General features: G+C 37.2%; 2 long non-coding RNA genes across 2 annotated transcripts; both read right to left on the bottom strand.

The window, feature by feature from the left end:
* Window positions 1-57,568: 57,568 nt before the first annotated feature.
* On the bottom strand, window positions 57,569-59,876 carry LOC138917563 (uncharacterized). The gene is made up of 2 exons (XR_011425746.1): window positions 59,774-59,876; window positions 57,569-58,504 (listed from the first exon to the last, which is right to left on the bottom strand). It is a non-coding gene; the product is annotated as an uncharacterized lncRNA (long non-coding RNA).
* Window positions 59,877-70,456: 10,580 nt separating this feature from the next.
* Window positions 70,457-119,644, bottom strand: LOC138917298 (uncharacterized). Its single transcript, XR_011425085.1, has 3 exons — window positions 119,555-119,644; window positions 78,037-78,829; window positions 70,457-73,728 (listed from the first exon to the last, which is right to left on the bottom strand). It is a non-coding gene; the product is annotated as an uncharacterized lncRNA (long non-coding RNA).
* Between the last annotated feature and the right edge of the window lie 24,535 nt (window positions 119,645-144,179).

Raw genomic sequence — 144,179 nt, 5'->3', positions numbered from 1 at the left:
GTAACACACCAAGGCACTGATGTGTGCTAACATACTACTGAAGATTAACTGATTGTATCAATAAGTGTCATCTAGGATAATGAGGGGTTCTGGAGGAAATGGAACCCAAGATGAAAGGACAAAGAGAAGAACAGGTCCAGTTTGTAGTTCACTGTCTGAGGTTACATCCAAGCTGAGCCTCACAGTGAGGAACTTAAAGAGGGGAAATTAGTGAAAGAGAAGCCATCAAGAATGCTGAAAATAAATCTCACCTACTACACTGTTTTGCTTGAACTCAGTTCTGCTTCCCAGGCCTCTCTAATTTGTTCTTCAGCTTTTCTGGTGAAATGAATCATTATTCCACCGGTGATGATAACTGTTCCAAAGAGTAAACTTTCAGACACCACCCATCCAACCATCTAGTTCTCAAATATGCCAGAATATTCTTGGCCTGGGCTAGGATGAATAAATGGATGAGGAGAATTAAGTGCTGCTGACTGGAAAATGATTTCTTAAATGCAGCCAAGGAGGCATCAATTTTTTTTTCTCAGGAGGTCATTCAAAGAAGACAGAAAGACAAGCAGATTGTCTTTCTCTGAAAGGAACTATAGCAGGGGCGTTCCATAGAGTCCACTAAAGCTATCTGATCTATAATGTCCTTATATGTCAAAAATATTAGAAATATACAATTGAAATATTTTCTTTCATAGTTTAAAGTTTTTCTCGATTACAGTTTAAAACATTATGTTCCTTTGGGACATTTAAAGAATTTTTGGTGAAACGTATTAAATTAATCACTTTGAATATTTCCTCTAAATTGGATTTGGTTATTTCATTTCCAAATTGTAAATTAAGAAGAATGTTTTCAGAGCTCTAATTTATGTAATTCTAGCTTGGTTTTCCTTGAGAGAAACCTCCATGAAGTATATTATCCAGATTTTTAATTGTTATTCTGTTATTTTCATATCACATTTGGGTTTCATAGTCTTCTAGACTCTAAAATAAACATGGATTGTGTTTCTGTAATCTCTATCTTTGTGTAATAAAAACCTCATTATTTGTCCTTAGTTTTAAAAAATCAAACAAGTCAATCAACCAACTGCGTTTCTTCAAGTGAAAATCAGTAATAACAATAAAATTTGCTTTAAAAGTCACCATGACTCAGGGCTTGTCTCCCTAAAAGGTCAAATTTGCTAAGCAGTTCTTTTCATTCCTATAGAAGTAATATCTACATTCTATAACTACAAGCGTAATACCAGGGAAGGTGAGTTTCAGTGCACATTATAGCAATGAAATAGCTTGTTCATTGGCAGCAATAATTCAGAATACATTATAGTACATTACAGGAAAAATTCAGCTTCATTCTTTGTGTTAAAGAGGGCAATAAAATTTGGAAGGGTGAAAATCTTCCTCTTACCTCCTCATGCTTGCTTCTAAATATCATTCTAGGACACAGGATAAGTTCATCATTGTGTGTTAGAAGCATATGCAGTAAAGGACTTCTGTGGAAAAGGCTGCTTATGTGTTCATTCAAACTTGCTTCTTCATCTAGGCCACACAACTAGACTACATATCTCAGTGTTCTTTGCAATTTGATGTCACCAGGCAACCAAATTCTGTCTAATGCAACATGGATAGAATTGATGTATGCCTCTTTCATGTCTGGTCCATTAAAACTCTTGCACCATTTCCCATGCTTATTCTCTAGATCAAGTTTCTGGGTTTATGCAGAAAATCCAGCAGAGGATTCCCAGGCCTTAAGGAATGACTGAGCCACATGATGGGAGAAGCCTTGGTTCCTGAATGACGCTGACCAGGAACTCAGAATTAGACATTTTATGAGTGAGAGATGAACTTGTATTGTGTACATCACTGAGATTTAAGGATTTGTTACAAGTTAATTTACTTATCCTAGCTAATGTATCTGAGAAACAAGGTTAGAATCTCTGATATGAAGTTCTGAAGTCTTGAATTTTATTTTCTTAGTAAAACATCAAAGTTAAAGAAACCGGGTTTCTGCAAAACTTTGAACAATTCAGCCTTCTATTTACAAAGGAGATTGTGAAAGCTGGTAAACTTAAGACAGGTAAAAAAAATTCTCTTAACAAACAGTGAAAATTTAAAAACATAGAAAACATATACTAGATCTAAATCAAGAATTATTTAAGAAAAGGAGAAACTCAGCAAAATAAGTTAAATGGTCTTATTTTATAGTAAGTTGTGTGCAGAGCAATAGTAGTCTGAATCCACCCTCTGCTTTTGGTTCCCAGGACATGAAACAGCACTTGAGTAGAACGTCATTTAATTCTCAGAGGCAGCCAGGGCAAAGCAAGAAAGGTGAAGGTTGTCTTGGTGTTCCTGAAAGATATCAGGACGTTTTACCCCCTAGAATGTAAGTTCCAGGTTTGATTTCTTTAAAGAGAGGCAAGAACTTCAAGACAGTTGTGAAAGAATCTGAATGCAGAATCTTTTTGCATTTTTGTTCCAGCCTTGTACAATTTTATCACGTACACTTAAATTGACAGTATCTTTTTATAGTGACTTGTCTTTATTGAAAAGTTACTTAACTATTTTCAGAGAAACAATGATTTTTCCCATTCATTTTTCATTCTTTACATAATGTTTAAGAAAAATTCATTTTCACAGTCATAGATATAATGGGTTTTCTAGCAGAATGATGGATTCTTGATAACCACCCATGTGGTAGTAACCAAATTGTGTGGCCTTGGCAGAGACTGGCTTCACAGCAGTGGTGTTCAGCATGCCATGGGCATCATTCACATTGTTTTACAGAAGAAATACTGGACGTTAGTGAATCCAGAGAGTGGGCTAAGAGGAGCTGGGTTACGAGAATGCAGACTCACGTTTTGATGGTGTTCACTCCACCTGCAGGGGCTCAGCTCCCTGAACTAGTCCCTCTGATGCTCAGAGCAGGCTTGGGAAGTTGTTACATCTGCTCTCCTGGGATGACCACATGCATCTCCTGTTTGATTCACCTTTTCCTCACCATTTCTACCTGTTTCTGCCAAGCCAGACACCATTAAGTCAGTGGGCACTGACATGGCTTCTTGTCAAGTTCTGCCTCTCCTCACTGTATCACCGGTCCTCCTGAAGATGGTTGTTACCTGTTGGGTTCTATTCCTCTGATGTGCTGAGGCTTTCAGAGTACCAAAGCTGTGCTCTGTAGTGAAGCAGACACATGAGATGCTTGCATTCTATATTTTACAGAAATTTAGCTGAAATAACTCCTTCAGGCTTTGATTGTACGGTACTCTTCCTTCCCGCAACTCACTCCCAGCCCATGGCAAACCCATCTCTGTAAAAAGGATTAAGGCACTAATTAAGATGAGGCTGGAGAAGTTCATGCATAAAAAGACTAAAGTGGGTCAGGATTATCTGCAAGACTCTAGTTTCCCTTTAGGATTATTTATCTTCCAGGAGTCTCCTCAGTTTTTCATGCAAAGGTACTTCGACAGATTCAAGTTTGCCTACTCTCAGAAAGGAGCAAATCTTAAGCTCCTGATGAGGCTTGATAACCTAAAAATAAGCTTAATTACAACGTGACTATCTCCTTAGTAAAGTCTAGCTTAATTAAAGACAGTGCTCAGTTATCTCTTCCTGCATAAAGAGCTACTCCAAACTGTAGTGGCTTAAAACAACAACCTTTTTATTGTATTATGATTTTGTGTGTCAGAAATTCAGGCAGGGCTCAGCTGGGCAATTCTTTGGCTCTACACAGTGTTGACTGGGTTTACTTGGTGGTATTCAGCTCATGACCAGGTTGGACTGGAGGATCCAAATTGCCTTCACTCACATGCCTTGGGCCTTGGTAGGGGAACTCTCAGCTGTTCCCTAACCACTCCATGTAGTCTCAGGGCTGCTGTATTTGTTCTCTGCAGCAAGTAGTTGGACTTTTTACCTGGAAGAAGCCTATCTTCATGTGAGGATTAATTTCATGGGTCAAGTTGGCTAGATTATGGTGCCCAGATGTTTGGTCAAATACTGGTTTAGATGTTGCTGTGAAGGTATTTTTTAGATGTGTTTAACATTTAAATCAATAGATTTTGAGTAAAGCAGATTATCCTCCATAATGTGGGTGGGATTCATCCAATCAGTTGAAGCCCTTAAGAGAAAAAGGCTGAGGTCCCCCAAGGAAGAAGTAATCCTGCCTCCAGATTGCCTTTGGACTTGAGACTGCAGCATCAACTCTTCCTTGCATCTCGAACCTGCCAGCCTGCCCTGATGGTTTTGGACTTGCCAGACCCCACAATCGCATGAGCCCAATTCCTTAAAATAAATCTCTCTCTCTCTCTCCTATTGTTTCTAGTTCCCTGGAGAACCCTGGCACACTCCAAAAAGAGCATTCCAAGAGACAGGAAGTGGAAGCTATCACTTTCTTAAAGGCCTAGCCCTGGGAAATGGAATATCATCCCTGTCATCAGGTTCTATTGGACAAGTCGTCACAGTGTGCATGCAGATTCTAGGGGAGGGGTACAGATCTCACCTTTCAATACAAGGAATCTGTGGCCATCTTTACCACAAACAATTGTGACATTTGTAAAATGTGCTGTCCCATTCTATTCTTATCCTAGGAAATGTGTATTATTATCCCTGTTTTACAGATGAGAAAACTGATGGTCAGAGAGATTAAATGGGAAAGATAGTACTTGAAGTGAAATAGTATGACACCAGGATCCTTGCTCTTAGTCACCTGATATGCTGCCTCTAGTGGTGTGGTGCTGAACTGGCTCTCCAAAAGAAAAGAGATGCTAATTTACAGTGTTTGCTAAATTATCTTGTGTAAATTATCCCTTTATGGCCAATTTCAAGTTACTAACGTATTGTTACTGAACTCAGAGTTGAGATGGGATGTGCACAAGTAACTCTAGTGAGCCAGTATGAGCTACCTTCAGAATGCCACTGACTGGTTCCCCAAAATAGAGAAATATAGTTACTGGTCTTAATGCAGTGAGAGAGAAGTGGAGCTGAAGGTGGGGGGTAGGGGAGGGAGGAAGAAAGGAAAGGAAGAAGGGAGGAAAGGAGAGAGGGAAAGGAACGGAAGAAAGGAAGAAAAGCAAGAAAGCGAAGGGCAAAAAAAGAAAGGAAAGAAAAGAAAAAGGCCTTTCTAATGGAAATCCTGACTATGCTCTATGTGCGAAAGGGGAGGAGAATAACTGTATAGGGGAAAAATGCTAATTCATTTTAAGAATCAAAATTTCACAATAAAATTTTCACAATCAAAATTCACTTTTTTTGTGTGAAAAGTTCACAATCAAATTGTGAAAAGTCAAATGTTCACAATTGCATTTCTGTTATTTCAGGATTGCTCATCTACTTGGTCCAGGCTGACTTCTAGCTTGGTAGCCAGGGGGCCATTTGCTTCTCTGAGCCTTCATTTGTTATGTACTTAGGAAAGACACATTTTATTATTATCCCAAAGGAAATGCAAATGAAGTCAGTAAAATTGATCATCCCCTTCTCTTATCAGTTGGGCAGTTCCAAAGGTACAGAAAGCATTTTCAGCAAACTTGAATCTCTTCGGAATCTGAATTTTGTTCACCTCCTCAATTAAACACATGCCTTATACACAATTATTTGCCTTTTTAAAGCAGTTACTTCAGTGTTACATTAAATTATCACTTAGCATGGCATAATTAATCAAGCGATGACAAAGAGACCTACTTGATAGAAAATATTGTTGCTTACCTGCTCCAGAGCTTTGTTGATAAAAACCTAATTTGACTCTGGGCTAAACCTTGACTGGTTCTAGCCAGTTGTGGAAACCCTATTGTTCTTGACAGTGACTTCTTTGGAAAAGGGTATATAGGGGCCGACCCTGTGGTGTAGTGGTTAAGATAGGCATGCTCTGCTTCAGTGACCTGGATTCACAGGTTCAGATCCCAGGCACGGACCTGCACCACTTGTTAGCCATGCTGTGGTGGTGACCCACAGAGAACATAGAGGAAGACTGGCACAGATGTTAGCTCAGGGTAAATCATCTTCAGAAGAAAAAAATATGTCTCCTAATTGTTTAGGATAAATGATTCAGGGTTTTCTGGTCATTGCAGGCCAAAGCAAAGACCTCTTCACTGAAGAATGAGAAAATTGGGGCCCACAGATATTGCCTTTTTGACCATTGCACATAGCCAGTGGCAGAGTTAGAGCTAGGAGCTTCATGGCCCACAAAAGAAAGAAATCCCTTCTTCCCTACTCCTCTTCACCTGAAAAATGTGGAGAAGTCATTTTCAAGAGTTGGAGACTTACTCAGCAGGTCTGGGCAAAGACTTACGCCTGGGCCTGACGCTTAAACTTATCCCCCTCTGTTACTTAATAGAAGTGTGTACACAATATCAGGTTTCAGTATATATAAATGTATATTTCAGAGATAATTACCTTAGAATTATGACTTAAATATTTTCACCATTACAGATATTTTTTGAAATCTCATTCTATAATTGTAGCAAGATATTTCAAAGCATGTGGTGAAGAATATTAAATACTTGTCAGTGTGTAAAATGTATATTCATATGTATATACCATATTGTGTACATATATGATATATATCTCAGGTGTGCAGTGTTTAGTTGCAAGAAATTTTCATGCAATTCTTGCAATCAATAAAAATCTCTAGTGTCCATTAAACATATTGATTGATGACTTAGAGCTGCTACATGAAGGAGGTCATTTAATCCTCATAAGAGCCCTATGAGGTAAGTATTATTATTGTTCTAATTTTAGAGATGAGGAAACTGAAGCCTGAAGGCTAAAGTGACCTGCCTAAGGTCACACAGAGAGTGTGGGTGACAGCAAGTATTGTCCATGATTAGTCCTGTGCCCCACCTTTGGAGTATCTTGCTTGGCAGAGCCTGGAGTGAATCAGGTGGGGACGGAGGGTGATGGCTGATGGGGTCTCTTTCCAGTGGGGCTGGAGTCAACCCTTTTAAGGGGCCTAGGGGCCAGGCCAGCAGTCAGCAGGGACTCACATCTTGGTGAGAGCCAGCGAAAGCCTCACTCCACCCCCTCACCCAGTCACAACGAGCTTTAGGCATTTCCAGCCAGAGGATAGAGCTTCTTTCAGGTCTAAAAGGAGATATGTACAAAGGTAAATATATGGCCAACATCTGAAGGAGCTAGCTCTTCAACATGACCATTTGAGAGAGACTGATGGTCTGGACATACTACCTTCAGCACACTGTCCAGACTCTTCACACTGGCTGTACCAGACATGTGAACTAACATAAATGTCATAGTGGCTTGCACCACCAAAAGGCCTGAAACACTAATAAGCCTGACAGTCTTGCTAATTTGTACTGTAATCCCAGACCACCATGGGCAGATTGATTACCTGAACACACTGGTCGTTTTGGACTTAAATGCTAGGAATTCCTGCTGACTTAATTCAGGCCACATGCAAGGGCCAATGGGGCCCAGATGGAAATTGTTCAAAGGGTCATCTTGTTTCTTCTACTTGGAAGTATTTATTAAAGACTTGAGTGTGTTTTTGCAGTTCTACTAGACCTGGTTTTGACACCAGAAGATGCAAAATATCCAGTAGCCACATGAAAGTCAGGCCTTTTAATTTATAAACATTTAATGACACAGGTGACAGCTAAGTCAATTTTTTAGAATTGTATACACTTCTTGAACTATTTACACCATCATTACTTGGCGTTTTACTATTTAATCTTGGTGTGTGGAATTATTGGGAGTTGATACTGCCAACAAAACAGTTGGTAACTGAAACTGTTAATATGGCATGCCAAAGTGAAGTGCCAGTACAAATGTAAATACTTAAAGGAGAAAGCAGAAAATCAGATACAGTGCTCTTAGACCTTTCATCCACATCTATAAAATAAAAGGGTCAGTATGCTAAGGGTTCAGAGATGATCTGGGGAGAATTTCTTTAGAGGGATCTGTTGGAGAGAGGGTGCTACTTCTTAAAATGAAGCTAGGGAAAAGGGTCTTTAAGGAGAAAACACAAGGAGAATGTCTTAGGAGAGAACTGGGTGCTGTGAATAACCATGTCTCCTCTCAAAGGTGTAGGGATGAGGCTGCATTACCGCTGAGTCTCACAGGTAGAGAAGAGTTTTATTGATTGATTGATTTTTTTTTTTTTTGAGGAAGATTGGCCCTGAGCTAACTACTGCCAATCCTCCTCCTTTTGCTGAGGAAGACTGGCCCTGAGCTAACATCCGCGCCCATCTTCCTCTGAGAAGAGGTTTTAATGAGACCACTCCAAGAGTGAGGTCTTACTCTCACCTGTGAAATCTCCAGAGTGAGTGATGTCAGGCAACACGCTAATAATTAGCAAAGGAGGGTAGCCTCATTTGGGGTCTGCACTCTCAGATTTTATTGGGTCTAGGGAATGTAGACATGTTACCCATGAATCAGATATGGAGAAGAAAGTCAACATGGGGACGTTCCTGTCTAAGAAGGCAGCCTAAACTGAGGGATCAATAGACATTAGCAGAGGGAAGCTGACAACTTTGTCGTATTTCTACAAGATGAGAAAGGACAACAGGAGGGGTAGGAGATGCCTTATTTTTAAAATAAAGTCAGAATTTTAACTATTTCATGGTTCTGGATATTTTAATGTCTGTATTGAGACCGTTACTTCCAAAGATAGGAAAAATCTAGTTCTACCAAATAAAATTAAGAGACAGTGGAAGACGAAATAATGTTTTAATATTACATCCTGAGAATGAGTTGTGTTTGTCCATACAACTCTATACAGTGGAGCATTAAATGCTGGTTTTCAGTAATCAAATACATTAAACTCTTTAGGAGGGTGATATATGCTTTGAAGTCTATCACAGGCACAGACTTATAGTATGTATTTATATTTTCAAAATTTAATTGTCATTTTAGTTTCTCAAAAGTTCAAATATTGAACTCATTAAATATTATATAAAGAAAAGAATCTTCTAAATGACTAGTTGAAATAAACTAAATAAATAAAATAAAATAAAACTAAATTAAATATGTCAACCACTAATATCTAAGATAACTGGTTTATTTTCCATTTCTAATCCAACTTTCTTTTATATCTTCATAAAACCTACCCTCTTCACCTCTAGTAGCATCATACTTTTTCTTATGTTTGTGTCTCATTTTTAGTATGATTATATCTGCTGAGCATATATCATGTCTGATATTTCAATTAGACATTAAGACAGAACCTAGCTATTATAAATATCTCAAAACGATAACCTCTTTTCCATTAGTGTCACAGACTAATCTGTCATTATGTAGACATTATATTTAAGTACAGTCATAGCAACATCAAAACAATGTTTTATTTCTATGGAACATCTGCATCTCCTCATTCACAGTTACTTGCTGGCTCCTTATTTATTTATTATTTTTTCATTTCCCAGAGGATATCCGTGGCAGTTGCCTCTATATTTTTCTAGTAATAAATCCAAATACTTCAACAACCTCGTATTTGAGCACTTTAATTGCATCTTTGTTAATAGATTTCTTATCACAATATCTTTCTGATGTTTGTTCAGATGATATTTTCCTTAATTCAGGAAGTCAGAAAATAAATGGCTGCTGCTCTTCTTGCTGATATAATTTGCTATTATTTTAAACTGACTTGGAAGTAACATTTTCTTTTTTATTACTAGGGGAAGAAACTAATGCGCACTGTTTTCTCTAAGTAGATTAGAATCTCAGGATTTGCACAGAGAAAGTGAAGTATGTAAGTCTAGAAAAGAAAGGTAACATAAAAGGTGGGTGTTGAAGTGACCATGAGAGTATAAGTCTTCATGAACTTAAAGGAGAGTCCGTTAGGGAAGGAAGGGACCCAAAAGCACAGGGAAAGCACAGAAAGGAAGCCAGGGCTCATCCAAGGGAAGGGAAGGTTTACGGCTTTTAAGAAAAGGACATGACAAAAAAAGAGGGATGAGGAAATCTTTAATGATTCAGAAATACAGATTATATGTCACAAAATTTAAGGAAAACTTGTGAAAATATTCTATGAATAATCACGATTCTGGGATTGTGTTCACCATCATCAATTTTCTTGTTATAAGTAGATTTATCATTTTGAAAGGAAAAAAAAGCTTTTACAGAGCAGAAGAGGAGACTGTAGGTGAGCTGTAGTTAGCCAGGCAGGAGAGGCAAGCAGAATTTGCAACTGGACAGACGCTAGTGACAGTTAATTTCAAGGGCACAATGGTATAGTGGAAAGGGTTTGGAGCAAGGTCCTTGGGGCTGCTGTACTGCAAACGATCCAAAACATGAACTGGGCCTTTACCTTTCTGGGCCTCAGTTACCTCAAGTGGAAAATGAGAGATTTTTGTCGAAAAAACTTTTAAGCTAAAAAACTTTTAAGGTCCTTTTTCGCATTTTCAATTCAAGAAAAATGATTCTCGAAGTCTTATAAGATTTCAGATCTCTGTCAAAGATTGTGTCATGCATTTACAAGATGTTGTCTTAGAACCCTAAAAATGTAAGGAGCTTATTTAAAGAACGTGTGCACGATGGTACTGCAATGTAAATTGATTCAGACTGTGTAAATTATTTGTGTCTTACTGCTTATATCAGATAGGAGTGTTAGTCAAACTTGCAACTCTGACATAATTTATCACTCGTACTCAAGAAAATGGACTATCTTGCAGTGATCCCATCTTGTGCACTGTGATGGGATTCAAGCTTAGCTCAAATTCCTCTATGGAAAAGTCCTTGTTGAGTCCAAAAGTTGATGGCTTAATTATTCATTCTTGACTTTGAATTCTTTATTATGTGTGTGTGTATGTGTTTACCAAGGATACAAAAGTAGTTTCTATTACACAGCTGTTAGAATGACTAAAATAGAAAACATTAAAAGCATTAAATGCTGATGAGAATATAGCACAATAGGAACTCTCTTTAATTGCTGGTGGGAATGCAAAATGGTATACAACTGCTTTGGAAGACAGTTGGGCAATTTCCTACAAAATGAAAGATACTCTTACCATATGATCCTGCAGTCACACTCTTTGGTATTACCCAAACGAGTTGAAAACTATGTCTATACAAATACTTGCTTGTGGATATTTATAGCAACTTCATTCATAATTGCCAAAAATTAGAAGGAACCAAGATATCCTTCAATAGGTGATTTGATATATAAACTGGTGTATATCCACACAACAAAATATTATTCAGTGCTGAAAAAAAAGAGCTATCAAGCCAAGAGGACATGGGGGAAGCTTAAATACATATTACTAAGTAAAAGATGCCACTCGGAAAATCAGTACACTGTGGACTCCAAATATGTGACATTCTGGAAAAGGCAAATCATGGAGACAGTAAAAAGTTCAGTAGTTGCCATGAATTAGGGGTGTGGGATGGATAACTAGGTAGAACACAAAGGATTTGGGGGCAGTGAAACTATTCTGTGTGATTGTATAATAGTGGATACATATCACGATATATTTGTCAAAACCCATGGATCTACAACACCACGAGTGAATCCTAATTTAAATTATGGACTTTGATTGATAATGGTATTAATGTTGGTTTATTGATTGTAATGAATGTACCACTCAGGGGAGGAGATGTTAATGGTGGGGGAGGCCATGCGTGTGTATGGGAAGCGAGCATATGAGAACTCTGTACTTTCCTCTGAACTTTGCTGTGAACCTAAAATGCTCTAAAAAATGACATCTATTACAAAAAGTAATTTCTCCATTTTAGTAAATAGTATTTCTGTCTTCATTCTTGTTAAAACAAAATAAAAACAAAAATGAACAAACAAAAAAACCCAACTCCAAAGTCATCCTTTACTTGTCTGTTCTGTTCATACGCTAGATCCCATCCATCAGCAAATCTCATTTGCTCTATATGTAAAATTTACTCAAAATCCACCTACTTCTCACCACCTCCACCACTACTCCCATAGTCCAACCCACCATAATCTATTGCATAGATTATTAAAATCACTGCCTAAAAGGTCTTCTCGTTCTACTTTTGGGCCTTCTTTTCTAAAAGGCATTAAAGTGTTCTTTTTAAAATAGGTTACACTGAACAAAAAATTCTATAGATGCAGAGAAAACATTTGATAAAAGCCAACCATCATTCATGATAAAAACTCAAGAATAAGGAATAGAAGAGGACTTCCTTAACCTGATAAAAGACATTTATAAAAAGCCTTACAGCTAATATCATGCTTAATGTTAAAAGACTAAATTCTTTCCCTCTAAGACTGAGAACAGATGAGGATGTCCACTCTTGCCACTTCTTTTCGGCATTATATTGGAGATTCTACCTAGTGCAATTAGGAAAGAAAAATAACTTAATTCATTCAGATTGAAAAGAAAGAAACAAAACTCCATTTATTCTCAAATGATATGATCCTATACGTAGAAAATCCTAAGGAATTCACTAAAAAACTACTAGAACTAATAAATGGATTCAGTAAATTTGCAGGATACAAGATCAATACATAAAAATCAACCGTACTTCTATATACTGGCAAAGAACAACCCTAAAATCAAATTAAGAAAACAATTCCATTCACAGTAAGATCAAAACCAATCACATCATATTTCAGTTGAGAAACTTCCAATGGTTTCCCTTTGTACTTTGAGTAGAATTCCAATGTGTTCATCATGCCTTCTAAAGCTCAGCAGTGGTCTTACTCCCAGCTACCTCTCGGACCTTTTCTCTTTCCATGTCCCTCTCACTCACTCTGCTTCAGAGTACCTGGTCTGCTTCTTCACTTCACTTCACTTCGTTCTGCTGCTACCTCTTTGCTCAAATGTCAACATATTAGAGAGGGTCTCTCTCTTCACCAACGTAAAACAATACTGCCACCTCCACCCTCATTGGTCTTTATCCCTGTACATTGCTATACATACATGCATATATATACACACACACACACACATACAACACAAGCACACATCCTGTTTGTTTATTATCCTGCAACATTTCACTTTGAAAATTTTCAAGCTTATAGAAAAGCTCCAAGAACAGTCAACACCTTATACTGTATACACCTGGTTTTACCTACTTCAGTGTGTATTTCCCAAGAACAAGATCATTCTTTTAAAATAATCATAATAAGGGCTAGCCCAGTGGCATAGTGGTTAAGTTTGTGTGCTCCACTTCAGTGGCCCAGTTTTGGATCCCAGGAAACGGACCTACACACTATTTATCAAGCCATGCTGTGGCAGGTGCCCCACATATAAAATAGAGGAAGATGGGCACAGATGTTAGCTCAGGGCTAATATTCCTCTAAAATAGTAGATAAATAAATAAATAAATAAATAAAATTGTTGCAATAAAATTATTTCATGCAAGAGAAATTGTATTGATCCAATTCTACTATCTAATCTTCAGTCCATATTTAAATTTCTCAATTGTTCTAATAATATTGTTTATGGCTGTTTTTTTTTTTTTCATTCCAGGATCCTGGCAAGAATCACTTGCAAAGATTCTAGCAAAATCATTACATTTTCTTACGTCTCTGTAGTCGTCTTTAACCTAGAACAGTTCCACAGTTTCTTTTTGTCTTTCATGTTTTTAACAATTTGAAGAACATCTTTTAATTTCAATGTGTTTAATCATTTCCTCATGATTAGAGTCTAGTTCAGCACTTTTAGAGGGAATATCACAGTTAATGCCTCTGTCTCATGTCAGGAGGATGTAATGCTGCCTGGCTTTCCATGTCCCTCATTTTCTTGCTTATCTTGTTTCTCCCCATTAGAATAGAAGCTCTATGAAAGCTGGAACCGTGTCTCTTTTTTTCACTCTTTCATCCCTAGATCTCATAGTTTTGTTGGTAAATATTTGTTGAATGGGTGAATGAGTCCACAGGCACCAGATTTGTCTCCAACAGTTTAGAACAGCTGACTACCACACCTTGCCATCAGGCAGTGCCAGGCAGCAGGCCCACTGACCCTATACCCCACATTCTGAGATGATTGAGAGACCCCAGAATGGGCCACTGCCCTAGAATTTTGGATATCCATTTAGACAAACATTATTGATCATGTTTCCTAACATATGTATATCTATTTATTTATGCATTACACCCATATGCGGCTGATCTAATCTATTAGGTGCATTCTAAATGTACACACAGAAGTTGTTATTTTTTAAATGAGTTAAAAAGTAAGTATAGATAGAAGTTGTATTGTTTTCTTTCCAGACCACAATGGCTTATTTTCCCCATTCCCGGTGGGTGCATGAACTTTTGTTTTGGAGATCACTGTTTTTACCAATCCTTGAACAGAAATATTTTGGTGTGTTGAGTGTTCATTGAAGTCTCTTCACTGAATGGAGTTTTCGGCAGGGTCCCAGAATTCTTAGCAGGCTTCTGGACAGACAATCATATGTTGCCTTGTCCTGTCAAATCCAAACCTTATCTTTCGAGGCCTTTTTAAGAGCCTCCTAAAAGTTGCTCAAAGTTGATAATATTTAAGATAAAGATGCTCTAAATCCCAATTTTTGACTTCTAGATGTTAGGAAATTGCTTTAGTTCTTGGAAAATGGTAAATTCTCAGAGGATAGCCCTTCCAGACCAAGCTTTAAATGATGCAGCTCAGAATGTTACTAGGAATCTGAATCATCTAGCATGCCTTTGAAAATCAGTCCCATAATTATCTGAAGGGCTCCTGTAATTAAATCCATGTTTCAGGATGCTTAATCCAAACTGAAACATTCCAGAAGTGTACTTACCGAAAATAATACATTGTGACCGTTTAAATTCCTGGTGCTTTAAATCAGCTACACTACAGTGGGTCCTCCAGCATCTGGGTCTTTGTTCCCAATTCAAAGTCTCATTTAAGAAGGATAGCTTCCCCAAGTGTGATATCAATTCATGTCGCTGTTTCTTTACAAAAAATGTTTGCATGGCGTGTTCATATGCATCCTCCTTTTCTTCTGAAATTGCATGAAATATGTGTGTCTTCAAGGCTTCAGTAATTTACATTTTTAATATGTTTTAAAGTTATTCTTCACCACAGTTGTGTGATTCAGGGCACCATGGCTTAAGGAATAACTGAATCACCTTTGAAGGTACAAAGACCAAGACTTCCAGAGGGGTTAAATCTATTTCCTTGTCAAACAGATTTCGGGGAAAGGATTTTGCTTCGTCTCCTGAATCACGTGTCTGTCAGCATTCTCAATGTTATTTATGGTGGTTGGGTGTTCAGTGAATGCATCATGACATTTGTTTAAATTCAGGAGATAGTTTCTTAATGTTTTTCTACATAATATTTTTAGAATTTAAAAAAGGCAGTTTAACATTTTGAGATTTCAGAAGGCACTGATGATATACTATTTACTTCAAATGAGTGTACAACCCCTAAGGGGAAGGAAGGTTCAGTCCGTGTTATAAATTATGTTTGGCAAATGTTATTGGAGAACATTTAAGATATTTTAGCAATAATTCCTGCTTAATCTTTTTTTGGGGACACGTTGTCATTTTCCCTGTGAGTCTGTGAGTGATTAAAAGTCTTTTGGCCCATCTCATTAAACGGAAATTGTTGACCCTATAAACAAGACATTTTAAAAGACAGATGTCCAGAGATTCATAAAGAAAAAGTAAAAAAGAAGCCACGAATTTAAAAGCATACACACACACATTTTTCATGTATAACCAGCAGCTGTAGTTGTTGGCATCTGCTCTGGGTGTACAGCATTAAACTTTACAGTTTTCTAAGCATCTCCGGTACCATTTTATACCATTTAGTTGTATCCAGCTCTCCATTATTGTTGGCAGGACATCCTTTGGAATGTCTGCTCCACTCAGGGGATGATCTGGTGCCAGCCTCTCATGGAGAAAAAGACAAAAAAGAATCTGTAATTTAAATAAAAAATAATGGTATAATAAAATTGGCAAGGAGGCAAATGTCCTTAAAATCTTCATATCCTGAACAAAACGCAATTTCAGAAGGGTAGAGCTTTCCCAAAACATTTAAAAGCTCGTGCTCTATGATAAAGGTTCTCAGAGAAAGATACCTTCCCCTAGCCTCAGTCAGAAGTTACTTGGGTTACTAAGTAAGTAAAACATATCAGAGACATCTAAGCATGTACTTTTTAAATTAAAAACTGGCTTTGATCAAAATAAACTAAAACAGAAATGGTCTTGGATATATTTTCCATAGAAGCACCTGCTTTGGGTGCAACCACACACAGAAGGATTTGGGCACAATAAATTGCCTAACCTATTCAAGAGATGATATTTTGGATACTGTTCATGGCAACTTTTAAAGGCAATTTTTAGTGTTCTGTCTAGACTTATGTTCCGAGGTCAGCACACAGCCTTAGGATACTTTTCGTTGGTTGAAATCAGAGAAGAGACGAGGAAATTCAAACAAAAGCCCCACCCTCTTTAGTGAGGCTCTACCTCAGACTACAGGGCTTTTGGAAGAGCACCATTGAAAGAGGCCAAATATGTCAATATGAGCCAAAACAAATTGCCTTTGCAGCCAGGATTACCCTTGTAGTCTTATAATACATTTTAAAATCTAGGGAAAAACTATATTATGTTCTAAGAACATTACCTTTGTTATTTGAAACATAGGAGGGTCACTCAGGTCATTTGACAAAAATTATATCACAATTATCCTATCTTGTTTGTGAAATGTATATGTACATATATTTTTTTCTGGCAATGTTAAATATCTTTTTAGTCTAGCTACCTTTTGATTCACCAATATTAGGAACAACTTTGTGATACCCATGCCACTTTATGGGATACTTGAAATACTAACAATAATTAATTGTCCACCCTGACACATAGTATCCTGTCACTTGGTGACCTTGAGTGACCCCTAGAAGGTTCTCCCCCCCCCCACCTAGAGCTGGGCTCTACCTGAGCAATGTGTGTTCAACACAGTGATATTTCTTCTACTCAGCTCTGCAATTATAAAGTTGGAGCTTGAGACAAACTCCCTTTGATATTCTTAATCCAAATCTAACAGATTTGAACATGAAAGGCAAAATCTAAATGAAAGATTTTCATGCCTTAAAGAACCATTCCACTGAAGTTGTTCCCTGATATTTAAAACAAACATTGACTATTTATATTATATGTACTGGTCATATACTTTACTTTTTATCTGATTTAATCCTGCTCCAACTCCATTTTACATATGAGTATACTTAAGTTGTGAGTTGTTAAGTAACTTGGCCAAGAGGATCCAGCTACGAAGTGCTTGGTCAATACTTGAATCCAAATCTAACAGACTCTAAAACTCATTCTTTTGAATCATGGTGCTATGCTGTCTATGCTATGCTTTTAATTTTTCCTTTGACCCTACCATCAGTGTCCAAAAAGTTTATATTCCTTTAAATCAGGTGCTTTTTTAGGCCAAATTTTACGCAAAATTATATGTGCATTTAGGTATATGCATTTCTTCTAGGACCATGAAGCATAATTTCCATCAGTCCTCAAGCTTATCTGTGACTTAAACACGGTTAAGAACCCTGTTAAAGCAGCATTTTAGTAACTAGCAAAGAGTGCCTCCACCACTCTAAAGAATCAGATACATCACTAAAGACTTTTTAAGAATATGTAATATTTATGCAAATATACACATTGACATGTGTATAAGAAAAATGCATGGTTTCTTAGTACTTCTATTTCTACCAATAACATTTTATAAGTTGTTGCAGTTATGGTGTTCTTCAAATTTTAGATTTAGGTTATCTCGTGTTAGAAACCAGAAAGAAACTGTTGTGTTCCAAATTAGAAGTGATGGGAAATATGTAATTTATGTGCAGAATGTTACTCGGAAAACATTTTCTCCATGTTGTATATATTAGCATAAGGAGAAAACATGACATTCTTGGGCAGAGAGGCATAGCAATGCACAAAGAAGAAATTGATGAAACCAAAGGAAAATAATTGGTGACTCATGAGTGCTTCTGTGATAAGCCAGATGTGTCAAAAGTAGTTAGTATTTCTTCTACAAAGAAAATTAGGGGGAAAATAAAGTTAAATGATGCCTTAAGATATGTAGAAATGATCCTAACTGAAGTTTATTAAGAGTAATAAAATGCTGTTTTTATGAATTATGTCCATTAATACTGGCATTATATTACATTTCTTGTTCCAATCAACTTGTAGCTACAAGACATATTCCCTTCTCCCTGAGATCATGTCCCCCTCGCTCTTCTGTACCTTCAAATTCTCCTTTTGTCTCAGCACATAAACATGGTCTAGTCTTTCCCATCATATAACCCTCCCTTTAATAAGTCTTCAAGATATTACCTCTCTTTCTTTCATTTCATACCCATTATGAGTCTAGCTCATTACAATGCTCTTGCTCGGGTTATCGATAACCTCCTCAATGCTACCTTCTATGGCCAATTTTCAATGCTTGTCCTCTCCCACCTTCACATATCATTCCAAACCTTGGTTTCAACTGCCACCTAAACCATGAAAACTTTTTTTTATAAACAGGATCATTTCTTAGCAATAAAGTAGGAAACTCATCAAGAGGACATGAAAATCCCAAATATTTATGAAACTGATAAGTGAGTTTCAATATATGGAAGGCAAAAAGTGATAGAATTGTAAACAGAAATAGATAAATGCACAATTTTAGTTGGATATTTTAACACTTCTTTCTCAGTAATTAACAGAAGAAGTAGACAGAAAATTAGTAAGTATGTACAAGACTTCAACCAACTTGACCTTCACACTGACATTTATAGAACAGCAGCAGAGTAACAGCAGAACACACATTCTTGTCAGGCACACACTGAACATTTACTGAGATGGTCAATGCGCTACATTGTAAAAAAAAATCCCAATAAATTTAGAAAGATTGAAATCATACAGAGAATGTTCTCTGACCCAAACAGAATTCAATTAGACATTAATAACAAAAAAATTTGAAAAATCCTCAAATATTTGGAAAAAAACAATGCACTTTTAAATAAGCCATTTAGCAAAGAAGAAATCACAAGGGAAACTAAAAATATTTTGAACTGCATGAAAATAAAAATGCAACATATCAAAATTTATGGATTGCAGTTAAAGGAGTAGTTAGAGAAGATATAGCTTTAAATGCTTGTCTTAGCAAAGAAGAAAATATATAAAATCAGTGATCTAAACTCCTACCTTAAAAAGCACAAAAAGAGGAGAAAATTACAACCAAAATGAATAAAAGGAAAGAAATGAGAAAATCAATGAAGTAGAAATAAAGAAAAATAGAGAAAACAAATGAAATCCAAAGCTGGTTCTTGGATAAAATCAATAAAATTGATAAGCTATTAGCTAAACTGAATAAGAAAGAGAGAGAAGACACCAATTACTAATATCAGACATGAAACAGGAGACATCAGTATGTATCTTACAGTAATAAAAATAACAATACAACAATGTCATAAGCAACTTTATACAATAAATTTGGCAACTTCAATGAAATGGGAAAAGTTCTTAAAAGATGCCAATTACAAAAACTAATACAAGAAGAAATAGGAAATCTAAACATCTCAATACTTATCCAAAAATTTGAATTTATAACTCCAAACTTTCCAACACACACACACAAAAACTCTAGGCAAGGTGGCTTCATTGGTCAATTCAACCAAATATTTAGAAAGAAATTTTACCAATCCTAGTAACACTGTTTGAGGAAATAGAGGAGTTGGAGACACTTTATGACTCATTTTATGAGTTCATCTTTACTCTGTGTCAAAAACCAGATATTAAAAGAACAGAAAACTTTAGACAAATATCTCTCCTGAACTTATATATATATACATTCTCAATAAAAGCAAAGTATTCTTGGTAACATATAAAAAGGAAAATACATCATGGTCATGTAGACTGTTTTCCAGAAATCTAACGTTTGTTTAGCTTTTGAAAAAGTCAGCATAATTCATCCTATTAAGAGCATTAAGGAGAAAGTCATATGACCATATTGATAAATGCTACTTGGAAACATATTTGCCAGAATTCAATGTCCATTTATGTTAAAAACTCTCTGCAAACTGAGAATAGAAAGGAACTTTCTCTAAGTATGTGAGATGATATGTTAATTAGCTTGACTGTAGTAATCATTTTACTGTGTACATATATACATCAAATCATATGTTGTACACTTTAAATATGTATGATTTTTCTTAAAAAAATATAAACCTTTAAATCTATACCAAGCTAATAGGTAGAAAATGTATCTCATTTTAATTTTTAAAATCTGTGATGGTGAATACAGTTTTCTTATATTTATTGGCCAGTTGCATTTCTTTTTGTGAAATGCCTCCTTGTATACTTTGTCTTGTTTCTATTGAGTTATTCACCTTTATCTTCCTGATTTATGAAAGCTCTTTATATATTAGAAACCTTAGACCATTTTCTGTCAAAAAAAAAAAAAAACACCTGAAAAAAAGGCATCTAAGAATAACTTAAAGCTAACATCATACTTACTAGAAGAAGACAACATTTTCCCATAAGATCAGGAAATGGCAAGTAGATTTGTTCTCCAGACTTCTTTTTTGGGGTGGTTGGGGGGTGAGGAAGATTGGCCCTGAGCTAACATCTATTTCCAATCTTCCTCTTCTGCTTGAGGAAGATTGCCCTTGAGCTAACATCTGTGCCAATCTTCCTCTATTTTGTATGTGGGATGCTACCACAGCATGGCTTGAAGACTGGTGTGTAGGTCAGCTCCCAGGATCCAAACCCGCAAACCCTGGGCTGCTGAAGCAGAGCGCATGACTTAACCACTATGCAATCGAGCCAGCCCCTGTTCTCAAGATTTCTACTCAACATTGTACTGTAGATTCTAGCCAATGTAATGAAGCAAGACAAAAAGTAAAAAGCATTCATATGGGAAAGGAAGATTATATAGATAACTCAAAGGAATCTACTGAAAAAGCTGCTGCAACTATTCAGTGCATTTAGTAGAGTTGCAGAATACAAATTGCAAAACGTCAAACATATTCCTATACTAGCAATGAACTAATGGAAAATTAAATTTTAAAAATCTCACTTAAAAAGCATTTAAAATATAGCATATTTAGGGAAAGATAAGACAGCATATGTGCAACCATGTACATTGGAAAATATACCAAAAAATACCCTTGGAGAAATTAAAGAATGCCTAAATAAATGTAGCAATATACTATGTCCATGAATTGGAAAGTTCAATATTGTTAAAATGCCAGTTATCTTTAAATTGATCTCCATTTAATGCAGATCTGATAAAAATCCCAGTAGGAATTTTTTTGGTAGAAATTGAGAATTTGATTCTAACATTTATGTGGAAAGGTGAAAGAAGTAGAATAGCCAAAACAATTTTGAAAATGAAGGACAAAGTTGGAGGACTTAGACAAACTAATTTCAAGACTTATTATAAAACTGCAGTTATCAAGAAAGAGTGGTATTGGTCTTAGGATAGTCATATAGATCAATAGAACAGAAGAGTAATTCCAGAAAGAGATCTGCCCGTATATGGTTATTTGATTTTTGTAAAAGATTCCAATGTAATTCAAAGAGGTGAAACAATATCCTTTCAACTAACAGTGCTGGAACTGAATATCTGTTTTGAAAAAATAATTAACCGTAAGCTTTCTTCACACCACACTCAAAAATAACTCAAAATGGATATATAACTAAAAGTGTACAGCGGTCTTAAATGTCTGCAAATGTAACCTCCCTTTAAAATGCTGAGTCCTTTTGAGTATAGACCAGCTTTGAATATGACCAGCCTTAGCAACTCTCTCCAAGAGAATATAGGTGACTGTGTGACTTCCGAGCCTGGGTCAAAAGATGTGTGACGTCTTCGTTCTGGCTCTTCCACTCAAGATGTTGTTTGAACCCAGCCACCATATTGTAAAAAAGCCCAGACCACATGTAGGTGTTCTGGCCAATAACCTCAGCTATGATCCCACATGAGAGACAATATCAACCACCAGATATGTGAGTGAATGAACCTTCAGATCATTTCAGCCCTAGCCTTCCAGCTGCCCCAGCTGACATTGAATGGAGCGGACATGAGCCATCCTTAACAGGCTTAGCTCAAATTGCAGATTCATGAGCCAAATGAATGTTGTTGTTGTTTCAAGCCACTAAATTGTGGTATGTTTTGTTATGCAGCAATAGACAACTAGAACTATGTAAAAGCTAAACTATAAAACTTTGCAAAAGAAAACAGGAAAAATATTCATGGCTAGGGTATGGCAAAGATTTCTTAAAGGGACACCAAAACATAAGCCATAAAAGAGGGCCGTACGTAGAGGACCTTCCACAAAACTTCAATTTATATCACATATACAATTTCACATATAGTAAGGATCTTCCTGGATATATGTAATAAAAATTTTTCCAGAATATAATATAGAAAAATGTACCAATAGAATCAACTTTTTTAAACTCAGCTTTCTCAAATATAGATAAGGCATTCTCTTTTTTATCTACAGGGAATTGTTAAGCATGAGCAAAAAAAGTATCTTGTTTTCTCCAGAGAACATCTTAATAAATTAATATTAATAAAAAAATGTATATGCTTTTTCAATAAATAGCCTGGATAGGATTTCTATCCCTGATGACAGCCGAGTATCTGGGGTGTACCCCTCTACTGTCAACCTCACTTAAAGGACGAATTTGCATAGTTTGTGGACCGGTATTTCTTATAGAGAATTGTGAGAACCCCTTATAAAAGCTGGGCAAAAATTTCAAATCAATTCCAAATGTTTTGTGCTTAACTTAGTGTTTATCTTGAATTTTTTATTCATTACTAAGAAGAATGGGCTGTGTATACATAAAGAGTAATATCTTAAGTGTCTAAATTTTAAAATATATGTGCACTGTGACTGCTGACAGGCTAGTCTAATGACATTTTGAATTATGTTTTTATTATGTACTATTATTAAGAACTGCTTAAGTTTACTTTTCATTATTATGGAGTTAGGCATTTCATGTTGTCCATTGTTAATATAGGTAACAGTGTGGACTTTTCTAGGAATGGAGATGAATCTTTTCTATCAAGATGAAAACTACAAATGACTATTTACACGAAAGCAGAAATAAATGGAAAGTTGAAAATTTTACTTGCTTCTAGAAATTTTTGAGAAAAGCAGCAGCTACGTTCAGTTAAGAAGGCTTTTAAGTGGAATAATTTGTTGGATGAATCCCTACAAAACCAGAAGCTTCAAAAAGAGAGACCAGATTAGAGAAAAAGATGCATACTGTTTCTAGGTTGATGGCACACAAAAACTTCACATTCCATGCATCTGAAATGTCTTTTTCTAAATCAGTTCTTGTTTGGTATTGTAGACCCACAATATACACTGGGACATATGACACAAATCTAGAAGTTATAATCTTTCCTTTCAGTCACCTGCCGAATTTATTTGCTTACCTTCTTGTTAATTTTACCTCTGAAATCATTCTTGAATCCATCTCTTCTTCATCAAGCTCTCCCTTTTTCTTCTTAATTATAATAAAACTTTTCTGTATAGGTTCCCTAAGCTTAAATCTACAAGGCCAGGCTGCTAACATAAATAACAAGTAAAGTGAAGGCTGGGGCAAACAAGAGAGTTTAAGCCCTATCTAAACATAGCAGCTGCTACTCAACCTCATTGCTACTGTGAAGGACTATGGGCCCAATTTTGCAAATTTGCTATTTTTCCAAGAAACTCTTCGGCATACACACACACACACACACACACACACACACACTGTAAGAAAACTCATGAATTCTAACTTGGCAGTTGTGCTCCTCCAGGAGCACTGTTCATCCTCTATCATGTCCTGTGCCTCAAAATGTTGAACATTATATTCTATATCCATGTGATCCCTTGGTTTGGCTAATGGGATGTACAAACAGACAATTAGAGTGAGGGGAAGAAAGTGAGGTCAAAGCATTTGTTCCCTTGGAACCTCCCTACATATACTGGCTGTGTCCCTATACTCAAACGTACAACTCCTGTCAGGTATCTCTCACCATACGTTTCTCTAGGCTCCAGTGACAACTTCCTCTGGCTGTTCTGAAGGCCTTCGCCAGTCTTGGTAGCTGACAGTCAGGTCAGAGTGTGTGGCCTATACCATCAAGCTCAAAAGGGCCTTATACTTGGAGTTTAATGCTCTCTAAGTGCCCTCTTGAAATTCTTAATAATTTTATCTTTGAATTTGTGGTTTATAAGTGAAGTTTGATGAGACAATGGAACAAGTGGTGGGGGCTGAGAGTCTCAACTCAAGCATGTGCTTCCTACCACCTGCCTGAGTACCCTGGACAGGTTCTCAGCTGCCCAGTCCCCCGCCTCACCCCAGGACCTTGACTTGGCATCCCCCTCCCTACCCTCACTCAGACTGCTGCTGCAACCCACTGCAAGGCCCTCTGGGCCCCACAAAGCCTCCCTTCCCCATCTACTTCAGCAACCACTGCTGCTCTTTGCCCACGATGGGGGCCTAGGTGTGGACGTGAGAGAGGGCTGGGGCTTGGGGGGATATGGTGGAGGCTGTCCCACACCCTGGACTGGCAGCACCACAGGCGGTTTGGTGGGGTGACTCAGCAGGAGTGAACCACTTACCCATCCTTGATCTAGGTACTGAGTGTGTCCCAGCACAGAAATTGTCTTCCCTTGGGTGTTGCTTACCTATTATGGGTTGGAGAAGTGGAAACATGGGAAAGGGAATTGACCTTTCCAACCCTGGCGGGACATGGCACATTGGTCTCATGGCTGGCAGAAGGGGAAACAGCAGCAGGTGGGCTGCATGTGCTAAACTGTGGGGCAGGCTCTTGGATGACTGTGAGGGTCTGCACTCGCCCAGTGAGTAGTCCCCTGCCTGAAGGAGTATGATAGTAAATAGCAAATAAAACGCACAATGAAAGGACAAGAGAGAGATTATGGAAGAAAGGAAAAAGTTTGATGTTTTAATAACTTTGGCAGTACTTTTTCCCTGTTGTTTGAAGAAGGGGTCCCATACTTTCATTTTGCTACAGGCACTACAAATGAGGATCCTGTTGAGAATCCAAGGTTCTATTAGTCACTTGGGGCACCAGAGATATGGTCTCGAGACAAGAAAATTGGGAAGTTTGAATTGATACTCTTGTGCAAGTCAGGACCATTAGAAGGCCACAGTCTGTGAAAAAGAAGACTAGGGGAAAAAATCTATTGCAGAAAGGGAGACAATGTGGGAAATCTTTCATCTCAGCCTGGGCTTTGGGTAGAAAACAATAAATTTTCCTTGACATATTTTTAAAAGATAGACATACTCTCATGCAGTCTTTGGGTTTGAAATAATTTCACTTTGTAGTTAAGGGAAACCTCCAATCAAGAAATTTACTCAAGGATCCCAGAGTGGTAGGGCAGTGCCTAGGGTCACCTGACAGAAGCAAACAAAAATTCTTACCTCAGACCTAGCAGGATTTCCATAGTGAAAACCCAGACATTCAAACATAAGTTCACAATCCAAAATTATAAAACACAATGGAGAGGAGTAAGTAAAAATAGAACAGAATAAAACTAAACAAAACAACAGTAAATAGGAGAATTAGTTCCATAAGAGCTTCAAACATTGAAATTATCTCATATACAGTGTAAAATAGTTGTATGCAAATTGTTTAAATATATGAAAAATACATAAAAATCTGAGCAAGGATAATATATTACAAAAGATAAACAGATACATATTTGCAAAATAACTAAATGGAGCTTCCACAAAAAAAAATACCATAAAATTGAAAAATAAAAATGTAACTCTTGGAGAGATAAAATAGCAGAGTAGACACAGCTGGAGAAAGAAGTGTTAAACTAGAATACAGAACTTAAGATATTAACTAGAAAGCTACACTGAAGGGGAAAAGATGGGAAATATGAGAATGTAATTAAGCAATATTCCAAAGAGAATGAGAAGTTTTAATATTTGTTTACTTGGAGTTCCAGAAAACAGAATAGCAAGAATACAGGGAGAGTCAATTTCAAAGAGATAAGAGTTGAGAGTTTTCCAGAACTGGTGAAATAAAGTAGCACAAGAATCACAATGAATCCCAGTAAAATGTAAAAAGGAATATATATCAAGATATAACGTATTAAAACTGAAGTAAAATAGGGAAAAATAAAAGATCTTAAAAGCACTTAAAGAGAAAAACAGATTATCTGCAAATAATCTGTTTAAAGTGATGTCAGAATTATCAACAGAAAATAGAAAACAACTGTCAAGCTAGGACATCATATTATTTTACATTTTCATTAAAGAAGAGTGTTGAAGCAAAGCCATTATCAGACAAACAAAAGAAATGACTTATTACTTACAGAAACTTACTAAAGGAACTCCTAAAGGATATATTTAGAAGAAAGGACAATAATCCCAGAATGAATGTCCTAAATCCAAAAATTTAGTGAACATAAAAATTAAAAATATGTGGATAAAATCTTAGAAAAAATGACTCTATACAAGAACAATGATAATATCTATTTGAAAAATAAGATAATGGGCAAAAATAACATGCAAGGTAGGAGTGAGATGTTTGGGACTTAAGTGTTTTAAAATCCTAATATTGTATTGATTACTTTTAGATTTTATTAAGTGTATATTATTAGAAATAAAAATGTTCACTTCACACTTAAAAAATTAAATTCATAGGAAAAGCTATGAATTCTAAAAAAGTCACTCAATAGCATAGTGTGGGGGTTAATTTTACGTATCAACATCTCTAGGTTATGATGTCCAGACCTTTGGTCAAATACCAGTCCAGATGCTGCTGTGAAGGTATTATTTTATATGTGATTAATATTTAAATCGGTAGACTTTAAGTAAAGTAGATTACCCTCCATAATGTGGGTGCGCCTCTTCTAATCAGTTGAAGGCCTTAAGAGCAAAGACGGAAGACAAAGAAGTTCTCAAGACTGCAATGTCAAAAACCTGCCTGAGTTTCCAGCCTGCTTCCCTGTAAAATTTGGACTCAAGACTATGACTTCAACTCTTACTTAAATTTCCACCCTGCTGTTCTGCCCTACAGATTTCAAACGTACAGCCTCCACAATCACATGAGTCAGTTCATTAAAATAAACCTCTCAATCTCTCTCTCTCTTTCTCATCAGAATGGGACATTTTAATACACTCATCTCTCAGTATTTCAAGTATCAAGCAGACCAAAATTAGTATGGGTATAGACAATTTGAGTAACATAATTAACAATAGGACCCTGCACCTAACAATTAGGATATTTACTTTCTACTTAAGTACACATGAAATAGTTACAAAAATTGACTGTATGTTAAGTTCTTAAGGCAGATCTTACGATGTTAAGGAATTGGTATCATAAAGGCCACTTTTTGACCACAGAACAATTTTAGAAATCTATAAAAATACCTAAAATTTATTTAATTAACTCAAGACATAGTTTTAAAAACTCATGAGTTATTAGGAATCAAAAATAGAAAATCCTTGGAACTAAGTGATAATGAAAATACTATTTATCAAAATTAGTGGGATATTGCCAAGGTACTTGTAATTTATAAAATTTATGTATATAATAGAAAAAGAAGAGCTGAAAAAATAATGCACTATGTGTTTAAACTTAAAAAGTTAGAAGTACAACAGAATAAATGAAAAGAATATGGAAAAAAATAATGAAGAAAGCAGGAAATGATATAGAAAATAAAAATTGCTTTAGATTTGTTTGGAATTAACATATTTGTAGGTCAAAAATAGTTGAATATTAGCAATTATGGTTTAACTTAAATATAGTGAGACAATTATCAAAACCTAAAGTTGAACCTTTGGAAATATGCATGAAATGGAAAGAGAACGGCCATTGGTGGGAATGAAGCAAGGCTGGAAAAATCTCTTCTTGTCATTTGCTATTTGTATGACATTGAACAACTTAAGTTTTCTGACCCCCAATTTTCTTAATAGACAAGTGTGAACAATAATAATTGTCTTCCAAATATTATGTAAGAATTTAATGGGACGTAAAATGCTTATAATATATGACATAATTTGCTACGTATATTTAGTTCTCTTTATCTTAAATTACAAGATAATATTCATTCATCCATCTATTCTTTCAAAAAGCAGAAACATCTGCTAGATTTTACTTCTAGTATTAATTTAAAAAACAATGTCTTTAAACCCATTTTCTATAGAGGAACCTCAAAGAAAATAAAATGTGAATACAGATGATTTGTCCAATGCAGATCGCATTATAATTAATGTCATTATGTTCAACCAAATTATGTTGCTAAGAAGCTGTAGTTCCCAACCTGGTAATGAGACACCCGCCTTGTAGCATTTTAATATGGATTAAGAAGAAAGAAAGGGGAGAACACATAACAGAGAAAAAGACCCTCAAATACAGCCTTAAATCGGGAGTTAGATTCTAATTCTGTGCCAATTGGATAGGCCTCCTTCTGTCTTCACTGCGCAGCTCTCCATATGGCTCCAATTTTAAACAAAGCCACTCCCAACAGGAGCTCTACCTCAAAGAAGCCTGAGAAATGGCTGAGTGTCAGAGTCTTCAGGGTACTGAAAATACATTTGCTCTGACAGGATCTCAAACACCTGCAGTTATTTCAAAGGAATTTTGATCCAACAATAATTCACATAATTTATCATCTGGAGATGCCAAAAATTCTTTGAAAAACTGTGTAGTTAGCAAAAGGAAAAAAAAAAAGAAAGAAGTGATGATGGGTGGTAGTATTTTCACATAGGATGTTTTTACAGGAATCATTAAATTCCTACGCTTTTTCTTTCTAGTCATTGCTTCCTCATAGTCGAAACAGTGACTTGATTTATTTTTGCAATTTTATTGTGTGTTTACGGTTAACACATACAAAGGACTATTCTTTTATTTCAAGGGACTTGGATTTTCAGTTTTGTTTTTATCTCAAGAGAGAGAATATCTGGGAGTCTCACCTTAAAAACATTGATAATTTTTAGAAATTCTGTGATTTTCCTTCTAACAAAATCACACTGAGATTTGAAAATATTTCGTGAATAAGTGCAGAAACATGTTTAATCAGAAAGAATAAGGATTTGGATTCTGTATAATCACAGTCATAAAATAAACTCCTTTCATCCAAAGTGAGGGCACTGGGCAAGCTGGAGCAGAAAGGATGCTGTGTTGCGATTCCCTTTGTGAAAACAATCAGAAGTGCTCAGGAAAACAAAACTATGTGGAGAGAGGGGCAGTTTGGACATTGTGGATTATAGAGAAGAATGCTGATTGAGACAAATTAGGGAACTATTAGGTCCATTCAGCATTCAGGATGAGCAAGAGAATTAATGCTTTCAAAAGCAGAGGAATGCAAAGTGGAGTTGATTGGAACAAATTTATAAAAAGCCTCTGGGTCATCATTATGGAAAAGTTAATTAGAAAATTTGCTTATAAAAGTTATTTTCTTCTAAAGTTATTTAATGAGTAACTTTGTACTAAATAGAAATACTAATATTAAATAGAATGAAGGCAGACGGTGCTATGTCTAAATAAACACATTTTAAAAACAAAAAAGTATTGATTCTGTTGAGAGGTGTTTACTTGCTCCTCTTTTGGCAGCTGATGACTGAGATAAGTCTAATTTCTCTGTTGGGCTGGTCCCCAGTGGAAACCACTGGGCACACTGTTGTAGCCTTCAGGGTGAAGGCTAAGTTTCTTGGAGAAATAGGAAAATCTCTACATTTTCCTGTTCTCAGATTCTTCCTGCTTGATAGAAATGATACTACATAAGAGCAGAATTACCAAAAATCAGTGTTGTTTCATTCAGGTTAAACACCTGAGTAGAATTTTCAGTTCTTCATCCTGAGAAACCTGACTTTTCATTGATTTTGGGAGAATCAGGATTCAGAAAGGGTGGTTAAAGGATGTAGCGTATGCAAAAATAAAGTGCCCATTTTCGGATTGGATCCACTTGCTATAGAAATTATTGCCAACATCTTTTTCATTTGGCTCTTCCAAACCTCAAGATTTGGCTTTCCTACTTGGAAAAAAATATAATTGCATGACCATGAGCTTGGGAGACTTTGTTCTGCACCTCAGAAAACCAAGATACACCCGCAGATATGAATGAAAGAGCACGCATGGCCTAAATGGATCTCTCTTCCAAACAGGTAAAGGGAATTAGACAGTAGAACATTGAAGCAACATATTTAAACAAGTGTTTCTTCTTCATTCTTTTTGTTTTTAAGTCCAGATTGACCTACCAGAGAGCAGAACTGAAGAATGTTGTGGTTTTACTTGGGAGGTGGCTTCAAAAGCCTTTTGCTGCTAAATAGTTTGAATAATTTTTATTTTATTTTATGATGGAAAAATAGACTTATCGTGAGTAACCCTTTAGCAAAAACCCAGTCCAGTGTTTCAAATGGATATTATAGAATCAAGTGCTCTAAGTTAATCTTCAGCTTTCTGGCTTCAGGGAAAAAAAAATGCCATGTCCATTCTGAAATGGAACCAAGTTTAAACACAGCTTTCTCTGCTGCTCCTGGGTGGTTTGACAGAATTCTAAACTAAAGACTTGTGCACTCACAGCATGACCAAGATTGCCTCCCCCCCTCCTGCTGTTTCTTTATGGTGGCCCTTGATTGCAAACCTGCTATTACAGCCTTCTGGAATCCTTAACCCTTTCAAAGTAGTTTTTCTTCTCTGTCTTAGTTTGCTCCATATTTCAGTATGGGTCTCAGAACTTGTGATTTTTGTAGACCTGTCATATAACCATAATGTTCATAAGCTTCCATGGTGCAACAGTGGAGTTTACTAAATTTTAATTGTTAGATTGTATTCTTATTGTTATTAGGGCCTGCCTTAGAGTTTATGAACAAGAGTATTGGTTCACAGAAAGGGTTTGGGGACCAGATAACGTTATTTGGGTGTAAATCTCAGCATCTCTTGCTAGCTCCATGACTTTTGGAATGTTTGACCTCTCTGATTAGTTTCCTCATCTGAAAGAGTTGAGAATGAAAGCTACCTCAGAGAGCTGTGAAGATTAAATGAATCAATGTATAAAAACACTTAGAACTGTGCTTATCACATATGAGCTCAGCAAATGTTAACTCCTAATGACTAAAGGTAGAACGTGACTCTTAAGATGTGGGAAAGAGTAAACTTTTCAAAATTTAAATGACTCTCAAAATCCTGTAAATGATTGAAACTATCTAGCCACATTGGTATATCATATTTAAAGACTAAGATACGAGGTATTCATTTCCTTATACGTATGGTAAGAATAGAAAAATTTTAACTTTATATAGAGCTAAGAAGTAGGTGGAATTAACCTATCATAGAAGAATTGGCCACATGAAAGTGTTTTTTAAGAATTATATATAGATATTGAATGAGAGTGTTCAGTCCTAGGAATGTGAAATCCAATCATACTCTGAAATAGGCAGGGAACTAGCTTCCTGCTGCCCCATAGTGGCAGTTGATGTCAGTGCAGTCTCCTTCCTGCAGGTGGCCAGTGGGACTCCATGAGAATTCACTAAGAGACTGCTAGAGAGGTAAACGTAAAACCTACTGTAGGGTTATTGGTAAAGACCATTGGGGAAAACAGATGATAGGAAAAGAAGCAGAAGTGTCAGAAAGAGCTGTCCTGGGAAGTGTGTTGCCTGGGAAGATGCCATTAACCCAAGTGGCATGAACAGAATAACCCTAAATTGCTTGAGAGTCGACATACATGGCTGTGCAAATTGGCCCTGGCAAATCTGCTCCTTTGTTCTATCTATCTATCTAGTTTATTTTTCAAATAGTACTACTCCTGTGCTTGGAGCCAATGTAAGTGAACTTGGAAAGCTGGTAATTTGGTGACACAAAGCCATTATATTGAAAAGAAATTATCTTTTATTTAGAAGAGAGGTTGAGTTATAGGGCAAATTCATGGCACTGAAAGCTGCAGCTGTCTTAATCTCTTCTCTGCCTTCCTGAGCAATTCAGCTCTGCCTCCAAACTTGCATTTCCTACTCAGCAAGCAAAAATTATATGATTAACTAGACTACCCATTCTTAGAAAGCAATTTGTGATCAACTGTTGTTGCTAGGGAACGCCCTTTTTCCATGCCAGGCAGCTTATATAAGTATTCACTCCATACATGCAGGTCCTGGTAGGTAGATTCTTCTTCATCTCATTGTAATTTCAATCAGGTATTTGGGAACTGTTTGACATTGGTGCCTCAGATATTGCCTGGCTCTGCTCTTTCCAGGCTTTTAAACGTGAATTTCATCATCTCAATCATTCTCACATCCAAAATGTTGTCAGATTTGGTCCATTTTGACCCTGCGGGTATCACTCCTTCCCCCTATGCTTTTCTCTCTGTTCTCCTGATGCTGCCAAGCGCAAGCCCCTATTACACCTAAATTTTGCCATGGCCTTAAAACTCACTTTCTTCTCAATCTCATCAAGAAACAGTGTGGTAGAGTAGAGATAGTAAGTGCTTTCAAGTCAGAAAACCCTCGGTTTGAATTCCAACTTCACTGCTTACTTTGCTGTGTAATCTTTGGCAACTGATCCTAATATTCTTCATCTTAAAATGACAAAATAATAATCTCTTCAAAGAGTTATTCTTACATAAGAATCGATCACAGTGTTGATACTTACCAAAATGCCAGTTTCCATTTTCCTTTCTCCTCTCTGTAGAGAATTTAAGAGCAGAGCAGAGCAGTGGAAACTGTTGCCTTGGATACAGGTAATAAAGGACTGCATTTTAAATTGCAGGGAATTTAAAGCAACAATATAAACGACTAAAAGATCGTTTGCTTGTTATTACATCAGGCACGTATAACTAAACAATGTCAGTGATAAAATGTTTCTCCTCTAAAAAATCCTTTGTTGGTATAGGTTCTACAGAATTGCTGCCGTTGCTATTGAATTTCAACAGCAACTTCAGATTACAGTAACTTCAAATTAGCACATTTGTATTACTTATCTTTTAATAAACATTGTATTGTACATAGACATTAATCCAGAGAACTTTCCATTATGCAGTCCGCCCCTGACACATGCAGACTAAGCTATGTGCCTTTGTTCCTTGAGTGCTCTCATAACAGGTTGGCAGTGTTCAAGCATGCTTCAGGAACAGTTTGGATCTTCCAGCCCTGTGGCATTACATATTCTTACATTTAAACAGTAGAGCTGAAATAAACAATGATAGCCCAGGGTCTGTAAAGATAAAAAAGCAGACTCTGAGTTAGTTTCATTCTGTCAGTCTATTGGGAACATTTGGAATTTTTATTTGTGTTTAAATTTTCTAAAATTATTGTGAAATAAGATTTTTATGAATCTCTGCAAAACTTACCCTTACGTTTAAGGCTATGAGTGTCTATAAAATCTTGGTTGCTTCATGTGAAAGAAAAATTTCAATCTTAAAATTAATAAAATATATTCTTCAATCAACTCTGAATGAAGAGAGATCGACAAATCTGGCTATATTCGCTATTGACCAGGGATATGCAGAAAGCTCAATTTTGATAAAGTTGCAAAAATTAGGGCTCTTAATAGAAACTTTAATGTTAATACTCATTACTGTGGCAGACCAATATGTATACATAAGATTTTTCCCTTTTTCCAAAAATACATTTAAAGACATTAAAACGTTTATATATGTACGTATGTATATCTATTTTCTCAGTAATATTGATTTCACTTTTAATTTTTTTAGTGGTATAATTATATCACAAAGCTGTAGAAAAATTCTTAATTGCTGTTCTTCTTTCCCATCCATTATCATTATTGCATCTCATGGCTGTTACTGAAGATAATTTTGTCATAAAGAGGAGGTGATATTTAAAAGTGTCCACTTTGCATGTCAAATGTGGCAGTGACCCATCTTACCTCTAGGCCTTCTCTCTTCGTTCTTTTTATACAGTGATACAGTTATATTTCCTGAAGCACAGATCTGATCACGCCATTTACTTGTCAATTATTTTCTGGGGTTTATTCTTTCATGTAGAATAAAATCACATGAAACTCCATTAGAGTCTGGCATCATGCCTTGCCACCTCTTTGAGAACATTCTCTCCTCATCTTCTTTTCCTGTGTCCCCTGCTCTAGCTACTTACAAGTCTTCCTCTCAGGTCCTGCCTCACCCCCCTGTGCTTATTGTCACCTCAAGCCGGTACGCCTCAGACCCTCCTCTCGCTACATTTCTAATCTAGAATCAGATCTATGCTATCCTTTCATGAAGCCTTTCCTGATGCCCTCAGGAAAAAAAAAAAATCCTGCCCTTTCACTCTGAATCCTCTTAGCTCTTTGGGCTGTGAGGATTTCCCTATGCTGAATTCTTGTGTCTCTCGTGGTCTTTGTACACTTCTATTTTTGTCATAATTTGTTTATATTTCTTTTTTCTCTTTCTTGGAGTAAAAGCGTCCAGAAGGCTCCCATCGTCTCTTACTGATCTAATTCAGAGAACCATCACGCCTCCCCGGGTGGAGCATGCTGCCTCTTCTACATCTAGTTGCCCTTGCTGTGCACACTGAGATACTTGAATTTGGGCTCTTGCCTTAGCCTGGGATCTGGCAGAGCTCTGAAGGTGAACATACGATTGTGTGTTTACATGTGTAACTGTTAGATTAAATGAGCTGAACTCAAAGGGATTTAATGAGCCACTGTCTTTTCAAGCATGTCTAGTGGGCTAGTTTTTCTTGTTCTTGGATAAAATTTTAGCAACTTTCATAGATTTTCTGGTCCTTTCCAATCGTAGCTACAATCCTATTGCAGAAATTGAAAAGTCTTGACAATGCTAAATTTTGTCTGAGCCATTTGCTACTGGAAAACAGTGATGGTTAAGAAATCTGCCTCACCCCTTTTTGTGTTCTGGGAAAGCACTTCTTGCAAATTACCACCCTTCCCCATATGACTTAGATAAGACAAATGGATGCCCCCTTATTTACCTATGACAAAGCCAGGTGCAGACCTGCAAATTCTCATTCTTTGCCTCACAAATGATTAGCTGATCTGCTTGTCCCCACTGATCAATAGGAACAAAATTCTTTGTTCATCAAACTTTGGTTAAGTTTCTCTCCTTCCTCCAGGCCCCCGAATTTCAACCCATCCTCAACCTGAGCCACATGCAGCGTCTCCTGAGAGTAGACTGGCTTCCAAGTAAAACATTCTCTGCTCTGCTCTCCAGCCACACCACCCCTTCATCCTGCTTCCTAGCACCTGGTTCTCTCCAGCCTTGTTTACTCCTCCCTATAACAGAAAAATTCTTTGCCTAAACTTTGGGATGCTTGCAGATCTCATGGCCGGAGTGTTGTCCCTACTGCAGTAGTTCCCCTGCCTCTGTTGCAATAGTCCTTTCTTCACCCTGCAATAACCCTTTCAAATAAAGTCTTTCCTTATAAAATCCAGATTTGTTTTTTATTTGACATTCCAGTTCATTGTAACAACCCAAACTGCAAACTCTTCTCTAATTTACAACTTCCTTCTGCCCCAGCTTGGTGTTGCTTTAGATCTGGAAGGCCTGTGGCTTCTTTCCCCCTTACTTTCTCAGCTCTTCACCACTTACTAGCTAAGGTTCTGGCCCCTTCCCAGCTGGTGGGGGGAACTCCAGATTTGTGGAAAGAACTTCAGCCAATATTGTTGAGATTTGGTATTGATCATCTCTGGGCTTTTTCTTCTTAGTACATTTTTGTAGATTTCTTGGAAAGTTCTACCGTTGCGTATATCCAATGCCATCCTCTCCCTCCAGTAGGTCATCTCAGCCTCCAGGCCACTGAAGGCCACCTTTCTGCTGGGTCATTTGCTTACCTACTTCCTTCCCTCCAGATAGTACTTTTGGGTGGAGTCTCTTTCAAAAGGACCCCAAACCAGTTTCCTCCTGTGGTGCCATTTCTTTAGAGAAACACCTCTCACTCCCAGTGCACCCCAGTCTATCTTTCTCTGCCTCAGTCACTTAGTGTCTTTGTATTTCTCAGTCATGAGATAGAGCCTAGCTTGCTGTGCCTGCCAAGTACTCTGAGTGGATCCCTTATAGCTCTCTCACTTGGCTCTACCCCTCCCTCTGCTCTTCTCTTCCCCACATGAAACAATGAGGGAAATACCTCTGCCCCACACAATTCTCCTACCTTGTGATAACATCCTTCTCCTCCTTCAAACCTCTTATATGCCACACGATGAGCAAAGAAATTCAAAGCCAGTTTCTGCAAATCCTGCACAGGAGGTATAAGACCTTCATTTGGGTCTTGATACCTACCTTTGGGCCTTTGCCAAAACTATACAGAAAAACATCCTCTTACATATATCGAAGGATATTTTCTTTCTGGAGCAATTTGGTCAAAGTGGTCACCAAATTCTCAAAATGGTCTCCAACCCGGGGCTGGTCCTGTGGCGCAGCAGTTAAGTTCGCACGTTCTGCTTCAGTGGCCTGGGTTGCCGGTTCGGATCCCAGGTGCAGACATGGTACCGCTTGGCAAGCCATGCTGTGGGTAGGCGTCCCACATATGAAGTAGAGGAAGATGAGCATGGATGTTAGCTCAGGGCCAGTCTTCCTCAGCAAAAAGAGGAGGATTGGCAGCTGATGTTAGCTCAGGGCTAATCTTCCTTAAAAAGTAAAAAAATATAAAAAAAACCAAAAGTCTCCAACCCAAAGAATGGTAAGATTGATTGGTCGTACCAGATGGCCTGTCACACCCTGTCACATCTCACATGTTGTTCACTCAGTCTTGACAGCTTTTATTCCTTTCTCAATTTAATACCTTTCTATTCACCATTCCATTGAGTAATGATGCTTTCTCTTTTCTGAAGCCATTCCTTCCCCTGCGCCCTCCTGCGGAACAAATTCTTGCCTTCCGTGTGCTTTACCATCCGCTTTACCCAGACCTCTGTAGAGCACATCATTTTTAGTTAATCTTTTAATTCAACAAATACTGAGTGCCCTAGGTGTGCCAGGACCTGTCTCCAGCTGTGAGGACACAACAAGGAGCAAGGTAGACATGGTCTCTGGCCTCATGAAGTGTCGTTTCTCCTGCTACATCAGGAGCTCAGAGAGGGAGGGGTTTCCATTCATTAATCTTTTATGCTCAACAAGTACCTTATAGGAAGTGCTCAATATACCTGTTAATGAATAAATTAATGAATAGACACACAAACCCTTAACGTGTTGGCTTTTTGGACCCTGAATATGACAAGTTTGTTAAAACTGCTCAGGTGAAAACATAACTGTCTCAGAAAAAAGAGAATAGGCTCATGAGGCCTGAAAGAAGCTGGTGAAACCAACTTTACATTGAAGACTCAGAATCTGCTGGCCTAGTAGCTTGTGTGGTCTTGGTGTGGCTGCTAGCCTCTGGGGCTGTTCCAGAGAGACAGAGAGGAGTAAGGTCTGCTCATTTATTTTTGTCCCATTCTTTTGCATTTACAACTGTAGAGCACTGTTGATAAATTGTTGTAATACTGGATTTACTCGACAAATACTTGGTGAGTATCTACAACACGGGGAAATGCACACTTAGCGATGGGGATGATCAAAGAATAATAAACCAAATTCTTTACCCTAGAGTAGTTTACAACTTGATCAGAAAAAGAGAGGCAAAACACTAACTGTAGGAGATAAAGCAAAATATGTGTCATAAAGAAAGTGTAAATGTAAATGTAAGTGTAACCATAAATGTGTAAAGGATGGAGGCTCCAGAGGTGGGAAATAATGACTTGGATGACGGTTCTGAAGAAAAGAAAATATTCACAGAGATGATGCCTTTAGAGCTGAAACTTGAAAACCGTACGAATTGTGAAAAGCAGAGCTCTTCAGGTAGAAAAGAGCAGGAAAAAAGCAGGAAGATGGGAAAGCACAGCTTATATTAATCGATCTGTGAATATTCACGTGTGTACATTTCTCAGCACTAAGTATTTTCCACGTACAGTTTGTCATTGGTTCTTAAGCACTTACTTTAGTCCCTAAAGAACAAAGTGATGTCTTTAGAGCCTATGATGCCCCTGAAGACCCTATAGAGTGGTCAATCTGGGATGTGTGTAAAGGGTCTGGGAGCCCAGGGGCTCGTCTCTTTTTTTGATGTCTGCTTTTAGTGGGAAGCATAGCATGTAGACAAATTTCTTATTTAAAACCAACAAACTATTTGCAACAGTTTTCCTATTATAGCTAAAGTCTTATCATGTTTTAAAATTGCCATTGACTTTACATATAGATGCACTGAAACCAGAATCTAGGTCAGTATGTTCTTGGGATCATATTTAAAGCCAGTGACCACCGTCTGCCCTGCCTGAGAAGGGTCACAGCTTTATCACTCACATACTTGACTCAGAATCAAAATAGTTTTCCTCTTAGCTTAGCCTTGTTCTCCCACATTTATCTGCATTCTCCTGTGTTGATTTCTTCATGTTTTTGTCAACCACCTCTCCCTAGATTTTTTCTTTTTGGCATACTTCCACTTTGTAGGCTATCTGCATAAAGCCGGGAAAATGGCTACTTGCCTGGTTTATTTCTCTCAGTCTTTAAATCTGCATGGATTGCTGTTCAACAGATAAGGCTAATTCATATTACTTATTACCCCTACTGTGGTGTGGCAGTCATTGGGCTAATTGACTTACATTGTGTAATCTTCATCATAATCCTTAAAACAGACAATACTAGCCCACGGATGAGGAAACTGAGGCTCAAAGAGATTAAGTAAATCCCTTAGCAATGGTCAGGGCAGGACATTCAGACACACTCTGCCTGCCTTTGAAGACTGTTCTTTCATTGCACAGTCCTTGAGCTTTGAGATGTATGGTTAAAGTTGGGTGTAGTAAAACAAATGGCCATAAGTTTAAAAAACTGGTAAATGCTTATGAAGAATATTAACTCAAATAACTATTTATATTCAATAAATAGTCATTTTGTTTAGGCTACCACTATAAACTTTAATATTATAGATCATCTCCCCTTTTTACACATTTCATGTCACTAAGCTCAAATAACAGAACTAGTTATTTCTGTTACATACATGGTTAGTTCTGTAAACACAGCTCAGAAGTTACTTAGACTCCTAGGCTAAGCTTGGAGACTGTCTCAGTCTCACTGCCTCCTCTGCAGATCAGGAAACTGAGGACGGGGAAGGCTGAGTTGTTGCCTGAAGATGAGTTCCTGACCTCTACTACAGGACTTTTTGTTACTAAAGCATATAGAAATTCTTATTTTAACAATGTTGAGTCTTCCAATCCATGAACACAGCATGTCTTTCCATTTATTTGTGGGTTCTTTTATTTCCTTCGCCCATGTATTGTAGCTTTAAGTGAACAGGTCTTTTACCTCCTTGGTTAAGTTTATTCACAAGTATTTCATTCTTTTTGGTGCTTTTGTAAAGGAGATTGTTTTCTTAATTTCCTCTTTGGATAGTGCATTGTTAGCGTATAGCAATGCAACTGATTTTTCTATGCTGATTTTGTATCCTACAATTTTACTGAATTCATTTATTAGTTCTAACAGGTTTTATTATTTTTTTTGGAGAGTCTTTAGTTTGCTATATATAAGATCATGTCATCTGAAAACAGACAATTTTACTTCTTCTTTTCTGATTTGGATGTATTTTATTCCTTTTTCTTGCCTAATTGCTCTGTCTAGGACTTCCAGCACTATGCTAAATAGAAGTGGCAAGAGTGAGCATCCTTATCTCATTCCTGATCTTAGAGGGAAAATTTTCAACCTTTCACTGTAGAGTATGATGTTAGCTGTGGGCTTGTAATATAGACCTTTATTATGCTGAGGTACATTCCTTATATACCTAGTTTGTTGAGTGTCTTTACATGAGAGGATATTAAATTTTCTCAAATGCTGTTTCTGTACCTATTGAGATGATCGTGTCATTTTAGTCTTTCATTTTGTTAATGTGGTATACTATATTTATCGATTTGTGTATATTGAACCATTCTTGCATATCAGGGATAAATCCCACTTGACCATTGTACATGATCCTTTTGATGTGCTGTTGATTCTATTAGATAGCATTTTGTTGAGGATATTTGTATCTATGTTCATCATGGGCACTGGTCTGTAGTTTTCTTATATTGTCTTTGACTGGCTTAGGTACCAGGGTAATGCTGGTCTCATAAAATGGATTTGGAAGTATGCACTCTGTTGGTAGAAATGCAAAATAGTGCACCCACTATGGAAAACAGTAAGGAGGTACTGCTAAAAAAAATAACTACTGTATGATCGAGAAATCTCATTCTTGTATGTATATCCAAAATAATTTAAATCAAGACACATGGATGGACCTGGAAGATATTATGCTAAGTGATAAGTAAGTTGCGGAAGGATGAGTTCTGCATGATTCCACTTACATGAGGCATTTAAAATGGTCAAACTTACAGAAGCGGAAAATAGAATGGTGATTGCCAGGAGATGGAGGAGGAAGAAATGGGGAGCTGTTGTTCAATGGGAATACAGTTACAGTTATACAAGATGAATAAGTCCTAGAGATCTGCTGTACTACATAGTCGATAGTTAGCAATATGATGTTGTGCACTTAAAATTTTAAGATGGTAGATCTCATATTTTAAAAACAGAAATAATTATTTAGAGAAAACTCCATTCAATTCAGTGGTGAATTATTCTATAATCAGCTATAAAATACATATAAACATAAAGTACATGATTTTCTCCTCCATTTATCTTATTTACGTGTTGTATCTCCTCTTCTTGGTCTGTCTAGACCATTTCTTTCATTTGTTCCTATGTATGGAATTCTTATTCTATTCTCACATTTTCTCCTTGGCATCCATAACTGTTCAATTGTTTCTTTAAATACCAATCTCAGTATATTTCTAATTTATTTATTTTTGCAACTTTCATAAATTATATTTAAGTTGTTCTCTATTCATTTTTTGGTGTGGTTTACCTTTGTGATATCATATCACTATTAGTGATCCTTTTGGGATTATCCCTAACATTTTGATATTTTTTATCTATTCTTTTGAGTCTTTCTATGTTACCTTCTATGTATTTAACACTAGCTGTCACTTTGCCATTGTTACATGACCTATAAACATTCAGCTTTCATTTCCATAAAGTAAGCATTGCTGCTGTATTTCATCTTTCCTAAATATTAGCAGCATAGGTGCTGTGCCTAAAAAGTGAGCTGTGGGTTCAACATCTGCCTCCATAAGTAATTAGCCGGGTAATTGTGGGCAAGTTACTTAATCTCTCTCTTCTTTATTTTCCTCAGCTGTTAAATATGGATAATAATGATCCCACTTTGTATATTTGTGAAGATTTAATAAGATAACACATTTAAAACCATCATTACAAAATGCATTCCCAACTTAAAAATCTATCCAAAAACATTCACTTTAACCATATTCAGGGAGCAAGAAACAGGGCTTCTCCCCTGCCTCTCTATATAATTTCACAAAAATCTGTGGAACAGTGATAAGAATTATATTTAGAATCCTTCATAATCCTACCACCACTTTATCAAATAAATCTTTTTTTTAGTTTTACATAATAGTAATCACAGGATGGCTACAATTTGGAATTCTTACACGTGGACCGATTATCATAAACATTTCCCACGGTGTTAAATTTCATGAGCATAATTTTGGTGCTATATAATGCTCCCAGCAGTTGGTAATTTGTCATTTATCTTAATTTTCCCCCTTGTTGTCGGACGTCTACGTCGGGCAGCAGAAAGTGCATGGATTTTGAAATTAACATAATTGATTTGAATACTGCTTGAGCAATATTGGGCAGGCTGTTTAACATCTCTGTGCCTTAATTTTCGTATCTATAAAATGAGAATAATTATTCTTATCTCTCAGGATTATTTTATTTAAAAAAATATACAGGCAAGGCCATGATGTAAAGTAGTTACCAAAATGCGTATCTTTTTTCTCACCCCAAAATAATTTCCATCCATGTCACTCCAACTTTTGCTCAAATATTATTCTTAAAGATATGTCTGATAGTATGTTAAGAGAATAATTGGACTGGATATGTTATATTTTACTAAGAAACCATTGCGAAGCCTAAACTAAGCTCAGTTAGAAAATTTTTCTTTTAAATCTTTTTTATGTATTCAAAATTGACATTTTTGACTTAATCCATAGTATTGGATTGCTGTCACAGCAAAAACGAACAAGCAAAAACTGATTTCTTATTCATATTATGTTACATATCTATTTGATATAACAATTATCTATTTCATTATTTTGTCTTCAAACATAAAGGATAGTGGCAGATTTAGAAGTTTGTGACTTTGCCTATATATTTTTTACTATATGTTCCAATAGATTAAGGCAACTTTCCAACTGATTAAATCAACTTGATCATCCTTTTTTTAACCTAGAAGAAATTGCATCAGAATTTTTACAATAAATTCACAATTGGGGTAGGTGATAATTATTCAAATCTGCTTCCTTACTTGCCAAAGGTATATTGAGATATCATTAATTTTCTATGTCATTTCTCAGAGGATTTTCCAATTTCAAAAATATCTGTTGATAAAAGGGAAAAAATATTTACAATAAACTAAATTCCTGGAATTGCAAATGAGATCACCAGAATATGAGAAGTGAGTTTTGGATCCATGCCGAATGCTACTCAACCCTATCTAATTTTTTGTTTCTTCATGATTCTCTCTCAGAATATCATTGCTTAGGGCATTGAGTAATTCTCCTGGGTAGGGTTTTTTTTTTTCTTATCAATATCTGACCTATAATACAAACGGCATTGAACTAGCAGTTAATAAAATATATCACATCGTACATTTTATCGCTGAGAAGACATTAGCATGAAATGTTTTCATCTAAAAGTATGTGTAAGGATTGACTTAGAAAAGTTATTGCAGACTATTAAACACACAAAAGTTCTAGGAGGTGTAACACGCGCACAGTTATTTGAAAGACTAAAAGTCCATTTTAATTGAGAATATGATGATTGTATTTATTATTAGATATGAAGTATGTTAAAATTGTTCCTGAAAGTGTTTGTTAAGCTTCCAAATTGGCAGGGTTCAGAGTAACCATTGCGAGGAGGAGACGGTGCAGGGACTGCAGCCCAGCCTCTGAAATGCTCTGGGAGCTGAACTTGCGGTGACTTTCAGCTTTCCTCTCCAGGAGCTGCCTTGCAACCTTTCAGCACTGACTGCTGAATTATTGACAGAAATTGAAGATTCATGTTTCTGAAGATAAACACAGGCTTATATATTCAAAGTCATATTTCAGATACAAAAAGGTCAAAACTCAGTTGATGCTTCAGGCAGATCTACGATCTTTCTTGAATTGTTGGCATTTTTTTTTTTTTTTTTTTTTGCCCAGGTGGTTTTCAGTTACAAATCCAAGGAAGAGGCAGCGTTCAAACGGTGTGATCTCAGGGGTAACTAGGAGCCCTTCTCCCCGTCCCAGCTTGCCCGAATTTCCCCCATCTGCTCTCTGGTACTTGAAATTCCCTTAATAAAGAACCTAGATTTAAATTCCACACTTGGAGATAAGCGAAGTGGGGATTAAAACACAAATACTCCCTTTGAAAGAGAACACACTGACTTAAAGTCACACTAACATATCTGGTTCTGTCAGATCCTTGACTCAAAGCAGGTTTTGTTGTCCACGTAAGAGGAGAAGAAACAAACTTTACAGAAGGAAATACGTGTTAGCAGAGTTTTATAGTGAAAAATGTCCACTTTTTAACCTTCCTTAAGCAAATTCATTTTAGCTACACTCAAGTGTAGGTGCCTTTCTTTCGTTTGGTAAAAACAGTACTTTTCGTTTTTATTCACAACGGTTTGCTCTGAAATATTGGATGCTCTAAGTGCATCTCATTGGAAAAACTTACTGAATAAAGCACTGAGAATGTGTTTTTGGTGTTATTAAGCTTCTGCTTGACAATCTAGAAAGTGTTATAAAGAAACATAGATATCTGAAGATGAGATCTTTTTGAAATGAACAAGAAAGTAAATTATGCAAACTTCTTACTGGTCTTGAGAAAGATTCCAGAACAGATTATTAGAACATTGGCTGTATGAGCTCAAAAAATAAGTGATAATCACTGGGTTTATGAAAAGAACCATGACCAGTTTTGGATTCATTCCCTTTTTGGCCTGTGGGTCAGGGCATGGTATGGCCATAGTGCTCCCTAATTTCAGTAAAGCATTTGATAGACTCTCAAGGTGCTAGATGGAGAAATTTGAGCTGGAAAATTGTACATTTATGTGGATTTGTAACTTCTTGGAGAACCATGTGTGAAGATCACTGATTAAAATTAACTTATGTTATCCTTGGCCCTTTTCTGTTCAATATTTTCAGTTATGACTCTGATAAAGTTGTAAATGATGTGAAACAGCAGGGTGATGTAATGTATCAGACAATGAAATCAATGTTCAAAATTGATTGGCTGGCATTCTATACTGTCAAGCTTACAGTTAATAGGAGTAATTTAGGACCCCAAGCTCATTTCATAAATTTAAGATGAATTACATATGGCTTAAGAGCAACATGTGTGAGAAAGATTTATGGGTAGAAGTTCCACTTGCACAGCAAGCATGATGATAGCCTTGTTCTACTCTGCGCTGGTCAAACCATACAATATGGTGTGTTCAATATATGATGTCACATTTTCATTGGAACACAGATAGACTATAACGTGTCCAAGAAAAGAGACTGAAGTAGTGAAGAAACATTGTTGTTTATATTATGAAGTTTTCCTGTATATACAGTTTTGATATTGCTGTCTTAATTCTCTGTTATGTAGGAGTTGTTGTTGAAGAGCCAGGGGAGTTTTCTAGAATTTTAGTCAATGCTAAGGACAGTGATCATTTCTAGTAAAACAGTATCATTCTCTCTCTTCCTCATGGACTATGGGAAGTCAGGGAATATACCTCTGATGAATTAGAGAAAACATTCTTTGCTTTCCCAAAAATAAGGACAGAAGAAATGAGAGAGAATGCACAGATCCATTGTACATCAAAAAAGCAGTGCAGAAATCCAAATTTTGTTTCATGTCAAATTGCTAAGAACTAATGAAAGTTCTTAACTTTTAAGAATCACAGGAGTCAGTGAATTCTGCCTTTCTTTTCCCCTACAGTAATGGTAGTTTCCAGGTTATCTTTTTTTTTCTGTATTATTCCATCATTAATCTGAAGACTATCTGCGTATACTCAGTATATGTTAATGAAATTGTTAATTGACTTCTTTTAAATGTATACCAAGTAATAATGACCTAAATATTTTTCAAAGGACAAAAGGATTTATTTTTCATACAAAGACTGTAGAATAGAAAACCTGGAAAGTTTGAAGTGACCCATTTCTGAAACAACAAGACCAAATCCTGTTTAAAAAACCAAAGTCCAAAATATTTTGGTCTGGGTGTTTCTTTAACCTCTGTCAACTTAAAGAAACTTCATTTAAAAATATAATTTGGAAGCACATACTAGCCACTTCATAGCACAAAAAGGAACGGAATGGTGAAAAATAGCAGCAATTATAGAACTGTCATTTCACAGTCTACAAAGTAAAGTATTAGCAACCAGGAAGGATAAAGTTACATGTCCTTTTGTTGCTGGCACCACAAAGAGAAGGAAAAAAAACTGGGAAAATAAAAGAATAAGGTCTTTGCAATTTTGTGGCTTGGGTTACTAAGCGCTTACAATAAATAAAGCTTCAAACACAAGCACATCATCTAAGACAGCTGTGTATTAAAACCCAAAAAGAACCTTAAGGACTAAATCACTTTTTTTCCAGAGACTGAACTAAATTTTTCTGTAGGAACAAAGTAGTCTGAATGATTTGATCATTCAGATCATTCAAAACAGTCATATTTGTTTTAGCCGAAACTCTTAAAGTACTCAATTGGATGATTGATAAGATAAAACCACAGATTGAGTGGGAGCCACTTTAAAGTGGACAAATGACATTTATGTTTTCTTTAATATTTAAGTGGCTAGTCAGGGTCAAAAATTAAATGCTTGATCTAGATATTAACTTCTTCTGATAGCTACTAAATCTCCCCAGAAGAAAATGTTTTGCAATTCATCAGTAGGTAATTAATCTATGATTATAATATAAATAAAAGACAATTCTCCAACTGGGAGAAAATATTTGCAAATCATATATCCAACAAGGGGCTAGTTTCCAAAATATATAAAGAACTCATTCAACTCAACAACAAAAAAGACAAACAACCCAATTAAAAAATGGGCAGAGGATATGAACAGACGTTTTTCCAAAGAAGATATACACAGATGATCAACAGGCATGTGAAAAGATGTTCGACATCTCTACTTATTAAGGAAATGCAAATCAAAACTACAATAAGATATCATCTTACACCTGTGCGAATGGCTCTAATTATCAAGACAAAAAAATAACAAATGTTGGAGAGTTTGTGGAGAAAAGAGAACCCTGATACACTGCTAGTGGGAATGCAAACTGGTGCAGCCACTATGGAAAACAGTATGGAGATTCTTCAAAAAATTAAAAATAGAAATGCCATACGATCCAGCTGTCCCACTACTGGGTATTTGTCCAAAGAACTTGAAATCAACAACTCAGAGAGACTTATGCACCCCTATCTATGTTCATGGCAGCATTATTCACAATAACCAAGGCATGGAAGTGACCCAAGTGCCCACTGACTGATGATTGGATAAAGAAGATATGGTATATAGATATAATGGAATACTACTCAGTGATAAAAAAGACAAAATCGTCCCATTTGCAACAACATGAATGGACCTTGAGAGTATTATGTTAAGTGAAGTAAACCAGGCAAACACTGCATGATTTCACTCATATGTGGAAGATAAACAAACACATGGATAAAAAAACCAAATTAGTGGTTACCAGAGGGGAAGGAGGTGGGCGAAAGGGGTAAAGGGGCACATATGCATGGTGATAGATAAAAATTAGACTATTGGCAGTGAGCATGATGCAGTCTATACAGAAATTGCAATAATGTACACCTGAAATTACACTGTTATAAAACAATATGACCTTAATAAAATAATTTTAAAAAATTAATAAAAAAACGATTTTCTCTGAATCTGCATGTCTGCAGTTAGAAACTTACAAATTATTAAGATGTTTTGCATTTAGAATCCCAGAAATTGTCCATTGGACTTAGCCTGTGTGTGGATGTGGTACTATAGTAATTTTGAAAAGATCTAGATTATCAGTATTATAGCATTATTTAAAACTCTTACTTGCTATGTAAAATAATAATAATAATAATATAGAGAAATTACTAAACCTTCAGTGTGATAAAAATTGATATGAAAGTTCTTGCTTCAAGAGAAATTCTAGTTGTTTTTACTCCTTAGCTAGGTAGGATCCTCAAAGCAAATGGAAATAAGTCACCAGAGCTTGCAACTTTATTTTTATGAACTTGAGTACTTTGGCTATTGACAGTTGCAAGGTTTGGTCAATCAGAGAAAGAAGAATTAGTGGGAAACACCAGTAAAAACCTGTCAGTGTGAGACAGTGCAAAGGTAAGAGCATTCTAGAAACCAGTGAAGATAATATTGTCAAATAAGGGCCAGCTTCTAACTGTTGTCATCATTAGGAGGTGTTGGAAATAACACATGGAGATCAGCTGTGGTGACTACTTATCTCAAGAAACTTCATTCTTACCAAGTGCAAATATTGTAGGGGATAGATTTAAAAAATTCCCTAAAGAAAAACTACTAGACTTGTTCTTGGATTGTCAAGAAAGAAAGGATTACAGACAACACTCTGAACAAGATGAAAACATTACTATGAATTAAAACAATTTTATTTTCTAGGTGCTTCAGGGAATTCTAATTTCTTAGAAACTATGATAAGTTTAGTAAAGGACCTATAGAAGTAATTAAATGTAGTAGAAGACAGAGGAGAAATTTACTTCACATTAAAAATTACTTGGTAAGGAGAAAACTCGTATGATAATTCTCAAATATACAACATTGCAAAGATAAGTATGCAGTAGAATTATTAATCAACAGGAATCTTGGATCTTGAGAAAAAATTATATTGTGAACATGCAGATCATTTTCAATAAATCTCCATTTTTAACATTTAAAAATGTCATGAGCATTTAGGAAAATATAGAAAATATAGATGTATAACAAAGCAAATATTTATGAAGTCAGCTTCTATAAAATTCCTCCCAGGTCATGAAATAGAACATGATTAGTACCCAAGAAGTCCCCTGTGTGCTCCACCTGATCACAACGTCTTTTCAACTTTTGTTATAAATATTGTTTTATTTTCCTTTGTAGATGTACTCTCTCTGTTTGCATTTCTAAACAATATAATTTAGTTTCGTCTCTTCTTGTTATTTATGTAAATGGAATCATAATGCATACATTCTTTGTTGCTTGCTTCACTTGCTGAATCTTATTTTTTTTTTTGAAATTTACCTGTTTTGGGGAATACGTGCAGTAGGAATTATCATTTCTGGATAGTATTCCACCTTACGAATATGCCACAATGTATTTTTTTCCATTCGACTATTATTGGGCAGTTTGTTTTATAACTTTTTGGCTATTATGATCAATTCCTTTATGAATGCTCTGTATGTATATCTGTATATCTTTGATCATGTTCGTAAGTTACTCTAGAGAATACACCTAGAGTGAAATTTCTGAGTAACAGGATATGCATACTTTCAACTCTATTAGATGACTCCAAATTTTATCCAAAATGGTTAAAGCAATGGACATACATCATAGCATTGTATGAGAGTTTCCATTGCACTATTGATTTTGCCAGACCTTTTAACATTTGCCTATTGAGGAAATAATGGTATCTCATTGTCATCTTAATTTGTATTTCCCTACAAATAAGTTTGGATGCTTTTCATGTATTTATTGGCGATTTGAATTTCCTCTTTTAGATGTATTTGTTCAAATGTTTCAACTATTTGGAGAGGCATTTCTTTTCTTTCCATTTTAATTTCTGGAGTTCTTTATATATTTGTGATACTAGTCCTTTTGTCAGTTTTAAGTACTGCAGATCAAACAGAATAAAAAACAATCAGTAGCTTGTATTGTTTTCTGTCTCTTTATGGTGTCCATTGATGAGCAAAATTCGTAATTTTAACATGGTCATATTTGTCAATTTTTTCTTGTAAAATAACGCTTTTTTTCTTACTTGAGATGCTTTCCCTACTTCATAATCGTTAATACGTTGTCCTATGTTATCTTCTTAAAGCTGCCTATTTTCCTAGTCTCTGAAAAATTTTGTGTAAGAATTGAATTTGTTACTTAGGTTGTTGGTAAAATTTCCTGAGAAAGCCATTTGAGCTTGAAGTCATCTTTGTGGGAAAATTGTAAACTACTGACTCACTGTTTTATGATTATAAGACTGTTTGGGCTTTCTACTTCTCCTTGAATTCATTTTTTCAAGTTATATTTTTCTAGGAATTTTCCCATTTCATCTACACTTTCAAATTTATTGCTAAGGTTCACAGCATTCTTTATTATCTTTTCATGTCTGCTGCACTTACCATAAGGTATATTTTAAAACTCTTGTTACTGAATATTTCTTTATTCTCTTTTTCATTGGCTACTATATTCTCACAGTACTTTGTCAATTGTTCTTTTCAAGAAACAAAATTTTGGCTTTATTTTTCTCTATATGTTTGTGTTTCATTTCATTAATTTTGGGCTTCTCTTTATTATTTCCTTTCTTTTACTTTATATTATCGATATTTTTCATATATGAGCTATATGCTTAGCTTTATGCTTAGCTCATTAATTTCAATTACTCTTAATTTTTTATATTAACATCTTAGGCCACATATTACTTCTTAATAACAGCCTTAGATACATCACAAAAGCTTTGATTTATTGTATTTCATTATTATTTGATTAAAACGTTTATAATTCATTTCGCAATTTTTTTCCATAATCTATGTGTTTTTGAGATGTTTCTTATTTTCAAGCATTATTATATTTTTTCAAACACTATATCCCAATATTCTGCTTGACAATACACATTTTGGTTTTGTAAATTCATAGATAAATAATCACTTTGACACAAGATTATTGAATTGGAGAAAAATTAAGACAGCAAATTAGAGAAATTAACTTACTGTACTTTGGCTTCTCATATAAGTTACAACCGTCAAAAGAGCAAACATGTGAATCCCAGGATTGCACATCCCGGATCACACCTCCACTGGCTCCATGCATCTGCTTTTTTGACTTTATTTCCCATCCATCTCTAATCCTTAAAATCTGTCATCTGAGCACCCTGAATATCAAGGTGAATCAGGAATGATATTTTTTACATGTTTAAAACTTTTTGATGAAAATTCCCTTTACCTTCATGTTATTGCTGAGACCTGGCTCAACCTCAGTGGAGACTTTTCTCTCTTCCACACTCCTTTACATCTGGGCCTGAAAGCGGTGTAAGTGCCTCTTTGCATCCTCATTGATGTTTCATGATCATTTGTCTCATCCTGCTTTTTAAAATCACTTTGATTCTCATGTCATTAAACTATATCAGACATTTTCCCTCTGTTGTTTTCATCTACAGTTCCATTGGTCACTCTTCCATAGTTTTCAAAAATTTTTAGTTCTTGACTCACTGCCACGTTCTCCAACACCACTCATCATATTTTTTGGTGAATTAAATACCGTTATAGAGGATCTTTCCAAAATTCTGCACTATAGGTTTCATCTCTCTCCTCCGTTGATCTTGTTATCTACGTGCCTTGGCTTTTAGTGTCATGGTTAGACCCTTGATCTTGTTATTAGTAGTAACCCCCTTCTGTAATATCATTTTAAAGCATCTCATTCACCCATAACTGCCTCCTCTTTTCTCATTTATTTCCTCCAGTATCCTGAAGCAAAATTGTGTTGTATCTATATTCCTTTGGCTCAACTTTGTTCACCTGAGGTCATGATTCCCATTATGCTGACAGCATCCTATCTCAATCACTTGTGGCTTTATTCTTCTTTCTGTCTCCTTTTCTGAGGGCTTTCTCAGAGAAAAAGAACTTGTGTCATGGAAACTTCCTCCGTTATATGTAGGCACACCCCAGAAGTTTAGGGGGACAGCACATAACATCCCCATGGGCAACCCTCAGGCAATGGGGATAGAGAGTCAGTGAGTAATGTCTGGTCTCCCTGTCTCTGGTAGGACAATTCTGAGGCACATCCTACATGGTTTTCAGATTGTACCTTATGAGACTGAACTCTGATAGCCCAGCTTTACTGGATTTACTCGCTTGTTGTCTTATTTGCCCCCCTTCATTTCCTCACTTGTTCTTCCTGGGATTGTCCCCCAAGTACACTGCCTACACTTGAAGTCCTTGTCTCAAGGTCTCTTTTGGGGAGAACCCCATCTAGGATATATAACAACGTCAACAATTCTTCAGCCTCGTCTGGGACCTACATCGCACTGATCCTGCTGTCTCTCCTCTCTCTTCCTGCATCCTCTCATGTTCTGATGTCTCTTCCTACTCACTTTAGAGTCCATGGTACGTGGTTATATCCACTCTCTTGCACATGCCTTCAATTCCCTTGTCCTTCCCAGTCTTCATCTTATTGGCCTGACCAACCTTGACTTTTGTTAAATCTAACTCAGCTTAGTGTGTATCTCTTTTTCAGATTTATTATAACAAACCTGGAAGAATATATAATCTACTTATTTATCTGTCTGTTGCTGCCTATTAGAATCTAAACACCAAGAAATCAGAAATTTTTGCCTTTTTTCTTAATTTCTTTGTCCACAGTGCCTAGAAAGGTGGCGGGTACATAGTAGGGGCTCCATAAATATATGTTGAATAGTTGAATTAGGCTAGGCTCACCCTCATAATACTCTTACAGGAAGTGCAGGGCTCAGAGTTTCCTCAGGTTGTTCCAGAGGAGGACGTCATCTTTCCATATTTTTCCTTTTCTCCACTCTAACCTTTTTCAGCTCACATCTTTTCATCACAGGTGATATCATGACTGAAAAATCTCTGTATAAGAAGGATTTTTTTGTGCAAAATCTGGTATTTTGGGAATTATTTTCAAATCTTTAGCATCTGCCAAAGTGATTTTTTCCCCTTTAGAGTGGATCAAAGCATACAACCAGTTTAGAATAGTTCAGAAAATCTTTTCCAGTTGCATAAACAAGGAATAGCACTGACTTGTAATGTTGTTTTCATACAAAATAGTAAAAATAATTTATTGACCACTTACTATGTAACAGGCACTACCATAAATGCTTTATGTACGTTGCTTCATTTAATATATAAGCACAGTCCTATGAGAAAGACATTATTTCCATTTTTATATGAGAAGGAAGATTTGCAGAGAGATTGAATAGCTTTCTCCAAGTCTCATAACTAGTGAGTAAGGGAGGTGGTATTCTGTATGCCAAACATCAAAACCAGGTTTTTCTGATTTCAGCTCTAGCCTCTTAATTATGGCTCTGTATTACTATTCTCTTTTACTTCACATAAAAAATAAAATAAGACAGACAATATGTTAGTGGGCATTTACAATGTGCCAGGCATTATTTTACACATTAGATGAGAAAGCGCCTGAACATCAATATGTCGTTATAAGAACGTTGGATTGCGGGCTGAGACCAGAACTGTCTCTGTCACCCCTAGCACCACAGACAAAGCATTTCAGTTCTCTGGTCTGAATTATTTTCATCCATCCATCCATCTGTTAGACACCTCTGAAATGCTTGGAATGGTGACCGATCTTAGGAAAATGATAGTGAAGGAGAAAGTTTTCAACCTATTGAGGTGATTATAGTCCAGTGGGAGAGACAGTTGTAAGTGGCCAATTACTACCTAGTGTAAAAGGTGCTGTGACAGGGGAAGCATGGGATACTTTGGAAACACAAGGAGGGACATGAATTGGGGAGGATGTCTCCTCTGTAAAATGGAGTCTTTGTACTAAGTAAACTCAGAGGCCCCTCCCAGTAACCCAGGATACTCTGTATAATTAAGGGAGGAGTCTCAGGAAGGGTAGTCACACCCCTTTGCCTCTAGTTAGTATTTGCAGAAATTTGGGGACTCTTTCTGACATTATCACTGTATACTTTTAGCATCTTCTTTTTAACCAAGGATGGATATTTTATTCACCCTGTCTTTAGGCAATCTTTCCACATGAAGAGCCCCTGCATCATTATCACTTTGTGTTCCAGTAAAAAATGCCAGGGGCTAGCCCTGTGGCTGAGTGATTAAGTTTGTGCGCTCTGCTTTGGTGGCCCAGGGTTTCCCGGGTTCGGATCCTGGGCGTGGACATGGCACCGCTCATCAAGCCATGCTGAGGCAGCGCCCCACATAGCACAACCAGAAGGACCTACAACTGGAATATACAACTATGTACTGGGGAGCTTTGGGGAGAGGAAGAAGAAAAAAAGAAAAGAAAGAAGATTGGCAACAGATGTTAGCTCAGGTGCCAATCTTTAAAAATGAAAAAAAGATTGATCTAGCTCAGTTTGGAGAACAGATAGATTCTATTTAAAAAAAAAAAAAAAAAGCCAAGGTCTGGGTTCCTCCCCAGACCTACTGATTCTGACTCTCAGGTGTTGCAGCCTCCAACTATGACTCTTTAACTAGGTTCCTAGGGTATATCCCAGAACTTACACTGTGCTGAGAAACTACCTCATAGTAGGAACTCATAAAATAAAGCCCTTTGGATGGTCAGAAATTCAACCTTACCAGCTTCAAGAGTGGTGGTGTATAGTATGCCATTATTTTCATTTAAGAATGAGTATCTTTGTTGTTAAAGTGGTTCCATTTTAAACTAGCTTCTCTGTCAAAAGGAGAACTAGTAGGGGCCAACCTATGGCTAAATGGTTAAAGTCCTGTGTGCTCCACTCCGTTGGCCCAGGTGTGGACCTACTCCACTCATCAGCCATGCTGTGGAGGCATCCCACATACAAAGCAAAGGAAGATTGGCACAGATGTTAGCTCAAGGTTAATCTTCCTCAAGCAAAAAAAGGGGAGGATTGGCAATGGATGTTAGCTCAGGGCAAATCTTCCTCACCGAAAAAAAAGAGAGAGAGCTACTAATTGATTTAATACTTCCACTGACAAAAGTTCTTGTTGACCTGAAGCTTAGACCTAGGTTTTTCAACATTAATCTCAAAAAGTCTTGTCCATATGGAGAGATATATTAGGCTTCTCTTGAGAAAAGCTGGAATGTTGTTACTTTACATCATGTAACTTTTCCATTTTGGAAGGCAATTTTAGAGAGGCAAAGGTCATGTATGCAGCTTTTATCAGCAGACTCAAGAGGCTCTCCTTAAGTATTTGCAAAACATTAGAAGATCTGGAACTCTTGATGACAGCCCTTCAGTTACCCCAGGATTCAAATTCAGGAAACGGGTACTTTGCAAGATTAAGCCATCAGGATTCGTTATGGTCCCAATGACACCAGCAAATAATGATTACTCTTTGCTTAATGTGAGTTAATTATGGTCAATGCCTTTTCTATACATGGTCATATGATCCTTATAAGAATACTGAAAAATAAATATATTAAACTTATTTGAGAAATGAGGGAAAGGCACAGAAAAGTTAAATGATTTGCTTAAAGCAACACAGCTCTTAACAGAGCCAAAAATATCACTTCAGTCCCTTGGTATCGGTTCCATCCCATGTGACTTGCTCTTTGAATAAGTCACACAACCTTGAGAATAACTTCTTGCACAATGAAGGTTTGTCACATGGTTAAAAGGAATGAGGCGTTAAAAGTTTATCTTGGTGTGGCATATTAAAGATGGCCACCAATTCTTTGCTATTCCTCCCATGAGGAGGTACAGTGTATTCTTTCACTACGTTTGATTCTGGTCTGGCCTTTGTGGCTTTCTTAACCAACAGATGAAGTAGAATCCCCATTCCAAGGCAAGGTTGTGGCTTCCACCTGACCTGTGGAACATGCGCTCTCAGAGCCTTGAGCCACCATATAAGAAGTCAGACTACTCTGAAGAGACCATGTGGAGATATCCTGAGACTGATTATAGAGGGAGAAATGCTCAGCTGAGCCCAGCCATCCCCACCAAAGTGGCATCTTACATTCTCCAGATCTACCCTGCTATTAGTAGATGCCAAATGGAGCAAAAGAGTCAATGGTCAGGTCCTGCTTGGATTGCTATCCCACAAAGTCACAAAACATAATAAAATGGTTGTTTTTATAGCCACTAAGTTTTGGGGTCGTTTGTTAAATGGTAATAGATAACCAGAACACTATTGAAAACACTAAAAGAAACACTAAAGGAAGTGCTATTGAACTAAGTATTAAACACTCGGTAAAATCTCCAGCTGCAGTGTTCATCTAAATAGCCATTGTTTCTATCCCCAAATGACCTCTGCTCTTTAGGCTTAAGAGTCTCAGTGAACTCTAGGCTCTTTTGAACTGGTAGTCAGTTAACTATAGGTGTTTGGGGAGAAGAGTAAACTGTGTATCCCTTGATGCTCTCTACCACTGGTTGGTCATCATTCCACGGCTGTCCTTCAGACCTCGTACTGTCTGCATCATGTTCTCCTCTTAGTCTTTGACGGTCTTCCCGGAAACTCTCCCCACTTTCTCAGTGACTTCAAAATCTGCTTCTAAATTTTCCTTTCTATTCCTTCCATTGTTGTTATCATCAATGACTTCAATACCCAGATTCTTGACCCTTCTGACACCTGCTCTTATGGTTATCTAACCTCCTTAATTCTACTTAATTTATCCCCACTTGTCGTTACCCCTTCACTGGTATGTTTGTCTTTGACCTAGTCATTCTTGGGAAGTATTCAATCTCATCTCCAATTTCACTCTCTGATCACAATTTCCTTTCTCACACTGCTAAAATATAGGAATTCTCCAAAGTTTGCCCTTAGGTTTTCTCTTCTCTTTACATTATTTCTAATCTAATTTATTCCTGATTGCCTTGATGTTGATGACCCAGGTCAAGAAATCTCATATCATGTTAAAAATTACATGTACCTGTAGTGAAACCCTTTATATTCAACATAACATGAATTTTACTTTTCTTTCTTTTTCCTAACATCCCTGTTTCTGTAAATTTCACAGCCAGTTTTCTAAAGATTGGACTCTAATCCTCGGGCCATCTAAACTCTTTCCTTCCTGGATCTGAGCTCTTCGGCCTCATCTGATTTCCTTTTCCGTATTCTTTTCACCCCTCCAGTCATACTGTACTTCCCTCAGTTTCTTGAATAGATCTCAGTCTTTCCCAACTCTGGTCCCTCTCGCATGCAACTCCTTTTCTTTCCTAGACTATTCTTCTCTCTGTCTTTGCCTAGCTTCCTCCCGTTCACCTTCTGTATCTGTGGCTGTCATTGTCACTTATCTCCCTCACAGCCCTTTTGCTCTTCCTTTTTGCTAACAGAACCCTCCCTCCAATTTTATTCAGATACTGGTCACAGGTGGACTTCATGAGCTCTTCTCCATGTGCAAAGCTGAATGTTTATTAATAACAAGTCCATAGTAGTAATTTCATTTTTCTCACCAGTGGTTGGTTTGGATATCAGCACATGAATGATGTATATCAATCAGGGTATATTCAGGAGACAAAACCCATATAAGTTATTTTAACCGAAAGATCTAATATACTGATTACTAGATATTGGAGAACTGGAAAGGCTAAAATGTAATATTCAGGGGTCATTTAGAAAATAACTGCAGGAGGAAGCAAAGAGAAAGAGTTGCAACTATTAGAAGTACAGAGATGGGGCTCCATGGAGCTGGGCCCCAGACATCTGCAAAGTAGACTCTGGCCAGCTGGCAGTAGTGTCTCTGAAAGAGTGTAAGGAGGTTCGTTCTGGTAATGTAGCAAATCAACAAACTGAAATTATTTTGCTGGCCCTCCAGGAACAAACAATAAAGAAACATTGTTGGGCTTACCCTGACAAGAACGGAAAGCAAAGAGGAAGGCAAAAACTCCTTCTCTCTCCTCCAGCCTCACAGTCTCGTTCTAGCACCCTCCACTGGCAGAGCATAACAGGTAGGAGAACTTGTTTCCAAGCATGTCCAACGCATATGCATTTTCCTGTTATGCATTTTTTTATGCCATTCCTTTGGATTGCCCCATACACAGACTCCTCTCATAACTTCATAATCCTCTCCATTCTACGTAGTCCAGCTCATGACCTACTATGTCTATTATACTTTCCAATTTAATGTGACTTTTTCCTTCTCTGATTTGCATGCCTCTCTTGAGATGTTTATTTTCTGCCTCCTGTTATAGAGAGTTATGTCCATGCCTTGACTCAGACATTAAAAGCATGGATTTGGAATCAGACAGAACAGGGTTTAAATCCTAGGTCCATTACTTGTAGTGCCTCTGTGTCCTTGGATAAGTTATTCAAACTCTCTTAAGTCTCAGATTCCACATATATTAATTTAGAAGCACGAGGTTCTTGCACAATCTCTGCTCAATAAAACTCCTTTACTGAATAAGGTTAAAAAAGATCTCTGCGTATTTTAGTGGTGTCTCAGTACTACAACATATCTAAATGTTAATTGTTTTGCATAATATCGTTATCTGTTAGTAATCAAAGTATAGGCATGTCACTGGAAAGACTGCTCTGCAAATTTGGTGAATTAATATGGAAATAGAGTATATTCTCTTCTTACTTGAAGAGTTAATACTACTAGATTCCTCTTGATTCTTTTGCAGAATGACAGACTGAAACAAATGGCTCATTTCAAGGATGATAGACTATTGAGGTTCTAGCCATTGAGAGTTTCTCTACAAAATTTGGGATACATTTTCACCAGTAGAAGTCAAAACCCTATCATCTATAGCTTTAGAAATTATAAATAACTCATAAAAAGGTTTAACATAAGTTACAAGAGAACATAATTTATTGCTGCGTTTTGTTTATAACACATACACCTAGAAGACTATTAGGAGAAAATACAGAATTCTGATAATGTTGAATTTGGGGGATCCAAAGAAATCCCATGGATTTGTTGGCTAATCTTTTGTCCTTTCAGAAATTTGCTATTAATCATGAGAAATAGAATTTTCCTAACGTTTCTGCAGCTGTTTCAGATTGGAATTGGTGCTGTCCTGCCAAAGTCTGGCTCTGTAAGAGCCTACTGCATTTAACAACAATGAAAAGGAGAGGAGGAAAATATCACCAACCTGGACGTGGGCCAGACTGAACAGGAATTAAATTCCTGCTGTTTTATTCTTGTTATGGACAGAAAATGGTCTAGGTAAAATAATGAAAGTTTTGCATAGTCTAAAGGGAATTTAATTTGCCTAAAAGCCTAAGCTGTTTCTAAAGTATGGTGAGGTGGGGTGAGGGGTTAAGGTAAAGGAGCGTTTCTGGGATAGATTGGAAAGAGAAGGATGTCAAATATTGAAACCTAAATTTTATATGCATAGTTTAATGGGTCTTTGAAAGCAAAGCTTAAGTTTCCCTGCTATGCTTTAGAGTTTTTCAAGAGTGAATTGCATCTTTCCTAAAAGCAGGTTTAACCTCTAGTAATAAGGATATAATCTAATCTCCTGCAAGGACTATATTAGGAAAATAAAGGTCGTATTATTCCACATGGTTTGAAAGTGAATGGAAATTCTACCCCCAGCTTCATCAAGATTGGCTTAACCACCAATGTAAATTACTCTTATTTGGTTATTGATGTCATATGCTAATGCTTTTTGAAGCAAGAACAGACAACCAGTTCAACATTTGTGTGAAGCAGACATGGGCCTCAGCGCTGTTACAAGCTTGGTGATCTTGGCATATTTCCTTCATTCCTCAACCTCGATGTCCTCTGTAAAGAGACAAAAATGCATAGATTGTAGAGTTGTGAGAGCCCTGTAAAGTGCCTAATACAATTCCTATAGCACAGAGGACACACTCAGTAAGTGATAACTAGTACTGTTGTTATATTTGTCTAGTGTTCAGGTCTGAATTATAGATCCTAAAGAGACTTTGATTAAAATGTAATAACATATTTCTACTATATCTAAAATGGCAGAAGCTTACAGCATACTTCTCATTGGAAGAGTTAAACTATAAAAGATTTTCACCTGCTTCCAGTCTGCATTCACCCATAATTCTGAGTTGCCATCACTGAAGTTGTTTCTATTGTCCCTGTCAAGTCAGCACAGGGACAGCAAGGTGGACTCCTCCTTAGGCCTCACATACTCTTAATATTGTTATGGAGGAAACAACGAAAAATGACCAGGACCAGCTTGGTATTCTTAGGAGGAGGCAAAACTATTAGACAAAAAAGGTTTTCTGAATGTGATCTTTATTTTGAAACTGCGCTGGAAATTACAGAGCTTGCCTCTTCTATTCCGTGAGCCCCCTGAAGTTAATTGAAGCTAAATTACATAGTGCAAACTTAGACCAGGAGACTCCTGGGAAATGTTCCCCTCTGTCTGTAATGTATTATTCTACATGCCAACTATGAGACTTGCAGAAGTGAATAATTAAAGTTCAGCTGGGTCGTAAGTAAGGGAACATGATATAATTAATTCTCTACAATTTAAAACAAGTCATCTTTCCTTTGCCTTCTTTTTTCAGGTCCGATGAGGAATAGTTAGGAACAAACGGGGTGGGAGGGCAGTGTGGGGAATCCCAATTCTTTGTAAATACAATGATTCTTGTTTTCTATTCTGATTCATGTATGCACCCAAAGAAATAAAGGCCAAGAGGCAATTTCATTTTATGATTGAAGAACTAAAGATTGTTAACGGTCTTTCCACAGTATTCTAATATTGCTTCCTTGTACACTTCTTTTTACTTGATCATAATTATTCATTCTTACCAGAAAGAACTTTTAATCAAATCAGAGTAATTTTTCTCACCCTTTTTTCACCTCCCTCTCTCTAATCTCATGGTTCACCGAAAAAATGGATAAATAAGTTCCTAAGAGCCCACACCCAGGGCCTTTTGATGATACAGAGGGAATCCAGATGTTTACCCTGCCCCCTACCTCCTATAAAAGATTTCATGGAATTTGTTGCTGGTCATAATATAACCACTAAAAGAAAGGAAACATACATTTACAGACTATATTAAATTAATTTTCTACCTTTTGTTTTGAATAGCAGATGAAACACATATCTTTCAGTGAAGGCTTGTTACCTCTCCTGACTAGATTCTTTATGTTCTCATAGGTGCACTATCTCAATTATGATGTCATTTACGAATGACTTATATTTGAGACCATTTCTTTCCAAGTCTATAGTTTCGTGCCTCTAACTAGTCATATGGACACGTTGCTGTGTTCTGCTGCCCTTTTAGAGGAAGGTAGATGCTGGGATGGTCACCAGCATAAGAGCATAGATGGTAGGATGCAGCATCGTTTGATGTGACTTAATTTAACTCTGTGGAAATTATTTTTTTCTTGACTAATTTCAGACAATTATGTCTCAGAGTTGCAACAAGCTACCTATCCTAGCATTTTTCTAACTTTAAAACATGTATTTTTAAAATTCACTTATGACATATGCTTGTGGTAATGAATAAGAGCACTAATAAAACATTCAATTATTCTCCAGCACCGTGAACTGTTTCCTCATCTGACCCTACCCTCACTGGAATGTAACTGAATGAACAAGTGGATCTTACCTTATATTTGTAAAGTTAAACAACAATAGGAAGTTTTAAAGATGAAATTCTTATTACTATCTCCATGGTAAAGCACCCAGACTCCAACCCGTAGAAATTCAAGCCCAATAAAAAAAAAAAAAAAAGAATGAGTAAGCTCTAAAGAGTCCCAGAAAATAAAGAGGATGGGATAGAGAGACAACCCCCAAAGCAGGACACTCCTACATTGGCAGAGGAATTTGAACAAGAAAGTCAATAAAGTATATTAGTTCAGTAACTGATTTCGGGAGACAAGTCACTCAGAACCTCTGTTTTATGGGTGAATGAAATTCTGAAATTCGAGATAGGTCTTCACGAATTTCAGGGTAGCAACTAAGAAATAAAATCACAGCTGGGACCCTTACTTAAAAAAAAGTCTGGATTATTTAGTGGGTTAATAATGGTAGCGATTTTTAAGATAAATCTTTTAGAAATGTAAGGTTGGTTTAAATTTTATATGTTTGCCTAACTGACTATGGAAACTTAATCTATGGTATTCTATTTGCAGAGGAAAAAGAAGAAGAAAAATTAAAAGAATGTATAAACTATCCAAGGTAAAACAAAATCTCTGTCCAAGTTTTTCTGAAAATATAGGTTTTGTTTGAAGAATAAAAGGTTTCAATTATTACACTCTGGCTCTGCCAAGAGAGCAAACACAAGCAGACAGTTGAATTTATGAGACTGTCAGTGTCGTTTTACCTAAAACAGAACTTCCCTCCCATATCTATTCTCACCCTCTGAGATATGGGATTAAGATGCTATTCTCACATTCTGGGATAAGGGATTAATAGTTCTCCACTGTTATTTCTCATTCTTTATAGCTCTATTACAATGCTCCATTGAGAATATAATATTACATGTAAAACTACAGGAGAAATCGCATCAAAGAATTAATGAGCAAAAAGACGTAAGAAAGGAAAACTCTGCGAACCACAGAATATATTTATAAAATCTTCATGTCATTTACTTAAATACTTTATATGATTAGAAATAATGCAAACAGGAGACTTGGTAGAAAGTAATTTTTGTACCAGACATGTCAATCACATGGAATGTGCCCACAGCCCTTGCTGAGAACACCGCCAAAACCAGCTACATTCTGAACCCTGAGACCCTTCCCAGCTGACCACAGCTAATAGGACCAGGGGTGAGCATCTGACCTAAGGGCTGCCGATCCATAGATAGGGCAGAAGCCTGTTACTTTGTCAAGCATGAAAAGTCCCGTCCAACTAGAGACGGTAGTAATTATCCAGACCTATCAGATACTCTGTCTCTCAGGAATTTGACCTGAGAATATGAAAAGAATCAACTAGACAGCAACAGGAATGAAAATAGATTGATATAAAGGGAAATGGACAAATTCAGAATATGTTTGAGGTAGACTTGTGCAATGACATATTTCAAGACTCGTGTTTGAGGCATGTCAGTCAATTCTCAGAAACTGGAGGCAGCACAGGAAGAGGCAGGAGGGGTCCTCGTGACAGAACCTCCCACTGGGAGGACAGATGCTAGGGCAACTTGGGGTGTTGCTGAGATATTTTCTGGAACTTGCCCTGTGCCCTGAGAGAATTGTGTGGCCAACTCTATGCAAAGACTCTATTTCCAAGTAAGGTCACATTTATAAGTAATAGGAGATAGGACTCAGACATATCTTTTTTGAAGGTCACTGTTCAACCCATTACACCCAGATTCCCCTGATTTTAACATATTGTACTACTATAGTATAATTATTAACTGAAAAATTGACATTGGTACAATACTATAAATTACAGATTTATTTGGATATGATCAGTTTTTCCGCTAAGTAGGAAAGAGTTAAGTCATCAGGCCTGAGTTGCTCAAATCTTTCACATTCCAGAGAAAGGCCTATCTTCAGAGCTGGCCCTTGATTGGCTGCCAGACGGTAAGCTCTGATATTATGCTGACATATCTTTTTACCAGTGATGTAAACGTTGATTACTTGGATAAGGTGGTATTTGCTAGATTTCTCCACTGTAAAGTTATTACTTTTCCCTTTCTAATTAATAAATATTGTTTGCAGGGGGAGGGGGAGATACTTTGAGACTATCCAAAATCATCTGATTTCAAATATTGGTAATGAATGCACATTTTTAAGACACACAATGTAAGCCCCCCCCATAAGGTTATCTCAGGGTTAATTCAATTCAGGGTCAACCTCTGGACAAAAACGAAAATGGAGGGAAACTGGTCTACCAAGTGGGGTAAGACTATGGAACTTTCAAGTAGGATTGAGGCGGGAGCAAAGGAGATTTAGGAAACAAACTGATGCATAGCAGTCATGGCTGTGTCACCCAAACACTGTCTAGGAAACAGTCTGAGACTGTCTCCTGTCAGATTTGTTTGGGGCAAAGGTAGGGTAGCCTTCAGCTGATGTGGGCATATTTACTGTCTTGGTAAGATTTGGCCTAGGAACAACTGTGACAGAGGAGCACGCCCGTGGCTCTCCTAAGAGCTACCAACATTGCTCCACATTTTAAACCAGCTGTGCACTCATTGAACTCAAACTACCCTTTGGGTTGTCATTCCTCTTCAGTGTTATGAGCCTTTGATATCATGGGCATATAGCAAACCGTTGCCAGCACCACTCTAACATGGCTAGGCACGTCATGACTTCTAGGAATGGCTAGTAGGAGGCCAAAAGAAAGAGAGCAGAATAATTTTAGATCTTGACATAATTGTAGAGACAAATGACCAACATATGGTTTTGATTTTGTTTCTTTTATTTGTGATGGGCTGCCTTCCCTATTATTAAGAATAATGAAGCATAATCCTCAAATAAATACCTTTCCTGTTAATATAACAGATATTTGGTGACTTTAGGTCATAAAAATAATACATTTTTGGTAAAGCATTCAAGATTCAAATGATGGGCTCCACAATGGCTGTTTCAGATTTGTTTCTCTGTAATTATTCTTTGTAACTCAGGAAATCTATTCAGTAATCAGTCAATCACAAATCAAGATCTCTCTTTTTATTTTCAAGCATGAATCTTGTTTTTCAAAACTTACTGCTTTTTAACTAATAGAGATCTCAGCTTTTTCAACCGGGAAATCCACGTCATAGATAAAAGGAAAGAAGAAGAAAATTAGAACATTTTTTCACCCATTTTATTCCTTTCAGGTGGCCTGATAAAGAAGAAGTTCAATGACAGAAATTGGAAAGGTTTTCTCTGGGTTTTTGATAGGACCCATGATTTAAATCCACACCATGGATCACAGATATGATATTTATAGTTTTGTTATTTCTTTCATTAAGAAAATGATTACTAATGCATGCTCTTAATCTCATTTTAATTTCTTCAATGATAGCTTGGCAAACAAAGATAATCGTGTCATTTTGGATGCAGTTCAGCTATCCAATGACTGCTAAATCAAAATTTGTTTGATCTAAGTCCTCTTGTTGGCTCAGCTGATAAGTTAATTCCAAGTGATCGCCGTGAAGGCAAGCATCACAAGCCCTATCCTATTGTTGGAAGGCATGTTCTTGGCAAGAAACGAAGCTCACGAGTGTGGAGTCTATAAGCATGTCCTCTTTTTTTCCTAAAATCTTTTTTTCTATTTCCATATACCTTACTGCATATCCAGTTGGAATTCAACCCCTGTGGCCTCGAATAGTTGCATTTGCACTGACAGATGATTAAACGTGGGTTTGAAACTGCTGTCTTAGTTCCTTTTTGGCACTAACATTCTGTCAGTCAGCTTAAGTTCCCCAAACCAGTGCCTGTTTTAGTCCATGTTTGCGTCAGTACAAACTCTTTTTTTTTTTTTTTTTAAAGATTTTATTTTTTCCCTTTTTCTCCCCAGAGCCCCCCGGTACATAGTTGTATATTCTTTGTTGTGAGTCCTTCTAGTTGTGGCATGTGGGACGCTGCCTCAGCGTGGTCTGTTGAGCAGTGCCATGTCCGCACCCAGGATTCGAACCAACGAAACACTGGGCCGCCTGCAGCGGAGCGTGCGAACTTAACCACTCGGCCACGGGGCCAGCCCCCAAACTCTTGATCAAGAAGAGAACTTTTTCTTTTCTATAGGGCAGCCACATATCTCTCCCACATTCTAGCCTCTTGAGGTTTGGGTGAGCTGCTGGCATATAAAAACATTCTTTGCTACAAAATTTCAATGCCACCCGTGGAAAGTCAGTTAATGAGATTGTTTTCATTTGTAAAATAAAAGGAGGAGAATAGAAGTAGATCATTTCTAAGATAGCTTCAAATTCTGAAATCTTTTAAATTGAGAGCTTTTAAATATAGCGTGATTCAGAAATTTATCCCAACTCTATTATCTTTATTCTACTAGACAATGTTGTCTTTTAGTATTATGTATTCAATGTAAACGATGTTTTTCAAGTAATGATCTCATTGCAGCCACAGTTTCCTAAACTTGCCCTAAGCAACTCATGTGTTCCTTATCTTCACGGATTTGCCTTTTTTTCTTTTCATCTTTTGTAAACAATGTTATCAAAAAGTATACATGGTACTTAGAATGCTTTTGGAATTCAGCAAATGTTTAGTAATAGTTTTTAAAATGGGAGTACTTCTTGTGTCACAACGTATCTGTTCCCCTTTCAAATCCGTATCCCGCTATATAGCGTTACTTTTCAGTTTCTTAAAGATTCTGCGCATTTTCTTTCACTTCTGTCTCCAAAATGATCTGAAAGGCAGCAGAATCACCACAAAGCAGGATAGAAAAAGATGCAAAATTCCTTTAGATTTCTCTTTGCAACAAACTAACAATACCTTTAAAAAAAAGTGCTTGATAAAATATTGATATTATGTATTAAAAATTATTTGGGGAAAGAAAGTAAAAAAAAAATGGAGACACCCTGGATGTTCAAGAGTCCTTTGATAGAATTGTATCGACTACGTTCACGGATCAGTGGTGGGAAATCCCTGGGGCTCGACTCACACAGATTTCTCCCTTTAGAAAGTGGACATCTGGTGACTCCAGCTTTTGGATTGAAGCGGTTGCCAGGGGAGTTTCAACTACAATTCCTCAAGATTCCTTTACAGGCTCTTTATGATGTTGTTTCTTTCCTTATTGGCACTAAACAGGTGACATATATTCCACACTGATAATTAGCGTCATCTGGCTTGGGGCCTCTCTTCTCTCCCCATTTCTGGTGCCCTTTGGTGATGCCTCTCCTCCTGTTTCACGATTGTCACATTGAACCATCTCAAATAGCTCCAATAAAGAAAATGTTTTGCCTTTCTCTTGCTTTTAATGCTTTCACTTCCCCTAGGCAACATTCTTTTTTTTCTTTTTTTCTGCTTTATCTCCCCCAAACCCCCCTGGTACATAGTTGTATATCTTAGTTGCAGGTCCTTCTAGTTGTGGCATGTGGGACACCGCCTCAACGTTGCCTGACGATCGGTGCCATGTCTGCGCCCAGGATTTGAACCAGCGAAACCCTGGGCCGCCACAGCAGAGCACGCAAACTTAACCACTCGGTCATGGGGCTGGCCCCAGCATTCTTTCTTTTTAAGTTATGTATAGGGGGCTAGCCCCTTGGCACAGCAGTTAAGTTCGCAAATTCCTGTTTGGTCGACCGGGGTTCACTGGTTCGGCTCCTGGGTGCCGGCCTGTGTACCGCTCATCAAGCCATGCTGTGGCAGGCGTCCCACATATAAAGTAGAGGAAGATGGGCACGTATGTTGGCTCAGGGCCAGTCTTCCTCAGCAAAAAGAGGAAGATTAGTGGCAAATGTTAGCTCAGGACTAATCTTCCTCAAAAAAAAAAAAAAAGTTATGTATCAGGATTTCTTAGAGGGTACCTGGCCAACCGTTCTCGTCTCACTGATATTTGCTGCATTCACTATGTGCAGATGGTTTCAGATAACTCCTAGGGTACTTACATCTACATATTTACTTAACATGAAGGCCGTTTGATCAGTGATATGGACTAGTCCTTTAAGGTCATGCAAAATGCAAATGTCATAAAGCCACATTGATCACACTTTGGTTTAATTATTATTTTTTTAATGGCTTTTTTCCTAGCAGTGCTATAAGTTCCATGAGGTCAGAACGCTGTTCTGGTCTGGCTTGGTTTACTTTTGTATCTCCCAGTGTCTAGCAAAGGGTCTAGTACATAAGAACCCACTGAATTCTTATTGCTGCTGAATGTTGATGATGCTGACATTCAAATAACATTAAATCATGATGAACAATTATTGAGACTTCTATGCATAGCACAAATGGGAATGCTGGTGGATTAGTAAAGAAAATCTTTAATGCATAACTGACATGGAAGAAAAGGGAATTTATAAGGAAGTTTCTCCTCAAACGATATGTCCATTTTTTAAAGCCCAGAATCTGAGTTATAATGGGTCACATGTGAGAGATGGACATAAAGCATGAGGTCAAAGCAAGACTGCAGGTTAAATAAGAGACCTCCACATAAAACCAAGTAATCCAAAAGGCAGCATCTTCCATGATTGATGTAACTCCCTCACAACAAAGGTAAATGGAAACAAAAACAAAAAGCCAGGGCCGCGGAGGTAGAAAATAAGGAGATACACCTTAGCTCTGCATAGAACAGAATAAGGAAAACAGCTCCCTTGAGAATTTGTAATCCCAGTTCTGCATTCATTCAGGTTGGAAGTCAGAATTCATGCTGACTGTATGACTCTCATGGAAAAAAAAAACACACAAAACCAAAAAACTAGAACTTGAAAACATTATGTAAAGTCGTTCTAGACTGACAGTATTCCCAAATCTCTGCCGGAAGCCAATGCTGACCCTCTCTGGAGATGATAAATTCTAAACCCAGGCTTCAAAGAATTCTCCGAGATATGGTTCAACAGCACATTATATCACCATTAAAAAAGCCACTAATCAACAAGAAAAATTAAGAGGCGTGGAAACGATAAAGCTCAGAATCAGATTTGCAAGCATTGAGATAGTACACATAAAAACTACAGGATATAAAGTATGTTCACTATGTTTGAATAAATAAAGGAGGAAATTAAAAGTATAATTAAGGAACAGAAGAATACAAAATTTAAGTAGTCATATTTAAAAATGAATCAGATAAAATTTTTAAAAATGAAAATGAAATAATTTAAATTAGAAATTCATTGGAATGACTAAACAGCAGATTTGACACAGCTAAAGATAAATAACCAACTGGAAGACCTAACTGAAGAAAGTATCCAGAATATGGTACAGAAAGAGAAAGAAATCATACGAAAGAACTATAAAGAGACAAAGCAAGAAAACAACATATATCTAACCAAAATTCTTGAAGGAACAATTAGAAAAATGAATGAGAAGCAACTTTCTTTCAAAATAGCTGAAAGAATTTTCAGAATTGAGGAAATATATCAAACCACAGATTCAGAAAGCCCAACAAGTGTTAAATAAAAATGATGAAAGAAACAAAAAATGTATACCTAGTCTCATCAAAAGGCAGAATACCAAAGACAAAGAGATTTTTTTCTCAAAAATATTTTTATTTTTTGTTTTTGTTATTATTTTTTAGTTTGTTAAAAATATCTTTACCACAAGTCTTGTTAAACCCACAGATTTTTTTCAGACAGAAAGAAAAGAGAGAAAGATGTCATTGAGTAACACCTAAGAACAGGAAATCTGGAGTCAGACATCCTCTGTTCAAATACGAGCTCAGACCCTCACCAACTGAACTATAGAAGCAGAAGGGTAAACTCTCTGTGCTTTAAATAATTAATTTATAAAATAAGAATAGCAATTACAGTACCTACCCTATACTCATAGGGTTGTTATAAGAATTAAATAAGCTAATACTTGTTAAGTGCTTAGAACAGAGTCTAGCATGTGGCAAATGCTAGATGAATATTGCTTAAGTAATAAATAAAATTTAAAAATACAATAGAATAACAATTAGCTGACTTCTCAACAGCAGCAATGGAATATAACAGAATAATATATTCAAAGTTGTGAAAGAAAGTAACTATCCATCTAGAATTGTGCAGCTAGAAAAATGTTTTAAGAAATGTGTCAAAGATATTTTTAACAAAACAAAGAATAAACAAATGAACAAATTCTGACAGTCCAACAGACTCCTTGCTAAAACCTTCTAAAAGATGTACTTAGGAAGAATGAAAGATCCCAGAAGAAAGGTCTGAGATGCAGAAAGCAATGCTGAACAAAGAAAATGGTACACAAGAGGGTAAGTCTAGACAAACGTTGGCTGTTTGAGGATAGGACAGTGACTTCTTAATCAATAAGGAAGAAAATACTGGATAACAATGGTATATAATTGCAAATGAGGTGATAGGGGTTAAAGCATTCTGAAATCATTTTATTCTTTGAAAGGAGGGTAAATCATTAACTTTACAACATGCAAAGAAAAATATGCAAGTTAAATATGCAAGATAAAATTTGCAGACTAGAACTAGAGTGTGTGATAGGACAAGAAACAAGAGAGTGCCTGATGGTTTGGAGTAGAATGAACCCTCTGCAAGACCTAAAGTAAGACCACCCCTCTACAGGCCATCATTGCAGGGGCAGGACACTGCCTGCACTTTGAAGTAAGAACACACTTGGTAGGAATCTGGGCCTCCATCAGCAGGAGCCACTGGCAAGAACTGACCCTCAATACTTGCAGCTTCTGTAGCAATCACAGCCTCTCTGCCTTGGGATCATTGGGCTAAATGACATTTAGCCTTTTCATCTCTGTTCGTGTCGGTCACCACAAAAAGCAAGAATTCAAGGGTCGTCCCTCATCCACTAGATTCTAATTCCCATATGACTTTGTATATTGCCTTTTCTGATTTCTTCCCTTTTTTTTTTTTTTAAAGATTGACACCTGAGCTAACATTGTTGCCAATCTTTTTTTTTTTTCTGGTTTTTCTCCCCAAATCCCCCCAGTACTTAGTTGTATACTTTAGTTGTGGGTTCTTCTAGTTGTGGCATGTGGGATGCCGCCTTGGTGTGGCCTGATGAGCAATGCCATGTCCACTCCCAGGATCCGAACCAGGGAAACCCCAGGCCGCTGAAGTGGAGCATGTGAACTTAACCACTCGGCCACAGGGCTGGCCATTTTTTGAAGCCTCCCACCTCTTCTATGAACATTCCCCTCGCATTCTTGCTCTTATTAAAACTGTACTATTCCTTGGTGATCTTGCTTCTGTTTTGGCCCTCTCCAAGGATAGACACTTTCTTGTCCATACTCCTCATATCACTGGGCCTGGAGGTTGGGAAGGTGTCTTCCTAGATCATCACCAATACTTCCAGACCTTTCTTTCTTCCTCATCCATATTCCCCTCTATCCTGAATCACAGGTCCTCAGATTAAACCATTTACTACTTGAACTAAGTGTAGTTATCTACTGTCCCTTTCCCACAGACATATCCCTTCATTCTTTGAAAATTTTAGCTTCTGGCTCACCATCTACAAGTTTCTATAGATGTAAAGCCCAAAGCTTAGTGGCTTATTGTTTATTGAGAGTTAATTTGGAGATGGTGGGGAGGAGAGAGGCCCTGCTCCATGTCGTCATTCAGGGATTCAGGCTGATGGACATTCTGCAGTCTTCCCCACCTGACTTCCAAGGTTCTCCTGGAGGTCAAAGTCCCAGTGGCAGATGGAAAAGAGAAAGAGTAGGATCATGAAAAAGGTTTTTGTGAAGCAGGCAAGGGAGGCTGGGAAGGGTAGTCTGGTTGAGAGTGCTTGGGAGAAAGGAAATGAGTTAGAGAATAGGTAACTAGTCTCTGACCTAGTCTCTTCTTCGGGCACCAACTATCTATTTTGTTCTTCCTCCCACACATTCATCGCCCCAGAAGGAGATAATCTAAAGTCCCATTCATTTACTGCATCCATTACAAAGGTCAGGATCTCTAGATGCTGCACTGCGTAGCACTGTTCATCAGGTCTACACACGGCTCCTGAGACGTGTGAACTAAAGACAGATTTATGGCCTCTACCCTTCCAATTCATCCCCCAACACACACACACACACACACACACACACACACACGCACACGCACACACACAGCGCACAATGGTGGAGCAGGGAGAAGGTAATTACAATTCAAGTTTCCACTTTGAAAAGAGAAAATCACAGCAATGATGGATGTCTGAATGATGCGGGCTCAGCAAGCTGAGGAGTCAAAAGAAAGATTTCTTGGACTCTCAAGATCTGGTAGTAGTGCTCCTTTATTCAGAGAATGGCATGGGGACAGGGTCCATGGGCAGGGAGGAACTGCAATGTGTTGAGGGTAGGGCTAAATTTATAAGGCATAGGTATGTGAGTTATTTTTTTACAAGACAAAGGAAAGATCACATAAAAAAGTCATTAAAATGGTATCAGTGCAGGTGTGGTCTGGTTATCAGATGGTCCTATAACTTTGGATACGAATCAGGTTGAATCAGGTCAGGAGGTCCTATACTTCCTGGAGGATGATATAGATCGGTATGTAGGCCAGGACACCCTGGGCTCCTCTCCCTGGAGCAGCTTTGATCCTCATCTTGAGGAGTAGGCATTGTCAAAGCCTTCTGCCCTAGGTGAATGGAGTTCTTATTAGACTGGCTTCTGTTCTCTGGCAGGAACACTTTTGTTCATAGTTCTTTGGGACCACTTTCTGGAAGGTTTGTCCTTGCCTATTATCTTCCATGGCCATAAATGAAGTTGATTTAGGGGGATGACTTCTGGGGCTGTAAAGCTTTTGTAGCCCACACCAATTTTGGCACAACTTTGGAATCCCAAGGATTGTTTTGTGGCCCAAACATTCAGAGTTGAGGTTTGTCATTTCTTTGTCAACACAATTCCCTTGCAAACTTTGTACTCTTTGGATTGATTTGCTTTCATTAGTTTAATGTGTCAGTAAACATCCCCACACCCTTCCAGGACTAAATTCTCAAGCCTGCTGGCTTTGCTTCTTTGCCTCCAGGTCTCTCAACAGAATGGCACCAACGGTGAAGCCATTAGTTTTAGGGGGAAGGCCACACCCTTAATCTGATCATTGCCACAGGGCTGAGTCTTAATGGCTCTTTGTTGTTCAAGTGATTTTTGCTCTTATTTCCTGTATTTGGAGTTGGTAGCAGTGAGCTTTGCAAGCATTTTAGGCCTCACATGTCTATTCCCTTTTATTACTGCTTCTAACCAGCCAATTCTTGCCTGAGCTTATTTCTCTCTTCTGAAATATTGCTACCTGCCTCCAGTAAAAATCAGCACACATCTCTAAAATTTTTCTGACATTCTCACCTAGAGCCAAAGATTCAAAGATATTTGATTGGCTTTCAAAATAATAGAAGATGTCAATTATTAAGGTGCTTTGTCATTGCATAGCAAAGGCCTCCATCTTTCTAGTGACCAACATATATCATTGTCAGTTGGCCATTAAGTTGATGCCATATGTTCCTACTGTGATCCGGACCCATTGCTGCTCTGATAGCATCTTTCATTTTTCTCCACACTAGCTCATCATACTTCAGCCACGCTAGCCACCTTGTGCTTTTCAGTACCCCATGCTCATCCCCCTAGTTTAGAGCCTTGCCTTTGCTATTATCTCTCTGGGTTTAGAATGTTCTTCTCCCAGAAATTCACATGCTAGGTCCCTCTTGCAGGTCTTTACTCAAAACTCAACTTTTTCTGTGAGCCCTTCCACAGCCACTCTACTACCAATCTGTTAAATCATTTTGCTGCTCATTTTATCCACAATTTTGACCAGTGTGACACCTTCAAACTGGCTCCTGTGTACTTTTGATATGACCCCACTGATTTTGGAAAGCTTCTTTGTTTCTGGCACAAAAATGTGTCTCAGGCTTACATAATGCCTTCTTTATCTAAGTTTTGAAATTAATAATTCTCCAAAGAGCTTGGTCTTTTAGAGGATGAAAATAGAGATTAAAATCTGAGTGCTACCAGTACTCCTGGCTACTGAGCTGACATTGCTTTTAGGTTATCAGTAGACAATTAATTTCAATTTTAAGGAATTGTTTTATAATTGAAGTTTTCTGAATAATTCATTTTCATGAATCAAAAGTTAAAATTGTATAGAAATAGATACACAGTGTATTGCTTCCATTCTTGCTCCCTCCATCCGATTCCCCTGCCCTTTGTGGATAGCTATATTGATTAGTTTCTTTATGTCAAACTTATCCTTTTCCATTTTGCTCTGTAACCCTCTGCAAATAGGTAAATGATTTTATTAGTTTCTTGTGTATCCTTCCATTGTTTCATTTTGCAAACACACATATGAACACATTTTCTCTCTTTCTTATACAAAATGTGCCGTGTTAGACTCCTCTATACTTGCACACATTTGTTTAAGAATGTGTGCAGGCAACTGCTTCACGTCAGTGCATAGAGACCTTCCTTTTTAAAAACTGCATGCTATTGCATTCAGTGGTTGCGTCAGTTTATTCAACTGATTATTTATTGCTTGGTACTCGGGATTTTTTCCAATCTTGCTTTTACTAATTATGTTGCAATGAATACCCTTGTGCATAAGTGATTTCATACTTGTGTGGGTGTAGCTGTAGGATAAATTCTTGGAAATGGGGTTTCTGGGTCAAAGATACATCTGAAATTTTCTTAGAGATGGCCAAATTATCCTGCACAGGAGTAGCACCATTTTGTTTCCCACCAGCAATATGAAATTTGGAATGTTTCCAAGTTGCTAAGTAAGAAATGGTACCTTGGTATACAGTTTACATTTCTCTTAATATGAGTGAAACTGAGCATCACTTCATGAGTTTAAGGGGCAATTTTCCCCCCTGCGAACTCTCTGTTCACATCTTTTCCCTCTAGTTCTGTCAGAATTTTTGGTCTTTTCTCAATTTCTAGTGGCTCTTTACATATTAGGAAAATTTGCCTTTGTCTATGATAGTTGTTGCAAGTTTTTTCTTGGTTTGTTATTTGTCTTACAATTTTCTTATGGTATTTCTTCCCACACTCTTGACATGATAAGTTTTTAATTTCGTGTGTTCTAATTTGTTAGTATTTTCTCTTATGGCTTTTGGATTTTACGTCATATTTAGGAAGGTCTTCCCTAGTCGAAGGTAATAAGGAAATTCATTCATGTTTTCATATCATATTTTATATGGTTTTCTTTTATAAATTTACATTTTTATTCTTTTTTGGAGTTTTTCCTAGAGTACGTAGTGAGGTATCATTCCAACTTTGTCTTTCTCCAAGTGGCTATCTAGCTGTTCCCATACCAGTTATTAAAAGTGCATCAGCAGGGGCTGGCCCAGTGGTGCAGTGGTTAAGTTCACACGTTCTGCTTCGTTGGCCTGGGGTTCGCTGGTTCGGATCCCGGGTGCGGACATGGCACTGCTCATCAAGCCATGCTGTGGTAGGCGTCCCACATTTAAAGTAGAGGAAGACAGGCAAGGATGTTAGCTCAGGGCCAGTCTTCCTGAGCAAAAAGAGGAGGATTGGCAGCAGATGTTAGCTCAGGGCTAATCTTCCTCAAAAAAAAAAAAAAAAAAGTGCGTTAACAGCCCATTGGTATGAAAGCTTGATTTATCATATTCTTATTTCTAATATGCATTTGAGTCTATTTCTAGAATTTTTGCCCTGTTCCATTGATCTACCTGGTTATTCATACTCAGTACGATGTCATTTGACTTATTGATATTTTATAGTATGTCTTAGTGTCTATTTGGGATAGTCCCCTGTTGTTCTTTTTCATAGTTTTCCTGGATACTGTTTATTGTTTATTTTTCCATATAAACTTTAGAATAAAAATTTCAAGTTCCAGAAGAAAAAAATTCCTTCAGCTCTTTTACTGGGATCCTGAGCCTGTTTTTATTATGTTTGAACTAAGATGGTCAGTCTGAGTATTCATATCTCAGTTCTTGAAGTTCCTAACTGCTTGAAAACAGAGGCTTTTCTGATTCAAATCTAAAAATAACAATCATATAAAACTGATCTTTACTTAAGGCACTGCATATTTCTGGTACCTATGATTCCAGGTTTTTCAGTTTATAGACTTAAAAGCTTTCTGGAAGCCTTGCCTGCGGTGGTCACTAGCAGGTGAGGAGTTCACTTTGCAAGGTCAATTTGTCAGCCTTTTTCCCTAACACTCTGCTCAACTCCAAGTTTTAAGCTTTTTAAAATAAAACTATTTTCTCCTAAAATGATTAAAAGTGCTCTAGGGAAGAACCACTGGTTTGGAGGTCTGTACACAATTGTGTCATTTCTGGCTCAATAATTTCTAGTTTGCCTGGAATTTTAACAATAGTCCTGAGGTTTTGCACATTGCACAGGCTTTGAGCTCTTCAGCCAAGGAGCCCTCCTTGACTGATTTGAATATTCCTGAGAGATCTACACCTGTGATTGAGGTGGAGGAATACATTTGTCTCTCTCCAATAGACTCTATCCTGAAATTTAAATTGCTTTTTCTTAGAGAAGTTACTTGAAAATTTATGAAATGTTTTACTAATGTGCAGAAATAATGCCATCCAAAAAGGAAAAGAAGTCCAGTGATCCCTGAGGTAAAGCCCTCATAATAACTATACTTCACCCACACTGCAAATATATAATTTTTGTGATTACTAGCTACACTATTAAAAAGGCTACCTTAATAGACATTATGTACAATGTGGGTGAACTTGAGTTTATTATAACAATTCTAACTTAGACATTTCCTGACATCTGTGGTATTCTATGCAGTTACAACAAATGTTGGTTTCCTTTTGGTATTTTTTAAAGGAAAGAAAAAATGCAGAAATTTAAAAAAGTGACCAATGTCTAATTATGTTTATAAGTAAGAGGTTTATGGAATTTTCAATACTTATTTATGAGTGTGATCAGACTTCACACCACTAGTATTAATCTGTTTATTCAGCACCTTTGTCGAGAGCTTTTTCTGTGTCAGGCAATGAGGCAGCCTCGTGGGATACAAAGATGAAAATAATATAACTCCCACTTTTGACAAACTAAAAACCAAAGTGTTGCGAGGACTGAAGCACATAAGAAATAATTACAAGACAAAGTGATAAGAACTTTTCAAGTACTCTCATTTAATATTTATAATAACCCAATGACTGGCGCTGGCCTGGTGGTGCCCTGGCTAAGTTCGCACGTTCCACTTTGGCAGCCTGGCGTTCACTGGTTCGGATCCCAGGTGTGGATCTACGCACTGCTTGTCAAGTCATGCTGTGGCAGGCATCCCACATGTAAAGTAGAGGAAGATGGGCACAGATGTTAGCTCTGGGCCAGTCTTCCTCAGCAAAAAGAGGAGGACAGGTGGTGCATTTAGCTCAGGGCTAATCTTCCTCAAAAAAAAACAACAACAATGACTTAAATCCTCTTATAATGTCCATTATATAGATGAGGACTGTGATGGACTTGGGAAAGTCACATATAATATGGAGGTGTGTTTAAAGCATTAGGAGAGTGCAGAGAAGTGGTGAGCTCGAAGAAATGGGATGTGGTGGTCAGATGAGTCTTTGTGTGCAGAACTTCTGCTGAGCAATCTGATGGGCTCTGTGCTAGGCAATGCGGTAAAGAGAAGGCAATCCGTAAAGAAACGTAGAGTACAAACTAAACATCACATGTTGATGGACTGGATACAGTTGACTCAAGAGTAAGATATTTCTTTCTTTGTTTCTTGCTTAGATAATTGGTAGGATAAAGTGATCAATGGAGATTATAACTCCAGAAGGTGAAATGGGTATGGGGGAGAAGACAGTTTGCTTATTTAAATGATAATTTTAGATTTTTCTAATTTATGATTTATAAGTCTATAAATATTTTGCTTTTTTATTGTGTATTTTCTTTGTTTATAGGAAAAGACAATTATAATGTCTTTCAACCTAACTATAAGAAAAATCCTTAAAGAATACCTAGAGTCAAGGTAAGGACACGGCAATTGCGACAGGCAGAGTTGGAGAGGCCTTTAAGAAGGCCCCTCTGTCTCCGTGCCACTAACAGTGTAAGGACGTACCTTCTTTTTATTTCACTTCTCCTGATTCAGAGTCATTATTTGGCTCTCCTCCCAAACACTATCTAGCAATCTGAGTGCTAGAAATCCTACGTGCTTCCTTGCTGTTGTTGGTGTCCATGCAGAGGCCTTCTCCTCCGTGCAGCAGCTTGGGTAGGCAGGCAGTGGTGTGACAGAGTGGCTAACAGTCACTGTTGGAAATCTTAGCTCTCACAGTGCTCTGTAGCAGCTGCCACACCCTGGTCTAGGAAGTAGATGATGTGGTGACTCTCAACTCATTTGGAGGTTAAAGTAGTTAAGCTTGATACGGATTTGCTGAAACCTAGGGGCATTAATTCCAGATTTAACTCCCACTGGAACTGCCTTGATGTCACCATGATTGAACAGTTTTAAACAGAAATACCAGAATGATTCCATGGTACAGAGTGAACACAGATCTTAGTGGTCTTTTAATAAAGGTTAGATGGCTAAGACTCAGACTGGCAGATACTTCTTGGGGTTCCTCCCAATTTCTTCTTCTTCCTGGGTACATAGCTAGACTATATTCCCAGTCTTCCTTCTAGTAGGGTATGGCCATGTAACAGTTTCACACCAGTGGAAATAAAGGAAGAACTATGTGTCATTTAAGAAGCAGGTATACTTTCTCCAAGCTGTCTTTGTCTATTGACTGATAGCACGTAAACGACCACGAGGCCCAGAGGATGGTGGATGCTCAAAGTGGAAGGAGACTTTGTTCCTGACCCACATGTGAAGACTCACTTGCCCACAGGGAATATCAATCTTGATCTTACATGAGAAGGGAACTTATCTTAGCAGAGGGACCCAGAAAATTTCTCCAGCAGAACTAACATTTAAATTAAGACCTTAGGTTGAGAAAGAGTTAGACTACTAAGTGAATTTTCAACCAAGCTTGTGTTTATCCCAAATCAAGAATTTCGTGAAGGTTTTTTTAAACTCACTTTAAGAAGGACCGTGCTTTGAAATCAATAAATTTAACCAAAAAATACCCTTCATTGGTTATATATATGTATATATTCTCAAATAAAACCTGAAATTTCTCTATGTTATATCAATATTAAGCAATGAGTAGTCATTGAATGAAAGGGGGTATTTTAAAAATGTTTATATTAGTGATATTCACTTGACAGTCATAAGTCTGTTCTTTCTATTCATTTGTTCAACATTTTTTACTAAATATCAGGTGCTGTTTTAGATCTTGGGGATATAAATTGTGAATAAGACAGAGTCTCTGCCTTTATGGACCCTACAATCTATTGAAAAAGAGAGAACATGAAAATAATCACACAAATGGAAATACAAGGACAAACTGGGGTATGTATCAAGGAAAAAAACAGGGAGATATGAGGTCCTACAAGGGTTTCTGATCTCGTGTGAGAGGTGGTCAGGAAGTGCTTCCCTGAGGGAAAGTGGTATTTGAATTAAGATCTGACAAATGAGCAAGGGTTCTAGGTATGCTTGCCGTAAGCATCTTTGCAGCAAGCATTTATGCTGGAAAAGATAAAATAACTGGTTGACAGTATGGTTTGACAGTTTATGGTGATAAAACTCACTGGAAGTGTGAAATAAGAGAGTGTAAAGACAGATTGCATACTATACTAGAAAATGGTAACATATCAGTTAGCAAATCCTTCCATGAGCACAGTCATCCCTCCCACCCATCAAAACCAAAAGTTTACCAAGCCACAGCAAATCTAAAAGAGGTGGCTAGTCATTCACAACAGTCGTAGAGAGCACTAGTTATCGATTCTTCAGCTAATTTAGATACAACAGCTTGTTCTCTAATGTCGTCTTTACCAGACTTACCGCACAGTTTTAGAAGCTGGAGGCAAAAGAATCAAGCTCCTCCTCTCCTCTCCCAAAGAAGAAATGGGTACATGATTTCTGATGAGTATGACTTTCTTGAATATGGTGAGAGCTTTTTGCTATTTGATAGTAGAGAACATGACATGGACAGAACTTTGGTACTTGGCACAGAATCTGGCTTAGATGATTTGGTGAAACCTAAGGACTGGGCATACGATGAAATGTCTAAATGTAGTCCAGATATGTACTGGGTGTTTCATTATGTCCTTTTGAATGTCCCTCTATTATTTTATTTTTTTGTTATTTTATCTTTTATGGAAAAATTGCTTTACAGGCAGTTAGTTATGTCTGTGGCAGAAATGTTTGCGGCAAAGATGTCTCTGGCAAAGATGCTTATGGCAAAAATACCAGACATGTGAATGAGAGTTAATGTGATGAGAAGCGGCAGAGATGGAAAGTGTTCCTCAGACGGTGGGGGAGGTCTGAGCAGGGAGGGAGAGAAAGTCGCTGGGCCAGAGTGATTGCAGCAGTGCAACAACGGAGGGGTGAGGAGCAGGGAACAAGGCCAGAACTGGAGTATGGGAGGCCATGTGAAGAATTTTGCTCTATTTTAAGATCAGTAGGATATCACTGACAACAGGATAACATTTTTGTTGTTGTTGTTCTGTTTTGACAAATTCATTCTGGTTAAAGTGTGGACAAAAATTGCAAGGAATTAGAGTGGATGGTAGAGACCGATGAGGACGCTGCAGCCCTTCAGGAAAGCAAGGATAGCAGCGAAGCCCTGGGTAGCCTGTGGAGATGGAGGGAAATAGATGGGTTAAGAAGATATTTTCAAAGACTGAGTTAAAAAAGTAGCCAGTAGTGGCATGGAAATAATATTTTAGAGAGTTCATTTTAAAAATTCTGATTTATTGCCTAAAATCCATGGAATAACACTAATAGAACTGAAAATGTCTTCCATGATCTTGGCATTCCATCCAATCAATTTGTTCACTTTCCTCTCAACGTTCATACATTATTTCTGCATATGTGTGTCTTAGATATTTTCTAGACTTTTTACTTGTCTGTCTTCAATAAAAAACTATTTCTCCAAGTAACATGAAACTATAGTTCTTTACAATTAATTGAAAACTTTACAGTAGTTTTCTTAGTATAAAGCAGATATAGTTTAAAGCTCAGAAAGGGGATTCTGGATTTAGTGTGGAAGGATCTTGGAATAATGTATTCCAGATGAAAACACAGCAAAATTGGAAAGCTCAAGTCCCTGGGGACTCTGACTTCTCAGTTCCCTTTCTATCACCCCAACCTCACCTCTCAACTGTACAACTGGAGCATTCCTTCAAATTTCCAGAATTTTTAATGCTTTTCCTGTATTTCCTCAGAATTCCCAAGTGAGAAAGTACCTACTCTCATTGCCTTCTTTTTTCCCTTACCAAAACTATACATGCTCATCTTTTGAACAATAGTCTTTTAAAAATTTGTTCGCCTAAAACCTGAGGTTCATATCCTATGCCTCACATTGTTATTTCCCTTCCCACTTGTGAATTATTTCTTCTGATTATTTGTATTTAACCAATTTCATTATGTCTTTCTCATTTTGGAAGATTATTTATATACTATATTTTGGTGCCTAAGGACTAAATAATGCATGGAGAAATTTTTAAAGATGGTTGGGAAACATCTCTTAACAGGTAGTAGAATAGCTATGAGGTTGTAATGATGTAGATTCAGCTACAAACAGTATCAGATAAATAAACATGAGTCACAAAGTTTCGGCAGGGATTTCTGGAATTGGACATAGAATCAAGAAAATGATGGTATTAAAGTCAGAAGACTAATTATGCCAGTTTTCTCCCCAACAGTTTTTGACTTTTATGGTTTCATCAGATCAAAATTCTACTGCATAGAAAGCAGATGTATGTATCTGCTTTACTTTTAAGAAAATTAAAAAATTAACATTACTTTTCCATTTCCATTTGACAGCAGAAAATTGAATGTGGGTGGATAGTATGTACATATGTGGGTGATGATTAAAATTTCATCAGTGCACAACTGCTTCAAGCTCAATCCACTTCTAATCAATATAAAATTGGAAGACTTTGCCCTTCCAGGGGTAATTGGTCTTAGAGGAGCGGACTGAAATAGAAGGAAAAGTATGAAGTGGTTAAATGTAGTTCCCCTGCAGCCTCTCTTCCCCAGAAGCGTGAGAGGCAGGTTGAATTTGGGGAAGCAGGGTGAGCAGTTGCCCTTGGTATGACTTATTGGGAAGATGTTGTGCCCTTGGCTATAGCTGTGGCATTGAAGAAGAGCAAACTATGATACACTGCAGCTGTCATCTTGCTTGACTCTAATCAGATCACAAGCAACCTAACACAGGCTCTTTGTTAGGTGAAGAAAAACATCTCCATGGGTATTATTTTGAATTGTGTTCCCAAAATTCCATTATGAATTAGCTGTGTTATTCAGAAAGCATTTTACCACAAACCACACTACAATTTAATGTACATAATTATAGTTCCACGTTTTTCTAAAAAGGGTTTCAGCTTCAACCAACCTCCCAGTGTAACATTCTTTTCATGGCAAGCCATTCTAATTTGGAAGAAGACGAATACCTGCTCATTACTGGCAGATTGCTTACAAGCAAAGGGAGCAATGCCCGGTGTAGAGGTGAGAGATGATGGTTCTAGAGGTCATCCAGAGACTCATTTCCTCCTTCTGCCCAATTCACAGGAACGTTAGTCCTGGAGCTGATACTTGTGGATCGATAGAGGATTCAACTGGCCCAGTAGGGATGTGAGAGTCAAGAGTCGGGTATTCAACCCCGGACACCAGTAATTATTAATTTGCAGTAGAGAAAATAATTTTCTAGGTTTTTTTTAAAATAAGAGAAGATTATTTTTTCCATGTTTATATGAAAGTAAATAAACTCCTATTTAAGTAACTTTCAACCCAGATGCTGTAAAATGAGGAATACTGTAGGGGTAAGAGTCAGCCTGCACTGTGGACTCTCCGCCTACTGTTTGTTTGCAGAAGGGGAGAAGGCAGGGATGTGGAGCAGCGATTCTCTCTGAGATTGAGAGAGAGTAGTAACCTATTATTGAATCAGCAAGAGTGTGCAGTATACATACTTACATTAATAACTTTACACACACATCTTGGTTAGATAAACCTTGAAAAAGTCTGTACACCAAAGCCTTGCTTAAGCTGGCCTTCTGCCCCATGGACCATGCCTTCACTATGGTTAAGAATGTTGACAGGCTTCCCTACAGATGAGCTGACATTTGGGATAGACTTTGTTCTAAAGCTGTCCTCCAGACGTCCAGTTTCTACACCTGCACTAGCTTCACCTGCACTAACTTGTTTTCAGAGTTTAAAATACATTAAAATGATTATAATTTTGTATACTTATATGTTGAAGAAAAATGCTTGTAAAATTTTAGTCCTATTTCAATCTGAAAAATGTAAAACAATTCATAATACAAAGACGCTATAACAGTGTCAGGAAGAATAGTTTTTAACATATATCAACATTGATGTACGTATTTCTAATAATTCTCTAAAACCACTAAAGGAATCTTTTGAAGATGATAATATTCCTTCATCCATAAGACATACACTATAGTGTATAGATTTAATTAATTCATCATCTGTTATTAAATAATTCATATTTTCCCTACCAAAACAGACACTCTTTTACAACATATTCCCTGTCTAATTTACTTTTATATGTCCCGTGACTTTAAATATAGTAAATTACCAAAGAATATTAGTTGAAGAAAGAAATTTATTCTTACACTGATAAGTGCTTCTTTTACGTGATTGTGTTACAGCTAACCGAGGCATTGTGTGGACCTTAAAATATCCTAGAGAAAATGACAAACGAAGAAATCCTCAAGAAATTTTCATCAACATCTTTCTCCTTAAAACTTTGCACTCAGGTGGACTACATAGAATTTTCTACTTTCTCTTCCAATCAAGAATTTATATTCACTTCAAGTTCGTTCCCATTTGACAAATAGATTTAATTTGATAAATAATTGTAAGCTTTTACAAAGCAGCCTTTAACTTTATATATTACAAAAACATATTAAAATCCATCCACGTTTGGGTTGGCAATGTATCTTCTTGATCTCTATCCTAAAGAAAACATGACCAGTCAAACGTGTGATTTACTTTCATAATTTTGCCCCAAATCCAGCTGTTCCTCATTAGTATATGTATTTGCCAGATCCTAGGGTAAATTTCCAGATAGTAATAATTAAAAAAAATTCATTCTTTCTTCTTTGGGCTTTTTAGAAAAACTGATTTCCAGACATTGCTGCAAAGCTATTTCCCTATGCAAATGTGAATTTTTGAAAATGTTGTAGGATTTATTTTGCCATCAAATCTATACCAATAATGTAGGTGTTATCTTTATTCCAGACACAATGTTATAATGAACAGAGCTGGCCTTATAAATGTGTAGTATAAGATCTAATTACAAAATGACATGTCAGGGACAGACAGACTGTATGGAACTTTGTCAGCTCAACTTCTGGACGAAAAACAGGTGAATTTTCTCTTTATCTTAAAACTTTGCTCCCTATAAAAAAGGCAAATGCCATACTCTTATAGGGTGGTGCTTGAAATGCTTAGCCATTTTTATTTTGGTGTAATAAAGAAAAACAAATTTCTATATAGCTATTGAAAGAAGAGACCACAAAGACTGAATGACTAAAAAAGGTAAGATGTAGCATGGAAAGCTAAAAAAGACAGCAAGAGAATCCTGTGGCCAAGGATAAATATGAAAGATTATCTATTGGTTATAGTTACCAAGATTTATCCACCATGCTTATTCTAGTGACCATACTCTACAATAAGTTAACAAGTTAAGGAGTAACCTTTTCTAGGAGTAACATAGAAGATGCTTGTTATTTAACATCCTTGATTTCAGTGACTAGCAACCAAAAAGAATAAATGAAAGTCATGGTTGAATAACTATGCAGAAGTTGGGAGCAGAGTCTTGGTGTATATCGTGTTGTACGTAACGGTTCTGAAGAACAACTGTAGAATAATGGAAAGGGCTGTGACGAATATAATTCTGTTGGGATGAAGCTCAGGTATTGCAGGAACAAATGCCAATATTTTTTCCATACAGGGATTAATTACATGGTCAACAGCTGGAATTTACAAGGAGGCGTATTAAATAAAATAGCAGGCAAGCTTGAACCACATTCCCACAAAAGCCATAAAATGGGAATACCAAGAGAACTGGCAAATGTAATCTTTCACCTCTTTTTTTAGGCACGGCTGTCCACATACAGGTTGGGGTTGGGAATTTGCAAGTAGCAAACTATGTGCCACGTTGGAAGGATTTGATATAAACAATTTTAAGCAGCTATTTAAAAAAAACAACTGTGCCTTAGAATGGAAAATTCTCAAATGCACTTGAATTTCTGTGGACAATATATATATATTTTGCCACTATTGTCACTTCCCTTCCTAAAGGGAATTCTTCTGTTTATTCATTGGCTGCACGAGCTCCTCTTGTACATGCTGCCTCCAGAATCATTGGAGAGCCAATCAGTTCTTCGGGAAGTTGGGAAGTTTCTGAAAATGCAGTATGGAATCTTCAACAATGGAGGTCAAACTATGATTTAGATCGCTTTAGCTGCATAGCCTGATTTAGCACAATTCAAAATCATGGAGGGGTTACCCACTGCACTTAGAATTAAATCGAAATACTCTTCAGTATTGCCTACAAACCCTTGTGTGCTACATCCCTGCCTCTCTTTCCAACCTCATTTCCTAACCTCCTCTCTTCTCACCACAGGGAGACACGCTGGCCTCCTGCCAATTCTTCAAAAGGCTCCTTCCAGCCTCCTGGAATGTGGTCGCCCCTCCCTGGAATGCTGTTCCCCCTGCCCTTTGGGTCTCAACTTACTTCCCTCTTCAAAGAGGTCTTCTCTGACGGCCCTTTCCAAATTACGTCTCCTGATTTTATCAGAGTTCCGTCTTGGTTACCTTCATAGACTATATGACAAATTATAATTAATTGTTTACGTCTAGAACATCTCCCACTTTGGACTGCAACCACAGCGAAGGTTGAAAGTAGGCACATCCTCAGTGCCAAATACAGGGTCCAAACATTCCATATTGCTTTTTAAAACTGGGTCATAAAATCTGTTTTGTGAGATATGATGAGCCTTAAAAACGTCAATACAATAGAAAATATCAGAGTACATTGCACAGGGTGAGGTAAGTACTTTTTAATGAAAATATTGTTTCCAAAGACGGAGTATGTACGTGTGTGCTGGGTCATGATATAAAATGTAGGCCTCAGGGGAAAAAAAGTAAAAGTAACAGGAATAAAATGTTCAATAAATATTTGTTGAATTAATGACTTTTTTTTTCAAATGGAAATGCCTGTCTATGAGTCTTCCCATTTTAAGGCTGGTCAGAATAAGAAGATGCTGATGTATCTTGTCAAAGGTACTAGAAAGTCTTCTTTCCTCAAGAAAAGAAAGCTTGTGCTGGTTGTCATCTGAAATTGCTTAAAGCTTTATTCCTTTGCCTTACCTTGTTGTTTCCATTTTCAACATAGAACATGCTGACAGGTAAGACCTAAAGACGTATTGATTATCAATACATTAACATTCTTAAGATCCTTTTCCAAAAAGAGGTTTTGATGGAAGGAAAGACTGAGCGGGGAGCATGAGGCCTTCAGAGAAAATGGAAACATTTGGAATGGGGATATATTGTTGGGAAGGTTGAAGAACGTAGAAAGTACACTTTGAATTAGCCCGCTCCAAATATTTATCTGCTTTAAAATTTGCAAAAACAGCGTCCCAATGATTCATGTGGTCAGCCAGAAAAGTGTAGTGGTAGAAAGGAAGCCAAAGCGTGTGTTTTAGTAATATAAACTGACTGGCCTTGGTCCCTTTGAGCTGTATATGGGTCGGTCACTCCCTTCTCATTCCCATGTAGAAAATGCATCCCGCATACTATAGTGATGTTAAAACATACTTGAAATTTTCAGTTGAGCATCCACTTTTGAAATAAAGGAGAATGGAGAATAATTTGCTTCTATTCAGCTGTATAACTCACTTCAGAGACTTAAGAATTCTTTCTACCCAACATGGTTAAATTTAAAATATTTCCCAAATTCCTAACAGATCAGAAAAATACAAAATAACAAACAAATAACTAAAATGAAAGCATTGTTGCCAAATGGGGAGTTCAACGTAATTCCCTTTTCCTTTGGAGTTGAGCTTGCTGGGGGGAAAGTCTTTATTCACATTCCACCCAAGTGACCATCATCCACACCCACTTTCTTTTTAAAGGAAAACATTTACTTTTGTGACTTGGTCATAATGAAATACAAAGGAGTTCTTTGTGTGTGAAAATGAAACTGGGTGTGAGCCTTTTAAGGAAAAATTAAAGAAGGATGTGTATGTGGGGGGTAAAATTCCCAAGTCTCACTCAGCTGTTCCTGCCTAACTCCTACTTAGAAACCAGGCTGGCCCTCATGGCAAGGCCCAGATGTTGTGTATCAGGGAGCAAAATAGCACCTCCAATGGCTCGCAGATGAGATGTTCAAACAGCACCAGTCTAATACTCTTCATAGCGCTATGCTACAGTGCCCTGTACACAGCGAATCCCAGCCAGGCAGCATCTCACGGATGCTCTCTACAGGACTGACTTGCCCCTTCCTGAAATTTTTGTATCCTATTTAGATTTCCAGGCAGCATTGAGAGCTTGCAGTTAGGAGTAAAGCAGATGGGGATACCTTAGTTGAGGAGACTTATGTGAGAAATCTGGGTGGGGTTGGTGTGTTTGTGATTGCAGTTCTTTAGAGGACAAAACAAACACTGCAAAGAGATGAAAAGAAACAGCACCTCCAAGGCAATTTCTGGAATTGGCCAGGAGATTCCAGGAAGCTTGGTTCCTAGCAAATCCCCCTGTCTCTACTCCCTCCAACACTCTTCCAATCTCCTACTTTCCCTCCGTCATCCTGTTACTCCCAGCGTACTGGATCTTTCTCCTCAGCCTATAGACCCTTGTGGTCTAGCTATCCTGAAATCAGCCTTCGTTTTCCCCCACTGTCCTCTAACTTGTGCTAGAATCCTCCCTTCCACTGGCAAATTTCTTAAGCAAGTGGTTTGCACATTTGTCTCCGTTTGTTCAAAAGCCACTGTAGTCTCACCATGGTACCCAGACTGTGCTATGGGAATTCACCAGATAACCTTTTATGCTTAAAATTCAGTGGTCTTTCCCCGCCCTCATTCTGCTTGTCTTCTCTGAAGCATTTGACATTATCTCACTCTGCTTTTTGAAAATCAGTTCTCTCTTATCCTCTTTTAGTTTCTTTCTTTCTTTTTATTTTTAATACTGTGATCAGTTTATCTTCTCTCTCTTTAGCTCCTGTTTATCTATATCTTTTATCATCTTTTTTTCTAATATTCACTCTACAATCTCTCTGTGGTATCTCTTGTGACTGCCAGATTAATCTTTGATTAAGCTACACTTCTTACTTTCCCCTAGCCTTCCCTTCTTCTGTCTCGGACTTCCATTCTCACTACATCAGCCATAGTAATTCTTTGAAAACATTTAATCATATGATGTCACCTCTCCACTCAAATCCTTCAATGACTTCCTATCTGAGGCAGTGAAAGCTAAATTGCATACAATTCCTACCAGATCCTGTGTGATCTGGCCCAGGCTATGTCCCTGAGCTGAGGCTCCTGACTCTGTCCCTTGCTGGCTCTCAGTGCCCTCGCTCCTTCAAGGCCTGCCTCAGGGAATCTGCACATGCTGCTTCCTCCCCCTAGAATGTTATATAGGTGGCTTCCTGCTGCCCTGGCCACAAATTTAAAACAGATCTTTATCACTTCCTATGTTCCTTTTCCATTTTATTTTCCCCAAAGGACTTATAATTATCTAACATATTATGTATTTTTCTGATTTATTTTATTTTTTCTCCCCCAACCAGAATATAAGCTATGTAAAGACAGAGATTTTTGAATACTTTGTTAATGGTAATATCCCCAATGCCTATTACAGTACCTGTCATATAGGAGATGCCCAATAAGTATTTGTTGAATGAATGAATATTCAAATATCTTTAATGTTGTACAATCAATGACTATGTAAGTGTGGGTGTATTTCCTGGCTCTCTGTTCTGCATCATTGATCCATGACTCTCCTTATGGTAACACCACACTGTCTTGTGATAAATCTGTATAGTAAGTCTTGAAATCAGATACTGCAAGTCCTTCAACTTTGTCCTTCTTTTTAAAGATTATTTTAGCTTTTCTGGTTCTTTTGCCTTTTCATATAAATTTTATAATAAGCTTATTAATTCCTTTAAAAAGCCATCTAAGATTTTGATTGAGATTGTATTGATATAGATATATATATCTATAGCTATATAGATTCTATTGCACACCCTCTGAAATGGCTAAAGTTTAAAGACTGACAATACTAAGTGTTGGTAAAGATACGGGGAGACTGGAGCTCTTATACATTGCTTGAGCAATGCAAAATTGTACAGGCCTTTTGAAACCAGTAGAACAGTGTATTATAAAGTTATACATATATTTAACATATGGCCCAGCAATCTCACTCCTAGGTATTTACCCAAAAGAAATGAAAACGTATTCCACAAATGGGCTTGTGAGTGTTTATGAGAGTGTTATTCATAATAGCCCCAAACTTGGAAACAACCCAAATGTCTGTCACAAGGTGAATAGATAAGCAAATTAAGTAACACTACACATTTTGATAAAATGAGTGAAATATGAGTGATAAAAAGGAGCAAAATATTAACAGCATGGATGAATCTCAAAAATGATATGCTAAGTGAAAGGAGCTAGACACAAGAGACCACATATTGTACGACTTGATTTATATGACATGTCCACAAAAGACAAATCTTTAGAGAGAAAAAGTAGATTAGTGGCTGCTTGGGGAAGAGGATGGGAATGGGATGCACAGAAAATGGCACAAGGGACATTATTGGGGTGATGAAAATCTTCTACAGCTGATTTATGGTGACGGTTGCACAACTAGGTAAATTTATTAAAAATCATTGAATTGTACACTTGAAATGGGTGAATTTTATGATATATAAAATATGCCACAATAAAGTTATAAAAAAATTATGCTAAATTAAAAATAACAAACACAATATAACTACATATTGCATGATTCCATTTATATGAAATTCTAGAAAAAGCTGAACTATAGTTACAGAAGGCATATCAGTGGATGCCTGGGGCTGAGGTCAGGGAATAAGGTTGATTGCAAAGGGGTAAAAGGAAACCTTTTAGGGTGAGGGATCTATTTTATACCTGGATTTAAGCAATGGTTACATACCTGTACACAATTACCAAAATTCACTAAACTGTGTGCTTATCAGAGAATTTTACTGAATCTAAATTATATCTCAATAAAACGCAAAAATAGCCCAAATAATACTTGTATGCAGTTAATTCTGCAATTTTGTTTCAATTATTCTTAGCTAACACTTTTTACTACATCAAAAGTTTCAAGTTCTAAAGCCCTTAGTGCTTACTTAAGATATATATGATTTATATGACTCTAATTGTTCAGATAAGATGACAGAGTGAGGGAATTTTCTGGAGATTCTCTGTCACTTTTTAAAATTAAATTTTAATGAAATTATCAAAACAAGAAAACCTGAAAACCTTTCTTATGCAAATGGAAAGATTACAAATATTCCAGGGGCCAGCCTGGTGGCGCAGCAGTTAAGAGCACACGTTCTGCTTCAGCTACCTGGGGTTTGCCGGTTTGGATTCTGTGTGTGGACATGGCACCACTTGGCAAGCCATGCTATGGTAGGCATCCCACATATAAAGTAGAGGAAGTTGGGCATGGATGTTAGCTCAGGGCCAGTCTTCCTCAGCAAAAAGAGTAGGATTGGCAGCAGATGTTAGCTCAGGGCTAATCTTCCTCAAAAACAAAAAAAAAATTCCAAAATTTAGTACACATTTCTACTTCCCCAAAGTGATGGAAAAAATATTACACAAGAGCAATAAAATCTAATTCGAACTCCAAAGCAACCCAAATGCTCATCAGCAGGAAAGTGGAAAGACAAATTGTAATATGTGTACTCATACAATTGAGTACTACTCAGCAACAAAGAAGAATGAACTACTGTTGAATAAATACAGCAACATCAGTGACTCTCAAAAACATTTTGAGTGAAAGAAGCCAAATACAAAAGTGTACATACAACATGATTTCATTTATACCAAGTTCAAAAACATGCAGAAATGAATCTATGGGGACAGAAATCGGAATAATGGTTGCTTCTGATAAGGAAGGAATTGACTGGAAAGGTGGGCACAGGAGAACTTTCTAGAGGCAAGACAGTCTTCTGTATTTTGGGTGTTGTTTACACGAATGTATACATTTGTTAAAACTCTGAATTTTACTATGTATATTTATACCCAAATTTAAGAAAAATTGAGTCTCATGAGACTAGGTCTCTAATGTTTAGCAAATTAAGAAAGTGTGAGGAAAACTGTACATACATCACATTGTATCAATCTGTTGAGAAAGTTGTAGAGTACAAAGAAAAATTCAGACATAATATAACCAGTCTCTAAAATAGACTATATATATAAATTTTTAGGTAAGAATTTTTGGCCATTTGTAGAGGGAATATAAAATACAGTTATAAAAAAGGACTAAAGAGATTAAATTCTGCTAATGAAAAATCCATATTAGGCATTAATGACAGACAGAATATGGGAGAAGTTAAGACAGAAGAGAGGACTTTAGAGGTCATAGATTAAATAAAGAATGACCTTTTAAATGAAAGAACACAGAATAGAATAGAATCAGTATTCAATAATATAGTTAAAATTTTCTTAGATATTTAAAAATCAATAATATTGGGACATGAAAGCACTTACCTTGTTCTAGACAAAACCAACATTAACCAATTCCAAAATGCTGTTCAAATTTAAGGAAAAGGAGAGTCCCTCAAATGTGCAAAGGGAGAGTGAAAAAGAGATTAATTTCAAAGGGGATGAAACATGTACAAAGATATGGAGAAAATTACATCTTCTTAAGCAGCTGATATGACAGTTCTTTTGAGAAAGATTTGCCTTTTCGAGATGTTTGATAAGAGTGGGGTTCTAAGAGCGACAAATCACCAGGGTTCAAGAAGCTATGAGTTTTGGGGAGGAATTGACTCTTCTCAGAGAAGACACCTAGAAGTAGAAGCAACATTAAAACTTCCCACTGACTTTGTAGCAGAAATGAAACAAGCCGGAGCACAACAAAGTGACATTCTTAAAGTATTGGAAGAAAATAACTTCCGGCTCTTGTTTATATACCCAGCAAAAATATCTTTCAAAAATGAAGATGAACAAAGATATTCTCAGAAGAAAACAAGAGAATTTGTTTCTAGAAGACCTAAATTACAGGGAGTTCTACAGGCAGAAGGAAAATAATCACAGAAAGAAATAAAAAAATGCAAAAAGGAATAAAGAACGATCAAAAGAATAAATAGGTGTGTAAGAGAAATGAATATTGATTGCTTAGGGACCATACAAAACAATAATAGTAATAGTAGTGTTTTGTGGAGTTTAAAATACATAGAATGAAAATGCTGTCATGATAATGCAAAGGAGAACATGGAGTTAAGATGTTTTAAGTGTCTAGTAATACCAGGAAAATTATAAAATTAAAAAAAATTATTTTAGACTGTAGTCTAAATAAAAAACTTCTATAAATAATAATAAAGAAACAGAAGAAAAGCATCCCAATAGAAAATTTGGCACAATAACTTCATCTGGCACTTCACCAAAGAGCATATCCAAATTGCTACTAAATATGAAAAGATGCTCAACTTTCTTATTCATCAGAGAAATGCAAATCAGCTCAGCAGAATAAATAAAATAAAAAGGCAAAATTTAAAGAGTTGGTAAGATTTGGCAACTGGAATTCTCATATATTGCAGAAGGAATTATAAATTCATTTAACTGTTGAAAATAGTTTGGTAGTATCTACTAGAGCTGAACATATGCTTACCTGATGACCTAGTAATTTCATTCTGAAGTATGCAGCCAGTTTAATAAGATATGTCGTAAGGTATGAGGGTCAGCTACATTATTTGCTGAGTCAGGTGCAAAGTGAAAATGAAGGACCCCTTCTTCAAGGAGAGATTAATAAAACACATTAGTATTGGCAACTGAAATCTAGAGGCTTTAATACAAATCTCTCAGCAGATTAGGAAGACAAAAACAATTCAGGATAGCTCAGGAACTGAATAATTAATATGGTAGATCTCTTTCTCTTTTTCAAACAATGAATGCATGCACACAAGTATACACACACATTTCTTCTATGGCAACACCTATGAAATATTTATAAATTTTATAATATATTAAACTTTAAAAGATAACCAATATATTGTAACATAGTAGAAGTCATATAGAATATATTCAAATATATTCTTTCCCCTTAAAGGAATAAAACCAGAAATAAATAGTAAAATATACAAAGTCTCACCACTTGTGCATGTAAAAAGTCTGCCTGAAGCCATTTTGAGTTTTATTAAATTGAGAACAGACTTTCACAATATCTTTAAAATAACAAAAAACAAAAACAAAAGCAGAGAGCTTGAAGGAAAATTCATAGACTTAAAAAATTAAATTAGTGGTGAAGAAAAGATTTTTAAACATCTTAATAAAGCATTAAATTTCTGAAGTTTGACAAAAATACAAAGTAGTCAAAATTAAAAATTAACAAAAATAAAACAGAAATTGATACATATGACAGAAGTGACTCTAACCAAGAAGAAAAGGAAGAACGTATGTATAAAATTAGAAGATAAAATGGGGAAAGAATAGAGAAATAGAAAATCCTTTATTTAACTCTATACAAATAATTTGAAAACCCAGAATAAATTGTTGATTTTTCTAAGAAACCACAACCAACCTCCATAGAAGGCAGAAATTTAACGATAAAAATTATCTAATAGGGCCAGCCCCAGTGGCCTAGTGGTTAAGCTGGCATGCTCCACTCCAACGGCCTGGGTTTGGTTCCTGGGCATGAACCTACATCTCTTGTCTATCAGTGGCCATGCTGTGACAGCGGCTCACATATAAAATAGAGGAAGATTGGTACAGATGTTACCTCTGGGCAAATCTTCCCCAGGAAAAAAAAAATTACCTAAGAGAAAATGGAGAATGTTTTTAGAGAGTAATCCTTTCCCCTAAAGCATCAGAACAACTCCCACTTTATTTAAACTATTCTAAAACACAAAAGGATCTGAATTATTTTTATGAAGAGTGTCAGTACAGCTATGATACTAAAATCTGAGCAAGGTGATACAAAAAAGGAAGATTAAAGACTCAGTTCTTTTTTGAATGTCTGTGCAAACATCTTAAAGTATTGGCAAACATTATCTAGCAGCAATCTATTGCCAACAAATAGGATGATATTAATATAATTTATTGTAATCATGATAAAGAAAAAAATAGATCATTTCCCCAGATGATAAGTAAAAATAACTAATGAAATCCAACACCCATTCCTGACAAAACTCTTACGAAATAGGAAGAGAGGCTTACTTTCTTTGCAATACCTCATGGTATTTTCTTTATTTAGAAAATTTTAATATTTATGTAAACAGGTATATCTTAGAAAGGCATTTCTCACGTCAATATTGAAAATGTGTATACCCCTTAAACCAGAAACATTATTTATTAGATCTGTCTTTCAAAGAAACTTTTATATTTGAAAAAAGATATACTATGTATATAAGGATACTTATTGAGGCCTTTTTGCTCACAGATTAAAAAATACAAAGAACTAATGTTTGCCAATGGGAAAATAATTCATTAACTTACTGGTTATGTGTACTTTGGAAGAATAATAAGTCATTCGGAAGTACAAAGTAAAGATTTCCAAAGCATGTTGTCACACATTATTTATTTAATTAAATATAAATTTTATGGGATACTAAAATATCCTAAGCGTCTCTTATGGCCACTGAGTCCAAGCGGAAAAGACAAATATTGGTGTCCTATAAGTAAAAATTCAACTTTAGTTTTAAAACTGTTAACTAAGATCTTAAAAGTTCTCATCACAAGAAAAAAATTGTAACTGTGTGTGGTGATGGATGTTAACTATACTTATGGTGGTGATCATTTCGCAGTGTAGACAAATATGGAATCATTATGCTGCATACCTGAAACTAATATAGTGTCGTATGTCATGATATCTCAATAAATAAAATTAGCTAAATCAAAAGGTTTTTTAAAGGCATGAAGTGTTCCATGAAGAAATACATTTTAATTCAACACATTTAAGAAGTATATAGAATTATGATTTTATTCAGTAATTATTTAAAGAAAGAAGGGAAACAGTGACCAAGATGGCACTAAAAATGGAGAGCGGTGAATGAACAGATAATAGCAAATACAATGACTGAAAAAAATGGGATAACAGAATGAGAGAAAGAAAGAGGCACATACACAGAGACAAAAAAAGCAAGAGTTATTTCAAACTTGAGAAAACCACAACAAAAAAGACCCTCATTTGAGGGAGTAACACAGAAATAGAAAAACACAGGACAGTCAAGGGATTGTCCCATCTTGTGAGCATTTTAGAATTTTATGCTGAAAACTGAAAGCTATGTTTCATATACAAAACCCTATACATGTGTGTGCATATGAACTTGGTTTTTTTTTTGAGAAAGATCAGCCCTGAGCTAACATCTGCTGCCAATCCTCCACTTTTTGCTGAGGAAGACTGGCCCTGAGCTAAGATTCGTGCTCATCTTCCTCTACTTTATACGTGGGACGCCTACCACAGCATGGCATGCTAAACAGTGCCATGTCTGCACCGGGGATCCGAACTGGCAAACCCCAGGCTGCCAAAGTGGAATGTGCACGCTTAGCTGCTGTGCCACCAGGCCGGCCCCTGAATATCAATTTTTAATAGGGCAAGTTAATCTGTTATGTGCCAAGTAAGACAATGACCTCTAATAGTGGCTGATCATGGACTGAGCCTGTTGATGTTTGGAGAAAATTCTAGAAAACACTGAGGAATCTGCAAGCACTATTAAAGTGTGTGTTTGTGAACTGACAAGATGATATTTACTGTCCTTCACTGAGACAAGTTTCTTTTATATTATTGACTGTCTGATTAAAATGAATGCAGGATTAATTATTTCAGTTGTTGCAGTAGTAAGTGTTCATATATTTGTCTCAGTGTAATGTGTATGTGTGTGTGAACTGAGCGCTGTAAAATGTAGATCCCACAGGAAATTTTGGTGTTATATTTTCAGGTAGACCTGCTTCGGTGATCTCACCAAATAAACGTGGAAGTTTTACAAAGGCAGACGTTGTTCTGTGACGGTCTCTCTTTGGTTAAAACGTCAGGGTAATGACGGCAGCTTCACCTGGTTGTGATTGTGCTGGTTTCCAAATCTTCACAAAACACTGGGGCAATGGCTCTCTAAGTGTTGGCCTATAGAATAATAGTATTTCTACACTACAATAATATCGAGATTACTGCTACGTCAATTCTTACAAACTTGGAGAAGAAGGATTTCATGGAAAAGGACATAGCAGAAGAGATGAAGGGAAAGTAAATCCTACCTGAGATTCAGTGAACTCTTACTATGGACCATGAAATTCTTAGGGATGTCACAAATATGAGGTTATTGCAATGACTGGATTTTCTTACAAATGAGGCAGCTGTGCCGCAGAGAGATTAGACCTGCATAGGGACACACAGCTGGTGAGATGCAAAGCAGGATTTAGAACGCAGTCCAGTTCTAGAGTCCGCATTTAACCGTGATGCTGTACTGTCTTTCAAATGGGAACAATCTTTATAATGAGACAAAACTGGGGAAGAATAATTCATAAAGAAAAGTAAATGGCTATGGAGAAGGCAGTGGGCCAGAGAGTCACTCATGCTTCACACTCATAACCATTCTCCGAAAGAAAATTGTGCAGATGTTCTGGCTTGCATATAGCCAATTTATTACCACAACGATTTAACTTATAACTAGTATAAGCAAGTCATTTTTGTTTTGCTCTCACTGCTCTATTCACAGACATTGCATTGAGAACTCTTCTTCAATGTTGCAGAATTTCTTTCAGATATACAATTGCATACAGCTATCCACAGTATAGCTAGAGAAGGTGCTCAGAAAAAGGGCAAAAATAAACACCAAAGGTCTATACAACTCCTAAGGTCATGTGAGTATAAAAAAACTAAAGAAGTTATGTATCTTCTGATCTTTTAAAAATATAACAATTTCAGGGGGCCCTCCCGTGGCCCAGTGGTCAAGTTCGCGTGCTCTGCTTCTGTAGCCCAGGGTTTCATTGGTTTGGATCCTGGGCTCGGGCATGGCGCCGCTCATCAAGCCACACTGAGGTGGTGTCCCACAGAGCACAACCAGAGGGACTTACAACTAGAATATACAACTTTGTACTGGAGGGCTTTGGGGAAAAAAGAAGAGGAAGAAAAAAAAAAAGCAGAAGATTGGCAACAGATGTTAGCTCAGGTGCTGATCTTTAAAAAGATAGAAAATAAAATAAAAGATAAAAACCTAATTTTATAAATCTATACATGTGTATGCATATATAGGTTTACATTTTAAGAATGTTAAATATTTCCTAAATCCTTAAGTTCCTAAAATTTATTATTATTGATGAAAATATTGTTTAAATAGTGATGCAAAGTAAATAATCATTTTGCGCTTTTTAGTGAAAGACAAAAAATAGATAAGAGAAGATTTATAAGATAAATACAATGTATTATCTCACAATAGTTGCAACGGGAGCCATGAAAGCCAACTCTTGATCAAGAATTATATTTTACATAGGAAGCTGGTGAGTTTGGTTAGTGTCACTGATGTCAGTGAGGCAAACACTGGGGGAAGGGAATGCTCACTGAGTGGGGAGCAAGATGCCCAGCAGAACTGGAGCGGGTTGTTGAAGAAAAGTGACTTTACAGAGGAGAAACTTTGCAGGGGGCTGGATGAGATGACCCAGGAAGTCTTTTGTGGCCTCATGAACTCTGCTTTTGGGTTTTGCCTTTGCCTCCGTGCTTATTTGTCTCCTCTTCGAGCTGTGTTATTCCAGGCTCCCCATGGAGTAAGGCCCATCGAGTTAAGTTTGGCTATAGATTATCCCCATGCCAGACAATTTTCCCAATTCCAGTTTAGACCAGTTTAAAAAGTGTAAAACACAAGGGAGTCCATTCAACTCATTTTCTTCTGTGTTTCTAAAGCCTGAAAAACCTCCAGGGTACTCTTTTGGTCACAGTAAACAACACCCCAAGCCACAAGTTGATTATGGATTTCATGACTTTTAGATGCATCAAGAACTTCAGGGGTAGCTCGCCTTCTGGAAAATGGCAATTGGAAACCACTCTAGTTCAATAGAACACCAAAATTATTTTGTGTGGGAACACAGCATTCCCTATTGTGAGTTTTGTTCCTGGCAAAGGAATATATCATGTAGCTGGCTTGATCCTCTGGTCCATCTGGAGGGAGTGGGAACCGAAATGTATGTGCCGGAGTCTGCCTCTCCGAGATTGTGTGTTTTCTTTTCAAACATCCTATTTCTTTAAGGGGAACAAATGTTTTTGTCCACAAAGGCCGCCTCTGCCTCCCTCCTGGCTGCTCGGGTTTCTGCCCGCCGTTTGGTTACCGTGTGGCTGGTGATTTCTCAGGGTCCCAAAGGAGGACTTGTGCTAGCTGTTGGGACTGAACAAACAATCCTGGCCGAAACCAGAACAGAATCTCGGCGTGCTGCTTTCACCATCACAGTCTTCAGCTCTGTTTCAGTTTTCCCTGCCAGATGAGATATAATATCAAACACTGAGATGCTGCCAAACTCTGCAGTAACGCAGACTCTCAATAACCACTGCTTCTAGGTGCCAGGCCTTGTACCAGGTAGTTTCCTCAAACAACTCTGGATTTGATCCTCGCAACAATACCATGAGGTAAGTGTCACCTTTACAGTTTTACGTTCAAGAAAATAAAGGTTTAGAGACCCAGAAGGGTTGAAGAAATTGCCCATGGTTGCAGGTCACAAGTGGCCGTCTCCTGCTGTTTCAGTGACGTAGCACTCGTTGCTTTCTCTTTTTCTTGTCCTTAAAAAGCCAAAAATTCGAGTTACTTCTTGATCTAAACCCTGCCTATCTTTCATTCTGAGTGAACCAGTGTTGATGGAGCCCCTGCTCCCTGACAGGCTTTGTGCCAGGCACTGAGGGAAGAGGTAGACAGAATAGACTCGTCCTGACTGAGTGGAGCTAACCTTCCAGCCCCATCTGTTAACACTCTCCACATGCAACGACTATTCTAGCCATGCCGTGTGGCTTGAAGTGGCTGACTGCCCCCGTCTTCTCTCATCTCTGTTTCTGTGCTGTTGCTCCTGCTGGAATGCCCTCCCCTGGGCTGCTGCTGTGCTTTGCCAGCTCCTACTCTTCCTTCCAGACTCCGGGCACATTTCACTACTCCATGCAGTGTTATGGGTTCATATCCTTGAACTCCTGAAGTAGGGTCAGGTTATTTTCCTCTGTATCAGGGCTCCACAAAAAATTCCCTTCCGGTCAAATCCCAGCATGCTCATCTGTTTGCGTATTGTCTGTGGCTGCTTTCACGCTACGGTGGCAGAGGAGAGTAATTACAAAAGGAGTTGGCCAACTTTTTCTGGGAAGGGCCAGGTAGTAAATATCTCAGGCTTTGCGAGCCAGTCAGTCTCTGTCATGAAAATGCTGGGGAGGTAAGGAAAGTCCAGTCGCTATCCATGAACGCTATAAAGGCCACTAAACCTGGATTGGTGGATCACATTGTTAGCAGTTATTTTAGAAATTAGAGGTTAGAGTTTGAATGGCTGGGGATCTAAGAGGTGGATTGTACTGAGGGAGCAAGAAGGTCATGATGGGGAGACCACACAATATTGTTATTTGTCACCATCTTCAAGGGGCTTATCCTCTAGTCTGTGAAATCTCTCTCTCATATGCACATACAAAATTTTAAAGAAACTTGGAACTCAAAATAATGAGCACTTAGAATTCTTTAGTTTATTTACCCTCTTAAGAAGCGTTTAGTGACCATCTACTACTCTAGGTTCCATGGTTTATCAGTTCTGTAGGTGATTTTGTAGATTTTGATCATATTCTCTCTCAGCTTTTTTTGATTTACCCATCCTAAATGTTTTAGTCTTCCTGGAGTGATTGCCGTATGTCTCCTCGTTTTAATTATGTAGACTACACGTCTGAATAATGCGCTCACGTTTTCAGAGTATTTCCACAGTGGTTTCAGATCCCTTTTCTGGGTTGTGATTGATAGAGAGTATATCTTGATTGACTCTTTGCTCATAAAGATTCCTTAGACTTTCTTTAGTTTGAACTCATTAGTCTGGCTGCTGGCTACTTTTAAAATGTAGGTGGAGTTCATAATTATAGAGATCATGCTGAGGAAGTCCTCTTCTCAGTAATCTATGAAACTTAAATGCAATGAGTTTTAGCACTTGCCCTTGGAGACAACTGTCACCCAAAGAAGCATCTATTTCAGCCCCTGCTTTCTGTCCATAAATCAGTATCCTCTTCATGAGAAGCATCTCTACTGTGGTTTCAGTCCCACCCCCTTCTCTGTGTTGAACATCCACCAGGGAGCTTTCTCCAAAAATATTTGACAATCGGTGCTGCATGGGCACCTACCAGTTGAGACAGACACTGGCCTTGGAAGGCTGGGATGGCCTGAATATCTCTGACATGCACACTGGCTAAATGTTAGCCTTGCATCCCAGAAAGAAATAAAGGGACATTACTTCCACAGGAGCCTTTTGTACAGTCTTTGATTTTTCAACTTATTGAAAAGTCAGAAATATTCAGTTCTATCTCCAGTTTTATAAAGGTAAAAATTTTAACCTCTTGCCTATACATCAACCCACTTCACCGCCCAAAAAATAATCAAATCTTAAAATGTACCTTTTATACTCTCTATCTCCTTCTTTTTGATCCTCTTCCTCTCCCATCAAAATGCTCAGATTTTGGAATCTCTTTAGACTCTTTAACCACATTCAAAACACTGTCAAGCATTTATTTTCACATCCTTTACAACTCACTTTAGAGGATTGTGAAAGCAATAATCTCTTTAGTGAGAACTAGAAAAGCCCTCCAAAGGAACTAGTAATGAAGAGTGTTATATTTGTTGCTCTACCACTTACATACTGGTAGTTGTCACAGACTCTAACATCTGATGGCCAAAGCCTCCTACTCTAGGAAGCTCCCCATGATTTCCACTGTCTTCTCATGTCTTGACTCAGCATCTCTCCCACAGATACACTGTACGGTTGTTGTATTTGAATCTGTTTTTAAAAATTATTTAAATATATTTTTAGATGTATTTGTTGTATTCATTTATTCGACAAATATTTATTGAGCACCTGACTGTGAGTCAGATCCTAGACCATGTTCTAGGTGCTCAGAATATAGCACTGAACGAGACATCAAATTTCTCCTACTCGTGGAGTTCACATCTGAATAAATTGCTTTATGTTATAAAAGTGTTGTCCGTGCAAGGATAGGGGTTCCTTCTCTCCATATTTAACTTCTCATGTTTTACTTTATTACACATAGTACATTGATGCCCAATAAATGCTAATTATAGTTTGGCTCCCAATATGGTTTTTTGCCACCCACAGCCATTCCATATTCTTCTGATATCAGTACCCAAAATTTCTCTTGGCAAATGAACAGAGAGGCCTCATGATGTTGCGGTTAAGTATTAGTCTCTAGAATCAGACTGCCTATACTGAAATCCTGGTGTGGCTATCTATTTACCAGCTCTATGACCTTGGTCAAGGTACTTCGCTTCTCAGTAACTCGGTTTCCTCTTAAGTAAAGTGGGGTCAAGAACAGAACCAATCGGCCTTATAGGGTTGCTGACCATTGAATGAACTAACATCTGTACAGTGCTTGAGATGGTGCCTGGCCATGGTGAAACACTGTGGAGCTATTTACTATTATTGTTATTAAATAGTTTCTGCCCTTTGGGAACCATATTTTGGGGATTGTCAATCAGTCTTCCCTCCCCACCTTTCTAAGGCTGGACACAGCTTTAAATCTTGTAGCTTTTCCATCCCAAGGGGAGTGCCCTAATGAGTCTGTCTGTTACTTCCTGCTGCTTAGGTCTCCAGAGCTGCCCTGGGTGCTGACCTTTCCAAGCCTCCATCTTCAGTTCCCCGTGGATTTCAAGAGTTACTTCTTACCCTTGCAATAAAATCTCTGTTTTCTTAAGTTAGCCAGCATCTGTATCACTTGCTTGCCACCGAAGAACCTGGAAGCTGATGTAATACGATAGTTCTTTGTGGTCCTTGTCTGTGTGGTAGATTGCAGCTCTCCTCACAGGGTGAGTGATGGTTTTGTCTCATCTACTTAAATTTTGGGAGCATATTATATGGGCAACAGTTATAGTTGATCTACTCCAGTGCTCGCCCCAGGATTGCTAATTCCTTTTACTCTTTCAAATGTTTGGACCTTCGACTCTTACTTTACCCTATCAAAAAAGACATCTGAGGAGTCCAACAGTGAAAAGTTTTTTAATTTGTACCAAGATGTTGAAGAGAACTGTAATGTTCAAACATAGTCACTGTTTGGGTCCAGTTTTCCAGCGGTCTGTGGGGAAGGTAGGAGTCATGCAGACCTGGGGCCCCACTGCCGCCACCTATCTGTGAGTGAGGCTGGGATGTTACGTCTGCCATGGGCTGACCTGGTAACTTCACCTGATGTATTGGAGAGGCTGGTGCTCTCTTCTTTCCCCACTGACCTCTCGGAGAGAACATTTCCCAAAGTCAAGATTATTCTTAGGTTAATTATCTGTAGAACTCCAAGAAACTATTTGTGAGGGAGAATTTCAGGCTTATTATCAAATTCTTTACATTTGTGCAAGAGTCCCCAGAATGGGTGATAATGATTTCACTGAATGTCTCAGGAGAGTATTAAGGGGAAAATTGGAGACTGGCTCTGTGTTAGTTTCCTATTGCTGCTGTAACAAATTACCAGAAAATCAGGGGGTTGAAAACAACACAAATTTATTATCTTACAGATCTCAAGGTCGTAAGTTCTAAAATCAAGGCATCAGCAGAATGTTTTTCTGGAGCTTCCAGGGGGCACCTGTTTCCTTGCTTTGTCCAGCTACTGGAGGCAGCTTGCACTGCTCGGTTCATGGTCCCTTTCTCCACCTTCAAAGCTAGCAAGGTAGCATCTCCAAATTCCTCTCTCTTTCTCTCTCTCACCTCTGCTTCTCTCATCACTTTTCCTTCTCTGGCTCTGACTCCCCTGCCTCCCTCTTTGCCTTATAAGCAATTTTGGGAGTACTTAAAATGAGATGGGGACATCTCAAGATCCTCACCTTAATCACATCTGCCAAGTCCCTTTTGCCATGTAAGGTAACATATTCACAGGGCGGGGGCTTAGGGCTTGGACATCTTTGTGGGGCCATGATTTTGCCTTCCACAGGCTCCATTCCAGGGAGAAGCCAGATAAGCAAGTGTGCAGCTTTAGAATACAAAGGAATTACTGAAGAAGAGAGAACCCAAAATGATCAGCAAGCAGCAGCTCTGCCTTCCACAGTTTCCTGGATGGCTACGTGGAAGAGTCCCAAACAATCCAAATGCCCTTTGGTAATTAAATAGCCACACATACACACGTGCACACGCACACACACATACACACTCGTAAAATAGAAGTCTATGCAGCCATTTATCAGGCGGCTGTGGACCTTGATTTACTGGCAGACAGACAGTGAAGGATGCAGATTATGCATCACTCTGTTCTGCAGGCTCCCATACAAGTAGAATTGTTATTATAAATCAGGTGAGCCTTTATGCAGAAAGAGGGATGTCTGGATAATGTTCATCAATATATTAAACCTTGCCTTATTCTAAGTGGCATGATTTGGGGTTATTTTTACAGTTCTGTTTCATATCTTTTTTGGTTGTTTTAATAATATCTTTCTTCCATAAACAATATAACTTTTTAAAAAGGCAGAAAAAATTATGAAGCAAGGGAGTAGAAATACCTTTTGAATCTCTGAAAAGTGTAAAAGAGTTGGACTGCTGTGGATTGAAGTCCGGCATCGGGTGAAGGAGGGGAAGAAGGGTTGGAGGGAGAGAGAAGGGCCAGGCGTGGTGAGGGTGAAGGAGCTGCCAGTGGGCACCAGGGAAGCAGAGTCAGCCTTCAGCAAGGGGCAGCAGAGCTAGATTTGGCAGCTGCAGCCAGAAATCATGCCAAGAAGGGGTGGATTAAAGCATGAGTAGAGGGAGCTGGGACTGGATAGGAGTCAAGCCAGACATTAAACGGGGAAAGAACAAAGAGAGTTAAGTTAGAGGCAATGCAACGGGGGTCAGGATGGTAGACAGAACTTTTTGCTCCTGATACGATATTACTTCAGATCCTCTGAAATGAGGGCAGAAAGGCACTTAGCCTTTCTCTTTTTGCATTTCTGTCCCTCTGTGTGTTGGTGGACAAGTCATTGGTCATTTGGAGGGCAGATGAGAGGGAGAGAACAGGAAAGTGGGGGTGTAAAATCCAGACATAATAATATCTGTGGGATTACGAATCTAATAACTTTCCCAAAACTTGGGGAGCCAGTTTTCAGTGATATGCATGATCTGGAGCCCACACGCATGTCTACATCTCCCACTGGACAGCGGGACAAGTAGGTTGATGGTTTAACAGACTCTGGTTTCTGAATTTCAGCTCAATGGCCGTTTGTTGTCTATATCATGGGTTTTTGATAAAGTAGAAAAACCATAATTTTGTATAAAAATCATCTGTTTTACCATCTTCAGATAGTACGGAATGACAAAGAAAAACCGGAAATGAGATTCTGAATAAAGATAATTCTAGAAAAGGCAATGTATTTTTCATATGTTCTACCCACCACAAATCACACAGAAAATAGGAGAAACAGCAACTAACCTTGGTGTTCTAACTCAGATTGCTATTGGTTCTAGATTCTTTTGTTGTTGTTGTTGAGAAAGATTGGCCCTGAGCTAACATCTGTGCGAATCTTCCTCTATTTTGCATGTGGGATGCCACCACAGCATGGCTTGAGAGCAGTGTGTAGGTCTGTACCTGGGATCCAAACCCATGAACTCTAGGCGGCCAAAGTGGAGCACACGAGCTTAACTACTAAGCCACCAGGCCAGCCCCTGGTTCTAGATTCTTATGGTTTTAGTCCTACTTAGTGGTGTGTTAGACACGCACAGACAACTTCTTGTGGTTATGTGATGCTACTTGCTGCATGATGACACAGCAGACACCTCTTTTCTGAGAGGTCTGCTAATTAGACTGCACTTCATGCCTCACTATTCATGAACATGGATTCAGTAGTTCCTGCGATGCTGTAGTGCAGACTTGTGCCTCTGCATATCCATTTCCGGTGGCACAGCATTGGCTGTGACTTGACTGCCATAGACCCTCCACAAGCCATGGCAAACTCTTTCTCCCATTCCTTTCCTTTTTTCCCATTCCCTTCCACCTCGACCATCCCCACTATACGTGAGTCAGGAGGGGTACCGGAATCCCACTTGCCGTCATCTTTTTATTCTTCTTTGTATTTATCAAAGTGGTGACAATACATTTGTTTGTATGGTCACTTTATTAATATTTGACTCCCACAGATTATAGGTTTCACAAGGCAAGTAAATATATCTGTGCTCGATCACTACTGTATACCTGGTACCTAGCACGATGCCAGGCACATTGTAGAAACTCAATAAATACTTGTTGAGTAAACAAAATGCATGTAGAGGCAAAAGGCTAATTGTGTCTTCACCATACAGATCTTCCTCGACTTACGATGGAGTTACATCCTGATAAACCCATCATAAGTTGAAAATATTGTAACTTGAAAAAGCATTTAAAACACTAATCTACCAAACATTATAGCTTAGTCTAGCCTATCTTAAACGTGTTCAGAACACTTACATTAGCCTACAGTTTGGCAAAATCATCTAACACAAAGGCTACTTTATACTAAAGTGTTGAATATCTCACATAATTTATTGAATACTGTGCACAGAAAGTGCAAAACAGAGTGGTTGTGTAGGTACAGAATGCTTATAAGTGTATTGGTTGTTTACCCTGATGATCGTGGGAGCTGGGAGCTGCGGCTCACTGCCCTGCCCAGTATTGTGAAAGAATATCATACCACATATCACCAGCCCAGGAAAAGAGCAAAATTCAAAATTCAAAGTATGGTTTCTGCTGAATGCATATCACTTCTCAACATGGTAAAGTTGAAAAATTGTAACTTGGACCATTGTAAGTCAGGAACTGTCTGTACTGTGGCATGGAAAAGACGTTTCACTCCCAGGTTTCTTCCTTCCCTACCAGAGACGGCTTGGTCTATAGGGAGATTATAGCTTCATGATTACATAACGAATCCTTCCATTTTAGAGATAAGGAATTTCAGGTCAGAGCAGTTTAATTACTTGTTCGAAGATCTAAGGAACTCACTGCTGAGCCCATTTCATCAAGAATACCGATTGAACCCGTCAGGGATGGACTTGACAAAAGAATCAGATCAGTTTGGCTTTCAGGCCAGGACTCCATTCATTAGATCCTGATGTTTCTGGCACAACATTAACCAAGAATCACATCGCAAGACTTTTTGTCTGATTGCATAGGCTAAGAAATTAATGTTAACAGTTTGAACAGATAATGAGTAGATGAACCCCAGTTGGAGAAGTTTATTAGGAAAGAGTTGGCAGTGGAACAAATAACCTCCTCCTTAATCCTTGAAACCAGACGACCATCAAACTATACGTCCCCGGTGATTAAGCTATTTGGGCTGCAACATATAAACCTTCTCCTCTGCCCTATACTCCCGCTCTTGGGAGTGATTCCTGTCTGTAAAGATGCTGCTGCTTCGAGGAAAATGTGAGCCTCTCTGATGACAGTTGTTGCAACAAGACAAAAGCATTTTTAGAATTATTGTTATTATCTCATGTGAGAGATGCTGACAGTCTTTCTCCGTCTTGCCCCTGTAATCCCATTAGATTTCACAAACTTTGCAAGGGCAGCCTTGAGGCCATGGCTGAGATAAAGTACTTTCAGGAATGTTTCTTTTCTGCAGCTAGAATTATGATTCATATTTTAAGGGATTTGTAAAAACAGATCCTGTCCACGATTGATAGAAAATCCTAGGCTTGTATCGGGGTAACAAGGGACGTCAGAAATCATCAAATTCTTTCCGCTTCCATGTAAATTGCATGCAAAGAAAAGGTTTTATGAAAATAGATATAGGGACGAATAAATAAATAAATAATAAAGATAGAGATTCCCTGAGAAAAACAAATCTGCAACTTTCCTAATAAACCTTTTAATTTGTCCCAGAGTCTTCTGGTACATGATATGTGAATAAACATGAGTTATTATAATTCTATTCTTGTCTTTCCCTGAGGAAGTCTCTGCCAGGGCAAGTGGCTAAGGCCTGAGTAAGAACTTGTTGCCATCAATTTGCACTACTCTTACTGTCCTATCTGTTAGCAGTGTTTTTTCAATTTTGGGGTTTTTTTTGAGGAAGATTAGCCCTAAGTTAACTGCTGCCAATCCTCCTCTTTTCACTGACGAAGACTGGCCCTGAGCCAACATCTGTGCCCATCTTCCTCTACTTTATATGTGGGATGCCGACCACAGCACAGCATTGCCAGGCAGTGCCATGCCTGAACCCGGGATCCAAACCAGTGAACTCCAGGCCACCAAAGCGGAACATGCGCACTTAATAGCTGCGCCATGGGCTGGCCCATGTTAGCAGTTTTTTTAATCTGTCATTTTTCAGAGATTTTTCAGCTAGAGATTGACAGAATTTGATAATAAGGGAAAGATCCAGAAGTTATATGAATAAAAGTAACCAAGTCTTGGTTATTTGATTGCTAAAGTCGTAGTATTTGTATAATCGTATCCCCAGTTTCCTTTCCATTACTCAATGTCTCAGCATTTGATTGCTTTTACACATTCTGACAGGGGATGGAGAATGGAAGAGAACCATAGAGTGAATTTTTTCTATTTTATTCATTTACTGTTTATCACCTTTCTGTAGAATGCCTACTATGGGCAAGGAAGTCATTATGCTATGAAGGGAAGATGAGAGAAAAAAATATGTGAAGAAAAAAATATCCAAGAGCTTGTAATATTGTAACATTAACACAAAGCAGCTAAGAGTGATATAGATAGTCATAGTCATTTCTGGCTGAGACGGATCGTTATAGAAAATAGAATTGGAACTGGGCAGTAGAAGCATATTATATAACTACAAAATAAAAGGAAAGGGAGAAAAAAAGTCCTGAAAAATGTTTGATGGTGATGATGGTAGAGAGCATGGTGGTGATGGTGATGGGAAGGGTGGAAGCTGTGGTGGTGGTGGTGGTGGTGATAGTAATGGTGCTGATATGGGTGTAGTGATGGCAATGGTAATGTAGAAGGTCTTGGTGGTAGCAGTAGTGATGGTGGTGGTGGTAGTGATGGTAGTGTTGGAGTGGTGAGGGTGGAGGTGGTGATAGTGAGGATGGTGATGGTGGTGGTAATGGTAATGATGTAGTGGTGGCAGTGGTGATAGTGGTGGTGCTGGTGGCGGTGATGGGGAAGGTGTCTGTGGCCTTGTCGTGATGATGGTGGAGACAGTTGTAGTGAGGATGCTGCAGGTAGTAATAATGGTGGCAGTCATCATGAGGGTGCTGAGGGGAATCTTCCTTTTTAGTGACACTTCCAATTATCTATGGAGATTTTCCACCAAATAACAAAGAAAAGAGACCCGATACAGTGGCAAGTAAGGAAGGTGGAAAGAGAACACTGCCATCCTGAAGGGAAATTCACTGCTGTTTGTGCTCCCAGTACCTAATTTCACAATACATAGTCCCTCTTTGAGGCAAATCTTCTTGTGTTGAGTCAGACACATCATCTTTCTTCAGTAAATGATCTAAAATGCTAGTTTGTATTTCCAAGTACCGGTAAATGGTTTCAACAGATGGATATACCTTAACAGTGGATAAAATAAACCTTAACACAAAGGTGTTCTTTCCAGTTGTGTATAATGTCAATTTTTTGTGATTGCTAGAAAAAGGAGCTTTCGAAGTGCAATTAGCTTCATTGCCAATATATTTGTAAAGTTCTTACAAAAAAGACATTACCTAAGTTCTTTGTCAGTTCAGAGAGAACAGTGTTTAATCCAAAATGTGCAGACCGATGCCAAGGAAAACGTTCCCAATGGAGACTGGAGCTGCGTTGGCTCTGCATCGTTATTGAACTCAAATATGGAACACGATGTATTTCATTCTAGGAGGGAACAAAAAGCATGTTCCTTGCATAATGAAAGTTGGTCTCTTTCTGCCTCAGTCTCTTTCCCATTTTATCAAGAGTTTAACATCTCTTTGCTTCTAATCTCCATAGTCTAACGCAGGTTCTCTAAGGAGAAAAAAAAGCCCAGCATGATAATATTTTCTAGCAACTGTCATTTGAATGACTGTAATAAAGGGATAAAAGTTTATTTGCCCTCTAGTCTTTCCTCTGTAGACCCATGGCTGTGTGCACGAGGTGTTGCTGATGTATTTCCAACAGCAACATCTGGCTCTCTGGCAGCCTGCTCTGCTAACTGTGCTGACCCATTGATGGCTCTAGAACTGTTCAGAAAATGCTGTATAGGTTGGCTAGAATATGTGGAGTCCATAGGATTTTTTTGTTCATCCTCTTGGGTACTATTTATCTGTCAGTCACATTTCATTCTGAGGAATTTACTGTACTTGTCTGTGTCTATTTGAAATGAATAAGGAAACTCCTCAGTTAAGCTTGGGATTTATAAGGCCCAAATGGGAGTATTCCCACTGCTGTATTTAGGAGAGTGAAGGAGCTATGCTATTGGCTAAATTGTCCTTAAAATGTCGATTTTCCCTAAGATGGTCTCAGAGTGTAGACAGCTAATGGAAGCCCAGATGAAGGCTTTTTTTTTTCCCCAGGGTCTTATGGGATAGGGGGATGTATGGACTGATGGCTAATAGAAATTAAAATTTTAGGGATTTGTGTCAAAGTTCTCTGGGGAGAAAAATCCTGGTGGAGAAACAAAGTAGGACAGAAATCCAGTGGAAAGGAGCCAGACAGTGTGAAGAAAGAAAGGGAAAGGGAAGGAAGTGGGGTTGTGAGGCTGCATATGGGAATTGAAGTGTAAAAAGGGAGAAAGATTATCGAATATGAGGCCATGATCAGTCAAGAGAAAATGTAATGTTGATGGTAACATAAAGTGGTGAACTTTGAGAAGAGAAGCAGAGAAAATGAAATTCGGGTTTAAAGCTGACTGTTAAAACATAAGGAAGCAATGTCTGGAAAATTGGAAAAGGTATTTTAATAGGAAAAAGATATATGGGAAATGAAGAGAGAGAGATTTATTAAGCTAACAAATGGACAGATAAATGAAGATTAATAAATTCATTTAAATTGTATATTAAACTATGGTGAATCACAACATTTTCTCCAGAAGGTAAAATCACATCTTGATTTTGAGAAGATAATCTATACAAATAACATCAGAGTGTGCATTTCTTCATTTGGGTGAGTGATTTTGTCTCTGGTTCAGTTGTAAATGAGAATATCCACATAGAAATAAAATGCTTTCTTGGAATCATATGGAAAGAGAATGAACGGTACTGAAGCTACAGTGTGGTTTACCTCATGCACAGATTTATGACATTAATATTCATTACTATATTTGTAGCCAACACTTATACAGAGCCTGCCGTATGCCAGGTACTGTTCTGAGCAACTGTGATACATCAACTCATTTAATCCTCACCAAGAAACCTATGAGGTAGGAACTGTTTGATTACCCCCATTTACAGATGAGGAAACTGAGGCATAGAGAGGTTGAGTAATTAATTTGCCCAAAACACAATGATGGTAAGTGATAGAGTTGAGGTTTAAACTCAGGCAGTTCAGCTCCAGAGTCCTAACACTCTGGGAGTTGATGGTGAAGACCAAGTTTTCATGCAGAGATCCCTGACCCATGTGTGCATAAAACGAGACTAAAATATTCACTTTCATGCAAAGCTAATAATGGGAGGAAGCTTTCCAGGTTATAGGCATTAGGCTACAGCTGTTGCTATTTTCCCTGCTCCCAGTGCAAGTTATTTAATCAGCGTGAAAAGTGAATATAGCCTTGATAGTACCACATAAGAGCCGCAGATTTTGATGTGGTAAACGAAGGGAACGTTGCTTTGTTAAAGCTTGTATATCTAGAAATGAATGGTTCTGCCATCAGCTCCCTCAGTAAAGGCAATCAACGCTTCATTTGTTAGTTGATTAAGTGATTATGAAAAGCCTCAAACAGATGACTGTCTGTGTTGTTGATTATTCATTTGCAAAATTGTTGAAATATCTATACCAGGGGGAGGCGGAGGTTTGTTGACATAATTTGTAAAGTCCTTTAAAACTTTTAGACACAGGCCTGGTAGAAGTGCAAAGTATTATTCTCATTTACAGTCCAGCCAGATTTAACAAAAGGCCTGAGCATCATAAACCTGCAGACAGAAGGAGTTCCAGGAGGAAAATAGAGGGCTGCTCGCAAGCCAGCTGTGCGGAGGGCTGGACTCCAGCTTCCCATCACGGGTGTGCAGCCCAAAGAATGTTGGCTGCCACTGGGGCCAGCTGGCTCACACAGGGACTGTGCTCCTGGAAATCCTGAGATGTCTGCGCAGGACTCCAGCAAATAGAATTTTGGTTAACAGAGGAGCAGTCTCATCAGCCAGATTTGAGTCAAGCTGTTTTTCGAAAGCTTGCTCACTTTAACACGTGACCGAAGGGACTGTCAAATGGGGCTTATAATACCTGCCTTTTAGGGTTGTTGTGCCACTTCAGTAAAATAATTGATATAAAAGACTTAGCACAAAGCTTGGCCCAAGCTTAGAACTCCATAACTGGCTTATTATGATGGTGGTTTTGAAGTTCCCTTTCCAAGATCCCATGCCCTTGGTGCCTCCTTCACCTTTCGATCCATCTCTTCTTCATGGTTCATGATTGTGTATGACACATAGGGACAGATGCCCTCCCAGAGAGTTGATGGAACATTACAGCATAATGGCAGGCACATGTGGACCTCTGCACACGTATAGCTTACTTCACAGCAGCAATGGCGGTTTCTTACCACAATCGCTATGAGACTAAAGCCAGGGTTAGCCTCCAATTCTAGAAGGGCAGTGGGGCAAACGGCTTCCCCAGAAATGCCCTCTACCTCCCGTGGCAGCCACCTTGGGCGGCCAGAGAAACTTCTCTCCCTTCCAAGAACTTTGTGAGTGGAGTTTAGTCTCATGACCAGACCCTTCATCAATGCCAAAGCAGGCTGCTGTGGCTGGTCGCCAGAACTCCTGCTGGTTGCTGACTGAAGAAGGCATCACCTGACATTCCTCAGATTTTGCTGGAACTCACTCGGGCCAGCCTGGATCAGAGGACAAACCGAAAGGAGTTAACGAGGTTCAAAACTCAGCAGAACTTGTCTGCCTGCTAGTATTGGGTCCAGCGATTCCTCATTGTCCCCAAATTCTCTTTACCCCAATGACCTAGAGAGACAGCAATGTTTTTCTCTTTTATTTCCTATTAAAATTTGACCAACATTTAGCTAGTTCTTCTATAAAGAGGGTGACAAAGAGCTCCTGGCAAACTCAGGGTAGCTTGTATAATTTAAATAACGACAATCTCCCATATAACATGAGGTAAAATTTGGAGGCAAAGCATGAAGTAAAGTTGATTCTTTGGCCAAAGTTATTGGTCAAGAACCAGTGAGAGTCCAGACTCTGCCTTTTAAAAACGATTTAAACTCCACCTAATACTCTTTCAGTCAGCAATCCTGTCTTGGCAGTTTTTTTCATGGTTTGAGTGTCAGCACTGTTTATTCCCTGTCCAAAATATTGGTTGCAGAGCTTAAAACAAAGTACCTATTATTGTTTTGTTGATAATGTGCTATGTTCTAGAATTACCCACCCAAAGACCTAGTATTGATAAAAAGGACTTAGGCTTACTGCTTTAGGTAAGGATCAGAACCAAACTGAGGTAACAGAGAGTAACAGCTCTGCATTTTCAGCATTTCCAAAATGAAGTATCTGTCTATAACCCTCTCTGGATGGGGACCAGCAGCTTCTGGGAAGAATATTAACCTGAATTTGTTGCAGTCTTGTTTCCCAAACTGCTTTATAAACACTTCCCCATATGTGCTGCCAAAGCTTTGCATTTAATGAATCATCCAAATCTTTTTGCCATATATCCTGTGTAGCTATTGATGATAGAATACATGTTCCCGAGACCTGAGGAGAAACCAGAGCAACGCCTGCATTGCCACCAAAATTGCCTCATAAGATAATCCGATTAGAATGTTCATTTTGATTTTTTTAAATACTGAGTGTTAAATTTGGGAGAGTTATTTTAGACCAAATTGCCTTGTAGTTTCCTAGGGACCATTTTATTTACTTGATACCTTGTCTTTATTCTATTAAGCACAAAGGAAGTGTAAATTATTGCTTAATAAACACTCCAATTCTTGCTTCATGGTTCTTTTGCATTCTTAGTTGCTTTTACTTTATTTTATGAAGAACTTAGCAGTGAAGAACAGAGGTTAAGAGCACACGTTTTGGAGTGAAACATGTTGGATTTCATGTCCAAGTTCTGCCTCTGAATATGAGGTAGATATATGAATGGGGCAAATCACTTAATACCTCTCAACTTCAGTTCCCCCACCTGTACAATGGCAAGCAACAATATTCTCCACTTCCTTTGTCTACCATAAAAATAAAACAGTGTAATGAACATTGTTTTTAGCCTAGTTAGTCACTATTGGATCACCACTGCTACAAAGAGTGACAGAAAAAAAAATACCTCCAACTGCAAGCTTTAACAACCATTTGTAGAGCAGCAACCGGAAACACTTCTTTGCAACAGAGGGAAGGTTATTGACATTGCTAATGACCGCCAGAATTTGCCTTGAAGAGTCAGCACCCTTCCCTCTTTCCTTTTAGGTGATCAGTACCTTTGTGTATTTCATGCTGTCCCATTTCGAAACTATAGCAGATTCTCTACTTACAGCGGCAACCACAGGCCATGGCATATCATGAGTCTTTCCCTCTGCCTGGTGTTCAGGTGCTAATAGTGAAGAAGGCTTCCCATCAAAAGGATCTAATAGTGAATTTGAGCCAATCTGCAGCGATCCTGCTAGATCCTGGGCTACATGGCTCCCATTCCGCTCTCAGCCCTTCAGACCACCATTCTATGATTTTTTTTTTTTCACTTCCAATCTCTCCTTGGTTTCCTTAAGCCATGATTCTGCACTTCTGACACCCCTGAGAATACCCTCAGGATCCTTAAATCAAACTACCAACCCTACTCCTAAGTTCAGAGTTTTTTCAATCATATCCTAGAAGTTGCTATTACAAATAATAGTGACTCTCCAAAACTCAGTTTTAAGCATCCTCTTCTTCAACAGCCATCTCCTATATTTCTGTAACTAACGTACACTAGTTAACAATGAATCCAACAATTCTTCACCCTCACAGAGACTTCCAGTCCACTGGACTTAATAATTCTTCACTGTCTGCCACCTCCATTATGTCATCATTTTGATCCTTAACCCAATTTTACATTGCACTCTTTGCATATAACCTCAAGAATCTGCTCTCTGGGGTCATCTTATCTCCTTGGAAAAACTCATGCACCTGAGTTGGGAATATGTGGAAGAAAAGCAGACAACCTTGCTGACTGCCTCTTTTAAATTTGCGACTACCCACCTTAACCTAAACATCACAATGGCCCTTCTGATCATATGAACCAGACTCCTACTGCCTTTCTGATTTCATCTCCCGTTACTCTCCCTCAGCATCAAATGCACGTGACTCCTGGATGTTCCTTGAACATTACTAGCATGTTCTTGTTTCTGGGGCTTTTACTGCTATTTCTTCCACCTGGAATGTTCTCCTTAGCCGCATGCCAGCTTCTATTCAATATATTTATGCGCCTCTTCTAAATACCAAAGAAATCGTTCCCCACCATTCTATCTCAAATAGCACTCTCAGCCACTTTGTATTCCCTTACCTTGCAACATTTTTTCTCATTAGCACTTACTACCTGATTTTGTGTATTTATTTATAAAGACTTAATACCTCTCTTGCCCCATTGGAAAGTGGTCTATGAAAGCAATTGTTCACTGCTATTCTTCCAGTATACGGTTGGCATGTACTTGGTGTTAAAAAATATGTGACAAATACGCGGATGAATGCATGAAATTCCTAGGGCTAAGGCTGATATGAACATGACATTCACAGTTTCAAATTTTAATGTCTGGTGATACACATATGATTAATAACCTACAAAAATAACTGTTAAGATTGTAATTTGTTCAATTCATTTGCACAGTCCTTTCACTTATGAAATGGGAAAATAGCCCTATCTGTTTGTGTTTATTGCACAGGTATGAGAGGGTGTATGAGAAAGTATTTGTGACAATTTGAGAAAGATAGATTCTAAGTTTTCAAATTCTTGTTTTCTATTGTGGTAAAATACAAAAATATAAAATTGCCATCTTGAAAATTTTTAAGTATACAGTTCAGTGGCATTGAATACATTAGTATTGTGCTACCATCACCAACATCCATCTCCAGGGCTCTTTTCATTTTGCAAAACTGAACTCTATACCCGTTAAACAATAAGTCTCCATTCCTCTCTTCCTCTAGCCCCTAGAAACCAACATTCTACTTTCTGTGTCTGTGATTTTGACTACTCTAAATACCTCATGTAAATGGAATCACACAGTATTTGTCTTTCTGTTACTGGCTTGTTTCACATAGCATAATGTCCTCAAGCTTTGCCCATGTTGCAGCATGTGTCAGAATTGTCTTCCTTTTTAAGGCTGAGTAATATTCCATCATATGTATATATCACATTTTGCTTATCAATTCATTTGTTGATGGATATTTGAGCTGCTTTCATGTTTTAGCATGAATAATGTGAATAATGCTGCTATGAGCATGTATGTACAAATGCCTCTTTAAGAGCTTGCTTTCAATTCTTTTGGGTATATATTTGGAAGTGGAATTGCTGGGTCAAATGGTAATTTTATGTTTAATTTTTTGAGGAACTGCCATATTGTTTTCCAATCCATGAACATGGGATGTGTTTCTCTTTATTTGTGTCTTCTTTAATTTCTTTCAGCAATGTTTTGAAGTTTTCATTGTACAAGGCTTTAACCTCCTCAGTTAATTCCTAAGTATCTTATTCTTTTTGATGCTATTGTAAGTAGAATTGATTTCTCAGTTTCCTTTTTGGATTGTTTATTTTTATTGTATATAAATGCAACTGATTTTTTGTGTTGGCTTTAGATTCTTATACTTCACTGAATTCATTTATTGTTCCAACTTTTGTTACGAGAAAACTTTAGGGTTTTCTACGTATAAAATCATATAATCTGTGGACAGAGATAATTTTACTTCTTTCTTTCAAATTTGGATGTCTTTTATTTCTTTTTCTTGTGCAATTACTCTGGCTAGAACTTCCATTACTGAGTTGAAAAGAAGTGGCAAAAACAGGCATCCTTGCCTTGTTCCTCATCTTAGAAGGAAAGCTTTCAGTTTTGCAGCACTGAGTATGATGTTCACTGTGGATTTTTCATATATGGCTTTTATTATGTTGAGGTAGTTCTCCTCTATTCCTAATTTTGTTAGGTGTTTTTGTTGTGAAATGGTGTTGAATTTTTCCAAATATTTTTTCTACGTCAATTGAGACGATCATGTGGCTTTCTTCCTTCAATCTGTTAATGTGGTATATTACATTGATCAAATTTTGTATGTTGAACCATTCTTGCATTCTAGGTATAAATCCCACTGTCACAGTGAATAATCCTTTTAATATGCTGCTTGAATTTGGTTTGTTAGTATTTTGTTGAGGATTTTTGCATCAATTTTCAATAGGGATATTAGTCTGTAGTTTTCTTTTCTTGTAGTGTCTTTGTATAGCTTTGGTATCAGAGAAATGCTAGCCTTCAAGAATAAGTTAGGAAGTCTTCCTTCCTCTTCAGTTTTTTGAAAAAGTTTGAGAAGGATTGGTGTTAATTCTTCTTTAGATGTTTGGTAGAATTCACCAGCAAAGCCATCAGGTCCAGGGCTTTTCTTTATTGAGAAATCTTTTATTACTGATTCAATCTCCTTGCTAGCTATATATCTATTTACATTTTCTATTTCTGTGTGACTTAGTCTTGGTAAGTTTTGTGTTTCTAGAAATTTGTCCTAATTTAATCTAAGTTATCCAATTTGTTGGTGTACAATTGTTTATAGCACTCTCTTATAATCCTTTTTATTTCCATAGAATTGTAGTAATGTCCCTACTTTCATTTCTAATTTTAATATTTTGAATCTTTTCTTTTTTTCTTAGTCTGTTTTTAACTAAAAGTTTGTCAATTTTGTTGATCTTCTGAAAGAACCAACTTTTGATTTCATTGATTTTCTCTATTGTTTTTGTATTCTCTTTTTCATTTATTTCTGCTCTTATCTTTGTTTCCTTCCTTCTGCTAGTATTGGTTTAGTTTTTCTTCTTTTTCTAGTTCCTTAAGTTGTAAAGTTAGGTTGTTGGGTTGAGATCTTTTTTGTTTTGTAATGTAATCATTTATAGCTATGAATTTCCCTTAGTACCACTTTCAGTGTGTTCTTTAAGTTTTGGTATGTTATGTTTTCATTTTCAATCTGCTATAAGAATTTTCTAATTTCCCTTGTGGTTTTTTCTTTGATCTACTGGTTGTTTAAAAGTGTACTGTTTAATTTCCACAATTTTTGTGAATTTTCCAGTTTAATTTCCACAATTTTGTGAATTTTCCAGTTTTCCTTTTGTTATTGACTTCTAACTTCACCCTGTTGTGGTCAGAGAAGATTCTTTGTATGATGTATATCTTTTAAAATCTCTTAAGACTTCATTTGTGGCCTAACATATGGTTTATCCTGGAAAATGTCCCATGTGCACTTGAGAAGAAAGTGTGTTCTGTTGTTGTTGGATAGAGTATTCTGTATGTGTCTGTTAGATCTAGTTGGTTTACTGTGTTGTTCAAGTCTACTTTTTCCCTACTTACCTACTGTCTGGTTGTTCTATTATGGAGAGTGGGGTATTGAAGTCTCCAACTATCACTGTAGAACTGCCTATTTCTCCCTTCAATTCTGTCGATTTTTCTTCATATATTTGGTAATCTGTTACAGAAAATGTTTAATATTGCTCTATCTTCTTGCTTTATTGAAATTTCAAAAAATATATATTATCCTTCTATGTTTCTCGTAATCTTTTTTGATTTGAAGTTTATTTTATCTGATAATTTAACAACCCCCTTTCTCTTTTGGTTATTATTTGTATGCAATATTTTTCCATCCTTTCACTTGCAACCTATTTGTGTCTTTGGATCTAAAATGAGTCTTTTGTAGACAGTATATAGTTGGGTCACTTTTTTTTTTTTTAACCCATTCTACCTGTCTCTGTCTTTTGATTGGAGAGTTTAATCCATTTACATTTAAAGTAGTTCCTGATAACAAGGAACTTAATTTTGTCATTTGCTATTGTTTTCCAAATGTCTTATAGCTTTTTTATTCCTCATTTCCTGCATTAGTATATTTTTTTGTGTTTAGTTGATTTTTTGTCGTGAAACATTTAAATTCCTTTCTCAGTTTCTCTTGTGTATATTCTATAGCTATTTTCTTTGTGGTTACCATGGAGATTACATCTGACATTCTAAATTATCACACTGTAATTTGACTTTATACAAGCTTACCTTCAGAGTCCAGAGTGCTCACCATTACATGATGGAACCCAGGCAATAGCATGCAAAAACTCTGCTCTTTTATAGCTCCACTTCACCCTTTTCAGTTGACGTCACAAAGTTACACTTTTAAACATTATGTGCCTCAAGTTCTTTTTATACTAAAACTAACTTGCATGCATACAGAATTGTTCAGATGTATTCTTCATCCTCTCCTACTTGCACCTATCTGGATTTTTAAAAATCATATAACTTGTATCATGGTCAAACAATTATATTATGATTGCTTTTTCCACTTAATAATATGTAAGGTAACTTTTAACACTAATTCATATATATATGTGTGTTTTATATATATATATATATATATATATATATATATATATATGCTTTATTCTACTTAACTTCATACTATAATATTTCATAGAATGGAATGTATATCATAATGGATATATAGAATGGACATATCATAATTTGTTTACCTATTTATTCTCCTACTGATAATTTTTACTTTCTAGAGAAACATAGACAAAATTTTTGATTGAAACTCTTGACTATCCTATTTGCATTTCTGCTCTTTCTCTGAGACCAATCAGTATAAGAACAAAGAAGCAGCAATAAAGAAGGAAAGCCCCTAGCTTTTCCCTTGGCAGACCCTGATGATACAGAGTCAACTGTGGCATGCTTCATTTCTTAAGGAATTTACATTCTCTTTAGGACTGAGGCATATAAGCAAATGGTTATAATGAATAGTGATAAGTGCCATGATGAAATTTTGCCCAAAAGGCTATTAGTTTCCAATGAAGGAAGAGATTTTTTTCCTTTAGTAGACTTGGGAAATTTTCAGACCGATAATATTTGGGTTATGCCTGATGGATAAATAGAGTAGAGTGGATAAAAGGAAAAGGCATTGGAATTTATGGTAGGATATGAGGAAAAGAGAGCTAATTTTCTGACAGCTACAATTTGAGCCCTCAAAACTTGAGCACAATGTTTTAAGAAGTTGTTGAAGCCACTCTGTTGGGCCATTGAGGGCAATTAGATGAGAGGACAAGAAAGAGAGAGGAGAGTAGAGAGTAAATGAGATTGATCAGGTGACAGAGAAAGATGAAGGCAGAAACTCGAAAGAAGTAACCGATGTGCTTCGGGCCACAAACTGGGACTGGGTCTTAGAGACATGATCCTTGCCCAGGAGCTGAGGAGAGTGGCTCAAGATGGAGGACAGGGACACCAAGGGAGACTTCAGAATCAGAGTGGTCAGCAGTCAAGTGCCTGGCCTGTTTCACGTGGGTGAGATCCTTCTGGATCATCAGGCTCACCAATTTACCACTCCTCTATCTCCTTTTTTTTCTGGGAGCGTACATCAACTCAGCACCTGGAGTCTTTGCTCTGCCATAGTCCAGCTTTTCCACAAGATCATTTTCCAGAGGATGCTCCTCAGCACAGCCAGAAAGGTGATGAAGAGCCCTTGGCATCCACTGAGATGATGGGAAGGAACTCTATTCCTGCATGAACTGACCGTGTAGAAGGACCAGGGTGGGACAGTGGGTCACAGATAGCACTGTTACATGCATTAAGCATCACTTTTAATTTACATACATTCTCATTATAGCCTAAAAGCAAACTTGTGCATTGGAAATTAGTATTCTCATTTTGTTAGGGAGGATACTAAGACTCAGTAAGGTTAAGTTCCTTATCCAAAGAGAAGTTTTTTCCTGTGACCATGCTATAACTTACTAAAATATTTTACTCTTATAGAGGACATTCTGTTTCATTCTTGTTGTATGTCTAATTGTATATATTAGAGGTGTTTTTAAGTAGCAGGAGAATGTAAGGTGTGGGTAAGATTGTGGTGTTAAAGACAGTCAAATTGATTTCAAAGTCAGATTCTGCTAACTTCTTTCAGTGAGACCTGAGTGAATTACTTTTCTTTTATGATTCCCAATTTTGTCATCTGTCTGGAAGAACTCCTAATACTTTCTGGATAGTTGTGAGGAATAAATGAGATAATATACTAAAAGCAATTAGCCTAGTGTCTGCTACATGGTAGTATTTAATTACAATTATTACTATAAGTTACTTGCTAAATATTTAAAAAATGAAAATGTCACATTCCCATCAAGAAAGAATTCTTGTACAAGAGTTATTTTCATTTTCATGAACACATCAATGTCTAGCATAACCACCTGGGAAGTAGAGTTGCTTAGGTATGCAAAAATGGCATTTGGCCATCTGCAAGAAAGAACTCCATTACTTTCCAGCTTTGTAAGTGAGTTCTGTTGACAAGCCATTAAGAGGTAACTTGTGGTTTATATCTCAGGTGTCATCAGGGATGAATATAGGGGACTCAAGGGCCTTTCCAGCTGCTGATGGCTGATTGGAGAGACAGAAACCAGGAAACCTTTCATTCTGATGAACGTAATAAATGAACATTTTTTATACTGTATGCCCAAATCTTTTCATGAAATTGCCTTTTGAAAATGTCACAATCCTAACAAATGCTTTAATAATGTATAAAATACAGTCAGATGAAACAAAAACAAAACAAAACAATAACAAAGTCCCCTAGTTTCCCCAAAGATCAGCCTTAGACAAATGTCTTTCACAGCACTTCCTTTTCTCACTCCCATCTTCCGTTCCAGAGCAGCTAATATATTTTTTTCTTTTATTCCTATGACCACCCAAAAGGGAAAGACAATCACGAAATACCTTTCTCTGCAGATGGCTGAGTAGTAGAGAGGAATAGCAGCTCCATCAGCATCTTATTTCTGCTTCCATCCAGAAGGGATTGTCTTAGCAACCACTCTGTTAACAATGAAACAAAAGGACAATTGTAAAAAATCTAATAAGCAGAGAAAAATTACATCAGTCACTATCTCTTTCTTAAAGAGTCCTCTCTCCATTGAAAAAGGATTCTGCCTTCATAGAATGTTTAAGCCTACTCAGTGAATACTGTAGTTTCCACTTCTTCCCAGCTAGTGGGGTTGTTAGTAATTACACTTCCAAGTCCTTTTTGGCTAGGTAGGGCAAAGAATACAAGTCATAGAGATAGTACTTAGTTGGAAAGAAACCAAAAGGCCCGTAACTGCCAGTGTAGTATGATTACTTCTGAGTTAGGGTGACCAACTCTTACTGCTTTGTCCAGAACGTCCCCAGATTTAGCACTCTAAGTCCAATGCCCAGGAAACCTTTCAGTCTCTGACAAATCAGGATGGTTGGTCACTCTAACTGAGGTGGTTTCTACACCTACAGAGGAATACGATATTCATGAAGATTTAAATTACAACAACAACAACAATTTAAATCTGATTACTTACTAAAAACCAACTATTTAAGTCCCTTATATGGATATCTCCATAAGAACACTTTGAGAGAAGTAGAATTAATTTTACTTCCCTGTACAGAAAACGAAATTTGCCGAAATTTGCACAGTTTAGGTATTTTGCCCCAGATCACACAGATAGTAATTGTTAAATGTAGGATTTGAACCCAGGCAGATTGATTCCATTTATTCAGCTTTTACACCACGCTGCTTCTCTTACAATATCCCCTTTTGAGAAAAGCAGTCACAGGAAACTCAGATCTTTGTCACCATAAAGTGTTAACTTTGAACCCTACCCTTTTGATAAAAGCTGATTCAACCAGCAATGAAAGCGTGAACCAGAGCCAGTGGTCTAGAAGGAGGTTTAGAATGGGAATTCTCTGCTAATGGTTTCCTGTTTCCTTGCCTCCCTATGTACTCTTTGCATCTAAGATAAACTGAATGTATCATTCTTCCTTGCACTATACAAGAGCTCATTTATAGGATCAGAATAGAATCAGAATGATTCACTCTAACAGTATCCACAGCTGCCATCACTGCCTCCATAATAAGCCCAAATGAGCATTCCACACTAACTGTGGTTTTGATTATTCTATTTGTGCTTAGTCCCATTGACCCACATAGTGCTCTAGCAGTATCCACATCATATGGTTCATTATGTAATTGAATTTAGTGTTCATAATATTTGAAGCCAGGAAAACAGCATTCCATGTGGCTAGCCAAATGAAGCTATTCTTCTAGTATGAAATGGGGAAGTTAAAGAGTCTGAAGACAGGACTTTTTAATTTTTTTTTATTTTGATTAAGAGAGATTATTTTCTTCTTGGGGACATGGCCTTGGGCCAGGAATCATTGTTGTGAAACATTTGAAAGGATGAAGACTCTGGGGAGAAGAATTTAAGTGTTTACAATATATCCCTGCGTACCACTGTTCAGAGAGTGTGACTGGCTCCAGGAGAGAAAAAATATAATCTCTTAGCTCCAGGGAGGTGCATTAGCCGTGTGCAATGTCACACGGGCTGGCACTTATAGTTCTTTGCTCTTTACTCCAAGGTATGTCAGGACCATTAGAGAGAGACTCAGTAGTGGTAACATCAGGGGAAATGATAGGGCATATTTTTAGTTTGCATTCGTGGGTCTCTAAGGGAACTAGGCAAGCAGTTTACATAAATGCTAAATAATAAGACCTTTTCTGTAAATAGGACATCAGTGTAATGGTATTTAGTTTGTTCAAGCCATCGTGCTAGGGACTATGTTGAAATTACATTAAAGCAAGATGTGCTCCCTCCACTTTGCTAAGAATCATAAACCTAAAGTAAGAGTCCCTACAGTAAAGACAAATTCATACATTGCGATAGAATTGGATACAAGTGGATTCTTTTGAAGAGCATGATAAACAAAATATGCAATTGAAAAATATTTCGAATTCCCAAAAAGTGGATAAAACAATATTTTAAGTTCTAAATCAGATTGACAATAAAATTGCTAGTGGGCGATGTTCATAAAAGGAAAGTCAGCATGGATGATGGTAAGTAAGGTGATGGAACAACGTATGCGGTGTTACAGAAGGGGAAACCAGTTTTTATAGGAGTAGTAAATTATACTTTGCTAGACAGAGAAAAACATAAAACAAATCCCCTTGTTAAACTCCTTTAAACTAATAAACAGGATGTGTGGTGCATGGTACTGTGAAAGCAGGCAAGTGTCCAGTGAAAACAGAAGAGAGGAAATACTGCCCACGTGAAATAAAATACAAGGATTTGGCTTGTTGGAAGTAATGTGTTATTTATATTTGAACCTAACTTGTAATTGTCAATATTGGACATTTTCTATCATTATAATATTGACATTTGAAATGAAGTCACATTTGAAACAAAGAAAGAAACTTGTGTGACAATACAGATGCAAACAGATACAATAACACAGCAGCCACAGAACTTTTTACACTTTAATCACTTGTTCTTCCTTGAAAGTGTTTATTAAGAAGGTTTACTTTTAAAAAGCATCCTCAGTTCCAATGAATAGATGGGAAAATCTCTAGATACAATAATTTTTTTTAAAAACCAGTTTCACCTAAATATTTAGATAATTGAGGAAATGTTATATATAAGGTTATATTTATTTTAAAATTATTTATAGAATGATTTCAATCTTCTATTTCATTTCGAGTGTCTAGACCAAAACTTAAATAAATCCTTTCAATGTTTTTGGTTTTCTAATTTAAGAAACAACGCATACTTCATTTTGAACTCATGGAATTTTCATTGTTAAGAAGATACTTGATGAGAAAGCTTTCCAGGGGAGTTTCAGTTCTAGTTTGCAAAACATCACAATAAACAGCAAGGATACATGACAGTTTAGCAAACAATTCTGTCCATTCTTTTGATTGTGGACAAACTTTTGGATCAGAAACATCTTCACAATGAAACTGCCTAGACTGATTTAAAGTAAATACTAGATGATATTTCCCTTGGTCCAACAGATGTTGTTTTAAAAAAATCAGCAGCATCATTTATATGCATTGATTTGTTCTTCTTCGTATTTCTGCCTATGGTGGAAACATGATCAAGAGCATGAGGTGGAAGGAAAAAGGTCAGACCCACGAGGGCTCAGATTCTGGTTCCCCCAGCTATCAGCTAGATCTTTGATAAGTGTTTTGACTCCTGAGCCTTGTTTCTTCATATGTAAAATGGAGCTAATGCTACTGAACTTTCACATTTGTGGTGGTTTGTTGTGTTAGTTGATAAGCTGGTCCGTGAAAGAGTGTTGTGAGATCTTGCAATCCTGACATCTAGTTATGACTAAGGGACAACTGTCCATATCATTATTTGGGAGTGTTTATTACATCCCTGTGGGCCTCTTCTTCTTCAATGTGAGTTTCTTCTCAGCTTATCTAGCTTTTCCACTCTCATTCTGCTACTTTTGACTGCCCCAGGGTCAGGCTGTGGGTGAGGCCACAGGAAATTTCAAGGAGCCAGATCCAGGTCTGCAGACCAGCCATGTTCTCATTCTTAATGTAGTCCTAAGCATCATTCCTGTATACTCTACAATCAAAGGGAACATTGTCATTCTAGACTAGTACTCACATCCTAAAAAGTGTTTGTTGGGGAGTGGTTGCCAGGAGAGTGTCAGCAGTATCTTGCAATCCGTGCTAAGGAGATGTACCAATACATTAGTTTATTCAGCAAGAAATATATATTGGGCTCTTACTTTATTCTTGCCGTGCTAACTGCTAGAGATTCAGAAAGAAGAAAACAGATATGGCTACTAGCCACACAGAACTTGTAGTCAAGTGGAGAAAAGAGACATTAAAAAGACAAAAAATCATACAAGTATACCTACAAGAAAACATAAATGTTGATAGAAAGCTTGAATAAACCAAGTAGAGCCAAAGTTAGAAATAAATTGCTTGACATATTAAAGTTGGAAAAATATTGAATTTTTTGAGACATTGGAAAACAGTAGTTTAGGGACCCAAGAGAGACAAGGAAACAGAGAGCTATCCAACAATGTGGTGAGAGGCTGGGAGACACTCAGGAGGAAAATTGGCCAGTCAGAAATTCTAGAGCACATTATACAGAATAATAGAAAAGGATCTTATTATTGAAACGTGAAGCGTACTTTTCCAAATCAGGGTCCAATTATAGTAACAACCTTCAGACCCCTACTCATGTTGATTATCTTAGCATAATCAATTTTGGTTAAATATTTGAACTTCCTTTTTTCTGCCTTAACGCATATGACATTTGTTTCCCAAATTGGTAATCGGTTATCGTTGTGCTAGACTTGGTTCAGTTGCATTGAAAAGGCATGTCTCTCCACGTTTGCACTCTCATGGACACAATTTGGACTTGATTATACTGGAGAATGGCACCTTTTCTTTGGGTACTTAAACTTTGCTGTGGTGGGCACCAGTCTCACAGCCTTTCAGAAGTGTATGCCTCTCTGTGCTGTTACTCAGAGGATGCTATTGTTTGCTTCTGAGAGAGCCTGTCTCTCAACCATCAAATGGTTGCCCCTTTCCAATGATCTTTTGGTCTCTCTTAAAATTCTTATTTAAGGTCTTATTAATGAGGAAGTGAGATTTGTCTGTCATCAAGGTGGTATTTACTCTACATACATATATTTACTATTTATTTACAGGAAAAGGGAAATTAATATCAGGCACTTCTGAAATTTATGAATATTTGAAATCTTTACCCCTCCGACTCCCTGTTTCCTTCTTGACCAACTCTTACATGTGTGATATTATGAAAAAATTCAAAGAATGTAAATTTTACAACTCTTACAAATTCCGCAAAATCTATGAAATCACATTATTCATTATGAAAGAAAATATTATTGGGATCCCTCAAGTCCCACAAAGTCAATTTTGATATTACACAGCCTATATTTTACATTCAACCATCTCAAACCTATCTGAGATTTGGAGGAGAATTTATCTAACAAGCTACAGATAATGTTAAAAGTCAGGAACTAAATTCTATTTATGGATATTAAAGGAAGGTGATCCTACAAGACTAAATGACTTGGAGTCCCAAATGACTGTATAGTCACAAATGTAATATATACCATGGATGAATAATATGAGATGTTTTGAAACCACGCAACAAAAGAACCGAACTGTAATGCAGCATCAAGAATGGTTTCTCTGAAGAAGTGAATCTTAAACAGGGATTCTAAAATTGCCATTAGAATTAAGAATTAAGCCAGGTGAAGGAAGTGAAATGGAGGTAGTGGGGTGGGAGGAAATGTTTCAGCTGAAAGGATAGGATGGGAAAAAAGACCTTGAGGTTGAAAAGAGAACAGTCTATAATTTGGGGAACAGACATAGGGCAGTTTGGAGTCAAAGGCTGAAGTGCTTTCACAGAGCCAGGATTTTTGAGTCTGGAAGATTATGATAAGGGATTTTGCCCTTATCCTAAAAGAAACCAGATGACATTGGAGAGTTTTAAACCCATGACTGACTTAAATGAATGTATTGCAGAGTGGAAACCATTTAGGCAAGAAAAACCATGGTGATTAGTTAGAAGGCAGTTTTCATATTTGCAGTCAGCCTCAATAGTCAAGCTGAAGGATTTCAGGTGTGGTAGAAGCTTTTAAGATATAATTTGAAAGTAGAATCATTAGGTTTGGGTGACTGTGAAAGGAGTGTCAAGGAAAGCATTCAGCTTTCTAGTAAGAACAATTGGATGGATCGTCAAAAGCAAAAGAGAAAACTGAAATTTCAGATATATGAATATATTGTTAAATTTTTTGTTGTCCTATAGTTATGCGGACAAGATTCGGATCATTTATTTGACTTTACATAAACTTACAAAATCTCACTGATTCAAACTACAATATCTTTACTGACCCCTGGTGTTAGTTAGATTCTTTAGTTGCAAGTAACAGAAACCACTCAGAGTAATTCAAGTCAGGGAGTTTTGTTATAAGGCTTTCCAGAGAAAATAGATCTCTCAGCCATGGTGGTCAGGCCTCGCAGGAGCCCAGGTAAACCCACTCATGCTCAGAGAGGATTGCCCTCCAGAAAACACTTCAACAAATGGAAGATGATTCAGGGTCCCAGGGCTGGTTTTTTAATAAAGGATAATAATTACTACATTATATTCATAATGTAATAATTATGTTATTATATAATTATTGTTATTATAACCTAATGGCTCTCTTTTAGCAGTTAACAAGAATCTGCTACTCTTTCTATCTCTGCTTCTTTCTGTATATCTTTTCTCTTCAGTTTTCTCCCTAACTCTTGAGTGGCTGTCTTCACGGACTCTTTCTCTGAGTTCCCAATTCTAATTCCTGAGAGAGAGTCACTGTGACAGCTGTTGAGTAAAGTTCTAATGCTAGACTACCTCATAAGTTGTTTGTCCCCCTATAGATCAGTTTCCTTTCTGTCGTATACCCTCCTTGGCCCAATAATTCCTACCAGAGGGCCCATGTACATGGTCAGAACACTAGCGCTTTTAAATAAGGGATTTTGTGAGATGCTTGCCTTGCCAGGGACTGGGGAGATGACAGTTTCTCTCAAAAGAAACCTTATTTGGCAGGCGTCGTGAGGATAAAAGATTCTGCTCCAGCATCTTTTAATTTTAAGCATTTTCTCTTAAATATTTTTTTAAGTTTTTTTCCTCTGAGCAATGGATAAGTAGACCGAGGCTGATCAGGAAGAACCCATAGCTTCAAAACACAGAAATAGAAAAGAGTAGTTGATTTAAGATTAGGCTGAGAAGTGAATGGAGTTGCAAACAAATGGTGCTAAGAATCCCTCCAAGGTGAGTGACACAGAAATGCCACTATGAAGGGTTCTGAGAGATCAATTTCACTGGGGATTCCTTTTGCACCTACAGTCACCTTAATTCATCATCACATTCAGGAAATTTTAAAGAAATGGAATAGCAGTTATTTCCTGCCTCTCTCTCTTGCTTTGAAAAGCGTGAGGTGTCCTGGTGAGCTCAACATACTCCAAAGATGACAACAAAACTTCATTCTAACAGCTAATAATTTCAATAAAATGACCTGTGGGAAAGGCTGCAGTCATTACAAATGAGTTGGAAGGCACACATTTCAAAAATGCTTTTCTCGCTCTTTTCCCCCATCTTTTTCTCTTCCTTTGTGCTTTCAAAGTCCACGTTTTTGGACATCCTGAGCTCTTTGCATGTAAATCTGCGTGGGTGGATGTGATGAGAAGCAGTTGAATAAACTTCCCTTAGAGCTGCTACAGCTTTTGTAGAGGCTAAGGGAGGGCAGAGCTGAACAAATGGTCCAGAGTTAACAAGAGAATCCTGAGTGCTGATTTTAATTCATTGGGTTCCCCTTCCCCAAAATGCGAAAGGAAATATTTTCTTAAAAAAATAGAGAGAGCCTGATTAAGCTTTATTGAGATATTATGACCTTCTGCATGTCATAACCTGTGTGTGTAATTATCAAAGTGTTGATTTACCCTTTTCCTTATTTATAGTTAATAAAATTGGAAATATTTAAGACACATTAGGGCACCTAAATTTATAGTAAATACTATCACATCATGTAGCTATACGGCTTTTTATCTGTTTTTGAGTCAGTACACTTATGTGTGTGTTTGGGAATGCTTTTTGTGTCCTAGGAAATGGTGAATTCAGTTCCTGGTTTCCAAGTATAAATCCTCCAAACAGATAGACAGACATACAAAATGGGAAAGACAGGTTTCAGGCTACAAATGCAACTCAGCAAATTGGTTTTATCTCGTAAACTCCAGGTGTGAAGGAAATTAAGCCTGATCTAAAAGAAATGATAGAAGTTGGTACAGATTCAATGAAGACTGAGAAAGTATTTATTTGGTGTATTTCTTTTCACTATGAAAATTTGTTTCTATAGTTCCCTGTACATAGTAGGCTTCAAAACGTGCTAATTCTTTCCCTTTTACTGCTTTCTCTTCATTTATCTGTATTTTGTGCTGGAATACATTTTCCAAACATTTCTTTTCATCTCTACCATAAAAATCAGTTTCAGTAGCTTAAGATATGCTTGTATTCATCCACTTAAAATGAAATGAAGTTGATTATATGTAATCTTATATATACACGATGGTTGTGTATTTATTACTTTTCTTACCCAGATATCCTTGAGTCTCTCTAATGCTTAGACTTTGAAGACCATGCTAAAAATAAATACACACCATACTAGTTTTATTCTATAGTATGAAGAAAGCAAGAATATGAGAAGATAAATTTCTGAAGTTAGGAAACAGAAGTGCAAAAATGTATTCACTTGGGTTTTTGCTGGTGCATGAAATAATTCATACAGTTATTATTTTTTTTGAAATTCAAGACTTTTTAAAGGGAAAAGTGATGCAGGAAACTGACCTCAGCAGGGGAATGGAGGTAAGTGGGGAGCCAGTTTATATGAGGCTACATTCCATGGGAAGTGATATTATTTTTTTTTAGAGCATTAAAGTCAGAGTTTTTCTTTTTCCATTTATTATTTTTTGGGGTTATCACCTAAACATTATAATGTTCCTTTCATAAAAGAGAAGAAAAATATTACATGTTTCTTTATGGAAAATTGAAAATGAGTTTCCTTTCTGTTGAGAGAGCATAAAATTTTCTAAATTATATAAAAATTGGTCCTATGCCTTTCATTTAACTTCATTATATATTAAACTTTAAAATATCAATTCTCAATATTTAAATCCCCTTCAATAGAAAAACCTAGGGAGAGTTTGGTGGCTCAAATAACATTTAGATCCCCAGATAGAATAGCTTCATGGATTAAACATCTGCTTCATATTGTCAAGATATTTGATTTAGATTCTGACGTTATTAGAATTTGGTTGTTGCTATATTTTTAAAATTTCCATTACAGATTGATTCTTAATAATTTTAAGATAAAGATATCTAAACAATCTTATTCCAATTGCAAAATTATGAAAATCAGTGAGTGAATAATATATCATTTATGTGTAGGATTAGATTCTTTCTCTTTCTCTTTCTCTCTCTCTCTGTATGTCCCCTTGCAGCTAAGTGTTTATCTATAAAGCATATAACATGTGCCATTATATGGATATTCTCTCTTCATTTATTATTTCTGTTTTGAAGTCACTTAATGACATTTGTTATGTAATATGAAATCATGAAGGATAAAATTCATATCCCTACGATAATATCTTCACCCAGGTTTTGTAGCCCTAGCATGTCACCTTGCATAAAAAATGCATAATATAGAATTGAACTGAATACTCTAGTGTTTAGGCTGAGACAATACTTAGAAGAAGACCGCATTCAGGCATAGGTAAAGGCTTGTCATGCTTTCCATGGTGATATTCATGAACAGTATGTCTTGCTTTGGCTTGTCCAGCATCTCTCTCCCTTATATCTGGTAAGAGCAACCCTTATTTCCATGTAGACATGGTAGAGCTGTCTATCATGTTCCCCTTTCTATAAACCTGCTCCTTGTCCCAGTTTGTATGCTGGCTGAGAGCTCCTTAAAGGGGGATTAGTTATTACCATTGTCAAGCAAGGTAGATGCTGGCAGGAGGAGTTTGGGAAGAGACAGGGGATTGAGTTGTCTTTCTTTTCCAACTCTTCCCAACTCTATCTCCTGCTCTAGTTCCTGAGTCCCTGTATTGTCTTACTAAATTTAACTTGGGACTAATAATTTAATTTTTGGACAAGCCTAGTTGGTTCTTCAAGAAAGGACTATCTTCTATCCAAGCTGGCCTGTCTACAATCAAAGCAGAGCAAGCATATAGCTTTGCTAACATAGGCCTTTCTGTCGGCAGAAATTAATCTGGGAAGGCTGAGTCAGATCAGCATGTACTCTATATACTCCCCTCACCCAAATAAAGGGGTAGGCAAAGGTCCTAGGCCGGACGTGATGAGAATGCCATCCCTATGTCCAAGGTAATTAGTTTAAAGAGGAGACAGTGGCTCAGAGCAAACGTTAGGAAACTTCCCAAAGATTTGTTACACGGATGCTAGAGACCAAAGGATGCTTGTTTTTCTGTGCCATTGAAAGTTATATGACGGGAGCAAGAGATGTTTGTGGCCATCCTTTTATTTTATTTTATTTTGTGATTATTCTGGCTGAGGAGGAAACTGAGATAGTTATGGCCTGATTAGGGAGAGCCTTGCACACCAAAGTAACAGCTTGGTCTTAATTCTAGTATTGATGGAGAACCACTTAATGGCTTTAAACAGGGGAGAGATATGTCCAGATTAGAATTTGATATATATCACCCCATCCATTTTGTTGCAAAAACGTCTATATCAACTGAGAGTGGTTTTAATAATACCACAGAATGTGAAAGTTAATAAACACAAAATAGTATAGAGAAAAGAGCAACTTACAACACTCTTACAAGAAACAAATTTTGAGATACATTTTGAACCAGTAATATATACCTCTATAAAAAAGTTTATGCCAGCTCTACTAATTACTGACAAAGTAATTGTGGATAAGTTATCTACCCCATATGTCAGATATTCTCAATGTTGGCACTGTTAACATTTTTTTAATACAATTTCTTTAGAGTGTGGCCCTCATTTCAATTCATGAAAAGCTCTCTTCTATCAGAGGGAGAAACCTGCAAACAGAAAGTGGTTTGAGACATTGGGTACCTGGACCCGTAGTACTTGAAGTTAGTATGCCCCTGAATTTTTAATTATGTTAGCAAAAGAAATTTCTATTTCTATGAAAACATAGTTCGAAATGTCTGTCATTTGTGGCAGAAAAATTTCTGTTTACCACATGTACCAAAAATCACATTAAACTATGTTCACAGATTCATATTTGCATCTTGATTTTATTTGCTGAGTAAGCAGTGATTGGAATGATCTGTGTAAACATGGCTGATTCGTACACTCAGTTTAACGCTTTTAGCATTGTGGATATCTCAACCTAAGTGACTCAATTGCTAGGCAAGTCAAGTCCTTGTTGGAGATCAAACCAAATAGAGTTTTTTAAAAAACGGTCAGCTGCTTTTTGTTATCATGTCTTAGATAGAGATACTATTAATCTCTGTGGTTTACTACTTATAGAAAGCTACTCTCCTTAAAAAATGCAATCCCAAGATTCTTTGGGCAGTAAAGCAGATAGTACCCAGAGCAGTATATTATAGTGTTAATTGGTAGACCAGTTAATGGGAAAGGCTCTTGAAGGTATAGAGATGAATAAGAAGAAAAAAGTAAGCAGATTATTTGAGGAGGTGGGTTTAATCGTTCTACTAATGACATCTGCCATTTTTGTTGTGTTAATCTTCCCATTTCCTTTAGCTTTCATCTTTTCCTTGATCAGTTGTTAACAACCACTGCAAGCTTTTACAAGAAAAGTAACTTTGAAGGTTGGCTGAAAATGATTTCAGTTGTTTTAAGTATAACTTTCCCAGGAAGAGAAAGGCCAAAGAATTTTAACCTAACTGAATATAAACTGGTGTTTCTCTTTCTTCCCTCTGAATATATTCAAAGCCCATTCCATTCCTAATGCACCATTGGGGCAGAATGCATAATGACTAATGGCCTGGCAGATTCCCAAGTGACATGTGAACAGTACGCCTTGGCCACAGCCAGTTAGCCTGGAGCAGACACCAAGGTTTATTGTCTTTGCAGTTTCCTGGCCTCCACCAGTAAGAGGAGTCATGGCTCTCACCAGACTTTTTAGCTAGACTATTCACAGATTGTGTATTTATAGGCATTTCATAGCACGAGTCCTTATTGTATGTAAGTCAATGGCCAGAGAAGACTCACTCATAATGTGATTAGGAGGGAGTCACATTATTTTATGGTTGTGTTATGCTGCGAAACAGAGTCCATGTGTCCCTCTGTTTGTCATTATATCCCTACATATAAACAGGCACGGGAACAGGGAAAGGTATTTATAAACTTTGCTGTGTGTCCTGAAGTCACTGGCTTGTAAGATGAGAATGCTGGGGTAGCGGAGGGCTGATGTCAAAAGAGCAATCTTGTGTTGGAGCCTGCCTTGCTCAAGTCTCTCCTCTGGGCTTTTGAGATCACTTAACAAGAAATATTCCTAGGTACAGGTGGGAATAATTTTTGTTCTGATCCATTTTCATTTTATTGTTTTTAGCCACCATTGCCATGGAGAGGATTCTTGTTGTCCAGCTCAGTTTCTGGGCTAGACATTCAGGATAAATCTCCTCTTGGGTGTATGGAAGGTCTGCCCACCCCTTCCTGCTCTAGTCTTCCAGGATCCAAGCTTCCCCATCTTCATGAGCAGCAGACCTGGGTTTAGGCTTCTCAAAATTGTCTAGATGCAACAGAGAGTGGAGAATAAGACCGTTCACATTCAGGATGACTTTTTAATACATAGCATATCTTATAATAAAATTTAGAAGTCTAGTAGAGAGTCACTTAGAATTCTAGTATTCTTGTGATTTGTCCCCCATAACCATTTAGGAATTATTGTTTAGGGTTTTGAAAGACCCTAATTTGTAAAATGCCATACTTTCACCGGAAATTAATCCAAATAATTCCTACTTTGTTATAGCATCTGTAAAACCCAGCTGAAGATAATGGTAGGTAGAGAGAAGACAAAAACACTGCCTAGTCATTTTCTGCCAATGGGAAATTTTACATCAATAATTCCCCAGGAAGCTCTAGAATCTTTCCTTAAGCTCCCTAATAACCTCACATGAAAGCCTGCAAGACGCGTCTTTGTGATTCCCTTTGAATCAGCCTCTAAAATGATGATTACCAGAGCAGGTGTAAAACCCAAATTCCATGCTTCATAGCACAGAGATCAACTTTTCCAATGTTTCTGAATTGCTAAAGAGACTGCTTCATTTATTGCAGCAACAAAATATTCCTAGGTTTATGTTTTTCCTAAACAAGGAGTTGACAGAGGTGTGGTTTGTCTACATGTTGATATCCATCTTTGGTTTCCTGTTTTTATTTTATGTGTATTTATCTATTTAAAAAAAGTTGTTTTTTGTTCTTTTTTGAAGATTCCTAAAGAATTTCCTGACCTTTAAACTACCACAAAGATGACAGGGTAAACCTAGAGATGCAGCCAGTTTGGGTGTAGGGCAGCCATAATCAAGTCCCCAAATGGAAATCCAGGGACAACGATTCCTAACCTAAATTCTGTCCATTCATTCCACGGGAACTACTGGGTTCTGTGAAACTCATTACGGACTTAGATTCATGATTAACATGAAAAGTAATGGATATTTCTTTGGTTCCCTGAATCTCAGAGTTTATCGAGGATCATCTTCCCCTATCCTCAAAACTTAATGTGAGTAACAACCCCATTAAGCAGGTGTGAGCAATATGATATACCCTTAACATAAATAAGACATTTCTTCCAGTTGTGAAATAAGTAAGTCATAGGGATGTAATGTACAGCATGGTCACTAGAGTAAATAATACTGTATTGCACATTTGAAAGTTGATGAGAGTAGATCTTAAAAGTCCTCATCACAAGAAAAACAAAATTGTAACTATGTATGGGGATGGATGTGAACTAGCCTTATTGTGGTGATCACTTTGCAATATATACAAATATGGAATCATTATGTTGTATACCTGAAACTAAGATAATGTTATATGTCAATTATACCTCAATAGAAAGAGTAAAAATAAGACATTTATAACATGCAGCCCTTTAAAAGATGCCTGAATAATATATAAATGTTGTACTAGAAAATAAGAAAATAGTAAAATGAATAAACTAAGTATTAAACTTAAAGAGCTGAAAAAAGAATAAAAACGCACAGTCAAAATAAAAGGAATGAATAAATAAAATTAAAAGTAGAAATTAATCAACTAGACAGCAAAAAAAAAAGGAGTGAACAAAACCAGTGTGTTTTTCTGTAAAGTCCAATGAAATAGACCTCTAGGAAAAATAAGAATGCCCACTATCAACATCACAATCTAATGTGGCACAGAGGTCCTCAATGATGCAATGAGTCAAGACAAATACAAGTTACATGTCATATAAAAGTGTGTGTGTACATCAGATACATGTATGTTTCAGACGTATATGTGTATACCTATACCTGTCTATCTCTGAATGGAAGGAACAAAAAAAGGATAATTATTTGTAAGTGAACAACTGAAAAACTACCAGAATTGATAAGACAATTCAGAAGGATGATTGAATAAAAGACCAACATGTGAAAATCAGTGACTTTCCTATGCATCAATGATAACCAACTAGAAAATTTATGCTAAAAGAACATCCCATTCACAAAATCATAAATGCCTTAAACATAGATATAATGAGGACTAATAGAACTGAATGAATAAAATTATAAACTTCTGCTAAAGGATCCCCCCGTAAATACCTAAAGAAATAGAAGAAGCATAGCATGATTTGTATGAAGAGACTCAAATCCTGTGGATGCTGATTTTTGAAAAATTAATATTGAAATTCATTGTAAATCAAAGTCACAAGAATATTTTTCTTATACAATGACAAGCTCATTCTTAAGCTTATCTGGAAAAAACATGCATAAAATAACCAAGAAAATTCTGAAGATGAACAATTACCCCAGATGTCAAAGCATGTTATAAATCTGGGCTTTACGTAGTTTGGTATTAGGGCAAGCAAGCACAGGTGGAAAAATGGGAAACAATGGACTCCAGAAAGAAATTCCTTTATATCAAGTAATTCAATTTATGATAAAGAAGTTTTCTAAAATCAGTAAGGAAAGAATAGATACCTTTTTTAATATGCTGGGAAAATTGAGTCTCCTTTGGAAAAAATTAATTACAACCAATAATTCACAGCATACATAAAGATAAACTTGAAGTACTATAAGTAAATGATGAGTAAATAAAACTATAATATTATCATAGGAAAATGTAATAAACGTTAGCCACAAAATGTACCAAAAATATATGAATATCTTCTCAGCTTCACTGACAATCCAGGAAATGTTACCATAATGGGGATATTTTTATTCTATCAGAACATTGCTGGTGAGATATTTTGAATCTTTCTGACATTTTGTTGGTTGCCTTTTGAAATTGATCAGTATTTCTCAAAATTGAGTGCACTTATTTTTATATCAAACAATTCCACTTTGGGGAGTATAACTTAAAGAAATAATTACTCATTTGTGCAAAAATGTAAGAGTAATTTTGATGGTGAAAATAAGGAAAAACTGTAATTGTCCAACAATAAAGAAGTAGTTAGGTAAATTATGGTAGCTCCATATGGTGAAATAATATGTAGTTTAAAAAAGAGAGCTGTAGACATACAGGCATTGGTGTAAAAATATCCCCAAACTTAAAATGGAAAACGAAGTTTCAGAATATTAGATTTAGTGTGATACTATTTATGGAACGTAAAAGACATTTGTTTATTTTAAAATATATACGTAAATGCATAGAAAAAGGATAAAAAGGAGGAAGAATGTATGACAAATGTTAACATGGTTACCTCCGGGGAGGAGAATGGAATTGAAGGTGAGAAAATTGAGGCTGTCATATTTCTCTCTGAAAACTTCTGTAGTCTTTGAATTATTGACAGCAATTATTATTCCTGTTACTTGTGTAATTTTAAAAATCCTGGCAATAAATAGAGAAATCCAAAGAAAGGAGGATGAAGGCTGAGACTATGAAAAAGATACTTCAATCACAAAGAGAAATAGATAACAAACCCTGTGGTTAGAAAATAAAAATCATACAAAGAGGGTAGAAAAGTTGCTTTATTAGACAAAGATCAAAGGACCAGTTTGAAGGTTGGTGTGATTGTTGGGAAATGAGGGAAGGACTTGTAAGTTATAATCTGATGAAATGAACAATATCTTGGAAAGCAGGCTACAGAAGGATGGTATGCAGAAATAGCTGGAGAGGAAGATGATTTAAATGGAACCTGTTTAATGTATACACCATTGAACTAAGCATTACTTAAAATCATTTCTAAAAAGTAAGGCAAGGTAAGGATTGTGGAGGATGGGGAAATGAGAAACAGGGAAAAAATTCTATTTTAATGAAGTCCAACTTAAAAATTTTTCCCCTTATGGATTTTGCTTTTGATGCCAAGTCTGAGAACTTTTTGCCTAGCCTTAGATCTTGAAGACTTTCTCTTATTTTTTTCTAGGGGTTTTGTAGTTTAGCATCTTACATTTAAGTTCAAGTCCACGATCCAGTTTGAGTTAATTTTTATATAAGATGTGAGATTCAGGTCAAGGTTCATTGTTTTCCATTGATCCTCAATTGCGCCAGCACCATTTATTCAAATGGCTATATTTCTTCTATTGAATTGTTTTTGCACCTTTGTCAAAAATCAGTTGGGCGTACTTAGGTGGATCTGTTTCAGTGTTCTGTATTCTGTTTCATTGATTTATGTTTCTCTCTCTGCCAACTACCAGACTTTGTTACTGCAGCTATTTAATAAGTCTTGGAATCAGGTAGACTGACTCTACCACTTTCTTCTTATTTAAAAATTTCTTGATCTCTTCTAGTCCCTTTGCCTTTTCATAAAAATTTAAGAAACTTTTGTCTATATCTACAAAAATCTTGCTGAGATTTTGATAAGAATTGCATTGAACCTGTGTATCAATTTTGAGAGAATTAATATCTTTACTATGTTGAATTTCTATTCCCTAAGCACAACATGTCCCTCCGTTTATTTAGATCTTCTTTAATTTATTTTATGGGCATTTGGTAGTGTAGGGGAGAAAGGTGTTTTCTCTACCCTCTCTGGGTCCTTCTGGCCGGACATAGAATTAAATTCACATGAGACAGAAAAACAGAAGAAAATTAAACAAAGCTTTATCACATGTAGACATGGGAGAGACCCAGAAAAACTGAGTAACTCGCCAAAATGATGGAAGCTCTCAACTTAAATACCATCCTAAGCTAAAGACAAAGCAGGATGTTGGGGGTAGGGGGAGTCACTTATGGGAGATTACCAGAAAAGCATAGCGATCAAGGGAACGGTTATTATGCAGATTTAAGTCCTTGCCTTCCACATTGATTAAGAGTTTCTAGAGATAGGGTCATCCCCCCTTCTTCCTGATACAGAGAGCGAGACACCTTTATGGATAGAGATTTCCTTTACAAATGTAAATGTCTCTTAACAAAGGGTAAGTAAATTCTACTTTTCAGAGTTTCTCTCATGTCTGCAGTTTCTAAAAGTAACCAGCCCCAAATAATCCTCATGCCAAAGAGACATATCTTGGGGTGGCCAATCCAGTCCCCCACAGTAGTTTTCAGCATATCTGTCCTGTACATATTTTGTTGGATTTATGCCTAATGTGTGCCTTTCTCTCTTCCTTTCTTTCTCTCTCTCCCTCTCTCTCGATTATAAATGACACTGTATTTTTAATTTTCATGTCCACTTATTTATTGCTAGTATGTAGAGACGTAATTGATTTTTGCATGTTTATCTTATATCTTGTGACCTTCTTGAACTCACTTAGTTCTAGGAGTGTTTTGGAGATACCTTTAGATTTTCTACACAGACAATCATGTCATAATTTTGACTTGAGATTTTGTCCTATTTTCTAATGTATCTATTTATTGCTATAAATTTCCATTCAGCACTGCTTTTGCCATGTTCCACCAATTCTGATATGTTATATTTCATTTTCATTCAGTTTAATGTATTTTTAAATTTCTTTTGAGATTTCATATTTGACCCATAAATTATTTAGAAGTGTGTTGTTTAGTTTTGAAGCATTTGGAGATCTTCCTTCTGTCTTTCTGTTATTCATTTTTAATTTGATTCTGTTGTGGTTGCAGGACACATTCTGTCTAATTTCAGTTCTTTTAAATTTGTTGAGGTTTGTTTTGTGGCCCAGCATATAGCCTTCTTGATATACATTCTGTGGGCACTTGAAAAGAATGAGTATTCTGCTGTTGTTGAGCGAAGTGGTCTATGACTATTGATTAGATCCCGTTGGATAAGGGTGTTACTGAGTATCTTACATATCCTTGTTGACTTTCTGTCTACTTGTTTTATCGATGTTGAGATAATAGTGTTGAAGTCTCCAACTGGAGTTATAGATTTGTCTGTCTCTTTTCAGTTCTATCACTTTTTGCTCCATATATTTTTAGCTCTGTTGTTTGGTGCATACAGCTCCGTGGATTATTATTTTTCATTTAGTTTGTTATCTTCCTGGTTGTTGGCATGATGAGTGATTTTTGACTGAAACCTGAAGAGTTTGGATATTTTGCTATGAGACTCTGAATCTTATTTAAACCTTCTGTTTTAGCTGACTTTTTCTGGCATGGCTTCAGCAAGGGAAGCAGGGGAGCACTGCCTCATTACTGCCGGGTAGGAGTAGAGTCCAGGATAGCTTACTAGCTGGGGGGGGGGGGGGGGGGTATGTCTCATGAGGTCACTCCTACTACTGCCTTCTTCACTGCTACTGATACCACAGAGTGGCCTCCTCATGGCCTGGTGGCAATAAAAGTCCCAGCTTCCCACTCAGCCTTCTCTGACTCCACCCTGGCACCAGTGGGGAGGGAGTGTGGGGCTGGGACACCTTGTTACAGCTTGGTGAGGGTGGAACTCTAAGCTCTCCACTCAGCCTTTATGGGTGTGGTAAGGATGGAACCAAAGTTTTTTTCTGTGGTGTTTGGCTGTTGTAGAGCAGTTATTATTTAAATGTCTTCTCTCTTGCTGAGCTACCTATTTCCTGGTGCTTCGTCTAGAGAGAGAGAGCTTTTCTTGGGGCTTTTTTTGTCTGTACCCATTGGTGTTTCCAGGTTGCCATCTCCTTCACACCTAGTCTGGGATATTTGAGGCCACTGTGTTGTTCTTTGGGTCCTGAGGTCCCTAGTTGGTCTGCCTTCCTAATCTGCCCTTCATATTCTCATTAGTGTGTTTATATGTAATGTTCAAGATTTCTAGTTGTACTTAGCAGGAGGATAGGAGAAAAGTAGAGTTTCTGAAGGAGTCTGCCTTCTATAAACAACATCCTTGCAGAGAAAGGGCCAGTTATGACCTGGCACATGGTAAATCTCTCCAGGAGCTTCTTGCCTCAATCACTCCACCCATGTCTGACTTAAAACAACCTGCATAATCCCAAGCATCTTCTAGGAAGACACCATCCATCATGCCAGACTCCTTGGTGGCTTCGTGCTTTGGCCAGATACACTAAGAACAAATATCTAGAGTTAGACCACCCAAGATATTTTCACTTCTGTGGTTAATCGTCTTTGAATTCAGGTTTCTTGGGGTGAAAAGGTTATTCACATCCTGAACACAGTAATGCTTGCAATTTTTTATGGTTTTACCACCGCCTTGATTTTACAGACTTTGAGTTCTCACTATATGCACACTGTGAAATTTGTAGCATTTTAACTTTACAGTAGCATTTAACTTTAACAGTAGCATTTTAACTTTAAATTGATCGGTCATCTATTTTCACCATGTTTTTATTATTTCCACTGAATTTTATAATTGAGGAGTAAATACAAAAATGTTCTGGGCATCTGGTAGCCAGTCAGTTGGCTGCCATGCATATCAAAGTATAAGAAAGGAATTGACCAGAACTATGGGTGCCCCAAGGTGGAAATATTCTTCTCCCTATAATTTATGTTGACTTAGAGCGTCTTTATTTAGCTCCATTCCTGCTTGGTTCCAGATGGATGGTAGTTCTCTGTGAACCAAGAGACAGACATTGTTTAATTTATAGGCTGTTTTGGCTTGCATTGATAAAGAAAATGTTATCTTCCTTCTTAAGAAAATACAGCCTGCGTAGTATGATGCAATTGTTTATGGAGGCCATAAACTTCATTGCAGTCCTTACCTTGCAGAATCTGCCTTTCCAACTGCTTGTAGAAACTGATGTTCTTCTATTCAAAATATCCTAAAGGGCACAGTAACAATGAAATTGGAAAACAAAGCATCATGCTTATTTGAAAGCAAAACAACAAATTTATCTTTTTGAAATTGTTTCAGAAAAAAAGGGAAAATACTATCTTATTTTTACCTTAAGTGGGATATTTTCGTTCTAGTTCAGTTCTTTTAAAAATGTAGACATTATTTTTATTAAGTAATAAGTGACCATAATTTAAATAGTCAAATATCATGATGCAACTTGTATAATAGAAGTATTCCACCTCACATCTCTCTTCCAGAGCCTGCTGCTTCCAACACTTTCAATTTGGCATTTTAGAATTAATAGAATTTTGAAACTCTTCTCAAAATGGTTAAGCACTACAGGTAATCAGTGAGTTCTATCTCCCCCGCCCTTCCCCAGTGCTCGATAGCCATCCTTGAGTCCAGACCATTTTTGTCCTGAGACAACCCTTCCAGTCACCCTGGCAAGTCTGTCCCTTCGTCTATCTCCTTTATCACCCGAATTCCTTTTTCTTGGTTTATAAGCTTTATTTTGATGGTTCGCACGCTCCAGTAGCTTCTTGAGCAAGAGTTCATAAGAGGTGCAGTGGTTGTTGTTTACACACTTTCGTCTGCTTGAGTAGAGTATCTTATTTTAGGTTGGAAATAATTTTCTCAGAATTTTGAAGGAATTTCAAAGACATCTTTCTATTGTCAGCACCTAATATAGTGCCTGGTACAGAGTAGACACTTAATAAATCATTGTTGAATGAATTATTTTCTAGCTTATGCTGTTGCTATTTTGAAAAGTCCAACACCATATGCCATTCTAATGATTACTCCTTCAACTGCTACCCTGTATTTCTGTTTGGAAACTTTTAGGATCTCTTCTTTATATGCAGAGGGCTGATATTTCACAATGACATGCATTGGTACAGATTAAAAAAAAATTATTCTGCTGGCATCAGAGAGCCTTTTTATATAGAGATCTAGGGGTTTTGTTATTATGGAAAATTATTATATCTTATTTTTTCATAATTTCCATTTCTCCAGTTTCTTTTCCTATGATTTTAATAGTAAACTATTGAATTTCTTGAATAGATTGTCAAATTTTTTATTCTTTTTATCAAAATTTTTGTCACTTTGGCTTTTAGTTCTTTTTTCTAGGTGATATCTTCTACTTTACCTTCTAATCCTCTATTATATTTTAAAAATACTTTTATCACTTTTAAACTACCAAGAACTCTTTCTTGCTTTAGATGTCAACTAGGTAGTTGATCACAAGTATGTGACGTCTAGGAAGTAAAGGTGTGGAAGTATTACACAGCCAAAGGAGAGATTAGCTGTGACAAATGCCGCTCAGAGGTCAAGCAAGATGAGAATTAAGAATTGATTACTGGACTTGCACATGCTCTTTCTCTGTCTGGAATGTTCTTCTCTCCATAATCCCTCTCCTCCTTTGCCTAGTTAACGCCTAATCTAATTCAGTTCTCTGCCAGTGCTATAGCTTAACTATATACACAGCTCCAAGGAAATTTTTTCTGGACCTTTTGTGAAATACAGAATTTGGAAATCATGCAGTGGTCCACACTCCTTGTGAGAGCCTTCCTAGGTGCACTGGCTTGCTGTTTTCAGCTGTTGGTAGCCAAGGTGGGGCCTGGCACTCATTTTTATTTCAACTAGTAATTGAAAAGAAACAATGTCATATCAGTTTATTTTCTTCTTGTAACAATGTTCGATGTGGTTGTCCTTAAATATTACAAGGAAATAATATCACTTCACACAGGTGTCCTTTCCTACATGTCACAAACTTGTGCTAAATCTTTGTCTGAAAATGTTTCAAATACTAGTTTGTGAAACATCAGCGCACGTGAACAAATAAGGGAGCACAGCCACTCAGGCCGTTCCTAACTGCCTGACGGCTTCGACACTAGGGAGGACACAGGGAAGGCCTTTCCTCCTTCCTTTCCTCTTCTTTTCCTGGCGCAAACTCTTATGCCCATAAGATGATTGCCTTTCTTGGAAATCCTTTCACTATAAATGGAGTATTTTGAACAGGGGCTGTATGAGTTTCCTAAGGCCATGGTAACAAAGCACCACAAATGGGGGAGTGGGGGGAGGCAACAATAACAACAATTTACTGTCTCACAGTCTGAAGGCCAGAAGTCTGAAATCAAGGTGTCAGCAGGGCCATGCTGCCTCTGGCTTTGGAATTTCATGTGGATTTGGAGCTCTTCAGGAATAAAATTCCCTAACCAGTGCTCCAGAAATCCTATTCTTTGTGGCCAAAACTGCTGTTTCTTATTCGATGGTTATTTTTAGAAACATCATTCTGACTGGTTGTAATAATCATAAAATTACCTAGTAGCAGTCTTTGTCTTTGTGTCGGCATCAATACAGGCAAAAAGCAGTCATGTCCAGAAGACCATGACAACATAAATTCCTGTGTGATCACTGGAGTGGGGATGGGATTGAGGAATGGGAAATGAGGAATTCAAAAAAGTTGGGTTTATATGGTGAAGTAGCAGAAAGCCCTTAAGCAATGAATGAGTTATAATTACAATAATATTATAAATAAAATGCAGGAAATTTGGACACATCAGGATAAAATGCCAGGATTAAAAAAAAAAAAAGATGATCACCCTTAATCCTAACTCCAGTGTGGTTTACATCTAATAACGTAGGATTATTGTAATTGTAAATGGTGGTGGATTCACGGCTAATTTAGAGTCAAATTATATTTCACCCTTCTAAATTTCAGTAATACAATTTGGTGATTTATTCAATGACATTTTATTACTTTTTTTAAACTTTTTTATGAGAATGCTTAAGATCTACTCTCTTAGCAAATTTCAATTATACAATATAGTGTTATCAACAATAGTCACTATGCTGGACATTAGATCCTCAGACCTTATTCATCTTATAGCTGAAAGTTTGTACCCTTCTGCCAAGCTCTCCCATTTCCTCCACCCCCTACCCCCTGGCAACCACCATGCTACTCTCTGTTTCTGTGAGACTGATTTTTTTTTTTTTTAGATTCCACATATAAGTGATACCATATAGTATTAGTCTTTCTCTTTTTGGCTTATTTCCTTCCAGTTTCATCTATGTTGTCACAAATGACAAGTTTTTTTTTAAAAGATTGAATAGTATTCCATTGTATATGTATATATCATATTTTCTTTGTCCATTCATCCCTTGACAGACACTTAGGTTACCATACCTTAGCTATCATGAACAATGCTGCAGTGAACATAGGAGCACAGCATCTCTTTGAGATAATGACTTTGTTCCCTTTGGATGTATACCCAGAAGTGGGATTGCTAGGTCATATGCTTGTTCTTAATTTCTTGAGGAACCTCCATATATTTTTCCATAGTGGCTGCACCAGTTTATATTCCCACCAACAGTGCACACAGGTTCCCTTTTCTCCACAGCCTTGCCAGCATTTATCGCCTGTTTTTTTGGTAATAGACATTCTGACAGACGTGAGACAATATTTCATTGTGGTTTTTATTTGCATTTCCCTGATAATTAATGATGTTGAGCACCTTTTCATGTACCTCTTGGCCATTTGTATGACATCTTTGGAAAAATGTGTATTCAGGCCCTCTGCCCATTTGTTAATTGGGTTACGGTGAAGCAGTTAACCTTTTTCGGTTACGGCTCTGCTTCAGAAGTTGGGAGACCTAAGGTCACTTTGAATTTTTCTTGCTTTAAGATCAGGAACTGAAGAGTCATGTAAATACTCAAAGAATCAACCTTGCATTCTGTAAGATGGGATGTTAACTATAATTGATAAAGTCTCACTTCTTGAATATGCTATGAGAATTAAATTAAAATTATCTGGGATCACCAAATGAAAACAATATAAATTTGCAGCAAAGAGCATTTTAAAGCTATTGGGATGCTTTTCTCATTTATTATAGAGTTAAGTAACAAATTCAAAGCAATAGCGTTCCTTGAATAATTTTGAGAATTGTTTTCAGAGACAAAGAAAAGAGTCTCTTAAGGTTCCTGGACTTGGGGTAGAGGTGAGCTCAAAATAAGGACATTTTAGAAGAGACACAAAATTCTTTCTTTGGGTGGATATGCACAGACTGTATCTTCATCTATTGTTTCCTATATACTTTGATAGAGAGAAAAGGAAATGTATTTCCCTCTTAGTGGTGACAAGAGTTCTTATTGCTATATTACCCAATAATAAGAATAAATGAAAAGTTAAGATTCTGACTAAGACCACCCATGGTCTTTCTATTTACATTTCCTTTTATGGAGCCAAATATTTCAACATGTCCAATAACTATGATGCCAGAGTTGGGGTTTACTTGGAAATGAATTTTAAAGGATCATACCTAAACATAAGAGATACACAAAGTCAATTTCCCTTTATCTATCCATTTTATGCCATCCTTCAATGTTTTCCTTCCTAGAATCTATAGATTTAACTAAAAATGTGGGTTCACAAACTGCATAAAAAGAGTTGCTAAAACTCAGAAAACCAGGGTAACAGCCAAAGGTGGGGACAAGTCACAAACCTGGGACACGTCACAGGCTCAGGACTCTTTGTTCTGATCTGTAGAGAAAAGATAGATTATTCATAAAGCTGTTTTATAAATCTTAGAATTTTTGACACTTTGAATTGTAGAGGGATAACAGACACCTTAAATGTGGAAGGTTTTTCTTTCATTCTGCTTCTTGAGGGCCCCTGTAGTGAGGTCCCTTTTTTCTGACTCAAAATTGAAGTTTCAAGTAGTTAAAGGCTAGAGATCTT

The sequence above is a fragment of the Equus caballus genome, chromosome 14, assembly GCF_041296265.1.
Source record: "Equus caballus isolate H_3958 breed thoroughbred chromosome 14, TB-T2T, whole genome shotgun sequence".
Classification (NCBI taxonomy): domain Eukaryota; kingdom Metazoa; phylum Chordata; class Mammalia; order Perissodactyla; family Equidae; genus Equus; species Equus caballus.
The sequence above is the reverse complement of the archived record's forward strand: the minus strand, read 5'-3'. Positions and strand labels throughout refer to the sequence as shown.